Below are 144,179 nucleotides of genomic sequence, written 5' to 3' on the forward strand. Positions count from 1 at the left end.
AAAAAAGTTTGCTAGAATTCATCTCTGAAGGTATCTGGTCCTGGACTTTTGTTTGTTGGGAATTTTTTGATTACTGATTCAATTTCATTGCTAGTAACTGGTGTATTCAAATTTTCTATTTCTGGGCACCTGGGTGGCTCAGTCGGTTAAGCATCTGCCTTCAGCTCAGGTCATGATCCCAGAATGCTGGGATCGAGTCCCGCATGGGGCAGGGAGCCTGCTTCTCTCTCTCCCTCTGCCTGCTGCTCTTGCTTGTTGTGTTCTCTCTCTCTCTGTCAAATAAATAAAATCTTAAAAACAAAACAAAACAAAAAACAAATTTTCTATTTCTTCATGCTTCAGTTTTGGTAGGTTTTATGTTTCTAGGAATTTATTTCTTCTAGGTTGTCCAATTTGTTGGCATGTAGTTTTTCATAATATTTCCTTACAATTCTTTGTATTTCTGTGATGTCAGTTGTTATTTCTCCTCTTTCATTTATGATTTTGTTTATTTGAGACCCCCCCCCCCTTTTTGATGAGTTTGGCTAGAGGTTGATCAATTTTGTTGATCTTTTCAAAGAACCAGCTCCTAGTTTCATTGATCTGTTCTTTCTTTTTTTTTTTTTTTAGTTTCTATATCATTTATTTCTGCTCTCATCTTTGTTATTTCCTTCCTTCTGCTAGTTTTGGGTTTTGTTTGGTCTTCTTTTGTTGAGTGTTCTTAAGGGTGCTTCTACATTCCTCCTGCTCCCAGGGCTAAATCTTGGATTTAATGTTGATTGTATATAGGTGCAATCAAAGAAATATTCACCTCCACCAGAACAATTTGTTGGGACTCTATTTGCAGTTTTTCCTATTTTAATTTCTACTAGAATATAAATTCCGCAGAGGAAAGGATTGCAGTTTGTTCTGCTTATTGAGGTATCTCAAGAGCCCACAACTCTGTCTGACATCATGTAGTAGATAGTCCATACATATCTGTTGAATGATCAAATGCCCTGACATTGTAAGCTCCTTGGAAGGAAGAGAGGGCCTCCATTTCCATCCTCCATAAGAGCCTAACAGTGCTAGGAAAATAGAAGGTATTTGTGGTAGGTTGCAAAAATGGCCACAAATTCTTCCTTTCTCAGAAGAGCTGGAATCTCCATCTCTTAAATCTTGGCTTGGCTGTGTGAATTTCTTTGGTCAATAGGACATGAGCAAATGTGATACAAGCAGAAATTTAAAAAATGCTTGGGTATTAAAACTTGGAATTAGAGCCCTAACATGACCATAAGCTAGCCTGCTTGTGCGTAAAAGGTTACATGGAGGAGAACCACGCATCCCAGCTGACAGGCTACCAACTACCAGACATGTGACAAGGCCTTTCTAGATCATCCACCCACCTGCCATCCTATAAGCTGAACAAAGACACATGGGCCAGCCTGAATCTGAAGGACTGCTCAACTAACCCATTGAATCGTGAGCAAAATGAAATGTTTGTGGTTTTAAGCCACTAAATTGAGGTCATGTGTTATACAGCAATAGATAATTGATCCAGTGCTCGATAAATTCCCAAGTTTAGTTAAAGAAAGATATGTCATCTCACTTCTCAAATATTGTGCACCTGCTATATGCCAGCTTCTGTTCTTGGCACCAAGAATATGAGGATTAAAACTTGTGGTTCCTGAAAGCCTCCTTAAATATGACACCAAAAGCACAGATGACAAAAGGAAGAAAAGATATATTGGATTTCATCAAAATTTAAAACTTTTGTGCTTCAAAGGATACCATAAAGAAAGTGAAAAGACAACCATGGAATTGGAGAAAAAATTTACAGATCAAATATGTGATAAGGGACTTATATGGAGAATATATAAAGAACTTGTACAACTCAATAATAAAAAGTTAAATAATCCATTTTAAAAATGAGCAAAGGATCTGAACAGACATTTCTCCAAACAAGATATACAAATGGCTGATAAACATATGAAAAGATGCTCAGCATCATTAGTTATTAGAGAAATACAAATCAAAACCACAATGAGGTATCACTTCATTCCTACTAAAATGGCTATAATAAAAACAGAGAATAGCAAGTGTTGGCAAGGATATAGAGAAATTGCAACCTTCATACTCTGCTGGGGGAAATGTAGAATAGCTGCTTTGGAAAACAGTTTGTCTATTTTCCCAAAGTTAAATGCAGAGTCACCATATGACCCAATCTGGAGAGTACTCTGACACCCATCAACCAATTCTCCAATTCTCTGGACACCAATTGGTTGTCCAACAATTCAATTCTGACACTAACTATATGGAGTTACTGTCAGATTCCACGTATTTAAGGGTTTAGTCCCGCAAGACTGCCCCCACTTCAGATGCCAGTTGCGAGTCTCAGGTCACTCATACTTCTGAGTGGCTGGCTATGAAGCAGAGGTTTCCATGACCCCCTTGTCAGATTCAGTAGTTTGCTAGAATGGCTCACAGAACTGAGAGAAATATTTTATTTATGTTTACTGCTTTCTTACAAAGCATACAACTCAGGAACAGCCAGGTGGAAGGGATGCGTAGGGCAAGGTATGGAGAGGGGAGGGAGTGTGGAGCATCCTCCCAGCAAATTCATGTGTTCAGCAACCTGGAAACTCTCCAAATATCATATTTCGAGTTTTTGTAGAGCTCCAGCACCACTTCCCCTTCCCATACGTCAGTGGGTGGGACTGAAATTTCCAACTCTGATCACTTAACCTTTCTGATGACCAACCCTATCTTATGACCATCTAGGGGTACCTCCTTAAGTCACCTCATTAGCATAAGCTCAGATGTGATTGAAAGGGGCTTGTTATGAATAACAACAAAAACACCCACCTATTACGCAGAAAATTCCAAGGTTTTAGGAGCTCTATACCAGAAACCGTAGGCAAAGACCAAGTATGTTTTTGTATTATACCGCATCTAGCAATTCCACTCTAGATGTATACCCAGGAGAAATGAAAACGTGCATCCACACAAAAACTTCTATGTGAACGTTTAGAGCAGCATTCTTTATAATATCCAAAAAGTAGAAATAACCCAAATGTCCACCAACTGATGAATGGATAAGCAAAACATGATATATCCATACAATGGGATATCATTTGGCAAAGAAGAGGAATGACGTTCTGATAAGTGCTATAATGTGGATGATCCTTGAAAAGATTATGGCAAGGAAAAGAAGTCAGACACACAAAAAGCACATATCCTATGATTCTACTTATATGAAATGTCCCGAATAGGCAACTGTATAGAGACAGAAGGTAGATGAGTGGTAGCCAGGGGCTGGGACAATTGGGGGAAATGGAGGGTGACTGCTAATCGGTACAGCGTTTCTCCTTGGAGGGATAAAGTGTTCTAAAATCATATTGTGGTGATAGTTGCTCTGTGAATATACTAAAAAACAGTGATTTGTATACTTTAAATAGGTGAACTGTATAGAGTGTGAATTATATCTCAATAAACCTGTTTTTACAAACTCCAGCAACTTGGCCAAGGGCAAAGAATTACTAATAAATAGCTGAGTTGGGACTTGAATCCAGGCCCAATCTACACACTCCTTTTTTGTCTAACTTTCTATCTTGCATGAGTCTGGTGTATTTATGTGTCTTAAAAAATTGTGTGCATAGAAAAATAGTAATATGTATTACATATATAAAAACATTTTATCATCCACCCTTTTAAAAAAAGACTTATTTACTTATTTATTTGAGAGAGAGAGAGCACACAAGTTGAGGGAGGGGCAGAGGGAGAGAATCTTCAAGCCAACTCCCTGCTGAGTGTGGAGCTGGGCTCGATCCCACAACCCATGAGATTATGACCTAAGCTGGAGCCAAGAGTCAGACGCTTAAGCAACTGAACCACCCAGGCACCCCTATCATCCACCTTTATAAAATTAGTTTTTTATTTTAATTCCAGTAGGGTTAACATATAGTGTTGTATTAGTTTCAGGTGTAAAATATTGTGATTCAACACTTCTGTGTGTTATTCAGTGCTTACCATGACAAGTGTACTCTAATTCCCTTCACCTATTTCCCCCATCCCCTCACCCACCTCCTCTCTGGTAACCATCAGTTTGTTCTCTATACTTAAAAGTCTGTTTCTTGTCTCTCTCTTTTTTCTCTTTGCTCATTTGCTTTGTTTCTTAAATTCCACATATGAGTGAAATCATATGGTATTTGTCTTTCTCTGACTTATTTCACTTAGCATAATACTCTCTAGCTCCATTCATGTTGTTGCATATGGCAAGATCTCATTCTTTTTTATGGAAGAGTAATATTCCATTGTGTGTATCTATATATCGCATCTTCTTTATCCATTCATCTGTGGATGGACATTTGGGCTGCTTCCATATCTTGGCTATTGTAAATAATGCTGCCATAAACATAGGGGTGCATATATTTTTTGAATTAGTGTTTTCATATTCTTTGGGTAAACACCCCATAGTGGAATTACTGGATCCTATGGTAATTCTATTTTTAATTTTTGAAGAACCTCCATACTGTTTTCCATAGTGGCTGCACCAGTTTACATTCCCACCAACAGTGCAAGAGGGTTCCTTTTTCTCCACATTCTTGCCAATACTTGTTGTTTCTTGTGTTCTTGATTTTAGCTATTCTTACAGGTGTGAGGTGAAATCCCACTGTGGTTTTGATTTGCATTTCCCTGATGACAAGTGACGTCGAGCATCTTATCATGTGTCTGTTGGCCATCCCTATGTCTTCTTTGGAGAAATGTCTGGGCCCATCCACAGTTTGTGTTTTTTTTTTTAAATTTAAAATGGATTGTGAGCATTTTTCCATGTCATGACATAGTCTCCTACAACATAAAATTTTAATAGCTACATAGTATCCCATTGTATGGCTGACCCTTAATTTATTCAACTGTCTTTATCATTTGGATGGTTTCTAATATAGAGAGAGCTCTTATCAAACTAACTGCTGTAAATAGGCTGGTGGGCTTTTTATTTTTGATAGCGTCCATGGCCTTTTATCAATGATCAGAGTAGGGTCTCTCTCTCGCTCGCTCTTTCTTTTTTTTTTTTCTTTTCATAAATTAGGTACTTTAATGATAATTCATAGGCCACCCATATTTTTGTGCTACAGACTATTAAAATGTCTTCCCCAATCTTTTTTTTTTTTTAATTAACACATAATGTATTATTTGTTTCAGGGGTATAGGTCTGTGATTCATCAATCTTATGCAACATCCAGCGCTCACCATAGCACATACCCTCCCCAATGTCCATCACCCAGCCACCTCATCCCCCTCCCCCCTCCCCTCCAGCAACCCTCAGTTTGTTTCCTAAGATTAAGAGTCTCTTTTGCTTTGTCTCCCTCTCTGGTTTTGTCTTGTTTCATTTTTTCCTCTCTTCCCCTATGATCCTCTGCCTTGTTTCTTAAATTCTGCATATCAGTGAGATCATATGATAATTGTCTTTCTCTGATTGACTTATTTCACTTAGCATAATACCCTCTAGTTCTATCCGCGTCATTGCAAATGGCAAGATTTCATTTTTGATGGCTGTGTAACATTCCATTATACACACACACACATACACACACACACCACATTTATCCACTCATCTGTTAATAGACATCTAGGCTCTTTCCATAGTTTGGCTATTGTGGACATTGCTGCTATAAACACTGGGGTGCAGGTGCCCCTTCGGATCACTACATTTGTATCTTCAGGGTAAATCCAGTAGTGCAATTGCTGGGTCATAGGGTAGCTCTATTTTCAACTTTTTGAGGAACCTCCATACTGTTTTCCAGAGTGGCTGCACCAGCTTGCATTCCCACCAACAGTGTAGGTGGGTTCTTCTTTCTCTGCATCCCTGCCAACATCTGTCATTTCCTGACTTGTTAATTTTAGCCATTCTGACTGGTGTGAGGTGGTATCTCATTGTGGTTTTGATTTGTATGTCCCTGATGCCAAGTCATGTTGAGCACTTTTTCATGTGTCTGTTGGCCATTTGGATGTCTTCTTTGCAAAAATGTCTGTTCATGTCTTCTGCCCATTTCTTGATTTCCCCAGTCTTGACACTGGTTCTTAACTATTGCTTCTTCAAAGCCCATAATCATCTTCCTTTGCCTCCAGCTGTCGCCATTGTTTGAGTTTATTGATTCTTCTTCAGTTGTTCATACAAAGTGCTGTTTTGGCATAATGCCTAATGATCAGATTGCCATATTAACTTCTCAAATTCCCTCTCTTAGTTTTTCTTCTTAACACATTCACCCCAAGTCCTGGAAGAGGAAGAATGCTTCAGTGGTTCCCCAATGGCTTCCCATGGTTGGGAGATCCCTGAAAAGCAGCCCAAGTCCCTTCACCTGTGTCTAGCAGTAGTATTGAGACTTCAGCAGCCTTCTTCCCACCTCATCCCTAAAACTTTCAAGTGAAAACTAAATAATTTAGTAATGAATTTGACCTCCTTCATCCAAAGGAAAACAACCCATGGGCTGGGGGAATGCGGTGCCTCACATGCCAACGTGTAGGCTTCCAACTCCGCCCTCTCTCTCTTTCTTTTAAACTTTTTACTAAAGCACAACGTACATACATAATATATACATGTCATAAATGTAAAGGTGGACATATTTCACAAACTAAACATACCTGTGTAACCAGTATCCAACTTAAGAAACAGAATATGACCAGCACTTCAGAAGCTCCCTTCATGCCCTTTGCACCCCCCCCACCCCCCGCCAGGACTTTTTCTTTTTCAATTGAATATCAGCTGGCAATATGTCCAAGTGGCAAATCCAACATGCCCCTTTGGGGCAGGGCCAATAAAGACATCACAGATTGCCACTGAATATACACTCATGGCTCTTCTGCTTGTGCCTTGGCTCTCCCACTTTCAGTGCTCTGGTATCTACCAACCTTAACCCTCACCTGAGTGTCACCTCTACCCAGAGTCTCCCCCTTTTAGGTAGCTTCCGTAGCTGAGTGGGCAGCTGGCAAGTTGAGCTGGCATGGGTGAGTGGCATGACCAGGCATGTGGTGACCTCTCCCCTGCCCTACACACTTGATAAAGCTGAAAGGGAGGGCCTGGGTAGTTCTGAGCAAGGGCCAGATGTTGTAAACCAGTGACTTTGCAACTTGGCTGCATATTAGTGGGGGAGCTTTAAATGTAATAATGCCTGGCTCCTACCCCCAAAGATTCTGATTTAACTGCCATGGGGTGTGGCCCAGACATGGGGATTTTAAAAAAATATCCAAGTGATTCCAGTGTGCAGCAAAGGCTGAGAACCCATGCTCTAAACTCAGATTCTTTTTTTTCCCTTTTCAAATTTTTATTTAAATTCTAGTTAGTTAACATATAGCGTAATATTGGTTTCAGGAGTAGAATTTAGTGATTCATCACTTACAAAAAACACCCAGTGCTCATCATAACAAGTGCCCTTCTTAATGCCCATCACCCATTTAGCCCATCCTCTGCCAATCTCCCCTCCAGAAACTCTCAGTTTGTTCTCTATCCTTAAGAGTCTCTTGTGGTTTTTCCCTCTCTCTTTTTCCCCGCTTCCCATATGTTCATCTGTTTTGTTTCTTAAATTCCACATATGAATGAGATCATATATGTGTCTTTCTCTGACTTATTTCACTTAACATAATACACTTTAGCTCCATCTACATCATTGCAAATGGCAAGATTTCATTCTTTTTGTTGGCTGCATAATATTCCATCACACACACACACACACACACACACCACATCTTCCTTATCCATTATACACACACACACACACACCACACATCCTCCTTATCCATCCAAGCCCACATGACTTCAAAGCAGTGGTGGGTTCTGTCTTGTATTTATACAAGCAATACAAAGAATCTATCCATGTCAATGGATATTTGAGCTCTCTTCATAATTTGGCTATTGTTGATAATGGTGCTGTACACATCGGGGTGCATGTACCCCTTTGAATCTGTATTTTTGTATCCTTTGGGTAAGTACCTAGTAGTATAATTGTTGGATTGTAGGGTAGTTCTATTTTTAAATTTTTGAGGAACCTCCATACTGTTCTCCAGTGGCTGCATCAGTTTAAGATGTAAGAGGGTTCACCTTTCTCTGCATCCTTGCCAGCATCTGTTGTTTCCTGTGTTGTTAATTTTAGCCATTCTGACAGGTGTGAGGTGGTATCTCATCATGTTTTTGATGTGTATTTCCCTGATGATAAATGATGTTGAGCATCTTTTCATGTGCCTGTTGGCCATCTCTATGCCTTCTTTGGAAAAATGTCTATTCATGTCTTTTTCCCATTTCTTAACTGGATTATTTATTTTTGGGGTGTTGAGTTTGATAAGTTCTTTACCTTTATCAGCTATGTCATTTGCAAATATCTTCTCCCATTCCATAGGCTGCCTTTTAGTTGTGTTGATGGTTTCCTTCGCTGTGCAGAAGCTTTTTATCTTGATGAAGTCCCAATAGTGCATCTTTGCTTTTGTTTCCCTTGGCTCTGGAGATGTGTCTAGTAAGAAGTTGCTATGCCAAGGTCAAAAAGGTTGCTGCCGGTGTTCTCCTCTAAGAATTTGATGGTTTCTTGCCTCACATTGAGGTCTTTCATCCATTTTGAATTTATTTTTGTATATGGTGTAAGAAAGTGGTCCAGTTTCATTCTTCTGCATGTGGCTGTCCAATTTTCCCAGCACCCTTTGTTGAAGAGACTGTCTTTTTTCCATTGGACATTCTTTCCTGCCTTGTCGAAGATGAGTTGACCATATTAAACTCAGATTCTTCTTGGCTTTTGTCAATGTGCTGCTCAGTGTCAACATCAGCTGAGGATTAAACACCACGTCTCATTGACTCTGTAATATTTGTGTAATTCACATTAGCGCCTTTTGTTTGTTTTTGGCTTTCCTTAGAGGGCTTGTGCAACACTATTTTGACAACATGCCACTCTCTCTATAGATTGAACTGACAGTCTCTAAGATGGTTATGGATATACTGGGTCATTTAGCCTGAATAGGAATTAAGATGTCTTAAAACAATAATGAGTTACAAAAGTCACCCCTTAAGCATATTTGATGTGCTTTCTTATGTCTCCTGCACATGATGTGCCTTGGTAAAATAGTGTGCCTACTGGGAGCAATGTCGATTTCGGATGTGTAAATCACATGGGAGGAGATTTGCAAAGCCGTGATGCCTGATCCATCTGACAGGTTGCCTGGCTGTCTCCTGAAGAGGACACAAGCCTCAGTCAGGGAGGGCTTCCCCATATAGGGGCCTGAACAGCATATTTGAAAGATGACTAAAGAAAGCTTCTTTAGAAGTTACCTTAAGAGGGAAAAGGAAATGCCTGGTTTATGAAGCATAACAAATGGGGTGAGTAGAAATCAGACAAAGAAGAAAAGGAAGAGAAAGGAGTTCGAGCAAGAACAGAGATGGGTCTGGGGTAAGCTGGCACTTCCAGGGTATGAAAGGTGTATGGCTGATGCCCAGTAGAGGGAATGACCTGCTAGCTTACTTTGGACTTAACAGCAGGACCATTGGCTAGTATAAGCCGAGCCTCCCAGGTATTAATGCACAGAGTCGTGGGCAGGTGTCTCAGTGTTAGACAGACAGGGTAATAAACAGTAAAAGCAAAAAGAGCTATAGAAACACCTTCTGATTCTCGGGGAAATGTCAAGCTCGCCTCACTTTCACTCTTAAATGTCTGCATGAGAATGCTGTTCCCAGGCTGGGGTTCCCAGGAGTCCCGTCCTTTCCTGAGGAGTGCTTGTTGGATCCTGGCCGGGAGGTCTGCGCCAGCAGAGCTCAGAGCTGCTGATGCCTTTGCCCACATGACTTCAAAGCAGTGGTGGGTTCTGTCTTGTATTTATACAAGCAATACAAAGAATCTATTTTAGAGAAAACATGCAAAGAAGAGAGCGGAGGGTAGCAATTTCATAGTCTGCTCTGTAATGTAGTATGGTGTTCTGTGCTGAAGGAGAAAATAATCCCTGTGTTAACAGACAATGGAGAATGAGAGAAGGAAGGATCAAGCAGTTTGGACCCCGGTCCTGTGAATTTTGAATGTGTTGGGAAAGGAAGAAAAACTTTTGACTTTTTCTTGTTCCATTTTAACATCATAGAGAGACATTGGTTATTTGTGGAGTCAGATGCACGGATTAAGATGTAGATGGATAGACAGATAAATAGCAGGGTGGGCAGTGTAATAATAGATAGGATAAGAGTTGCTGAGAGTACTGACCAAGGACATGGGCTCTGAAGTCAGACTGCTGCCTGGGATTGAGTCATAGCCACATGTCACCTTGGGCAGGTTATGTAAACTCTCTGTGCCCCAGTGTCCTCATCTGTAAAATGGGATAATAAAACTACATACCTCATGGAGCCTGGCACAAAGTAAGCCAATAAAAGTTTGGTTTTATTTTGTTATCATTAGTATAACTCACCAGGATATTAAGAGAGAACAGATGAGAATCATCTACCCTAGCCTGAGGAGGTCAGAGAGAATCACCTGCCAGGGCAGTGGAGGTGGTGGGTTGGGCTGAGTCTCAGATGATCAGTAGGAATTGGCAAGAGAGGAGGGAGATAATATCCCCATTCCAGGTAGAGTGGGGTCTGTGGCTGAGGAACAGAGCATCTGTAAGGAAGGTTTTTATGTGATTTATATTTTTTGAATCACTATTGCTGCCATATTTGACTAATAGGTGAACACATGTATGGAAGCCAAAATGGTTTTCTCCAGTCCACAGAAAATGACCGGAGTGCAAGGGGGTTCAAGAACCTCTTGTGACGTCTCCACGTCTCCCCAGGTTCCGTGGTCTACAGTTTGGAAATCATTGCTGGAGACTGTTGTATCCTGGACCCAGGCCCTGCTTTCCTTCAACAGTGCTGTCCAGATGGAGAGCCACTGAAAGTTTTCAAACAGGAGAACCGTGATGGAAATGGTTATTCCACGTCTATTTCAGTGAGCCTCCTTTCAGTGTGCCTTTATGTGTAGCTGACTCTGATAAATCAAAAAACTACATTTCCCAGACTCCCTGGAAGCTGTGCAATTTCAGTTCCACCAATCAGATGGTGGTCGTGTGAGACAAATCCAGACTGCCTTTAAGTGGGGAAGGAAGCATGGTGGGTAGCTTCAGTGTTGCACGTGTATCTTTCAAGAGGTCTGGTGTGCCTCTGAAGCCAGTGGTTCCAATAGTGGCTTCCAGAATCCCTAGATTATATCTGAGGTTGGCAACCCTGGGGCCAACTGTTGAAAGGCAGCTTGCCGATTTCCTCATACAAGTCCCTCCTGAGGGTGGTGGTTTGGCGTCAGGAGAACCCGGTCAGCACATGTCTGGTGTTGGCTGTATCCTGGACCCAGATCCTGCTTTCTTCCTGCCTTTAGCCAGTCCAGGGTCAACCCCACTCTCTGTGTCTCCTTTCCCCCACCTATAGCCCTTCATTCAAGTCTTAAAGTCATGGTCTCTACCACAGGTTTGGGAAAGGAATCTCTGCCCTGGGTCTAGGTTACTTTCCTCCCAAAAGGCACCTGGGCTTCTTAGGCAAATTTCCCCCATACCACCCTTTATGCAAATTTGACCATTTCCTTCCTTCACCTCGCCAGATACCTTGCCACAAAGTGATGCCACTTTGTGGGGGGAAGAGTGAAATAGCCTTGGGGGGTCATGCTGATACAACAGGCTCAAAGATCTAGGTAAGCTAACTGAAATGGAGAGGCAGGAGTTCCCAGGTAATTTATAAAGGAAGCAAGTTGAGACAGAAGTAAGGAGCTGTCCTCCAAAGTGGAAAGAATGACTTTTTAGGATCTTGAAGCAAGTGCTTAAAGAGAAGTGCGATGAGTAAACTGTATGAGTAACCTGGGGCGGGGTGACCTCCACCAGGCCCAGCAAGGTTTCCACCAGCCCTAGAGACAGTCCCCAGACACCTGGCCAAGGGCACTGAGCAGGAACTGAAAGCCGGCCCATCCCCCACTTGCCCAGTGGAGGGCCCCCGCATGGGGCTGTGCGCTGCAGGAGGAAGGGGGAGGTGCCTTTTAAAATCCACACTGAGGTGTCCTGGAGGCAGCCCTAGTTCCAGGGGGTGGGATAGGGAGGAGAGGCCCAGACACTGTCCACGTCAAAGGCTTCTGACACCTGGGAGGGTGTCCTCTCCCTGCGCCAAGGCACCGACGCCCCGTGGGCAGAGCTGTCTTCCCAGCCCTCCTCCAGCTCTGAGACAGCAGTTTGCCCTTTTGTGACATAAACACATGCAGGGGGCAAGGTGGCATTGACTGTTACTGTTTCCTCTGCCAAGTGTTTTCGTGCTATAAAACTGCAGAGTACAAACTCTACGATTATTCTTTGGACTTTAAAAATTGCTTAGGAAAGAAGAGGGTGTGGGGAGGAAGGGGAGGAGGAAGAGAGGGAGAGACAAAGTCCTCTTGGATCACAAACTGCCAGTTTCCCTTCTAGAGTGACTGCATTTGGTCTTTTGCCTGGGGAACATGTTCAACAAGTATAAAACCAAATCAGGTTGTTTTTGGCAAGGCTTTGAAGATTCCGGGCTTTCTGCTGTAATAGCAATGTGGGCTGTGTCTTCTGCTGCCTGGCACCGCATCCACCAAAAACAGACAACAGGTCCGACCAGAATGAGCTGCTTGGGCAGCAAGGCCCCCAGCCTGCTCTTCACTGGGCAGAACCTCCAGAGAGAGCGGGGCGGAGCAGGCGCGAAGAAGGAGGTGGCAGCAAAAGCAGGAGCGCGGCCCCTGTGCGCCCGGGGCAAGAAAAAGGAAAGGGCAGAGAATACGGTGGGGAGAAAGTCGGCTTTAAGGGCTTTCAACCAGAAATGTCAGTCACCAACACCACTTTTTTAAAGGCACCAAAGCGAAGGAAAATGCTGTGCGCGCGTCTGTTTACTCCATCTACAGCAGATGCCCCGCTCCCTGACTTGCAGTCCCCAGCATTGACCATTTTCATGCACTCTTGCCCAGCTTCCAGCAGTCAGCAGTGGCTGCTCACACCTGGCACTCTCTCTGGACACAGTGCCCTCACTTCTCAGGCAGGGGGACTCAGATGCGTGCCTCCGGCCACCCAGGGTTCCCCAGCAGGTTCATGCTCCAGTGGCCCACGGCGGCAAATTGCTTGCCAACACACCCTGAAGTGGCTCCCTTTCCTTCCCTTCCTTGCCTAACTTCCCCACTGCCCTAGTGATGTTTCCTGAAACCTCCCAAATCACCTACTCACACTGGAATCCTATCAGTGCCCAGTTCTGGGGGAACCCAAGCTAAAACATCCTCCTACCCTTACCCATTTTGATAAAATCTGCTCTCTTCCCTTGTTAAGTAGACTTAACTTTGCTCTAAACTTCTCATCCTCGGACTTTGGAGTGACTCTTCTATCCACACAACTTGTTGGGTACAAGGGGTATCCAAGTTTTGAAAGTCCTTTTGTGATTTTTTAAAAAAGATTTTATTTATTTATTTATTTATTTATTTATTTATTTATTTATTTATTTATTTGAGAGAACAGAGTGACAGAGCACGAACAGGGGCGGGGGTGGGCAAAGGGAGAAGCAGGTTCCCCGCTGAGCTGGGAGCCCGAAGTGGGGCTCGATCCCAAGACCCTGAGATCATGACCTGAGCTGAAGGCAGATGCCTAATGACTGAGCCACCCAGGCACCCCTCCTTTTGTGATTCTTAAGGAACTTTGCCAATTCTTTGATAGACTGTAATTTGTTGTATTAGATATTTGCTCTGGTACCTGAGTCAATGACAAGCTTTCTCTTGGTAAATGTATTTTCTGATAGATGATGTGAGTAGGGTCATATTTTAAATATATTAGGGGAATTTAGAACTCAAACTAATTGTCTTGTGAGTCCCTTGATGAAACAAACCCAAATTTATGAACTTTCATGTATTTTCTCTCCTTAAACTGAACTATACCCACTTTGCTTTAAATGGGACTTCACCTATAGTCTCCCCCATTTTTAAAAACTTTTAAGTAATCTCTACACCCAACATGGGGCTGGAACTTAAAACCCTGAGATCAAGAGTCACATGCTCTACCAACTGAGCTGGCCACGTGCCCCTAGCTTCTCCTATTTTAATGCTACTTCTGCTAGTGTCATTTAACCTGTTTCTAAGGATCTAATACAGAACTATCTGAAATATAATATCGATGGCACAGAGCCTACAGGAAATTAATTTTGTTCTCCAGCATCACTCTAGGACTACCATAGTATGTCTTTTTCTGTCATTAATTTGTGGAGAGATGTTGGATAAATCTCTGACTCTGTGTTCTTCCGTTTTTCCAGCATATTAATCAATGAATTAATATTTGAAGTTGTATGAACTAAAGAAAGAACGGGACTATAGTCCTTCCTTAGAAACAAGATATTAGGGCTCATTTCAGTATAAAAGTTATATATATATATATATATATATATATATATATATATATATATATATATACACACACACACACACATATATACACACACATATACACACACATACATACAGAGAAAACTAGAATTCAGAAAAGGGGAAGAAAAGCATCTATATTTCTTCTGCATAAAGAAACTCAGCATCACATTTTAGTTTTTTTTCCCTGCCTTTCTATGTACAGTTTTTGTGTTCTTATTATCATTGTGGCATCAGACATCATCTTTTTTATTTTTATTTATTTATTTTTAAAGATTTTATTTATTTATTTGAGAGAGAGAGAATGAGAGACAGAGAGCATGAGAGAGAGGAGGGTCAGAGGGAGAAGCAGACTCCCTGCCGAGCAGGGAGACCGATGCAGGACTCGATCCCGGGACTCCAGGATCATGACCTGAGCCGAAGGCAGTCGCTTAACCAACTGAGCCACCCAGGCACCCCCCAGACATCATCTTAATAGCAACATCAAATTTCAGGGAGTACATACACTGTAGTCTACTTATCCAGTTCCCTATGTTCAGGTGCTTTCGCCCTATTTTTACCATTATAAATGGTGCCCAGCATGACTTAGTTTGTGTAACAGTATGTTCTCCTGGAACTTCTCCCAGCACTTGTTAATCCTTGTTAGTGTTAAATCATGATGGGTAGAGCCCATGCTACACAGATAATGAGATCATGAGTTTCTGTACCTCTCCTCTGCACATCCTGAGTGCCTGCTCTGTGTGGGGCACCTTAAAGGAACCAATGATGACTAAGACACAACATCTGTCTGCAAGGAGCTTGGCCTCTGGACGAGGAACACAGACTTGTAATCCATTAATAATAGCAACTAGGTAAGAAAGTTCTACACCGGGTATTAGGAGAGCACAGAGGAGCAAGTCTCTGACTCTTGCTAGTGAAGGGTTTTAGAAGCATAAGATTTTCTAGACAGTGCAGATAAAGAAAATAAAAAAATAAATCAGGGAAGTGTGATAGCAATGGGAGGAGGGCAGCCCCAGTAGACAGAGCAGATGGGAGAGGCCTCTCTGAAGAGGTGACATTTAAACTGAGACCTAAATGACAAGAAGGTTTCAGCCACTCAAGGACCTGGTAGAAGAGTGTTTAAGGCGAAGGATCAGCAAGCACCAAAAAGACGGGAGTGATCTTGGCTTGTTCAAGGAAGAGCATGGTGGGAGTGACGCGAGCGAAAGGGAGGGGAGTAGAGTGAATCTCAGGGAATGGGAGAGTAAAGTGAGGTGGGTCAAATGAAAGGATAGCAGGGCAGCTTTGAGAGCTCAGCTGCTGTTGGAGAACATGCATCAGGAGCGGTTCCAATGCTTAAGGTTGCATGACTTTGTCAACATTTCTTAGTAGCACCGGAAGTAGAGAAGGCAGATGGCCTGACTGATACATGGTTGAGGTTGCAGAACAAGTGTAGAAAATAGACAGTGGAGTAATGGGGTGGAATGTACTGGGAATGGAGAGTTTGTAGTGTTGTGCTCTAAAGGCCAGGCTATATAAGAAAATAATGGAAAATAAGGAGGTTGGAAGATAAGGGTGTGACAAACAGGGAGAAAACAGAAAGCTGGGGGATTGGAGGTCTCAGAGAGTTTACAGAGCCTATGAGATGGAAACAAGGTAGAGAGAAAGCTAGAAGGACGAAGGGTTTTACTCTGAGAATAGAATACTGGGGTTTAAGGAAGCAGATAGAGTTCAGACAGCTGTGGATGATGTCAAGGTCCATTGCTGAAGTAAAATGGAGGTGATGGTTGAAGCCATGATCTTCCCTGATACTTCCCTGTATGGTGCAAGCTAGGGCGTTACTTGATTTCATCAAATCAAAACTTTTTGTGTGTAAAAGGACACCATCGAGAAAGTCAAAAGACCTGGGGCGCCTGGCTGGCTCAGTTGGGGGAGCATGTGACTCTTCATCTTGGGGTCATGAGTTTGAGCCCCACATTGGGTGTAGAGATTACTTAAAAATAAAATCTTTTAAAAAAAGAGCAAGTGAAAAGAGAACCGAAAGAAAGGGAGAAAATATTTGCTAATTACTTATGTGATAAGGGTCTGGTATCAAAAATGTGTATAAATAACTCTTACTACTCAGTGATAAAAAGATAAATAACCCATTTAAAAATAGGTAAAGGATCTGAATAGATATTTCTCCAAAGGTGACATACAGTCAATAAGCACATGAAGACACTCAGCATCATTAGCCATCAAGGAAATGCAAACCAAAACTGCAATAAGATACCGCTTCATACCTAGTACCAGAATGGTTATAAGCAAGTAATCAGATAATAAACAAGTGTTGGCAAGGAAATGGAGAAATGGGAACCCTCATACACTGCTACTGGGAATGTAAAATGGTGCAGCTGCTTTAGAAAATATTTTGGCAGTTTCTTAAAATGTTAAAATTAGAGTTACCATATGACCCGGCAATTTTACTCCTAGGTATATACCCAAGAGAAATGAAAGCATATGCCCATACAAAAACTCCTACCCAAAAGTTCATAGCAGCATTCCTCAATAGCCAAAAGTGGCAACAACCCTAATGTCCATCAACTGACAAATAAATAAGCAAAATATGGTATGTCCATACAATGCAGCAACTCAAGGGTGCCTGGGTGGCTCAGTCAGTGAAGCGTCTGCCTTTGGCTCAGGTCGTGATCCCTGGGTCCTGGGATCGAGCCCCGTGTCGGGCTCCCTGCTCAGTGGGGAGTCTGCTCCTCTCTCCCTCTTGTGCACTCTCTCTCTCTCTCTCTCTCACTATCTCAAATAAATAAATAAAATCTTAAAAAAAAATGCAGCAACTCAGATGACCCTTGAAAATGTTATGCTAAGTGAATGGAGACAGTTACTACTTTTAAGTCGTTGCTCAAAGTAGATTAGGGGATGGAGATAAGCATTTTCTTAATGAAACAGAATAGGCTAGATTAGATTAGACTAGATCGGATCTTTATATCCCAGCTCAAGTGCCATTTCCTCAAGAATTCTTCCCTAACTAGGTCGAATCCCCTCTCTCTTGGAAGCTGTCCTTGATAGCACTAAGCACAGTTGGAAGTTTGTGTTTATTTGCATGATGATTAGATGGACGTTGGGATCCCAGGATGTGACTATAAATGCACTGCATCTCCAGCACTTAGCATGCAGTTGATGGCACATAGCAGGGTATTTGTAAATGTCTGTTCAAGGAAGGAAGGAAAGAACCTGGTAAGTGGGGGGTCAAAGTTGTAGATGCAAAGAACAGAGTATCCTAGAAGGAAAGGAATAAAATGCGGGATGTAGATGAAGTCTCTAAAATAAAGGTCTCTAAGGCATTGTTTTTCAAACCGGGGGTCACAACACATTAGTGAATTGAGAAAATGGTATACTAAGTTGTTTCCAGAATTTTTTAATGAAATGGAATAGGGTCGGATAGAAAATATCAGAGGGGTGCCTGGGTCACTCAGTCTGACTCTTGATTTCAGCTCCTTTCATGATCTCAGGGTCGTGAGATAGAGCCCAGCCTCGTACTGGGCATGGAGCCTGCTTAAGATTCTCTCTCCCCCTCTCCCTCTGCCCCTCCTCCCACTCCCCACCCCCACCCTCTCTCTCTAAAAGAAAAAGAAGACAAAAGAAAATATCAGAGAATACAGCACATATCAAAATTTTCATGAAACTTTTGTTTCAACTATATATAGTTGTGTGATATATATATATTCACATACATACATGTACACACGTGTGTTTTATGTCATGATTCTCCTGCGTTTCAATTTTTAAAAATTGAGACACTCCTATACCATACCCTCTGGTTCAAACATTCATGACTGTAATTCTTTTCTGAAGCACTGATCGTTCTAGTAGATTGAGAATCACAGACTGTGAATATAAGACCTTTGGTGGTTTGTACTAGTAATAGCATAGCATTTTTAAAAAGTCATTTGTTAAGTACAAATTAAGCATTAATTTTTCAAGTATAAATTGAACATTAATGGAATTTCTCAAGTATAAACATTAATTTGAGTTTTTAAGAACAAGCTAAACAATGGTTTCAATCTCTATTAAGATGTTTTTCAGTCTCTAAAATGTATCAACAGTTATGATTATTTCTAATCATTTATGATTAAGAAACCCAGGAAGCCAGTGTTCAGTTATGTGGCAAAATGCATGTCCTTAATTTAATTTCTTTTACCATGAGTTATTTCAAAATGGTTTAGTTGTAAGATTTCTTTGAATGTGTGTAACACATCACGTGCCTAACAGTTCTTTCATTTGGGGCAACTGTGTGTGGTGGGAAGCCCAGGGCTTTGTCACTTCCTGGCTGTTTGACATTTGACAAGTTGGTATTCTGGGATCTTGGCTTCCTTGTCTGTAAAACAGGGAAAATAATTTAGGTGAAAATTGCCTTTTGTGGAGGTCAAAATTGGTCAACTATCAGCAATTTCCTGTGGCTCAACCTAATGATTATCTTACAGGGTGGTTGTGAGGATCAAACAAGGCAATATTTGTTTAATACCTGGCACAATGCCTATTAAATGTTAGTATTCCCTTTGATAAAGGTTAAAAATACTAGTGTCATTGTTTAATTATCTCTTTTAAATTGGCAGCATACACATTGGTCCATTGCACATTATATACTTATTTAATTTGTGTCTTGTTGCAGAAAGAATTTAAGTAGACTGGCACATAGTTGGTACTAGATAAATATTTGGATACTAGTGAATTAATGTTTCTGTTGAGTTTTGTTTTCATGGTCATTTTTGAGCCATCATTTGGTACTTAACTAGAATTTGATGAAACATTAAAGAGCCCAGTTTGGACTGTGCTTTTCCAAGAGTTTGTAACAAAGTCTTGTTTTATACTTCTATGACAGGTTGTTCTTTCCTGGGAGCCAGCCCCATGGGATGGTGTCTGGTGAATGTTTAACAACAGACTCTCCGGAAGCAAGGGTGTGTGGTTGGTGGTGGACCTAAATGTAGTGTTGGCCAATTTCCATGCAAATACTTCCGTCACCCGTCACTGCTGATTTCAGGCTAGCAACTTGACATCACTGAATGCACAGTTGGGAAGAGGTAAGTGCAGTGAGCTCTTCTGAACTAGAACCAAGATGCTCCAGCCCCATTGCTGGCCCCAAGACACATGAAACCCAACCTGAGGGCAGTGCTCTGTAGACTGGAAGTGAGCATGCGTGTAGGATTTTTCATTTATATTTATGCTGCTAATAAAGAATTTTCACAATTACTGAGTATTTTTGAAAAACACAACTAAACAGAATAACTGCAAAAGCCAAACAAAACAATAATTATAAAATTTATTGTTATCCTACATCTGTATGACACCTTCTCATTAAATTGTTTTTCTTGATGAGACAACATGCAGGGTTTTGCTCTTCTTTTTTCCTTTGGTCAACCTATTATTTTAATGACCAAAATACTAAGTAAGTATTCCCCCCAAAAAGTGCTGTGTAATTTTATTTATTGACTCTCTCTCTCTCTCTCTTTTTTTTTTAAAGATTTTATTTATTTATTTGAGAGAGAGAGAATGAGAGAGAGCACATGAGAGGGGGGAGGGTCAGAGGGAGAAGCAGACTCCCTGCTGAGCAGGGAGCCCGGGACTCGATCCAGGGAGTCCAGGATCATGACCTGAGCCGAAGGCAGTCGCTTAACCAACTGAGCCACCCAGGCGCCCTCTCTCTCTCTTTTTTTTTTATTTATTGACTCTCTTGATGATCTAACTGGCTCAGATCTTGGGAAACTCCTTTTTGGTGGGATTGTAAAATTCAACATCAATTTTTTTTTTTTTAATGTGAGGGAATGTGAATCATAGTTGGGGAAATTGTTGAGGCTATGGATCATTTTATGAGTGATGTGTTTTAAGATTTAAAAAAAATGCTTCTGCAAATAAAAGATGTTACTTCAAATCAGGGACACTAAATGGGGGGTGGTATTGTCCTGGGGTAGGGGTGGATTTAAGAAATCAATGGTGGCATTTTTGTTGTTGTTGTCACAGTGACTGGGGAGCACTGTTGACATTTAAAGGGTGGGGCCAGAGATGCTAGAACTGGAAGTCATCCCATGTTCTGAATGACTTTCAAATATCCTGCGGAACTGTCATGTAGGTGAAAATAAACACCTAACTTTCCAAGACAGCAAGCACAGTATAAACTGAAGGATGCTTGCCTTTAGTTTTGCTTAGAATTTCCCCAAAGTTGTTCACCATGTTGGGAAGTCACAGCACCATGGGCAGTACTGAGTTCGCTGTTTGAGTTGCCGCTAAAGCCCACCTGTGTCTGTCTTGGCCTTGAGCTGTCCCTCACACTAATGCTATGATAGTGTAAGCATTTGGCTACTTTATTTTGTCTTCTAGGATTGCCATGCCTGAGAGTTTACATTTTGAGGTGCATGTTATTTTATTATACATTACTTTCTTTTTATTTGTCCTTTCTGCCACGGTATTATGTCGATTTTTTTTTTTTTTTACAATTATGCAGAGGGGTATGTGGTGTCCCCTGTGGGTTTCATTTCAGGTTAGTACAGGAGGGCTACTGAATATATGTTATTAAAGGAATCATTGGGTCTGAGACCCAGTAACTAATCCAAATAACTAATCCTTAGCGTGATATGACAATACCAGTTCTGTTTCCAAGGTCCCCAGCATATCTGCCTGAAGTCTGACATCAAAGAGTGGCACATCATATTCCCTTGGCTTCAGGACTACAAGCAGATGGTTGAACTCTGCCCCAGTCACTACCATTTGTGGCCCCAAATAACAATTTTATCCATTTTCTTTTTTTTCCTCCCTTTTTCCTTCTTGGCATCCGCTGAGCCGTTGGCATTCCTGCAGCCCATCATGAGGAAAAGCCATCATCTGCTGAATTGTATCCCTTTTCTTGATCAGTGCTTGCAGTACTGTTATTTTGTTCATCAGAACATCTGGTGCCCTCTTGGAAAAGGACGTACTCAAAAAGTCCGGTGGATCAAATATTATGGCAGTTGTAAGATGAGACGAACCTCCGTTTCCTTGAGTTTAGAATTTGCCCCTGAAGAATGTGGCGGCAGGCATGAGTAAGCACATCCATTTTGTCTCATGTAGTGCATAGTGGCAATAAACACCCTGGTAAGAAAATAAGCATTTAGTGCTGGGCACACAGCAACAAAAAAATAAATATATACTTTGAGCTGGATTCAAATATGAACCTACAGGTCATGTTGTCAACACAGTGAAAAAGGGGAAAAAAAAAGCATCACCAGTGAATAAAGCTGTAATGAGTATGCAGGGCTAACCTTTGGCAAGATTGCAGAGCACCTGGCATTTGTTTCCAGCACTTGTATCTTCTTTCTCAGGTGCCCTTTCCTTCCCTCTCCTCAGCACCTCTTGCGCCGGCAAGCCTAAGGCTCTCAGTGCACGTGGAATCAGCAAGTGTTTTTGAGCTACTTTTTTAAAAAGAGATTTAATTTATTTATTTGACAGAGAGAGTACACGCACGAATGGGGGAGCGACAGGCAGAGGGAGAGGGAGAAGCAGGCTCCCCCCTGAGCAGGGAGCCCGATGCGGGGCTCGATCCCAGGACCCCGGGATCATGACCTGAGCTGAAGGCAGACGCTTAACTGACTGAACCACCCAGGCACCCCTTGAGCTACTTCTGCTGTATCCCAGGCAATGTGGGAGGCACGATCAAATCCATGTCTGATTTGAAGGAGTCTCCCTGTCAGAAGGAAAGGGGGCTGATACACTTTTTTTCTAACTAACTCCAGGGTTTTTTTTTTTAGAGCAGATGGGCTTTTTCTGGCGATCAGAATAGTGGTTATCCTGGACAGGCAGAAGTGACTGGGAAGGGGCATGAGGGTTTCTGGGGAGCTGGTAATATTGTGTTTCTTTCTTTTTTTTTTATTATGGTGAAAAATACATATCATAAAATTTACCACCTTAACTGTTTCTAAGTGTGCAGTTCAGTAGTGTTAAGTGTATTCCCATTGTTGTAAAATAGGTCTCCAGAGCTTTTTCATCTTGTAAAACTGAAACTCTGTACCCATTAAGCAATAACTCGTTTTTCCTGTCCCCAGCCCCTGGTAACCACCATTCTACTTTCTATTTCTATAAATTTGACTACTCTAGATACTTTATACAGGTGGAATCATACAGTATTTATCCTTTGGTGACTGGTTTATTTCACACACTTTTGATATCCTTCAAAATTCATCCATATTGTAGCATGTGACAGGATTTCCCTCCTAACGTTGTATTTCTTGATCTGGATGCTAGTTACCTGAGTATGTTCACTTTGGGAAAATTCATCCAGCTGTGCATTTATTAACTGGACACACTTCTGTATGCATGTTCTACTTCCAAAGAGGACTTTAAAAAATAGATGGAGATAAAATTTAAAAATCATTACTACCATTTCTACTAAGCTATTAGTAACTTGTGTTAATGTTTCCCAGAGGTGTTTTAGAAGTACCAGTTAGAGAAGGCAATGCTTAACTCAAAGGGGTACTTGCTGAAGGCAGAACTTCAGAAGAGGTGGCTTGGGGCACCTGGGTGGCTCAGTTGGTGAAGCATCTACCTTCTGCTCAGATCATGATCCCAGGGTCCTGGGATCAAGAGCCCTGTGTCAGGCTCCCCGCTCAGTGGGAAGTCTGCTTCTCCCTCTGCCCCCACCACCCTCCCCCACTCCCCCACTGGTGCTCTCTCTCTCTTTCTCTCAAATAAATAAATAAAATCCTTTTTTTAAAAAAAAGAAGAAGAAGAAGAGAAAGGGCACCTGTGTGGCTCAGTCATTAAGTGTCTGCCTTCAGCTCAGGTCATGATCCCAGGGTCCTGGGATCGAGCCCCGCATTGGGCTCCCTGCTCCGCGGGAAGCCTGCTTCTCCCTCTCCCACTACCCCTGCTTGTGCACTCTCTCTCTCTGTCTCTCTCTCTGTCAAATAAATAAAATCTTAAAAAAAAAATAAAACAATAAAAAAAGAAGAGATGGCTTCACGCAGGCCCTATTCAAATTTTACCTGATGTGTGGCTCTGAGCCCCTTTATATGTATAGAAGCCTGGTACTGCCCATCACAATCCAAAATCACTAAAAATTAATACCCTGCCACCACCAAACAAGAGCAGAAGGTAAAGGGGGGGGGGGGGGACTGTCCTTAAAGAGGGGAATGAAATTGGGAAGAAAGGCCATTGAAGAAAATTTTAGGAGAAAGAACAAAACTGTTGGAAGAGGACAATCAGGTAGGGTTGCCAGATTTAGAAAAACAAAGAGCTAAACAGACAAACAATCAACGCAGGACACCCAGTGATCCTTGAATTTCAGATAATCAACAAATAGGTTTTTAAAGTAGAAATACATTCTAAATAGTGCATAGGACATACTTGTACTAAAAACCTACTTGTTGTTTATCTGAAATTCAACTTCCGCTGGGCGCCCTGTATTTTACCTGGCAAGCCTAGATGCAAGGGAAGGAAGGAGGGAGACAAAATCATAGGGAACACAAAAATGTTTTTTCAATGCAGGTAACCAGCTCAAAGCCAGATTCTGACAAGTACCTAGCACTGGATAATACTCCCTGTCCTAAATGAGGGAAAGAGCTTTCCACTAAGAATTGGTTTGATTTTGCAATTAAGAAAAAAATTAGACTTTTCTTGAATGTCTTGCTCAGGGGTCCAGAGTTTAATCCAAATCTTGTCACATTGGCTATTTCCCAGAGAGCTGAGTGACAGAATAGGATAACCTATGAGAATGGTGTGCGGGGCTGCAGGGAGGAAGGGCAAGGGACTTCCTCCAAAGACCTAGTGCCTGGTAGTGACTTATCTTGTCAGTTTTCATCTGAAGAACTTTTGATGTATAAAATAGGGGTTGCCATTAAAAGTAGTGCATCGGTACTGGTGGGGAAAAACAAATTCCTGAATGCTCCACCCTCCCTATTCATCAAAGCAAAAGCATCCAAGATTCACTTAAGGTGAATGAAGGCATTTGTTCTGGAAGAGTTGGCCTTGTCACACAATTTCTGATTCACTTTGAAGCCCTGCAGTTAAACCCTTCTAATTCTGAGTCAATAGGAGGGATAATCAGGCTTGATCAATGAAAGTTCTCAGGCTCATTGTTTAAAAGAAATAATTTTTTAAATTGCAAGTATACAATGGGGATTAAATAATTAACAAGATGACTCTAGGCTGAAGTTTTGCAAGGCCCATTTTAACGATTGGTTTTTAAAACAGAAGTATAGTGGCATGCAGCTAGAAGCAAGTGTCCTCTAAGTAGTTTGTTAGTAGACCTAGGTAAACTCTATGTCCTATGATCTTTTTACACCATTAATTGCTTAGTAAGCTTTTCTTTCATAGTGTTTGAAGTAAACTTTGGCCTAGCTCCAGTTCGAACGATCACAAAACTTTAAAACCGTGAGGACTGGATTTATTACATGGAAGCTGTATCTGTGATTGTTATCAACTGAATATGTAGAATCTTGGTTGATACTTTTTATGGCTTTATGAAACTGTCAATAGCCCTGACCTGTATGTCCTTGGACAGTTTCCTTAGGTGTCTATACCTTAACTTCCTCATCTGCAAAATGAGGGAGGGGGTGGACGATGATCTCTAGGCTCCAAGCTCTAAAACATCATGACGAGATCACACTAAGAGTGTGTTCATCTCGGGGAGCAGTAACTTAGCACCACTTACCTAGAGGTTTCCTTGTAGGGATGGCTATTATTTTAATGAATAAAGGTAAGAAGAATATAGAAAAAGTGTTTTCAGTTGCTTCTTGTCCCTTGGAAATCGTTCATGGGTGAAGAATCAGAACTTGGGGAAAAACCAGAACAGCCATTAAGCAATAATGTCTAGAAGAGACCAAGGATTGAAGAACCGAGAAGCGGTTACTACAGGGAGAATAGATGCCATGAGAGAAAAACACGCCCGTCTTTGCTTCCTCAAAAAACCAGATTGTGCCCGCTGGGAACAAGAGATTGACTCCTCGCTAGGACGTCGAGTGCCGCCAGAAGCAATATCTTCCATTTGATTCCCATAACAGTCAGGAAGAGCATGTAATGGCAACTGTAACACAAGACAAGAGACTATGCCCAGGACTGAGTGTTTCCACCCACCCCAGCTCTGAGGTGAACAGTCTGTACGTGCAGGACCTTGAGGATCAGGCTCTCTCATCTCCAGAATCTTCATACCCATTAAGTCAAGTGTTTAAGATGCAAATTATTTGGATCATGAAACTCTTTCTGCTTCCACACTCATTGCCAAATATTTGTGCACTTTCTGAACATCGTTGTACAAATTATAAATGTATCTAAAAATGTTCAGCCACAGCTTCTTGCTGAGACTCTTCCATGTGAGACAGCTTGTGACCATCCCCTCAGCCAGCTTCTCGAGAAAGGGACAGCTTGGAAGGGAGACTTGCAGCTGGGAGGGTAGACTCTGGCGTCAAACAAGGCAAGGTCACTTCAACTGCTTCACCAGCTTCATTCCTTCCCCATGCCATGGCTCTGCCTTCCTCACCAAGGGGACAGAAATCTGGAAGGATATTTTAAGCACCCCTGAGGACTGTGTATACGTGGACACTATGGAGTATATGAGCATACGCGAGGACTGACTAATCAAAGCTAATTTACAAGGGGGTCTAGGAGAAAGAGAGTTGTAATGTGGTCAGGATCAGGATATGTACAGAGTGTGTATGGTGTGTGATATTTTGAAGCAAAGTTCAGGATTTGTTCCAGAAAACTTGGCAAAAATTTTACCCTCTGGGGCATAGGAGGTGTGATAGGCAGAAGAATGCCCCTACCCAAAGATGTCCACCTGTTTATCCCCAGAACCTGTGACTATGTTATTTCACATGGCTAAAGGGACTTTGCAGATATGATTAAGCTAAGGGTCTTGAGTCAGGGAGATGATTCCGGATTATCTGGATGGGCCCAGTGTCATTACAAAGGTTCTCATAGGAGGGAAGCCTCTAGAAAGCAGAAAAGGCACAGGCATAGATTTTCCTTTAGAGCTTTCAGAAGGAATGCAGCCCTGCTGATCCCTTGATTTTAGGACTTCTGACCTCTAGAATTGTAAGAGAATAAATTTTTGCTCTTTGAGACCTCAGTGGTGGACAAACAGACGTGGGCTCTGCTAATATGGAACTTAGAGCCACAGGAGGAAGACTGGCATTAAAACAAAAATTGCTATTAATTAACTCAGGTATGCAGTGTGCTGTGAAGTACTTCATGGCTCTCTGAGAATGATTAAAAGGAGATCTACTCCTTCTGGATGGTCAGGGAAGGTTTCCCTGAGGATGTGATGTTTAAGGCAGACTCTAAGGATGAGCAGGAGTTAGCTGTCTCAGGTCAGTGGGGGTGGAAGGAGCCTTGAAGAAAGATGGAAGAGCTTTTCCAAAAGCTGTAGGCAAGCAAAGTGTTGTGTTTTAAGGAGTTAAACTAAGTCCAGTATTGTTGGAGCCAACGGAATAAGGGTTAACGCTGTACAAGAGGAGATGGAGGGGTGACTAGGGCCTGGGCTAGGCAGGACCTTCTAGGCCAATGAAGGACAGTGGTATATCCATATTTACACTTTTAAAGATCACTTAGGCTATAGTGGATGAAAGAATGGATTGAGGGGCAAGAGAAGATACCAAGAGACCAGTTATTAAGGACACTTGCAACAGCCTGGGTAAGAAGTAAGGTAGCCCTGGTCAGGATGGTGGCAGTCGGGATGGAGAGAAGCAGAAGGGTTCAAGAGATAGATATATAGGACAGAGAATCAAAAGATTTGATGATTGATGGAGTGTGAGAGGTGACAGAGAGGGGGGTGTTAAGGATGATGCCTAGGTTTGTAGATGAAGCAGCCCTGTCAGCAAAATTTCCATTTTCTAAGGAAGGAAACAATGCTGGAAGAGAAGAATTTTGGTGGGAAGATCGGAAGTATGACTTTGGACCTGGATAACTTGAAGGGGCCACTGAGACATTCAGGTGGAAATGTCAAGTAGGCATTTGCCTACACAAGGGCAGGAGATCTAAACTTAGGAGTCAGAATTTCAATGGTAAGTGAAGGCCTGGGGATAGTGGAGGCTGGCGAGGAAGGGAGAAGCTGGTAAGAGGAGGGCCTAGGAATCTCAAAGGAAGCAGAGGTCAGAGAAAAGACCGGGAAGTGACTAGAAAGCCAGGAGAAAAACAAGGAGGGTGTGGGGCCACTGAACTGAAAGGAAAAGAGAGTTTTGCAAAAAGGAGGGAGTGGCCATGAGATCAAGAAAAATAAGAACTAAGAAGTATTCCTGGGACATGAAGATCTTTGGTGACCTCAGCATGAATTTGGTGTGGTGGAGGAAAGGGGACGGCACCTAGGAACTGTCATCTCTTCTAAGTGTTTCTGGCAGACACTGGTCAGAACAGGGTCTTCAGGAAAAGCTAGGAACCTTCTTTCTCTTAGCTCTCTGGGCCTTGCTAGCAGCCATCCCCGTCTCCATTCTTGCTTATTCTGAGACTGGACCCATGAAGTCACCCTCTCATTCTCTTTCTTCCTTTTGGTCTCCTGGTGTTGGAGAGATTTTGTGTCTCCAGGGAGTCTGAGTGAATTGACATTTCAGAGCAACTGTTTCTTATCCAGTGTGTATGCAGTAATTCTTCATGGAACATGGCCAGTCCTGTGAGCAGACAAACAAAAATAGCGTATTTGGTGAGTGACTTCATGGAGAAGTGTGAGGGGAGGGTACAAGTCTCCTCCCTTGTGAAAAGCCAGGAAGGCTATTGGAAGAGCCAAAGAGTTGCTCCGGGTTGAAGGTTCAAATAATGGTTAAGACAAAATGTTCCTCTATTTTTTATTGTCTACTGAAATCCAGCTTACATATAATTCAGATGGAATTCCCTGACCATGACTATGAGGTTCATATAGGAGTCCAACCTCCTCCACTTTTATGAGGCTACAGAGCATAAGAATGGGAACAGGTGTTCCTCGGACTATGCTGTCAAATAAAACTTACTCAAGACCAAAGTGACTTTTCTCACTGAAACCAGAGCAACAACAGGAATCCTGACAAGGAAAACACACGCATGCGCGGGTGTGCGCACTCGCATTCACACACACACACAGCCACAGTGAAAGAATGAAGCCATTTTGAGGGAGAGGAATAAAAGAAGAAAAGGGTTATACAAGGAGAAACAAAATACAGCTCTGACTCATGCAATAAGCTTGTGTGGTGAAAAAATAATTGGAGAATAATATCAGAGTTCTGAACGTGGCTTTGAACATTAACATAGCTTTTACTTGTACATTTGGGGGTAGTTATTCCCCGCCTTCACTATTTCCTTCACCCTTCAGGTTAGGAAATTATTCCCTCGGGTAAAACAACATTATTTTCTCTTGTTTTCTGGGAAAGTGCTTGTGCTAACTCTTCCCTCAGGATCTGTTGAATAAGTTAGTAGCTGATGAAAGTTAGCAGCAGGTGACTACATTGGCATTGATAAATAATTGATATTGTAGTTAAGAGTTCTTCTCAGAGACTCATGATCTTTTTTCTAGAGATCAGCTGAAGTCCAACCCTCTCACTTTACATATGAGGACCTGGGCATGGAAAGATAAAGCAATTTTCCCAAATCCACAGAGCTACTTAGTGGCAGATCTGGCCCTGAGACTTCAGGGTCAGGGGTCTACTAGGCTATGCTGTCCTGCTCAAATGTACCAAACAGCCGCAGTGCCCATAATTGAAAGCTTCCTCGGGCCAGGAGGGTACCATCTCCACTTCTCACAACAAATCTTTAAAGGAGGCTTTATCACTCCCATTTCCCAGGTGAGAAAACCAAAGCTCAGAGAGGTTAGCTAACTCACTTAAGACCACACAGTCAGTACATAGTAGAACTGACTAATCTTGCAGGATGACACGTAGGGATTACCAGTATCTAAGGCTGATCCTCCACCTCTGTGGGGACAGGTGTTGGCTTCCCTGGTATCACAAGGAATGCCCAAAGGGCCACACAACCAAAAGTATTGATCTAGCTCCTTGGCTATGGTGCCTAAAGGTTGAACTTGGAGTCACTGCTAAGAAAGAGCAGAGTTATGTTCCTTGGGAAGAGTTATGTTTTCTTGGGAAGGGAAACTATGTGGAGCAAAGGGGAACTTTTCAGGCTGAGTAGGATGATACTTGTCAGGTGGAGACAGGGTGAGGGGAAGGGTTCTCTGGAGAGAGAACAGATCCTGTCCAGCTCTGAATGGTATCTGGACTGAGGCTGGATCTTCGAGTCCCTAACTGGGCTGAGGTGTTTATGGAATTCGATAGCATGCATTTATCAGTAGGCTGTGACTGTACTCTTTTCAAAGGGGGTCCATCGTTACATAGAACTGAATTAATTGTAATCCTGGGCTCAGGATACACAGGTTCATGCATGGCTCCCTGTTTAAATAAATAAATACACAAACAAATGTGAACACTCATGAATCCAACATCCAAACCAAAACCTAGAGCAGTCATTGAAGCTGTCTGACAATACCAAGTTTTGAAGAGGAGGATATGGATTGACCAAACCTCTTATTCATCCCTAGGAGTATAAATTAGTTTAATCAATTTGTATTATTTTGTAGTGTTAAACATTCTCATGGAATCTATAAACCCATCCAAAAAATAACATTCACAGCAGCATGTTTATTTGTAAATCATGGGGCTAAGTAGCAAATTTTTCTTCCCTCTACATTGAAAAGTATCAACAAATACAGGAATCTTTCTTTTCTGAGTGGGGAAAGTCTAGCTCTTCAACAGCACCCACTCACAACCCCTTTCCAAGCGACGGTGTTAGGTGAAAAGGAAGGCACTACTGTATCACTTGTCACCAGTCATGTGTTTGTTGAACTGGCATCGAGGACTAGGGAGGTGTAGTCCTATTTTTTAATGAGGCTTGTCTGTGCAAAGTGATTTGAGTTTTAGAGAACTCATCTGCTTGCATTTCTTTGGCATCGCTTCTTCTATTCATATAGGTCTTCAAGTCATGGCAGAGACAAAAGCCTTGGCAACTGGGTCACACCCCAAACAGTAATCCAGTGTTGGATTTCCCGGCTCTACCATACATCAGTGGACAGCCATGGGCAAATTCCTGAACTTGTCTGAGCCTCAGATTTCTCATCTGTAAGTGGGTAAATTCACGTGTGCCTTGCGGGGCTGCTCTAAGGATTAAAAGAGGGGACTGCTCCTAACCAGCTACGGAACAAAGAAGTCCAGCAGCAAATGTTAGTTACCTTCTCTAGGGAAACAGGAGTGTGAGGGACACCCTGCAGTGTATCTGGCACAGCACTTATCTCATTGAAATTTAGCGTGATCCCCAAATGCGAGGCACAGATGTAATTTTACATTTCCTGGAAGCCACGCTTTTTTAAAAACGAACAAAAAAAAAATGAAATTAATTTTAATAATATATCTGATCCAACCTATTTAACTGATGTACCTAACATGTTACCATTTCAACATGTAATCAGTATAAAAATTATTGATGAGATAGTTTGTGTTCGTTTATTTATTTATGTGGCATACTGAATCTTTGAAATCCCATGTGAATTTTACACTTAACAACACGTCTCAGTTGGATCGGCACATTTCAAGGGCTCAAGAGCCCCACTTGCTAGTGGAGCTGAGTTGGGCAGCGCAGCTTTAGCACTTCTAAGGAGATTGAATCTCTTTAGATTTTGAAATCTGGCCTCTTCAGTTCTATTCTAGTGCACAATTCAAACAGTGGGAGGTGATTGACCCCATTCCTTTTCCTTTACTATCACTAATTTATAGTTGCCTCATAGACGGGACGCAGGTCAGATTATCCTAGAGCAGAGGTCCCCAGTCTCCTTGGGAGAAACGACTGTTTTTCTTTTCCTCAAAGCTTTCAAACCTCCAGAAAATTAGGATAATTGGAGGGAGGGGGAGGTGAAAAGAGTTGGGGCTGACAATAAAGCTCCAGCACCCTGGAGAAGAGTCCTTCCTGGACGCTACACAAGCCTCCTCGATGGAATGAAGTCTTAGTAACTTCGGAACTGACTCAAGTCTGCTGTGGGATTCCCATTCAGTGGTCGTGATGGCTGGGACTGGGGGAAAGGCTGCACTCGGCCCACAGCTTGGACGGATGAGGGCTGTGCTCAACTTGCTCATGTGAGGAACGCCACGTTTTCCAGATAATAGGTGGCATCTTAGATGTCAGAGTCCACTGCAAACAATGGTTCATGCTCAGTTAATTATGGGCACTAAGTAAATATTAATAGAAACTGATAAGACCACGATTTGTATAAAAAGAGCAGTAGATTCTGCAAGTTGCTATATAATTAACTTTCATCTTTTGGGGTAAAGAAGAACTGAATAAGGCCTTTCATGTTACCTATTCTGGGTTCATATTTTTGGATTGTGTTCCCACCCAGAGACTCCAAGGATTTCCTAAATGTCAGCCTAACCATGGTATCACTCAAAACACTCTTTGGTGGTTCTTGTATTATTGGCATTTTGCTCTTTTCTTTCCAGAATTTTTCCATGAAGTTTTTGTGATCTCTTCATAGCAGAGTTCAAATTTAATACATCCTTTTGTAGCTTGCTTTTACCCACTTATAATACTTGCATTTTCCATGTTCTCATATAGACTTCCTACAACACATTTTTAACGACAGTCTAGTGGTCCACTGAGTGCTTGTGCCATGACTGACTTAACCATTTTCCATTATTGTCTTTTCCTTCTGGATATTATAGGATGTAATTTTGTTTCATAACTTGTGCACAGGAAACAGTACCTTTCTTTATTTTTAAAAATAAGATGAAATCTGGGTTTGAATTCCCATGTGCAGGGCTGGCAAGACACCCAACAACAGCCATCAGTTGGGAGCTAGTCCCATGTGTATGTGCAAGGCATCTGGAGAACTGCTGAGTGTGATGGCTCTGATACTTTTCCCCCTAAGCAACACAGATCTCCCCAACCTGGCCCAAACTGTACAGGAGATGTCCTGGCCTATATCACTGGTGGTTCAGAGGAAGCTTCAGGGTTGGTTTGATTTAGTCACCTGACAACATCATCAAGGACCCTGTCTCTTCTCATTTCTGCTCTGCTCTCTACAAAGTCGGCTTCACTCTGGTCACAAGACGGTTGTCAGCTGATGCTACATGCTTAGTTGCATGCACTCAGAGATGGGGAGAAGGTAGAGAGAGAAGAGAGATTCTTCCAGAAGCTCCCTCTCAATAGCAAGCAAGTTTCTTTCACAGAAGCCTCCAGGAAATGTCTCCTCCTTTCTCATTGACCTAAATTGGTTTATGTACCCATCCCCGAACCACTAATTTTTAGATTGAGCCATATATTTCATTACTACAGGGGCGCCTGGGTGGCTCAGTTGGTTAAGTGTTTGCCTTCGGCTCAGGTCATGATCCCGGGGTCCTGGGTTCGCCGTCAGGCTCCTTGCTCAGTGGGGAGCCTGCTTCTCCCTCTCCCTCTGCCTCTCCCCCTGCTTGTGCTTGCTCACACTCTCTGTCAAATAAATAAAATCTTTTTTTTTTTTAAAGATTTTATTTATTTATTTGAGACAGAGAGAATGAGAGACAGAGAGCATGAGAGGGAGGAGGGTCAGAGGGAGAAGTAGACTCCCTGCCGAGCAGGGAGCCCGATGCGGGACTCGATCCCGGGACTCGAGGATCATGACCTGAGCCGAAGGCAGTCGCTTAACCAACTGAGCCACCCAGGCGCCCTCAAATAAATAAAATCTTAAGAAAAACATTACTACAAAAAAGGAGGCTCTTCCCTCTCCCCCCAGCCCCCAGCACAAATCCACTGCATGGGCAATAAACAAAAGTGGAGGTAGTTACCAAGAGAAGAGGGAATTAATTTACAGAGATTACCAAAATATCTCATATCTTCCAACTTCTGTTTTCAGTCCTGCTATACAAAAATAGCACAGCAGCGCAAAGCTCAGACGTGAAGTCTCCATTGTCTGATAGGTCAGGGGAGATCAGCTACCTCTTTCTCTTGCTCCTCCAAGAGGTGCAAGAACAAAACACAGATTTAATTTCTTCATAAATTATCCTGCCACACCATTCCTGGGCTTAAAATCTTTTCTGGGGGGAAAAGGGGGAAGAGAAAGACTACAGTAGTAGAATGAAAACCCTCCTTTGTTAGAAACAAAAGGACAGGATAAATGGACTTGAGGAGGATTTGTACCATCCAAAGTAGTTTGTCAAAAAAATCATGAATCTGGGCACTTGGAAAAATAGAGCTACGGCTTCAAATCACACTCATCTTTGCACTCTTAACTTTCCACTCTTCAAATCAAAAGGTGAGCTGGTGAGTGTTGGACATAATGAAAATTTCCTTCAATAGGTTAAGGACTAAATAAATTGTGCTCCGTCCAAACAACGGAATAATATTCACACCTAAAAAGAAATGAGCTATCAGGCCACAAAAAGACATGGTTGAACTTTAAGCGCATATCACTAAGTGAGAGAAACCAACCTGAAAAGACTGTATGATTCCAACTGTGTGACATTCTGGGAAAGGTAAAATTATGGAGACAGTAAAAAGATCAACACTAGCCAGGGGTTAGCAGGGAGGGATGTGTAGGCGGAGTACAGAGAATTTTTAGGGCAGTACATTTGTCCAAAGCTACAGAATGTATAGCACCAGGAGTGAAGAGTAAAATGCGGACTTTGGTTCATAATGGTTCATAATGATGTGTCGATGCAGGTTCACTGATTGTAGCAAATGTGCCAGTCTTGTGCGGGATGGTGATGGTGGGGGAGGCTGTGTGTGTGTGCGTGGTGGGGGGAGACAGGGGGTGTGTGGGAACTCCCTGTAGTTTCCACTCCATCTTGCTGTGAACCTAAAAATGCTTTAAAAACCATAAAGTCTATTTTGGGGCACCTGGGGGGCTCAGTCGGTTAAGCGTCTGACTCTTGGTTTTGGCTCAGGTCATGATCCCAGGGTCGTGGGGGCTTGTGCCATGTCCGGCTCGATGCTCAGCAAGGAGTCTGCTTGAGATTCTCTTCTTCTCCCTTTCCTTCTGCCCCTCCCCACCACTCATGCAAGTGTGCACTCTCTCCTCTCTAAAATAAATCTTTAAAAAATATTTTAAAATATTAAAAATAAATGAATAAATAAAGTCTATTTTTAAAACGCAGGCTGGTATCAAAGAACATGGAATTGAGAGTCAGGATACCCGGATTCAAATTTGGACTGTCATATACAAGCTGTGTAAGCTTAAATTATTATTTTTTTTCATTCATTTTTTTTAAGCTTAAATTATTTTAACCTTTCTATGTCTTAGTTCACTCACCTGTAAAATGAAGATATGATTCCTTCATCAGACTTACGTGAATAGACAAACATAGGCCCTTTCACAGAGCACATGGTAGGTGCTTTTAAAATATGTCAGTTGAGAGTAAAGAGAGAAGGAGGGAAACACAGGGAGACCAGGAGTTCATAGCCAAGTCAAATGCCAGTGGAGGCGTTTTATAACAAGATCCGCCCGCTACTGATTGATGATGAGATAATCAGGGGTTATTTTTTCCCCTCATCTATTGCACTTCATTTCGGCTTTTGGCTTTTGGCTTTATGAAATTATGATTTGATGAGATGCCCATTATTGCTTGAATTACTCAGAATACTACCCTTGCCTTTGTTCCCCCTTGAGAGCTGACAGGAAGGAATGTGATTTGGGGTGGTTTTACTGTTCCTGTTGTTGGTTTTCATTTATTTAAAAAATACTTATTGTGGACCTAGGGAGTGGTCCTGATGCCGGACATAGTAGCGAAGCAGCGGGAGAAGCTAGACTTGGGCTCAGCCATCACAGGTGTTGTGTCTAGGGTGGAAGACAGACATTTCTGAAATTCGAACAGTTTTGAGTGTTACAGTGAGAAGCACAGAGAATCAAGAAATAGTGTAGCAAGGGGAACAAATTGCCTTCCTGGTCGGGGAAGGCCTCCCTTGTTTTCTCAGTGATGCCGCTGCTGAGGTCTGAGGCATTAGCCAGAGGACAGGGAGCTGGGTGAGAGTGCCTAGGGTAGGACAGCAGTTCTCGCACTTGAGCATGAGTCAGAATCACCTGCGAGGCATGCAGATGAGTTGACTATTACTGCCGGACAAAGTATCTAAAAACTGAATAGCTGGAAACAACAAACATTTATTACACCAAGCAATGAGAGTTTCTGTGGGTCAGAAGTCCAGGAGCCACTTAGCTGAGTGGTTGTGGCTCAGAACCTCTCACAAGGTTCCAGTCCAGGTGCCAGGGGAAAAATCTGCTTTCAGGCTCACTCCTATGGGCTTGTCCACAGGGCTGCCTCACGGTGTGGCGGGTGGCTTCTGAGAGAGAGAAAGACAGAGAGCAAGGGAGAGAGAGAAAATCCCCAAGAGAGAAGTCAATTTTTAATTTTTTAAAATTTTCATGTTATTATTATTTTTTTGTAATACACGTTCTTTAAATGTTCAGTATTCTATGGTTGTAAAATATTTTTATTAATATCTTAATTTTGGGGCACCTGGGTGGCTCAGTCGTTAAGCGTCTGCCTTCGGCTCAGGTCATGATCCCAGGGTCCTGGGATCGAGCCCCGCATCGGGCTCCCTGCTCAGAGGGAGGCCTGCTTCTCCCTCTCCCTCTGCTGCTTGTGTTCCCTTTCTCACTGTCTCTCTCTCTGTCAAATAAATAAATAAAATCTTTAAAAAAATCGTATATTTTTTCTTTGAATATGCCTTATTTTACATTTTGTAACCCAAAGATACTGCTTTCTCCCCCATTTTCTTCAGATATAATTGACATATAACATTATATAAGTTTAAGGTGTACAACATAATGATTTGCTATATGTATATATGGCCAGACAATTACCACAATATATTTAGTTCACACCCATCAACTCACATAGTTACAGTCTTTTCCCCTTTCGATAAGAACTTTTAACAACTCTTAACTTTCAAAAATCCTAGTTATAAGTTAAAATAAGTTCTGGGGATATAACGTACAACATGATGACCATAGTTAATACTGTATTGTATAATTGGCTTTATTTTTTTCAAAGAGTTTCAGATTTACAGCAAAATTGAGAAGATAGTACACAATGTTCTCATATGTCCTATGCTCCATTTCCCCTACTATTAATAGCTTGCATTATATGTTACATTCATTAAATTTGTGAACAAACGTTGATATATTATTATTAAACACATTTGGTCCAAAGTTTATCTTTTATTAAGAATTCTGTAGTTTTGGGGCACCTGGGTGGCTCAGTCGGTTAAGCGTCTGCCTTCAGCTCAGATTATGATCCCAGGGTCCTGGGATCGAACCCGGTGTCGGGCTCCTTGCTCAGCGGGAAGCCTGCTTCTCCCTCTGCCACTCCCCCTGCTCGTGCTCTCTCTCGCTCTTGCTCTCTGTGTCAAATAAATAAAAAAATCTTAAAAAAAAAAAAATTCTGTAGTTTTTATTTAGTGTCCTTTTATCTGTTCCAGAATCCCATCCAGGGTAGCACATTATATTTAGTTGTCATGCCTCCTTAGGTTCCTCTTGATTGTCACGGTTTCTCAGATGTTCCTTGTTTTTAATGACCTTGATAGTTTTGAGGAGCACTGGTCAGGTATTTGTAAGAGTGAAGTCGTTTTATAACCTAATCTTTGAAGTGAGAGCTTATCACTTCTGGCCATCCTCTATTTGTTGGAAGTGAGTACTAAATCAAGCCCACACTCAAAGGGAGAAGAATTAAACTCCATCTCTTGGGGGGACGAATATCAAAGAATTTCTGGCCATGTCTTTAAAACCCTCAAAGCTTGTTAAACCACAAATTGCCAGGCCCCACCCCCAGAGTTTATCATTCAGTAGGTTTGGGCTGGGGTCCAAGAGTTTGTATTTCTAACAAGTTCCCAGGTGATGTTCATGTGGGTGGTCCAGGGATCTTGCTTTGAGAGTCACTGAGAGTGGGCCCAGGCAAACCTTGGTGTGTACAAGGAATTGAAAAAAGTTCATCAAGACCTACTTCTTTCTTTTTTTTTTTTTTTAAAGATTTTATTTATTTATTTGACAGAGAGATAGAGAGACAGCACAAGTAGGCAGAGTGGCAGGCAGAGGGAGAGGGAGAAGTAGGCTTCCCGCTGAGCAGGGAGCCCGATGTGGGGCTCGATCCCAGGACTCTGGGATCGTGACCTGAGCCGAAGGCAGCCGCTTAGCCGACTGAGCCACCCAGGCGCCCCAAGACCTACTTATTTCTTTCAAGATCCTTCTCTTATAACTGTAACCAGTACTGAAATCAACTCACTGGTTTAACTTCTGGATTTTGCCAGTTAACATGAGACTATTAGCTTAAAAAATGTATTGCTGTGTGAAAGAGGTAGAACAATGTTTTATGTTTATATTAGATATGATTTATTTCATTTGATTGTCACAGATGCCAGGGAGAGAAATCAGGTATCTCCATCTGACATAAGAAGTAACTTGGACAGAGAAAGGCTAAGTGACTTGTCTAAGGCCACATAGCCAGTTGATGATAGAACCAAGCTTAGGACTCGGTCATTTGAGCCCTGGACCAGCACAATTTATATTACCCCAGACTCTCTCATATTTTGTCCAACTTCTAGGACTTTGCCAGCTTTTGGAGAAGCATAAGTAAAACTAGTCACATGACAGTTGAAGTAATCAAATTACGTCTTGATACTTTGCTTTGGGAATACACAGAATACACAGATTGCGTTCACTGGAAAAGGAAATAGTGACACAAGTGATGTGCCAGCTCAGAAAGATCAGCAGCAATCTTCTGCTGCTTAGGTTGGGGGAACCTTCCTCTTTACTGACTACCGCAGCCATCACCAAGTACACTCTGACATCCGGGTAGCACCTGCAAAAGTCCCTGGAAGAATCACAGGCTACAGGTCTTCGTCTGCCCATGCACACTAACGGGATTGCTTAGCTCGGCTGGCAAAGTACCCAGGTACAGAGGTTGTCAGTACATCTCTTCTAGGTTTTGGTTTGAATGGAGAGGACATGGTAATCTAGGTACCAGACCACCACCAAGATGACCAAGACGTATTTGAAAATCTAGAATTATGGGCAGACCACTGGATGCCTTTGAGGGTATGTATTACTTTTCTTTAAATTCAGAATAAAGATGCAACTGGTAAGCAAAGAATTGGGTGCATAAATACCCAACGAAGTCACAAAAGTTAAATAGCTACACACCAATAATTTTATTCAATGAGAAAACCAGCCTAATCAGATCAAAAGAGTGGTCTCCAGTTACATTTTTACCTTTCCTTAGAGAACATTCTACTTTTCCTTTTAGTTGATGTTTATACGTTCCCAAAAATAAAGTTTTGGTGAAAATGGTTAAAGTCAGCAGTACTTCATACACCATTAGGAAATCATGATTTCATATACTGAGCCCCGAGTTCAAGTTCACTGGTATGCAGAGAAAAAATACCCAGCACCTAGTGTAAACATAGACTCCTATCCAAATATAGTGGTGCTGGAGGTTGGTGAAGCCTGAAAGAGTTAGGGAACTGTCCTTTGGTGGTGGTGGTTGTGGTGCTGGTGAGTGAGGCGGTATGAAAGAATGCCAATGACCTTTAATTTGAGCCTTTCCAATGGTAGTGGTGGTATGAAACAGCCAGTTGGTATGGGAAGGAGTATGGGGGTGGGAGGCACAAAACCAAGTGTCAGTGATGTTAGAATTGATACTGTCCAGCGGTAGTTGTGGTGGCACGAAACAATGACTTAATCTTGTCCAAATGTGATGGCCTCACGTGGGAAGATGGTGGGGGGACGGTTGGTGGGAACGAGAGGCGGAAGGCCACGAAACAGAGTGAGTGACCTAACATTCCTGTCCAAAGGTGTTCAAAAGAGAGCTTAAGGATGGGGAGATGGGGGTGTGGGTGGAGGCGGTGCGGTGGGCCACGTAACAGAGATTTAGTGACGTGACAATTAAGCCTGTCCAACGGGTGGGGGGCGGGCGTGAAACATAACCACATTTAATTCTGCCTAAGGTGGGGGTGTGGTGGCAGGCATGAAACAGCCACTACTGTTAAGTGGTAAAAGGGACATGAAAAGCAAAGTATCAAGACGTAATGAGAATCCTGAAGGGCCCTAGCCAGCCCGTCCAGGGAAAGCCTCCCGGAAGAGGTGCCTGCGGCTGAGAGGGGCCTTGAACAACGCGTAGGGCTGGCTTCCGGGTGTGGACGCCGGGCCTCCTTGCAGTCCCACGGCACCTTCGCTACCTCTGGGTCGCGAAGGACTTAGCCGGGGGGCGGGACGCGGGGCTGCTGCACTTGCCGGGCGGGGCTCAGCCCCAAGAGCAACGGAGGGAGGCGCCGGCATCTGGGCGAACTCAAGCCAAAGAAAGCGAGGGCGGCGGCAGCGAATCAGCGGCCGGCGCGTGCGACCGCGCGCCCCCCGTGCCCCCGGCGCCCTCCGTGCGCCGCGTACGTGCGGCGGCCGGCTCCGCCCCCGTGGGCGGGGCCTGGGGAAGCCGCGGGCGGCCGGCGGCGGCCCGGGAGCTGCTGCTGCTGCGGCGGCTGCACCCGCGGCGCCAAGGCCGAGGCGGAGGCCGGGGTGCGAGCTCGGCTGACGTGCCGGATCCGCGCGGCTCGGCTGCATCGGCTCCTGCGGCTGCCTGAGCGTCTCGGCTGGTCTGTGCACGGCCTCGGCGAGGATGCGGCTTTTCCGGTGGCTGCTGAAGCAGCCGGTGCCTAAGCAGATCGAACGCTACTCGCGTTTCTCGCCATCGCCACTCTCCATCAAGCAGTTCCTAGACTTCGGTGAGTGCGGGGCCGCAGGCCCCCACGGTCGCTACGGTCCCCACAGACCCGGGACGCGGGGCCGCTACCTTCCGGGCCCGCCGCCGCCGCGGGTCTCTGCAGCTCGGGGCAAAGTCCGTGGGAACCGCGGGCGGGGCTCCGGGATGCCCGGGGGCTCTCCTGGGGAGTCGACTTTCGGGGCGCGGAGGGGGCAGGGCCTGGCACCCGCACACCAGCCAGGGCTTTACCTGGAAACACAGAAACCGCGTCCGAGGACCCTCCTCCAGGTGGGACTCCCCAAACCTGCTTCGGTAGCTTCAAATCTACTTGACACAGACCTCACCCGTCCTTAAAACTTAGTAGCGGAATGTGGGTGGATTTTAATGTTTTTACTTGTAGATTCTTTTGTTGTTGTTGTTGTTGTTGTTGTTGGGTAAGAGCTGTTTAGAAACACCTTGAGGTCGAATAAATTATGCAATAGCATTTTGTTCCTTTTTTGCCCTAAGGTGCTCTCATGTGCCTGGAGTGGTAGGACTCGAACTGTTGTCCTTTTCATGTAATGTTAAAGCAGTTAGAGGCCTAGACTGCGAACGCCTTAAATGCTGGGGAGGAGAGGACGCGTGGGCCCCTAGCGTCAGAGCAGGGTCTGATACACCCCCCGGTCTCGGTGCCGACACCTTTCGTCGCGCCGCCCCTTTTGTGTCCCACCACCTTCTCCGGGGTCGAGTGGGCTGGTGGGCAGCTGACGCGGATTGAGGTGGGAGCGCCGAAGACCCGGCCGGCCCTCACCTTGCCCCAGAGGCCTAGCTGAGATGGGAATAGATTCCACCACCTTATGCGCACCGGATCGTGTTTCCCCAGAGTGGTGCCTTTTCAACCACGGAGCGAATACTTGGAATTGCTGAAGGCGAGGGAGCTGGTTGTGAACCACCTGAGAGTAAAACAAAAATGCGCACCCAGGTATCCGAATGGAGTTCAGCATCCCTGAAGGGGAATAAAATGGAGCAGCAAAGATGTTCTGAGCTCTCAAGGGAACATAATGGGGCATCTCTTCATGTAATGAATTTTATGTACATGTAAAGGGACGGTATCAGGTGGGAATAAAAACTAAAAGTGCAGAGGAGGTAGAACATCCAGGGAAGTATTAGATATGCAAAATGTGATGTTGCCTATACTGAAAAAGTTGGGATAGGAAGAGAGGACCAAGTTAAAGTCGAGGCCATATTAGATTTTAAGCACCCACTTTGCCAGAGAATGATGAGGAGAGTCAAAGTTCAATGAGATGTTGATCTTGGCATCTTAAACTTCACTCCTGAAAGCCTTTCAGTAGTTAACAAATCTCTGGCCCCTTTTGAAATTTTAGAGGTTTGATGCGGCTCCTGACTTAAGGGTTTAGAAACAAAAGGTCACCATTGCTATAAATAGCATGTTTTCCATCTCTAATTTATGGTTTAGAGAAGATTCTGAAGGTATCAGCTTCACTGGGGTAAACTGAGTTAAGTTAATTCACAGTAAAAGGAGCAAAAGGAATCCAGAAATTCCCACTTTCTTCCACCCTCAAACTTGACATGATAGCTCTGATAGCTTGGCGAAATTTCAGTTGATTTAGTTCTACAGCAAGCTAATATCTACCCATGTTAATAGGTGTCTTGGCAAGAATGTTACTTGAGTAGGAAAACCACAGTGGGGGATAGTGTTATTGTGGAAAACCCGTGGGACCAGTATCTGGAAATGTGTTCTAATTTTTGCTCTGCCACTAACTCAAGAGTGTGGCCTTGGCTGAGTGAACCTCACTGGGGTTCATTTTCCTCATTAATAAAACGTGTGGATTGTATCAGGCAATCTCTCAAACATGACTCCTGAACTGTGTGATTGTAGTTTCAAAGGGAAAGGGATGAGCTTCTGAAAAGAAAATTACCAAATCTCCTGGTAGGTATTTCCCATAAAAGGCTTCTGACCTATTTTGGGAGAGGTAGAGGGATACACTAATCTAGGATAATGGAGGAAGCCTAATAATTGAAGTCTTTTCCTTATAAGGACGCTCGCAGAAGAGCTATATATAATTGTAGTGGAATTTGCTAGAAACTACAAGCCTAGTTTGTAATATCCAGAGACAGGTGGCGGGCAGCCTATGTTTAATGACAACAACTAGAAGAAGAGTGTTGTCACACAAAGGCCATCTCGACTTCTACCTTTCTTTTAGTTCTTCTAGCTCTTGATAGTTCTTTTGTGGCAAGTAATGTAGGAGTTTGAGAATTTAGAATGGATGTGGGGATATTTTTAAGGTAAGGAGGAAGAAGAAGAATAAAGAGGCTTTATGCCCCTTCATGATTGTTGAAAACTGCAGATGAAGGCCACCTCATATGCTTAAAGGACCTGCTGGGGAGCAGCAGATGACTGCATGAAGCCAGCCAGGTGTGGGCCGTGGCAGGCTCCAGAAAGTATATGCTGGCTCCAGAAGGGGCAGGTGATTGGCTCCAATTCAGTATATTTTAAAAGACCTGAGGCTCAAACAAAGTAGATATGTGGACTATATTGACCTCCAGGCTGCCACTTTGTGACCTTTAGGATTTTCTCCCTCACTGTTTTACAAACAGGACATAAATTTTTGACAGAGTAACCGGACAGGGACCAAAGAAAGGATGTACATGGAATTCAGTGTTTCAGTATTCATTATGAGCACATCAACAAATAAATTGTAGTTTCTATGGCCACTGAAATAGCTTTATTATACTAATCTATCCACACTAGTAAAATGAGATTATCTTCCTTGTTTAAGAACAAAGATGAAAACTGGTTGTTACTTCAGAAGCAGTGATTTGAAAGAAGTTTTCTCATTCTCAACACTCTTGACATTTTGGGACAGATCATGGTTGGGGGTGTGCCCTGGGCGTTGTTGGAGGTTTACTAAATAAAGCAGCTTCTCTGGCCCCTACCCACTAGATGCCTGCACGTACTAGACAGCACCAGTTGTGACAACCCAATGTCTCCAGACAGCCCCATGTCCTCTGGCGGAGCAAAATCACCCTTTGTGGAGGACGACTGCTGTAAAGCATTTAGATCCGTGCTTTTCATGCCTGGGTCACATCCCCCAAACTTATGTAAATAGTCTGGGAGTGGGGTGCAGGGCACTGGTATTTTTGGAAGATTCCCAGGTTGTTCTTAAGCATAATCAGCATTGAAAACCACTAATGAGATAATCTTCTGATCTAGAGTACTGTTGCCCTTTCATATGTGTGCCATATTTTTCTATGCCCTTTAAAATAGTAAGAGTTTCTTGAACTCCATCTTTACTTAATATGGCCTTCCACCCAGTTAGCAAGTGTAGCAGGAATAGCAAGTGTTCTAAATGGATTATGAGTTCATAATGGCAATAGTGCATTCTAAAGGGTGGGTTTTTTTTAAAATGAGCTTTTCTTTTTGGTCTGAGATGGGAGTTACATGGTTTCAAATTCAAAAAGTGCCAAAGGACATAGAAATGTCATCTTCCTACTTTTGTCCACTAGCCTCCCCATTTTTTGTATAAATGGCAGCTTCTTATAGTTCTGTCTGTACCTTGCTTTTTAAAATTTATACCTTAGGGAGGGGCGCCTGGGTGGCTCAGTTGGTTAAGCGACTGCCTTTGGCTCAGGTCATGATCCTGGAGTCCCGCATCGGGCTCCCTGCTCGGCAGGGAGTCTGCTTCTCCCTCTGACCCTCCCCTCTCTCCTGTGCTCTCTCTCATTCTCTCTCTCAAATAAATAAATAAAATCTTAAAAAAAAAAATTATACCTTAGGGAGATTTCTGTATCTTTATCTACAGTACTTCCTTTTCCTTTTTTAGGGCTTCTGAGAGTTTGTTTGTATGAGTGTTCTATAATTCATTAGCCAGCTCCCTCTTTATGGCTGGTGGGTTGTTTCTAGTCTTTGCTCTGGCAACCAGTGCTAGCATGAATTGTCCTCTACATGCCTCATCCCATGCGTGTATGAGTGTATATATAGGGCATACTCCTGAACATGGGATAACTGCCTCAGAGGGTGTGTGCATTTGAACCTTTCATAAACATTGTCAAATTGCTTTCCCTAGAGGCTATCTGTTTATCCTCTCACTAGAAGTTTCTGAGAGTGCGTGTTTTCCTATGCTTTTACCAAACTGTCATCAAACTTTTCATAAGTAAAAAGTGTTATCTAGTTAGAATTTTTTCTCCTTGAGTAAATGATTTTTTATTTTGGTTTTTTATTATGGAAACTTTTGACCTTTACAGAACTAGCAAGAATCATATTTTGAATTCCTGGGTTCATTATATTGATATCCGTGTACTGTTTGTAGATCTTGTGTGTATGTGCAGTCTGTCAGATTTTCTTATCAATGCCATGCTTGTTTCAGAAAACTTTTTTTTCTGTATTAAGACCAATTTATCTTTCAAATAATCTGTTCTTTAAAGATTTGGTAGTGGGGTGCCTGGGTGGCTCAGTTGGTTGAGGGTCGGATTCTAAATTTTGGCTCAGGTCATGGTCTCAGGGTCGTGAGATCGAGCCCCATGTCAGGCTCTGGCGCTGGGCATGGAACTGCTTAAGATTCTCTCTCTCCCTCTTCCTCTGCCCTTCCCTCCTAAAAATTTTAAATAAATAAATAATAAAAATCTTTACAAAAATGAAGATTTGGTAGACTCCCCCTGTGAAACCTTTTAAACCTAGTGTGTTTGGGGACTATTACTCTTTGACAACTTTCTGTATTCTGTGGTATTGATCTGTATAGATTTTCTGTTTCTTCTAGAGCACATTTTGTCATACTTCTTTAGAAAATTGTCCTAGTCATTGAGGCTTTAAGTCAACTTGCATAGCTGAGGTTTCTTATCAGTCTTAATTTTCTCTGTGGCTATTCCTCTATTTTATATTTGTTCTCTCCTCCCCTTTCTTGATTAGATTATATGGTAGTTTATGATTGGATTCCTTTGTTAGTTTTATGACTTTTGTTTTCTAGTTCATTAATGTCCACTTTGACTTTGTTAATTCCCTCTGATCGCCTCAATCTCGTGTTTCTTATTTTTCTTCTGAGTTGGACACTTGGTTTCTTTTCTGTTTTGCTCTTTGAGTACTTAAAGGCTACAGTTACTCCTCTGTTACTCACTGCTTTAGCAGCTAAGGTGTAAGTATTTGACTGATCCCTCTCCTCCCAGCTCTTCTGTATCTTCAGATTCTTGTTCTGTGAACTAGGAGTTGTTTGAGTTTTTAAATTTTCAGGGCAGGTACATCCTGCATTTTAATTTTCTTTATGTTTAGTTTTGTTGCATTGTGATCACAGAATGTTATCTGGATTATTATTTCTTTAATTTGTGGATGTTCGCTTTGTAGCCCAATGTATGGTCATTTCCTGTGACTGTTCCTTCGGCAGCAAAAAAGAAGATGATGTTCTCTTCTCGGGTTACAGAGTTTGATATACCATATTAATTATGTTATTTACTTTTCCTATACCTTTACTTTTTTTATCTACTTGATCCATCATGACCTGAGAGAAGTTCAAGTCTCCTAATATAATTCTCTTTCTCCCTATCTCTCTGACAGTATTTCCTTCATACCTGTTTGCTGCTGAGACATTCTTAACTGTCATGTCCTCAGTGCAAGATGTACCCTTTAGCGATATAGAGTGCTGCCCTCTTGCCCTCTAATATTGCTTTTTAGCTGGATTCAAGCTTATTTGACATTGAGATCCAGATCCTTATTTTCCTCTTGTTTACATTTTTCTGGTGGAGCATTGTTGTTTTATTTTGTGTTTTTTTCCCTTTTTTAAAAATTAACATAATGTATTATTTGTTTCAGGGGTACAGGTCTGTGATTCATCAGACTTACACAATTCACAGCGCTCACCATAGCATGTACCCTCCCCAGTGTCCATCACCCAGCCTCCCCATGCCCCAAGCCCCTCCACTCCTATATTGTGTGTTTTTTTAAAATTTTCAGTCTTTCTGAATTACTTTGCCTTAATTGTTGTCTTTAAATGTAGTATAGGGGCGCCTGGGTGGCTCAGTCATTAAGCATCTGCCTTGGGCTCAGGTCATGATCCTGGGGTCCTGGGATCGAGCCCCGCATCAGGCTCCCTGCTCCGCGAAAAGCCTGCTTCTCCCTCTCCCACTCCCCCTGCTTGTGTTCCCTCTCTCGCTGTGTCTCTGTCTGTCAAATAAATAAATAAAATCTTAAAAAAAAAAAATGTAGTATAAAGTTGGTTTTGCTTTGTGAATCAAACTTTCTCTATTATGTGGTTAAGTTTAACCAATACATATATTTGTTGATAGGAAAGATCTGTCATCTATAGTGATAAATCTGTAATTTTCTCTTGCTTTGTATTTTTAATACCTTAATTTTCTACTGTATTATATACCTCATTTGTTTTGTTTTATTATAGTTCTTTTAACAATTAGGTTTGAATTTTTGGTTCCTGTGCTTATCTTAGGCCTTCTTTGTCCAGTAAGGTCACCACCAGCCACTTGAGCTTATTTAGCATTTGAAATGTGGCTAGTGTGACTGAGAAACTGATTTGATTTTAAAGCTGATACTTGATTCAATTAACTGGAAAACTTCTATGTTTAGAGCAGTTTGGATATGTGACTCTCCCTTAACTGTAAATTTGATGAAATCTAATTATAGGTCAGTTACTTTTGATAGAAATTTAGGTTTTGAATTGAGTTGTGCTATAAGATGCGCAGTGGATTTCAAAGACAATATAAGAAATGGTAAAATATCTCAATCTATTTTTATATTGATTGCTTGTAGACATAATATTTTTGGATATGTTAGATTAAATGAAATGTCAAAACTTTCACCTGTTTCTTTTTTAGTTAATGTGGCTGCTAGGCAGTTTTAAATTACACATGTGTCTCACATTATTTTTCTATTGGACAGAGGCTTCAGGTAGTATATATTAATTCCTCACTAGGAGTAAGAGAAGTATCACATTTTCATGTTCAGAATAAACATTTTATTGATTTTATTTCTCAGTATAACTTACGGTTTTTTCCCCTATGAACCTGTTACTCTCAGGATTTTTGGACTAATTTATTGTCGTTGAAGGGCAGTTCATGCTAATGGTGGCTCTTTGTTATATTTGCAAAAGTTTGAGTTCTGTCTTTCCATTAAGTAATTGTTATGAATGAAAACTTCTCTTGGTGGTATAAGGAAAGGAGAACTTGGACTGTTAAGACGTAAATTAAAGACAGAACCTTCTGAATCTTGAATGAGTTCATAGGAAATGATTCACATTTTCATTTGGACCTGCTGTTCATCCTTCAGTCTCACTCTGGCCACTTCTGGTTCCTTCACTCCTCACTTTGATTCCCTCCCTGCAGACTTACTTCCCATTTGCTTTATTTCCCAGTTCCTTTGCTCTTGTCTTTTGCACGGCTGCACTGGTTTTAAAGGTGTTTGTTCCTGCCCTCCTTTTATTTTATTTTATTCAAAACCGTCTCTTCACAGAGGGCAGCGCTCGCCCCTGATTTGGAACCTCTCACAGCTTCTTCAGCTGTTTGCTGTCTGCAGAGTGGGCTCTCCGTAATGATGATTCCTGGCTCCATGTAAAGGTTATTAAACACCTTAGTGGTTATATAAGTTTAAACTTCCATAATGTCCGCACATTTAAATATAGCATCTCCCAGATAAAACCACCAGAAGGCAGGTTGTCTGACAGCTCAGCTTTCTTTTCACAGAAAAGATTTCTACCACCATCACACTGCTTCTGTGAACCCGGGAGCCTTTAGCTTTTAGAAGACAACAGCCGATTCCCTTATTTTTACTGTTCTTGAGGTTTAAGGGCCCAGCCGTCTTCTGTTTTCCTTTAGAAAGTATTTTAAGATTCTGATACCCACTGAAAAGTTGACTTTGGTTTCAAATGACTGCTCTTCGAAAAGTCTTGGTTTTTAAAGTCATTTTGCTCCTCAAAGCCTGATTACCACTGGAGAGAACAGTGATTTTGTTTCCAGGGGAGATGAAAAGATTTTTTCTTTTTTTAAATTATCATGTTAGGAAAGAGGAAAAACAATTGCGTTTTGTTTCCGAGTGTGTTTATTTTGTTCCTATACATATATGTACACGATACACCTTTTCTCTAAGCAGGAGGGTTTTTCTCCTGTGAAGAGTTGCCAAGAATTAGACTAACCTGTTGGGAGACAGACACCTACTATTCAGAATTAAAAGGGGAAGAGAACGATTTCATTTAGGATAAAGATGTCTAACTTGGCTTCATGCATCTTGATCAGTATTTAAACTTAAAGTCCGAATTGGCCCTTTGAGGCCTTCATGATCAGATAGGGTTGGATTTCAACATAATCTGGTTTATTAGGCTCTGGGCACTTAAGTTGTGACTCTGGCTTAACTGTATGCAGTTTTGTGTGGGAGTCTGTAGTCTTGAAGGGGAGACATGGCCACACTTGCTGACCTCCGATGGGTGGTTTCCTCCCACTGAGCTTTAGGAAATTTATTAGGCTGTTGGCAAGCTTTGAGAAACCTTGGATTTATTACTGAATGGAATCAGAAAATATCACTGCTTTTCCTTTTCCTTTATATCATACAGGCATTTAATTATTTGACTTCCGTGATAAGCTGAAGTCAAGAGTAGGGCAAATGCTTTTGTTTTCGGAATACCATAGTGGAAGATAGGTTGTCAAACTATATAGCCCAAGAGCCAGCCCTCCCTTTTTTTTTTTTTTTTTAATTAGTAGACCTTATTTTTAATAGTTTTAGGTTCACCACAAAATTGAGCAGAAAGTACAGGGAGCTCCCACATACAGCCCCTCCCCAAATATAGCCTCCTCCATGAACCAACATTGGCCCAGCATTATTATCCAAAGTCCATAGTTTACGTTAGGCATCCACTCTTTTGTGTTGTATGCCCTGTGGGTTTTGATGACACCTGTTTTTGTAAATAAAGTTTTATTGGAACATGCCCATTTATTACATACTGTCTGTGGCTTCTGTCCCTTCACAGCAGCAGAGTTCACTGTTTGGCCCACAGAGCAAACAAGTTTACCGTCTGGCCCTTTACAGAAAGTTTTCCACCTCTAGTCTAAGATAATTGTATCCTGTTAAAGTAGCTTGCAGAGATTGATCTTAATTTGCATTTAAATGATGAAGATCTGTTTCTCCCATTTGCTAGTGAAAGTAAATCTTGGCCATCTGGAGCCTAATGTGGAGTTAGCTAAGCCTTTTCCAGGTAATCCGTGGTTTACCTATAGGGGATGTGCCCTGGAGTGGGATTACCATGTGGAAGGCCAAGTTTAAGTGTACTGGTTTCTCCACAGCCCTGCCGCAGTGAGGTTTTATGATTTTTTTTTTTTTGAGGCTTAATGATTTTAATTGTATAGTAGGTAACATAGAAGCTAATCATTTTCCCTTTTTTCCTGTGTGGGTTTATTGTATGCATTTTGTGTGTAAAGTGTCCTTGACCATTTACTAACTGGAATCTGGAGTTTTAATCATTTGGATGAATTCCCTGTCTCTATTTGGCATAGTAACCTGTTGTGCTGTGTAAATATTGTTTCCCACTGTGTTCCCTTTTGTGGTAATTATCAAAGTATACAATTAAAGGCATCTGGAAACAGTATCACCTCTAATTCTTCCATCCATTTTTTTTGGGGGGGGGATAGCCTTCCAGCTTTTGCCCATATATTTACATATGTTCATGCTGAATGTTGGTTTCCTTTTTATTTAGTGCACAGTCTGAGTTTTTATATAGTCAGTCATTTACAGTGCTTTTATCATGGTCAGATTTATCACCTGTAGTATTTTGCAAATTGTTACTAAACCCCTCTGGAATTTATTGCCCTTCTGAGGGGACTTTTGTAGCTAACTCACTTTTGCTCTGTTCTGTTGTCTAGTTGCATAGCAACAATTATTAAGACCTCAAATCTTTCTTTGTTGTTTCTGTTTTGTCACATGCTGCTCAGTTCACAGAGTAGTTTATATTTGTGGATTCTATTCAGTCAGACACCTTTTCTGATTTTAACTAAATATATGTTGACTTTTGCCTTGTAATTTGTGTTGAAATTTGGTAAGGGCAGTTCTTATTTACTACCATAAATTTTTAGAAATTCTTGCTGTTCTTGCCCACCTGTTCTTGGTGAATTAGTTAACTTACAGGAAAGTGTGCTAAGGGGACTGTGGGTGGCTTGCCTGGCATTAATAGAAACTAACCTGGAAGCATTCATCTAGCCCATTTCACTTTTATGGGGGGGGGGTGTCAGTCAGTTTACCTTCATACTTCCCCTGGGGGCAGAGCTGGGTTTGATTGAGATGCCTAGTGGTATCCTTCATATCCCTCAAGGAGAACCCTAGTCCTGGTCAGTGTCTCATCTTTACTGAGATGATACTTTCTGCGGTAATGAACGGCACAAACATTAAAGCAAACTATTATGTTTACAAAGGTCTATATTTATATTCCCTCTAATTGAATAGTTGGGGTTCTAACTGAATCATAGATTATTTCCTGAAGCATCACACAAGCAGTCATGATTTTATTTTCATTCTTAGGCTTGATACATGATTCCAGTCAACCATCTGAGTTGTACCAGTGTTGCTTGCTTTCTTACTAGGGCATGGAGGTCAGTATATAATAGTTTCACTGTTGGGAATAAATTACTAAGTATCTAACATTTTCCTGGAGCAGAAAGTTAGTATTTCCCACTGTCTCCTTGGCCAGAAAACAGTAGGGTCCTTTGAGGTTTGTAACATACCTATCTTTCCCCAACAAATTGTTACATTTTCACAGACCAGGGCATACTCCAGGTTTTATCTGAACCTTTCCTTGGCTCTGTTCTAGTAGAGTACAATGTTTCCTTAAACTTGGTAGCAGATATTCCTTGTATAAATTTGGTTAATTCCTCCCACTCCTGATGTTAAATAGAAAGCAAAATGGTAATTGGCATTTTGCTCTTCCTGTACTGGTCAGGTAATGTGCTCAAGTGAGCACTTTATTTCTAATCATCCCTTCAGCTACTTGATCACAGTGAGGTTCCCTTTCTCTAGAAACTGCCCTTTGTATAGAGGAAGACCACTTCTTTGGTTAGCCTTCTTTCCAGGTTCTCTGCCATGTCCTCTCAGGCCTATATATTCATATCCTGCTTCCTTAACCTCAGCTTGGCTTCAGTAAAGCTGTTCAAGAAGGAAATGAAAATGGACTCTTTGGAAACTGAAAAAGATTGAGTAGATTCAGCTAGCATTTTCTGAATGCTTAGCAACACTGGTATAAAATACAGTATCATGGACTTCTCACAACAGTCGTGTCCATGTTACAAATTGGGAAACTGAGGTTCAGGGCAGATCAGAAAAGTACCCACACATACAGTAGAGCCAGGGGATCCAGGACCTGCTCATCTCACCACCCCTCTGTAGCCGAGGAAGTAGCTAAGGATCGGGTGCAGTGTGGGAACAAAACACACTAGAGGGGAAGGAGCGACAAGTGCCCTGTGGCCGCTTGTTGAGTCACGGCATCCTCAAGTACAGCCATTTCCTTCGTGAATGTATTCAGCAGTTATCTTTCCCATGTAGGATCATCTAGAGAAGGAGAAAAAGGATAGTCGGTAATGCTGGAAAGTCTCTTAAGACTATGAGGACGTTCTCCGTCAGTTTCCTAAGAGGCTGAAACAAATCTCAGACATGAAAATAGAGACTAAAAATAGATGGGTAAATAGCCCGTGTCCAAACCTGAGGAGGTTTTGATTTGTTTTCCCTGGTTGGATTTTTTGTGACTCACTTTAGTCAGTGGTCTTTAGTCCTGCTGCTCATGAGAATAATCTGGGGTGGGGTGGGGTGGGGTGGGGTGTGTGTGTGTGTGTGTGTGTGTGTGTGTGTGTCTAAAACTAGTGCTACCTGCCCCTCGTTGAGGCCAGCTATATCCGTCTCTGGAGGTAGGGGCTCCGGTGCTGGTATGCTGGAGGTACCCAGGTGATGGTCATGGGTTAAGAACTGCGTTAGATCCAGTAGACTCTTTGGCTAAGCCTAAGGGCTGTGAACCAGTTCAGGGGATGGAGTGTGTGAGATGCTGAAGGTTGACACTTAAGTTGTTTAGGAGTCCATCAGCATTACTTGCCTGGATTTAGAGTGAAGTAGAAACTGAGCTTTGGGAAATTGTCAAGGCGCAGTCCCTACCTTTGAGAAACTTACAGATAAATGAGAAGCAGGGGAAAATACATAAATTTATATTTGCTAGCCAAAATTTATGAACCCTGTAGCTTTGTGGCATGCTTTCCTGCTGTCCCTACCTCTCCCTCGAAGGTTTGTGTAATAGGGGTGGTGTCTGGGACTCTGTGACATGTTTACCCTCTTGTCCTTCATCCAGAGTGTCCTTGGAGGCTTTCTGGGTGGAGAACACAATTAGAAGAACACATAGAAAAGTGTGTACTATTTTTCTTGATTTCTGGCTCCTTTCCTTGACTGCCTACTCGTAGCAATACTCTCTTCAGACTTGTTCCAGAATTGAAGTTATTAGGCAAGGCTGGTGTAGGATACATAACTATATAGAGATACAAACCAAAATCTAACCCTCTCAGATTCACCCAATGGGAGCTTGAGCTTAGAGATCATCTCTCCAACCTCCCCAATTTTATATGTGGGAAAGTAGAAGTCCCAAGTAAGGAAGAGCCTGCCCGAATCATCAACTAGTTGTTGACATGACATCTTTGCTACCTCATCCAAGGTGAATCGGAAATTATTCTCTCTAGAAGGTGAAGAGAACTTATATTTGTGTACCACTCCCTGCCAGGAATAATAGTAGGCAGATGGAGCTATATTTCTCCCAACATCCAGGTGGAGTAGATACTTCCATTTCTTGGATGGAGATGCCAAAGCTTAGATGATTTAAATATCCTGCCTAAGCAAAGTTAGGGGCAAAACCACACTTAGAATTCAGGTAGATGGAGTGAGTCTTTCTTTCTTTCTTTCTTTCTTTCTTTCTTTCTTTCTTTCTTTCTTTCTTTCTTTCTAGAGAGGGGGAGAAAGGGGGGGTGTAGGGGCAGGGAGAGAGAGAGAGAGAGAATCTTAAACAGGCTTCACACCTAGCATGGGGCTGGACGTGGGGCTCGATCTCACAACCTTGAGATCAGAACCTGAACCGAAATCAAGAGTCAGATGCTTAACTGACTGAGCCACCCAGGCGTCCCTCAAGTAGATGGAGCTTTTAAACCTATGCTTTTTTCAGTTCAACATGGTATACCATTTCATTTAACATAGTATGCCACTATCCCAATGCACTTCTTTGCAACAAACATAATATCTGTTAGTAATGCCAAGGTTTTGTCTAAATTTGTTCTGCTAGACAATCAGGAAATTGCATACTCTACTGCTCATCTAGTCTTACCATTTCCAAACTCTCAGATTGATACCTACTTCATTTACTTACACTGAAACAGTTCTTATTCTCAGGACCACCACCACTTGTTAGCCTGCTTATCATCTCTGGGAATATGAGCAGCAGTCTGTGTGGACTTGTACTCAAATCTTAATTTCTGGTGTCTACCAGTAGCGTGAGTGTGGACAAATCACTTAATCCCACTACACTTCAGTGTCTTTAGCTACAAAATAGAAATGATAGCATCTAATCATAGGCTTGTCGTCCTGGTGAAATCGAGAACATGCAGCACAATGCATGGCACATGGTAGGTGCTCAGTAGATGTTAGCTGTGCTTTTAGTGTGGGAAGTCAGTGACACAGCATTTCCTGGATGAAATCACCTTCCTGTTAAGAATAAAAGCTGCATAGGGAGCTCTTAACCTTGAATGTTAATTATCTTAAAGTTTGTTGGCTGAAGGTCCCAGCTCTAAAAACTGATCATTTTCCAAGAAACATAGCACTTTCAGTTCATTTGTGCTTTGAGCATTCCTGGCTTTGGATCCTCTTCATTCACTGTAACGGTTAACTTAACATTTTGCTTCAGTTCACCTCGAAGATGAGTACATGGTGACCTTTACTTAAATGTTCCTGCTTCCATGACACCAAGGCATCCTGTAACTTATCAATCTACCGTTAGGACTATATCCTAAAGCCCCTTCTGGAATTAGGTTGATAGGAGTCTTTGTGGTGGCTTTGGCTACAGTTGTTACTTGCATGCTCTCGCTGGTCAAAGCTCTGTTTGTGATATCAGTTCTGAACACATCCATGCCTTTTTCCTCCACTCCCTGGCCTGACACACCATACCGACAGTTACTGCCACTTTATTATCACCTTCCTTCCTACCTTTGGTTCCTCTTCCCCTAACTTGAAGGATTTGATACCTCTGACCAAATATATAGAATGGAGTGGTCTATCTATAAGAGGAATTTACCATTACCAGCAAATAATGACCTTGCATCCCTGAATTTTATTTGCTCTAGTAAGTTTATACAGAAACTTACTAGGTATTTTGATTTTCAGTTCTAATCAGGAAATATTTATTAAATACGTATGGTGTGTTGCATATTGTGCTGGTAGACTCTTCAGTGTTCTGAGGATCCTGGGACCCACAGGACATAGAACTCAGTGAACAGGAGGAATGGCAGAGAGGTTGTCCAGGCAGAGGACACAGATTGTGAACTCACAGTGAAATCTGTTTACACCTGGCATGCAGAAGGGCAGGTTCTTACTAATCTGTTTATGGACACATATCTACCTTCAAAGAGTAAACAGGATTCTAAAGAGAGAGGATGAGGGCACTAGTGGACGTTACTCACTTTCCCTCAGTACAGAGGTAGATGCCCCTCAGGGAAGGGTCCAGTAACCCTTGCCTACCTTAATTAAGAACTCTGTCATGATCACCCTCTATCCCTTTTTCCTATAAGAACCAACAAAAATCGGGGTGCCTGGGTGGCTCAGTTGGTTAAGCATCTGCCTTCAGCTCAGGTCATGATCTCAGGGTTCTGGGATTGAGCCCCGTGTCACGCTCCCTGCTCAGCGGGGAGCCTGCTTCTCCCTCTCTACCCACCCCCCTGCTTGTGCTCTCTCTCTCGCGCGCGCGCGCTCTCTCGAATAAATAAATAAAATTCTTGAAAAGAACCACAAAAATTACATGAGCATGAGCTTCCCATGTCCATTACATATGGTGGCACATCCTATATGAGATTTTTGTATTCTTTTTAGAAAATAAAATGGCTCTAGTTATTGAAAGACCTTTTTTAGAAGACTACTTTTAAGGGACACCTGGGTGGCTCAGTCTGTTGAGCGTCTGACTCTTGGTTTTGGCTTAGGTCATGATCTCAGGGTCGTGTGATTTAGGTTGTTTATAGTGCCCCTCCCAAATCTTTATTTGAAAAAATTTTAGACCTTAAGAAAAGTTGTAAGAATAATACAGTTAACACCCCTGTCCAGCACCTGGGTCCACCAGTTACTTTCCCATATTTGCTTTTTATCTTTCCCCTCCCCATCCATCCCTCTTCCTGTCTCCTTTCCTTCCCCTTTCTCTACACATGCTTTTTGGGCTGAACCATTTGAGAGTAAGCTGTAGATGTCATGACAACCCCTAGATACATACGTATGCATATCCTAAGCATAAGAGTATTCTGCTGATAACTGTTAATCACCATGATACACTTATCACACTTGGGGAGTTTCTCATTGATCTCATAATAAAACTGCATATTCGAATTTCCCCTCATGGCTGTTGCCTCCAGTGTTCAACAGGTCAGGTCTAGAACATACTCAAAAGGTACTGTGGCCAAGGAGGCTGCTGAGTTAGATGCAGCAGAGCCCCTGCCTCAGTAAGATACCATAGATAGAGGGTGGGAGTGACAGGTAGGGCTGGCTGGCTGAAAACCACAGAATGACCTAGAAGTCTGCAAACAGTAGGGTCACCCTGCACCCTGACCATCAGAACATTAGTAGGCAGGTAGTTATCCATAGGTAAAGTAAAGGGCAAAAGGGGGCTCTTCTCTAATGACACTGAACTACTCAAGGAGAATTAGGGGTCCTGGTGTGGTGTTAGGACCCCACCAAAAAGCCCTATGTAACCAGATATTTGGGGTCCTCACTTAGTTGGTCTTTGAAGGCTGCTTCACTCTGAAGCATTACTGAACAAGTATAGATCACCAGACGTCTGAGGGAAGCCCACAGTGAGAAAGAGAAACAAAAATAAATGGCCCCCCAAAAATGACCCCAGAAGAAACAAGTTCAGGCAATAAAAGAGTGCTTTAAAATGTAACTTGAGAAATAAATCATCTCCACCTCCTCATGAACATCTTAGGGCAGGTCACACTTTGTAAAGATGGCCACAAGGATGCTTTTCTACCATGTGTCCTTGCCAGCCCTCCCTCAAGAGGAGGGGAAGTCTGTCCCCTTCCCCTAGAATCTGGACAGGTTTTGTGACTAGCTATGTGACTTCCGAGCCTGAGTCATAAAAGGCCATGCAGCTTTGCCTTGTTTACTGAACCCATGCAAGAATCCAGCTAACCCAAGGCCGCCATGCTGTGAGGAAGCCTATGGAGAGGCCACCAGTTAGTGCTCTGGTAGGCAATCCTAGTTGGCAAGTAATCGGCCCAAGGTTCAGACTTGTAAATGAGCCTTCAGAAGCTTCCAGCTCCCTACTGTCTATTCACTGCCCCGCCCCCCCCCCCCACCGCCCTAGCCTTTGAGTTTTCCAGGTGAGGTCCCAGACAAGCTATCCCTCCTGCGTCCTGTCTAAATTTTTAACCCACAGCGTCGGTTATGATAATAAAATAGACATTGGACTGAAAGAAGTAGTGCGATGTCTGAATGTTGTTGGGGCATTAAATTTGATAGGGAATGAGGTGTGTGTGAAATCCGCAGTCTTTGGCCTCTTTGGTTCTGAAGTTTCTGGCTCACCATTAGTAATAATAACCAAAACACAGTCTGGCCTAGAGTGGAGACAGCCTCAAGTTTGGTAGACCCAAGCTACCTCTATTGATCTCTGTTTATATTCAGGAATAAATTTTTCTAAATAAAGGAAAACTGAAACTTCTCAAACAGTGAAGTATTTCTAGACATAGAGTAAACATTTTAAAAATATGCGAAGCTTTTCTTTTGAAGGACAGTTCAATTAATCATTGCTTAGCCAAAATTTAATTACTTATGATTCTAAAATTCAGTGTTTTCAAAAGATTGAAATCTTATCAAAGATGTAACTGGAGAAAAATCAGAGCTGTCCCTAAAGTATTTTCTCAGTTATATTTTACCCATTTTAGCATGGTTAATGGTAAAAATACATTGCAGACTCAAACATTTAATTGGCAGTATTTAGAAAAAAAAAAAAAACAGCATAACTAGAATGAGCTGATCATTCTGTTGGTTTTTGATGCCTTGCTGTAATTTTTTCTTTCCTTGCTCTCCTTTTTCACTCCCTGATTCTCTTATTACCTCTTCCAAACCATCCCCAGCAAGTGTTAAAACTGAAAGATGTGGACAAGGAGAGCCCTCAAGTAATCTAGACAGGAGACTCTCCATTTTGGGGGGCATGTGCTCAACCCTCTGCTTTAATTGTAAGATACATTATCAGGTCACTTTATTAATTGGAGAAATATTCTGCTTCCTGTAAATTAATCAGAAAGAGGATTAAAGATTTACCAGACATACAGGCCTCTCTGGAAACCAGGTATAAAGAGTAAGTCTGAACTCTTGCTCTCAGAAGGCTGGTCAAACGCTCCTTTCTAACCGTAACTGTCACCGAGATGGCTCCCTGCACTTGCTTGAAAGTCCCACCCCCCCAGAAAATAAATACATCTTTAAACAAAAAAAACAGAGAACAGAAGAGAATTGAAGGGTCATCAAATGAGCATGAAAACCTGAAGAAATACAAATGAATGCAGTTAAACTACAATGACTTATTTGCATTCACCAAATCAGAGAATGTTCCCTGCCCCTCACCCACTCTTTCATCATCCTCTGAACTGATGCTAGGAAAAAATTTAATTGGTAAAATTGAATAAGGTGAAGCATACAGAGAAATGCAGAATAAAAATAGAAAATCAAAATTAAGGAATGTAGAGAAGGCAAGTAAGTGGGGAAAAAATGAAGCTGAATAACTGGAAAGAATCACTGGAAAATAGTATGCCAGAAGACTTATAAAACCTGAAGCCTCATAGAGGACATTCAATTAAACCCAAAAAACTTTTTTAAGTTGAGTAAAAAACAAACAAACAAAAAACCAAAAAAAGATTGTTGGAACTCTTTGATTTAAATTGAGTATCCAGCATTAGTACATAGGACAAAATACTTTCAACTTCCATGAAAACCACAGAAAGGTTAAAAAAATGTTGGACCTTTCATATTTATTTTTAAGTTCACTAATTAACTAAAAAAGGCTTACCCCCTTGTTTAAACTGATGTGTAATTAAGGTATCTGAGTACAAAGAATTCATCTCTAAAGCTAAGTGAGAATGTAGGAGGCAAAACCTGAGATTTTTCAGGTATTCTTTTTTTAAAAAGTATTAAAAGTATTCTCTATCTTCCCAGTAAATCATTGAGAAACTACCATAGGTCAAGTCCTCTCATTGCTGCCATGGGGGATACAGAGACAAAACACGGTTCTTTCTCTGCTCGTTCATAACAAACTGATAATCCAAGAGGGCTAGAATAAATGCCTCCTGGTATTTGGTTATCTTAGACCATACCTAGTCGTTGAATTTTCTAGTTAGTTCAGAGGTGACCAAAGGCCTTTTATTTTAAAATAAATAAAAGTGGATGGTAGGGACACAACATACTTTAATCCCTTTTAATCCCTTTTTAATTATGTAGAATCATCAAATGAGCAGAGGCAACCGCACTGGACCAGAATGTAGCAGAGCTCTCAGAGCTTAGCAAGTATCAGGTTATTTGCTCTGGCGCCCCATGGCCTCAGGCTGTTCTGCTTTATCATCCTTTGCAATCATTAGTGCTGGCTCTTTAATGAGCCCCCTCTTCTAAATTTTAAGAGGTTGTGGTGTTATATATTAAGCACTTTTTAACCCTTACTACACCTCTATGAAGTAGGTAGTGTTCCTGTAGCCGACTGTACAGGGGCTTAGAAGTGTAATGACACTTGCCACGTCCATAAAGCTCGGGAGGCTCAAGTCAGCGGTCAAACCCAAGTCTAACTCTGGCACATGATCTTGGCCTAATATATTGTTCTGGAGGTCTCCTGTCTTTTATCTGAATTCTGAAGTTCAAAAAGCTCTAAAACTTGGGACGCCTGGGTGGCTCAGTTGGTTAAGCGGCTGCCTTCAGCTCAGGTCATGATCCCAGGGTCCTGGAAGGATTGAGTCCTGCATCAAGCTCCTTGCTCAGCCAGGAGCCTGCTTCCCCCTCTGCCTGCCACTCCCCCTGCTTGTGCGCGTGCACGCTCTCGCGCGCACGCTTGCTCTCTAACAAAATCTTTAAAAAAAAAAAAAAAAGGCTCTAAAACTTGTAGTTGTTTTTTCATACCTTTGGTGGCAAAACATGACCTGAACTTACTTCAGGCCATGGTCTTTTTTCTGCTCCATTTAAATCATTTCACCGCAGCTGTATCGTGTCTATATCATAGACAGTGGATGTACATACTCCTTTTACCTTCCGAAAGTCGGAAAACCTTGACATTCTGAAACAGTCTAGCCCTGTGCGTTTCCAACACAAATGTGGCCTGACGGCCCCTTGCCACCTGCCAGCCAGCTCCCACTTCTCCCCCCACCCCCCCACCCCGCCCTAGGCTTCCAGTTTGCGGCTCCTAATATGCTGTGGACATGGCAGTTGAAACACGTAAACTTTAATGTCCAAAAAACTGAGATAATTTTTTCAAATCCTGAGTTCATACTGCTACTCACAGTTCCAGTTCAACCCCCGTGAGCCCCTTCCTCTCCTCCTGCATTCCCTCACTTGCTTCTCCTACAGGGAGAACGGAGACATTTCTTCTATGCTTGAAAAAAAGGTGTCCTTTCTATTTAACCAGGATGCAAAGTGTTTGTCCTGGCATGTGAAAAGTTAGATGTACATTTTACCTTAGATAATAACAGGTCCTTCATTTTGTGGTACGATTCACTGTGATTTAAGTATCAGCACTTTTAGTGCACTTAAAATGATTCGTCTATAAGAATCCTACAGAGCGTTTTAGGAATGATACATATTATCTGAAGCAAAACAGCCAGAGTCCTTTTAAATGTTAATCATCTGGAGCCAAATAAATGTGTATAGAGTAGATGATGGAAGGTCATTGCTGGGATATCACACCCCTTTTTCCTCACTCAGGGGAAAAGTGGAAGACAGAATCATTGATGAGTTAAAGACGCACCGAAGGCCTTCAGTATATTCACCTAGAATGAGGGAAGTAAGGGATGGATTGTGTAAGACTGATCTTTTATTCTAACTTTTTTAACATGGAGAAGGGGGCTCAGGGGTCAGTGGGGGGAAAGAATGGTTCTGCAGATGACTTTCATGAGTGGGTTCTTTTATTTCTAGTCTTATTCAGTGGGGAGAGGAAAGGAATAAACCAGAACTTGGCTGCAAGTGTTAGCAAATCAGATTTATTTCTGGATCTCTGGTTTGCGGCCTGTATCATATTTGGAAGAATGAGGAGAGTTTGGAGGAGAGAAGTGTTCCCCGAGCCTTACTTGTTTGTCTCTGGGCCTGGCCCCAAGGTTGCCCATCTCCAAACAGCCTCCCAGCAGTATGGAGCATCAGGAAGGCCTATGGAGTGTGAGGGAGTTGGGATGGACCCGTAAGTATCACAGAGGACAGAACACTAATGTTTATTGATCACCTGCTTTGTGTCAGGCTCCATACCTGTTACCACATTTAGTCTTTACAAAAACTGAAACTTCATCCCCATTCTACAGGTTAGGGCAGCTGTGATTTAGAGCAATTAAGCTTACCAAAGGTTTCTTACCCCCAAAATGGAGGAGTTGGGGCTGAAGCACATTTCTGTCCCCAAAGCTCATGTCCTTTCTCTCATGTCCCCCGTCCCCCAGCCATCATCAGGTTTACAGCAGGACTTGGGGGCCATGCTGCTCTGGTCAAAGCAGCTGGGGAAGAGGCTCGGGTTTCCTCATTCAGGTGGCTGTGTCCCTTTTCTCTCACTGTGTCCTAGTTATATAAGTTTTATGCACAACCAGCTCAGGGCAACCAACAGAAGACTCTGTGACCTCTGTCTTTATGGTCAACACTGGGTCTTACCTCTTGGGACATATCAGAGTAGATCGCTCTGCTGCTGAGCGCACCTGTGAGCTGCTTTCTCTGGCACATTCTGAGCCCCATGTCTTAATCAGAGCAGGTCTGTGGCTGCTTCCCAGGGTGACAAAGCTCTGATTCCTGGATAAACACATTTGAAGAAAACCTTAGGAAGAAGCAGTTGACACACAGGTGGTGAATATTTGTGGAATGAATGGGTCTTTTGCCTTCTGGAAACCCCTGTGAACAGGAGTGGATTTACATGTTTTCCTACTTTTGTACTTGGCAGTTTTCCCACAGTGTTTATTTGAAAACAAATTCAGATTATATCCCAGGTCATTTTTGTATCACTAACGGTAACACTAGAAATGTATTTGTGTTAAAAAAAAAAAAACTGCTTTCAAGGTTGCCTCTTGGAATAAATGTTCTTTTTCTATTCTAATTAGATTATTTTCTTAAACTTGCAATTTCAGAGGATAAAAATTTCACTAGAGACTGCAGGATTGTTTAATTTTCTCCTCCTAACCAGTAACCATGCTATCATGAGAGCACTTTATTATTCCATCTGTTAGATTATAAAATCATGGAACACTTATTGTCTCTTAACAGGGAGAGATAATGCATGTGAGAAAACTTCATATATGTTTCTACGAAAGGAGCTTCCTGTAAGACTGGCCAACACAATGAGAGAAGTTAATCTTCTGCCGGATAACTTGCTTAACCGCCCTTCGGTGGGGTTGGTTCAGAGTTGGTAAGTAAATAATGTGGCTTTAGATCAGTCTTCCCATAATGCTCTGAACACCTGGCATGGATCCCATTTTCCCTAAAAGTATGTGTATGGCATGTGTGGGGATGAGTCATTCAGGATAGCTGCAATTTTCCAAGCAGTTAAAAGTTTTTTGTTTTTTTTTTTAACTTGACAATTTCACACTGTCTTAATGAAAAGACTTCTAAACTGTACAAGACAGCTTTCTTGACTTTTCAAATTTTATTTTTCTGGTTATAAATGTAATTGTTCACTGAAACAAAGATTAGAAAGTACAGAAAAATTTAAAGGAGCCCGCACGGACTGGTCTGCAATCCATTGGATAAGGGGATGTTGCCACTTTTTGATCAAGTCTCAGTCTTGCTCCTTTTGTTTTCCTGTTAAAGGAGTTTCTTGGTGGCAGTATTTCTGTTAGAGAAAATTAAGTCATTTAAAGGGGAACTTCAGATTGTAAAAATGCCAGTACGTAATGTGCTTCATTTGCCTTATGAAAAATAAAAAAAAAAATCTCAACAGAGAATGACATAAAGTTTGATGACGTACAGCTCGGATGCAGCAAACATGTGTTATTTAATTGAGGAAGTTGAATTTGTGACTCAACTACCCACTAGGTAAGCAGGGTGAGGTCGGTGAGTGGTAGGATGTAAGAGCAGGTGGTGTATTTTCAGAAAGGGATTCACATATATTCGAGAAACACTTCGCTCTCCTCCTCCGTTGCTTCCTACCCCAGAGGCAGAGTTTGTTCCAGCAGGAGCAGCGAGTGCTTGTTTGCCTGAAATTTCTTTCTTGCTTCAAGAGCATCATCCGAAATTTTCCCGCAGAAAGTGTACAGTCAGTATTGGGGTCATTGTGGTGGGGATTGGAGGTTGACTAGCTGGCCTTCAAGTTCCCTGGGCCTGGTGGCAGTGACTGACAGTCACGCTGCCTATCGCTTATGTAAAAGTTACTTCGGGGGCCTCAAAGTGATTCAGCTGGCGAAGTATAGACTTAAATGCTGGGGTCAGCTCTTTTTTTTTTTGTCTCACATTTCTCTTCTGTAGCCATCCCCAACACATGCACGTCACTTCTTCCTTTTTTTGAAAAAAAAAATCAATTTTGAAATAATTTCCTATATAACAGAAAGATGTACAAGACTAGTAGCAAGAATTGCCATATACCTTCACCCAGATTCACTAATTGTTAACATCCGGTGCCATTTGTCCTGCTGTTCTCATTCGTATTCGCGCTCGCTCTCTCTGGACGTGTGTGTGTGTGTGTGTGTGTGTACACTTAGGGTATATCAGACGTGGTACACACATAACATATATGATACACACTATTTTTTTCCCTAAACCATTTGGGTTAATGGCAGACATGCCCCTCTACCCCTAACGACTTTGGTATGTATCTCCTTAGAACAACTCTTAGAAAACCACAGTATGATTATCAGATTTGGGAATTTAACATGGATTTAGTAATATTTTCTAATGTGGGAGAACTTGTTCTTGTTTCATTAATTGCCCTAATAGTGCTCTTTTTTAAAAAAGATTTTATTTATTTATTTGAGAGAGAGTGAGGAGAGCACGAGGGGGGTAGTGGCAGGGAGAGGGAGAGGCAGACTCCCCGCTGAGCAGGGAGCCCGATGCGGGGCTGGACCCCAGGACCCTGGGATCATGACCTGAGCCAAAGGCAGACGCTTAACCGCCTGAGCCACCTAGGTGCCCCAATAGTGCTCTTTTTTCCCCTGCCCCCAGCAATCCCCGCCTCCCCAATGCAGGAATCCAGTTTAGGATCACACGTTGTGCTTAGCTGTCATTTCCTTTTCCTCTTAAAAGTGACTCTTACTCATAATAGGCCATGAAGCTCACCTCAGCTAGAGTGTGTTCTCCTTGTTCTCTTGACTTTCAGGCTGGGAAGCTCAGCAGCATCTTTGGCTCCTCTCCACTCATGACTCTGCTCTTTAAGTGAACTGCTTATCTCCCTAGAATCCTGCTGGCGTGTGACAGGATAGAGAGCCTTGTTGCCTCTGGCTGACTTTGCCCTCTGCGGGAGGTTTGACCTGATGATTTCAACAGTGCCTAATCCATAGCCTGATTTGCCCAGAAGCTTTTAAAAAGGATATCCAGAGATGAACATACTTTAGTATCACACATCATTACAAAGTTCAAGTGAGGCTGATTAATAAAACATTATTCCTGTTCATGTATTTATATGCTTTGCAGTCATTTTTTGTTACTGGAGTACCCTCATCCTCCCTCCAAAGCTGGATAGGAGGATTAGTGGTAATTAATTGTTAGAAATAATTATATCAAGGGATAATTCTTTCGGGGCATGTTCAGATCCAAAGCAGAGATGACACACCTCTGAGTAATTGGCATCTCCGAATCTCCTCCAGATCCAGCAGGTTCTGTCCGGATATAGCTGCCTCAGTAATGTGCCTCTCTGGATCCCATTTTTCTGTGTTCTCCAGATATTTATTTTGCACACATTATTTCCTGTCCTGGCCCTGATTGAGATATGTAGCTATTTTTAATCCAGAAGCTGTTTCTGAGGACCTAAGAGGCATTCCGTCTCCTCCTCTGCAGTGTTGATGAGATTAGTTTAACTCTGAGAAGGAACTGTTTATTTCTAGTTTTGAAGTTCTCAGCATGCACTTTAGTGTCACACCTGTGTTTCTTACAATTCATATGCACATCTTGGCTAATCAAACTGTAGATTTGGTGTACAGTTAGAATATGTTCGTGAGTAGCAGAAAATCCAACTAAACCATACATTGGCTCGTGTAGCTATAGGATGAGCTTTTGGTGTTGGTTGATTTAGAGAATTCATGAGATTATCAAGGCCCTGCTTTCCATGGTGTCGGCTTTATTTTCAGGCTGGATTTCCTCCTGGTGGCAGAACAGCTGCAACCTTTCCAGGGTTTACATCTACATAGCCCACTGTACAAAAAGCAGAGCAAGTTAATTTCTCTCCCAAAGACCCCCACCACGTCTTCCCTTTTATTTTACTGGCCTGAATTGAGGTAGTGTGCCCATTCCTGAGCCAGTCCCTTTGTTCAGGGGAATGCAATGCAATGACAGGCTTAGGCCTAGACTACTGGACTAGTTAGTAATCAGTGACGAGAAAAATACTATTACCCAGAGAAAAATCAGGCCACCCAGGAGCTTTGCATGGCATCGGCTTCCCCTGCAGCACTTGGGCTGCAATTGGTGATGGTGGGGAATGGGGTAGATACCTGAGTGAAGATTTAGGGTACTCTTAGGAAGAGGGAAAGGAGGAATGGATGTTGGGTAGGCAATTAACAGAGTAACTCATCTTTTTTTAGGTATATGCAGAGCTTTCTTGAACTTTTAGAATACGAGAATAAGAGCCCTGAAGATCCACAGGTCTTGGATAAGTAAGTATGGTACCAAACTTACCTGACAGTAAAAACATCCAGGTTAAAAAATGTTTTGGTAAATGGAACTCATGTCATTAAGAACCAAGAAGTGTAATTTGGATGAAAGCATTAAGTTTGTTAATGGGTAACAACTCAATATCACATTTTTAAATAATTTACGTTAATTTAAGATAGCACAAAAGGAATAAGGACCCTTTAAATTATGTTTCATGATCTAGATCTTAATAAATTTTCGCTCCTGGTGAACTGGTGCCGGCCACTCACTATAAATATTGCAGTAAATGTACCACCTAGTGGTAGTTTTAAGAATGCAGTGGCCTCTGGATAGACCTGAATTTACCTACTCAGTCCTTTACAAATTTTTTTTTTCAATTTTTAAAACAAATTTTCAGTGCAGCATAATAGTTGAGCTCAGGAAAACTGTAATGCTTTTATTTTGGAGTAGCATAAAAGAGTGTGCTTTTAATATAACGACCTGAATTCTCTGCTCATGTTCCGCACAAAGGCTGCTAACTTCTCAAGCTGATGGAAAATGTTTCTGTTTTTTCATCTTCATTGAACTGAAAAAACACTCACCCTAGCTCCGAGTGTTGTCTTTTTTTTTTTTTTTTTTACCCCAAGAGAAATTAAGTATCCCCTTCACATTACTTTCCTCCTGTTTCACGTACACACGAGGGACTGCACATGGAAGGCCTGTTGTGCTGAAGAATTTTTTTCTATGGAGAATCCTGGTCCACAGAGTTGTGACACCAAACACCTTACATATAGGCATCCCAGAAAAAGAACTAAGAAACACTGTTAGAAAAGCACCCCATAGCTCGAGGCATTCAACCCAACCCTTCCAGTTCACAGATAAGGAAACTGAGGTCAGAGAAGAGCAATGACTTGTCCAAAGTTGTAACATGAGTTGGTAGCAGAGCTGGATCTGTAAATCCTTGTTCCAGTTCCATCATGCATTGTTGTGCACAACTTACCAACTGCGAGAACCGCCAGTGTGCGCCCTGAGTAGCGAGCTCCAGTTTAGTTGTAAATTAAAATACAAGGGGGAAGAATACCCACCTGTTGTATACTTTGCTAGGTGTTTTGCAAATGGATTTGTGATTTGTGAAAGGGAGGTGTTGAATTAGAGCCCCAGATGCAATGTTCTTGCTAGAGGCCATTGCTCTCATTTAACGTACTGAAATTAAAGGAATCGAATCCAGAAGCTTTGTTTGCTCACAAGTCATTAGCTAGTAACAGTTTGTTTTGCTGACATCCTAGAAATTAGGACTGACTTCTCTAGCTTCAAATTTTAGGGTATAGATTTGTGGAAGTAAATAATATTAAATTGCTGCCGTATGTTTCCCAGAATCCTGTCTCAGTTTCTGGAACAGGTTATTGGTCAGATGCAATTTATGGACATGAGCCCACTTTGGAAACTGCCAAGTGCTGGATCCAGTGCGTGTGAGATCATAATGATAATCGCTCTCCCTCAGTGAGTTTTGGTGACTTGCCCAGGTTCACACAGCTAGTCGGGATAGCTGGGGTTTCAGAAGCCCGCTGCCCCTGGCAAAGGAAGGAAAGGAAGGTGAGCTAGTTGCTTTACTCATAGTGGTAGCCTTTTCCAGTCCGGGAGAAGCTGTACAGGAGTCCCAGGCACGGAGATCATTTAACTGAGGTGAAAGCAGCTTAGAGAACAGGCTTGTTTCTCTTAATGATAAAGTTAAGAAGACCCCAGAAGACCGGGGAAAGCGTTCTGAGAATCGAGCCCTTGAGGCAAGTCTCCTCCCTTCTGCTAAGTTGAGGTGCTTCTCTGCTGTAATGAAATCTTTCACTTGAGTGATACTGAATTTATAAATACGTTAGAAAGAACATTATGTAGAGGACAGATTGTCCATTATCAAATTTCTTGTGAATAATTATGACCTTCCAGTTTCAGAGTTGATTTATTCATCTCTGCTGTCTTTGTGTGTGTGTATTTGTTACAGGAGTATTTCATCACTGAGAAATGTTAAGACTATTCAGATAAGTGAAAAGAAAGTCACTCCAAATTTCCATTACCAGGGGACAACCACCGTTAACATTTTCCTTTCATTCCGTACTTTTTCCTAGGCATCCATATTTTTATATGTGCACAATATGTTTTACAAAAATAACTGTGGACATTATAGATCTCTATACCATTACTAATGGTTTCAAAATGGTCCGTCTACAGGTAAGTCATGTGATTTGACCTCCTGTCATTGAGTTGTAGAATGGTTTGTATTTTTCTTGCTTCTCTAAACAGGGCTCTTAAGAATTCTGTCGTTTTCCTAGGATCAATTCCTGGGAGTGGAATGAATCTCTTTGGTCTTTGATATATGTTGCTCAGTTGCCCCTAGAAATGTATCAGTTATGCTTCCACACTCTAGAGGACACTGGTTATTCTCTGCCAGTGTGATGAGTGGAGACTAATTCTGCATTGTTTTGCTTTTCTATTACTCTTTTTGAAGGGGGAAGTTATTGGCATTTGCATTGCCTCTGTGGTAAATTTCCCATTGATACCGGATCCCTTGCCTCGTTTCCTGTTAGGGTGCTCATCTTTTCCTTCATTAAAGACAGTAGCTCTTGCAAATGTATTTTCCCCAGTTTTCACTTTGTTTTTTTGACTTTAATAACCTGTATCCCTGTAGAATTATGCTGAAATTCTGCATAGTCCTATCGTTTGTTTCTTCAGGGTTCTACCTGTGGTATTAAGCTTAGGACAGCCTTCCTTACCCCAAGGCATACTGTACTATCTACTTATTCACCTGATTTTCTTTTATTTTTTTTCTGTGATTTTATTCTTTTATGTTTAAACCTTTTAACTAAGTTATTAGCTTAAGGCTTGAAATTGGGACATGACTTAAATTGGTAGCCAGCTGTCCCAGCTAATTTGATGGTTTCCCTACTGACTTGGAATGTCACTTTATCAATATGCTAAATTTTTATGCACACATACTTACTTGCCCTTGGGCCTTGTTCCAAGCTTTTTGTTTGGTTCCATCGACTTGTCTCTCTGTTCTTAGTTACCGTTCTTAGTATATTTTTCCCTCTGTATCTTTATAGTAATATACCATAATTCTTGACTCGGTTTGTTTTAATTGCCTTTTTTCTGTCTACATTTCATCACTGTATTTGACTGCTATGAGAAATTCATTTCAAAATTTTACTCTTAAAAAGTTTCACATTACTTATTCATGGAAGCTGTTGCTTTGAGACTTTCTAATAAATCCCTGGAAATTTGGGGGGATTGTCCTCATGTTGTCAGAAGAAATGTTAGTGTGTTCTACAATTATTCAGCAAACATTTATGGAACCTGTATTATATGTGATCACTTTTCCATAAAGTCAGTGGATTCCTAAGAAGGTATTTAAACATTTTTTCTTTACTAGAACCTTTTACTTTTTGTGTCTGTGAAAGAATTTGGATAGAAAGTTCCAAGCAAAACCTTGGGTAATACTTTAGTTTCTCCTTGTAGCCCATAATGATAATCTCTCTACTTATAAAAATACCAGCACCTAAATAGTCCAGAGACAGCGCTGGGAAGTTTATGCATCAGTGCGTGAGGTATAAAGACTGACCACTTTTTATTTCCCTCCCACACAGCTTTCTGCAAGTTCTCATTAAAGTCAGAAATAGACACAACGATGTGGTTCCTACAATGGCACAAGGAGTGATTGAATACAAGGAGAAATTTGGGTTTGATCCATTCATTAGCAGTAACATCCAGTATTTTCTAGATCGGTTCTATACCAACCGCATCTCTTTCCGCATGCTTATTAACCAGCACAGTAAGTTGGGTTTTTGATCCACTTTTGAAAGGGCACCCAGAGTGATTTCTCCCAAATGTTTTCCTGTTGCTTCACTTAGAATTTACTGATCTGAAGTTTGGTCTGTAGAAATTTCATTTCTAGGGGCGCCTGGGTGGCTCAGTCATTAAATGTCTGCCTTCGGCTCAGGTCATGATCCCAGCGTCCTGGGATCGAACCCCACATCGGGCTCCCTGCTCGGCGGGAAGCCTGCTGCTCCCTCTCCCACTCCCCCTGCTTGTGTTCCCTCTCTTACTGTGTCTCTCTCTCTCAAATAAATAAATAAAATCTTAAAAAAAAAAAGAAAGAAATTTCATTTCTAGTTTAGTTTTTCCTAAGTAAATCCTATCTATTAAAAAGCTCTTCATTAGTGTTCTTTGTTAATGGAAATCCTTGAAATTTTGATGTTCATATTAGAGGCAGGAACTCTGCCTGCCTTTTAAGCCTCTGCTGTTACATTCCTGGTAAGGGTGAGAGAGTACTTTGATGTGTCTCTGAGAGTGGGTTCTCGTCTTTATCCAGGATGTTATATGTTTTTCTTTTTGGTTTTGAAAACACTGATACTGGGAATATTGAATTGGCATTTTGACATCTGAGCGATTGATCTTTAATTTCACGGTGATCATTGAAATCAGATTAAGCAGATTGTCAAACCATAGTCTCATATGGAGAGTTTTAGTCCACTCACCAGGATGTTAAGCAGATAAAAAAAAAACAACTAAAATTCTTGCCACAAAAAAAACTTTTTGGCTCATTTTCAGCATTGTCTCTTTGCCTGATTTCATAATTCTTATGAAAAAGCATCTGCATGTCTCGAATCTAAATCATCCTCTTTGCTGAAGCAGAAAATGGGCAGAGCATCTCTATTAATTTGATTTATTTGGATTAGTGAGTGTTATACAATTATTACGTGTGGGTTGGTCCCAAATGTATATCTTTTAAAAATAGAAATGTCTGACAGTTTATAGGAAATTTAAATGAAAAAAGAACCTAATTACTATTCAATTAAGCTACTTACATAACTACAATTTCTTTTTGACCTAAATGTGTCTGTCTACGTATATATGTACATGTTTTTAAATCACTGATAAGCTTGTACACCTCTGTTTTTCTTCCATTTAATCATTTGGAAGTTTATGTATTGGCCTAATGCCCTTATTTGTCATTTTTCATAATTTAAAATCTCCCCTATTTTTTTTTAAAGATTTTATTTATTTATTTATTTATTTGTCAGAGAGAGAGAGAGAGAGAGAGAGAGCACAAGCAGGGGGAACAGCAGGCAGAGGGAGAAGCAGGCTCCCTGCGGAGCAAGGAGCCCGATGTAGGGCTCGATCCCAGGACTCTGGGATCATGACCTGAGCCGAAGGCAGACGCTTAAACAACTGAGCCACCCAGGTGTCCCAAAATCTTCCCTATTTTATCCCCTAATTTAAATTCTCCTTTTGTGGAATCTTAAGTTATTCCCAATTTTTGTTTGATTTGAAAATAAGTACACCTATAAACATTTGGATTCAGATTACTTTTCTCTTTGGGGCTCCTTTTGGCTTTTATTCAGAAGCAATATTTTGTAAATCTTGTGTATTGTGGAAGTATTTGAATGTAGTTTTTTTTAAAAGATTTTATTTATTTGAAAGAGCGAGAATGAGAGAGAGAGAGAGCACATGAGAGCGGGAGGGTCAGAGGCAGAAGCAGGCTCCCTGCCGAGCAGGAAGCCTGATGCGGGACTCGATCCAGGGACTCCAGGATCATGACCTGAGCCAAAGGCAGTCACTTAACCAACTGAGCCACCAGGCGTCCCTTGAATGTAGTTTGAAAGATACTTGAACAAAAAAAGAATATTTGAAAACTACTCCCCGTGATGGAGGCATTTAAAATGTTCACAGTGAAGTCACTTCGCAGGCTGCATTTTCTAAATACGTAGTGAATGTTGGAATCACTGTCGGGAGTAGTACCGAGAAGGTGAGTAAACTTGGCTGAGGAGGAAAAGAACTTTTTCATCCAAGTCACATGGGGTCAGGGAGAAAAGGGCTGGACCCCTGGCACGTGTTACTGCTTTCAGACCTGCTAACTGCAACCAGCAGATCTTAGAGCATGGCCTTCCTCCTTTGCTGTCCAGTAGAGCTGATCACCCCTCATTGTATGTGTTCTCTAGCTTTAAGTCACTCACTCTAGATGCTAAAATGATTCTTACAAATAAGACAATCCTTTCAAAACTTGTAAGCTACATTGCCTGCTTTGTTTTTAATCTCTCCCTTCCCTTCTGTGTTTGTTTAGCACTTCTGTTTGGTGGTGACACTAACCCTGCTCATCCTAAACACATTGGAAGTATTGATCCCACCTGCAATGTGGCTGATGTTGTGAAAGGTAAGGAGACCACTATAATGTTAGTGATTGTAGCCCAAGTAGGACTGTGGTTTAAATGAGGCAACTCGGCCATAATGTTATGGTGCTGAGTTCTGGGCTGATTCATCAGGCCACTCTGGGCCCAAGCCACTTGTGCCAAATAGGTGTTCTTTCTGGGCAGTTCAGGAAAAGATGCATAATTAGCCGCGTTTGAAATGGGAGTTTCTACCTCATTGACTAGTTTTGTCTTAAACACTAAATGGTTGTTAGCTTAAGAAACATTCGAAGTTTTGATTACTCCCATTATCTGAAACTTCCAGAAAATGCAAATCCATGTTCTAAAGTTCGGCTAAATTCACATGTTTGTAAAATTCCAGCATGTTTTTGGTGTGCACCCCAGGTTTGGGAATCTGTGTGGCATGTGAGCTTCACGGGTTCACTGGCCATCGGGCTGGTTGGACACTGTTCTAGTAGCCTTAGGGTAGAACAGAGCCCCACAGCCATACGTCCTTGGTACCCAGGCACTTTGAATTTGAACAGCAGTTTCCTCATTATTCATTTAAGGTAAGTGTTACCTCCGGAAAGCCTTCCTGGTTGTAAGTGACCCACCAGGTGCCTGGACCTTTTCAGGGTTTTTTTTTCAGATTTTTTGATCCCCAAAATACCCTTCCCAAGATTGGATCTCCTACTGTGGCCTTCCTCTCTCTCCTCTAAACACCCACAAGTTTTCATGACCACAGCTTTCCCGGTTTTCATCACAGATCTTAGATGTTCCTACTTTTTCTGAACTGTGTAGCTCAGTAGGAAGCAGACGAGGGCCTTGTCTTCTTAGTGAAGCTCTCAAGCCCACCTCAAGCAGAGTGACCTTTGCTGTTTGAGCTTAGAGGGCCAAGGGAGGTGGCCTAGTAGGTGCAGCCTCCCCATTGGGGGAACAGACCAGACCTTCAGTGGCTATCGGTAAGGAAAACCTGTACTGTTTGTTTACTCTGGGCATTGCTAAACCCAGGGAGAAGGACCCAGGCATGGTGGCCTTAGCTCACCCAAGGATCTTTGAGCTGTTCCGGCCTTGGTTTAGGTAAGATACATCTACTCAAATTATTTCAATTATAAGGTGAATAGGCCCAGCCTCAGCTCCCTAAGAATCCTATAGATTGCTCACTCACAAGGTAACCCTGTGGTTGATCATGACCTCTGCAGGTCCCAGGGTGGAAGGGGAGCAGGATCAGTCTTTTTCTAGCGTGTGTTCATCAGACCCTAGCCCAATAGCTTTTATGAATCAGAAAGCCTGGTTCAGGTAGTTGACTGCCCTTAGAGAAAAAGGCACAAATTCGGAAAGCAAAAGGGCATTATTATGTACTGCATATATGCCTTTTCTTTTGAACTATAAGCAATTTGAGGTCTGCTTTTATGTTTTACATATGTTTTATAACTCATATAGAATGTAGTATATACCTTTAAGATGGTCCATGAATATTCCTTGGTTTGATAAATGTTAAACCTTTTGATAATTTACTTTTTTAAAAACAGCCTTACTGAGATTGAATTCTCATATCCATACAAGTCACCCATTTTAAAGTATACACACAATTCAGTGGTTTTCAGTGGTTCAGCACAGGTGCACAGCCGTGTATCCATCACCGCCATCAACTTCACACCGTCCTCATCGGGGAAAGAGACTCCATGACCGCTGGCCAGCGCTTCCCCCCACCCAGCCCTCGGCAACCACGGGTCTACTCTCTCTAGATTTGCTATTCTGGACACATTACGTAAGTGGAATCACACAATACGTGGCCTTCTGTGTCTGGCTTCTTTCACTTAGCAGAGTGTCTTCAAGGGTCCTCCGTGTCACAACATGGATTAGTACTTCATTCCTCACCGCTGAGTAACGTTCCGTTGTATGGATATACTGCATTTTGTTGATTCATCAGCTGATGGACACTTGGGTTAGCTGGGCAACCTTGAACATGTTATGTTAACTTCTTTGGGCCTCAGTTTCTTCACCTATAAAATGGTGCTTTCGGTAAGTCATCTTTATCATAGGGTTAAATGAGTTAATATAGAGAGAGCTCCTGAAGCAGGGCTCACACCCAGTAAGGACTGCAGGCAAGTTTACTAATGGTGGTCCTGGATCATCGTCGTTTGGCTTCTCATTTTTTAGGTGTGATACCAGTATTGTGATTATGTTTTTTAAGGGCATCCTAGCTTCTAGAATGCTATTGTTGACATGTTAACACATGTAGAATGACATGTGGGTTTTGCCTCAAAATGACACAAAGAGAAAAGACTGGGCACGTGTTGAAAACTGTTGAGGTTGGTAATGGGTATGTGAGGAGTCCTTATACAGACCCGTGTTTATCATCTCATTGTTTCTTCAGTCTTTCATTCCCTTTCAGAGAGATTTAAACCATGAATCAGTGCAACTAGATAAGTAAGAGCATTCTGGGCACCTGGTAGCCCTTCCGTGGCACAGAGAGATGAAGTGGCGCTAACGTGGGTCAGGAAGTCAGGTCGGAGGAGAGGAGGAGGAGGAGCCTGCTGCCCTTGACTCTTCAGGTGCAAAGACTCTGCCGTTTTGCGGCACTTCCTGTCGGCGCTGCTCTTCCCCGCCCTGTTCTGTACTTCCAGTCGTGGCCTTACCTGTACTTCCGTTGGGCTCTCTGACTGCACCGTAAATTTCTCAAGGGCCGGAATTGCTCTTAACCACTTCTGCATCCCTCCTAGGGACAGCAGTTTTGTAGTGAAATCTAGCTGAAGGTGCAAAGCAGTTGGACTGAAAGTGGGAAGTTTAGGCCTCCGGGCTACCTCACAGCCTCCTGATTTCTTTGTCCTTCGGAGTCAGGGTCTGACCACGGGCCACATCGTCCCCTTCCTCCTCCTGTGCTTACTCACACCTCTGACTCCTCTCTTTCTCCGGCCGTTTTCCACTTTTTACCCAGGGGCACCACTGTTGTGCTGTGAATGAAGCTTCGGCAGTGTCCTCATGTAATCATTCCTGCCACTTGTCCACATAACGTAGAGCCTGGATTCCTGGCGATGCCGGGGCCTGTGACAGTCACCCCCTGTGCTCCTTGGCCACTCAGATCACCACTTCCCCAACACCCACGCTTGCACACACACTCCTGCCCCACACTCATGTGGTAAAGAGGAAGGGCTCGCGTGCTCCCTGCTCCCCCCACTGCATCTTTCAAACCAGGTTGTTCGTCTTTCGACAGCTCCTTTCCGTAAGGAACTGAGCAGCGGAGGGTGGTTTCAGTTTCTGAAAGTGCATAAACACATCAAGCTACGTTCACACAATCAACTCTTCTGCCACCCTTCATTCCCTTCACAAATCGTGCCTACTCATACCCACAGCACACTCAGTATGCTTGTGCATACTTTCTAGAATGCTGTTGTGCTTTTTCCACCTGGTGAGGTGGATGCTTACCAAGGGCCATTTACTTGTCCTCAGACCATTGGTATAAGTTTTCCACCTGTTGTGACTCCATAATTTATTTCAGTATTATTTAAACGGAAGAAATGGGAGTACAGAAAAGAGACTTATCTCCATTAAAATCAAGTTGAATGCTTTGGAAAGACTTGATAAAGAAGAGTCTCTTAAAAATGTAAGGAATGACAGTGAACAGATAGCTCTTAGGTTGCAGGGCAGCGCTGAGTAAAAATCTCAGGAAGAACCTGAGCTCATGTTGCTTCACAAGTATCTTTAAGTTTATTACTTTTTAAAGGGATAGGGATAGGAATTCACAGATATATGTGGCATAGTTTATCTAAGAAAGGTGACCTAGAACCCCAAACCGATCCATATTGAAGGAAAAGGCTTTGGCCACATCTGAAAACGTTGGCAGAGGATAATTATATATTCAGATGTGCATTTTGAAGTTAGTATTTACAATAATAGTCATACTTCGGGGCGTCCTACTTTATCCAGCATTTTTCTCAGTGATCCAACTCCTGTCCCCAGTTGGGTCAGTTGAGAGGACTAATATACCATGGTACCAAAATATTAAAAAATGCTAATTGAAGAAAGTTTAGAAAATATTGGGGAAAAAGAAAAGAGAATAAAAATACCTGTTTTCATAACTCAGTGAGAATGTTGTTTTATACATTTGAGTTCATACCACATTGACAGATGAGTATGCAACAGCAAATAATGTGAGTAATCCTTGTCTCTACAGAATCCATAGTGTTCGTCTGTTCCCCTTCTCCAGCACTAACGCCCATCACACACGACCTTCCCGGATGAATTCAGCACCTGACAGTGTAGCCTCTTTTCCATCCTCTGTATCATTATAGTTGGAGTCCTTCCTGTATCTCATCTGCTATACTCATAATCTCTGTATGCGAATGGGTTTTCCAGCCGGGTGTGTAGAATCTTTATTCCTCAGTGGAGTATTGGCCTTAAATCAGGTCCCTTTCCTACCATGGCAAAATGGGCTGGGCAACCTAGCAGGAAACTGGAAGGTCTCTTCTCCCTGTAGACTAAAGCACATTTGAGCAGTCAGCAGTCAATTTCATTGCCTCTGGGCCTACTCTTAATTCTCTGAGTGTCACGGTACCTGAGCAGATGCTCTTTCTGGCTCAAGATAAGACTGAGAGAATGAACAAAGTGGAGAGTACCAATGGTCAAAAGGCCTGCAAATTCTTGCATTGGCAAAAAGGCACTGGAATCTCTACCCCCAGATGCCCCAGGAGCAATGATCAGAAGGTCTCAAAGGGCCCACGCCTCACAGTTATTCCCAGTACTCCTGAGTGCTGTCAAGAAGATGACAGTATCTTTGGACTCTTAGTGAAGTCTTACTGCTCCCTTCCTCTTTTTTGAGCAGTTGGTATTTTTTCGTTGGCTTTTTATCTTCTCATATCCTACTAGATTTCTCAGTTACTTTACTTGGTGTATCTCTCTCTCAGATACTGTTTTCCTTTCATTCTGTTTCTGGAAGCTTGATGTGGAGGGAGTAGGGGTTCTGGGTTTCACTGACAGCTCTACTACTAATTTTTGCAGCTGTGAAGATCCTGCATGAGTTAAGCACAGTCACATCTCTAGCCCACATGCCTTGTGTGCACACGCACAGGCCTATGTATGCGCATGTGTGTGTCTCACAGCCTTACAGAGCCTTCATGAATGAACAACGATGCATACTTAGATCTCTTGAGACAGACTACAGAACACCTTTATGTAGAAGGGTAGGGACAATATTTTTATTTTTGACTAGGCAGTTGTATAAATGTGTAAAAGTGGGGTGCATCTTGCATAACACTAATTAAATGTGCAGAACACTGAAGCATGACTCCTTGCTGCTTGCTTAGCACATTAATATCTACCTTTACACATCTGCAAATTATAGACTCATGGTAGTGAATGCTAGAATTAGTGTTATAAAGCTGTTCCTATTATCCTCTGGGCGGTACCTTCCATTGTGACCCTTTTCTCTCCTGTGTTTGTAAGAAACCAGGAAATAAAATGGAAAATCCTGTGGTAAGATCATTTTAAAGGTACAAACTTAAATGCTTGGTACAGAAGTCGGCTCTCACAGTGATGTTAGCTTGCCTGTGTTGTTCCTACATGCTATTATTGCTCAGCATAACAGCATACAAATGGTATCCTGAGAGCAATGTCATTATTCTGGTTCAGAAATAATGTCTTGTGCTCTTACTTAGGGTTCTTCAGGTTGCAAGGTACAGAGATCCACTTGTGTTAGCACAAGAAACAGACTTAATAAAAGAATCTAGTAGGTTCCATGGTAGTCCAAAGGCAGGAAGCACATCACAGTTGGAGCTATAGACACTGGAACTGGGAAACAGAAAACAAAGTTGTTTTCTGTGTATCTTTGCAGCTGGGGTTGCCAAGTCATGGTCCCTCCATCTTTCTCTTGTCTGTAGGTTGACCGACTTGTTTAGGGCAATGGTGGGCACTCCAGGCCCTCTAGATTATAACAACTCCCAGTGTGTCCTTTTTGTCTTCTGCCTTGCCTGAGTGTCTCGATCCTAAATTCTCAACAAATGAATTTAGTTGGCTCAGCCCATCTTTTTGCCCATGACCACAGGTTTTAGGATTCTGGTCGAACTGTAGATTGGTTGCCCTACATTAGATGTTCTGTCCCCACTTGTCTAGTTGGCTGTGGTTTGGAGAGTAGAAGGTCCAGTTCTTAAACTCTGGTTCCCACTTGGGATGGGTTCTGGGTAGAAGGATGATAAACATACCTTACCAGAATTGCTTTGTAGCTTAGAAGCGTTTCTAAAGCAGCATATCTTTGACTTTGTGATGCTTCGTGGTCATTTATGTCACTTCTTCTGCCAGTGGCTTTTTACACTTGAGCTTGACAGTTTTTTATATCCTGTTAGACCCAAGTTAGGGACCTAGGCACCCTCATGTTTGTTTTTTTCAGCACTCACTCAGATTTATCCTTGTCTAGCCTCTTATATTTGTAAACAAATGATTATGTGTCTTCATGATAGGGGCTAATATTTGATAGAATTCTGTGGTGAATTTTGAATAGGAAAATCTTCTAATAAAAAAGTCTAATAAAATAAATAATTTCCATAATCTATTAAACATTCCTGTGTGCTTTTTTTTTTTTTTTTTTTTTTAAAAAAAGCTAATTCCTGGGGCACCTGGGTGGCTCAGTCAGTTGAGCGTCCGACTCTTGATTTTGGCTCATGTCATGATCTCAGGGTCCTGGGACAGAGCCCTGCATTGGGCTCCATTTTCAGTGGGGAGTCTGCTTTGAGAATCTTTCCCTCTCCCTCTGCCCCTCCCCACCTCGCACTCTCTCTCTCAGGTTAATAAGTAAAAAAATAAATCTTAAAAAAAAAACACCCTAATTCCTGGCTAAGTTGAATCTTTTGGGCTACTTGCTGTGTGAACCTTCACCCTAACCCTTAAAGAAAATATGTTTACAGTTTGAGTAGCCTGGGGAAGTATATATGTGTGCCACACTGACAGTTTTGTTACTTTATGATCATTATTTTTCTTGAAAACAGATTTTTAAAATAATAGCATTTATATTCAGTGACAATAATAGTCATTTCCTGATACTTGCTTTTAAAGATTGGTGGTAAATACTGGCCCAAATATATTGCAGACAAAAATAATTTGGTAAATTATCATATTCTATAATTCTGGCTTCTAATTAAAAAAAGAAGTGTTACTAGAATGCTTATTGTAAGTAGAACTTGCATTTTACTCTAGAATAAAGGAAATGAATTAGTAAGCCAGTAGTTGAATTTTGGTGCTATTGTTCTAAAGCTTTTTTATGCTTATGTTATTTAACTTAAACAGAAATTGTTTTGTTTGAGTATATATGTGCTGTCATACGCCCCAGTACCCCATGACCATTCATGTCCTGGGAGAGACAGTGACAGAATTAGCATGACCTAGCCTTGGCTTTCTAGGCAAGTGGGCCCCAAATCTAGCTTCTCTTCAGAATTACTTGCTAAGTTTTTTTTTTTTTTTTAAAGATTTATTTATTCATTTTAGAGAGAGAGTTCGCAAGCAGGGGTAAGGGCAGAGGGAGAGAGGGAGAGAGAGAATCTTAAGCAGACTCTGTGCTGAGCATGGAATGCAGGGCTCAGTCTCACAGCCCTGAGATCAAAACCTGAGCCAAAACCAAGAGTTGGACACCTAACCGACAGAGCCACCCAGGCGCCCCTTAGTTTTTTAAAAGATGGATTCCTAGGCCTCAGTATAGACCTACTGTATCATAATTTCCAGGGGTTCATTTTATAACTGTTTTTTTTTAAGATTTTATTTATTTATTTGACAGAGAGATTGACAGCGAGAGAGGGAACACAAGCAGGGGGGAGTGGGAGAGAGAGAAGCAGGCTTCCCGCCGAGCCGGGAGCCCAATGCGGGGCTCGATCCCAGGATCCTGGGATCATGACCTGAGCTGAAGGCAGACGCTTAACGACTGAGCCACCCAGGCGCCCCTCTTTTTTTTTTTTTTTTTTTAAACTTGGTAATTAATTCTACATACAGCCAGCTTTGAAAAACACTCTAGGCCTTAGTTCCCAGTCTGACCAAAAAGAAGATCTGTCATCAGTATAACTGACTGCACCTTGAAAACTTTCTCATGGATAGAAGGATTATTCCATTTCACAATGCCCCAACATTGGCTCCAGCCATCCAGTGCTCTACAGACTGAGCCAGCCTGGTGCCCCCATAATGCAGTTCTTCATTACAGCATTGATACACTATAATTAGGAGTATGGTTTAAAAATTCTTACTCACATGTGGTTTTAGGACCCATACTGTGTCTTTGTGTTTCAAATTGCTTGCTTCTTTCTGGACTCTGTCATCTTGCACATGTTATACTGATGTAATACTTTTTCTGTATAATGCTCTTATAATCTCGCGCTCCTGGCCAAGCCAGTGCCATGAGGAACTAGGACATTTAGTGGGACTGGGTTTTCCTTTTATAGTGAATGGAAGAATGATGTTTAAACGTCTTTAAAGGTGTTATATACTTGTGGCAGTTGTTTTGTGGAGGTGTGTTGGCTTTGTATGTGGTTAACAAAGCGTCATTTTCAGATGTCAGTATTTGTTGGTTGAAGGAAAGTGGCTTTGGAGGTTCTCAGTCGGCTTTGTGCTATCGTGTCACTAAGTGGAGATGTAGCATTGTTTAGTGGTGTAGCCAAAGCAAAGAGAGAGTCTTGATTTCTTGTCTCCTTACAAGATGACTTTGCACATATTTGATGAGGTTTCTTCTACTCCAGGGAGAAACTTGTAAATTTAGTATAATTCTAAGTTTCATTTTCTTTTATTAGAATTTAAAATCAATCCTACTTTAATGTCTGTTTTCACACCGATCAACTCTGTTTTAAAAAATATTTATTTCCTCTTAATAACATGTCCTTTGTCCCTTGTTGTTTCATCTTGTCATAGTTACTCTAATGTCTCTGTGATTCTTTATAGTGGTTTAATTCTAAAAGTCTAATAAAATAATCAGAATTTTTACTTCGAGGTCAAATATTATGTAAAATTTTAATTCGGCAGCAATATGGAGTACATGAACCAAAATTTATAGTGTGAACATACCTCAATCTTATCTTTATATTATTTTAGGTTGACAGTGTCAAATTTTAATATATTTAAATTCTGTAGGGGTTACTTTTTCCCTCTTTTCTGTTCCTCTTGAATCTTTTGGGTTTTTTTAAAAAGATTTTATTTAGTTATTTGACAGAAAGAGACACAGTGAGAGAGGGAGCACAAGCAGGGGGGGTGGGAGAGGGAGAAGCAGGCTTCCCGCTGAGCAGGGAGCCTGACGTGGGGCTCGATCCCAGGACCCTGGGATCATGACCTGAGCCGAAGGCAGCCACTTAATGACTGAGCCACCCAGGCGCCCCTGTTCCTCTTGAATCTTAAGTATCTATGCACAGTATTGATGTGGAGGATTTTTAAAAAGTACAAGCCAGTCTCCAAAGACCTGGCGTCAGTTGAGAACATTGCAAACAAACCTACGAAGCATTTTAAAGTAATCTGAGTATTTGATCTTTAGAAACTGTGAATGTGGAACTTTAAAAGAAAAATCTCACTTTGGAAAAGATTCTGGCTCTTCCTCAAATGTTTAAACATTGTGATACCTTATGATCAAGCAATTTTCCTCTCCTAGGGATATATCCAAGGGAAATGAAAACATATGTTCTGGGGCGCCTGGGTGGCTCAGTTGGTTAAGCGACTGCCTTCGGCTCAGGTCATGATCCTCGAGTCCCGGGATCGAGTCCCACATCGGGCTCCCTGCTCGGCAGGGAGTCTGCTTCTCCCTCTGACCCTCCTCCCTCTCATGCTCTCTGTCTCTCATTCTCTCTCTCTCGCAAATAAATAAAATCTTAAAAAAAAAAAAAAAAGAAAACATATGTTCAAAAAAACTTGGACATGAATCTTCATAGCAGCATTATTCACAATAGCCACAAAGTGGAAACAACCCAAATGTCCCTCACCAGATGATAAACAAAATGTGCGTGTGTGCAGTGTCATACTATTCAGCTGTAAGGAGGAATGAAGTACTGACCCACGTTGAGACACGGATGACCCTTGAAGACACTCTGCTAAGTGAAAGAAGCCAGACACAGAAGGCCACATATTGTGTGATTCCACTTAACGTAAAGTGTCCAGAATAGCAAATCTAGAGAGAGTAGACCCGTGGTTGCCAAGGGCTGGGTTGGGGGAAACGCTGACCAGCGGTCACCCAGCTTTTGGGATGTAACTGCCTGAATTCTCTTCCAGCTATTTCTTTAAAATCCTGATCTTCTTACCCTATGTCTTTTTTTTTTTTTCCCTTTCAAAAGCAAACTGTTGCTCCTCAGACTTCGATAAATATCAGCCCAAACCTATTACCTTTAGCTAACTTAAAGGACATTTGTAAGCTACAGTAGTGTCCCCAGTAACTTAGAGCGTGTGGCTTATGGAAACCCATTCATTCAGCAAATACTTATTGATATTTCATTACAAATAATTGGCAAATCTTGAAACTTTTGGCATTATTATTTTTTAAAAAGGTATTTTAAAATTCTTTTTATTTCAGTTGATGAACCAACATTGATATATTACTATTTTTTAAAGATTTATTTATTTTAGAGAGAGAGCACAAGCGGGAGGGGCAGAGGGAGAGGGAGAGAGAATCTGAAGCAGACTCCCCGCTGAGTGCAGAGCCCGACTCGGGGCTTACTCTCACGACCCTGAGATCACGACCCGAGCTGAAACCAAGAGTTGGCCACTTAACCAACTGTGCCACCCAGGCACCCCAACATTGATATATTATTATTTTTTTTTTAAGATTTTTATTTATTTATTCATGAGAGACAGAGAGAGAGAGAGAGGCAGAGGGAGAAGCAGGCTCCCAAGGAGCAGAGAGCCCGATGCGGGACTCGATCCCAGGACCCTGGGATAATGAGCCAAAGGCAGACGCTTAACCATCTGAGCCACCCAGGCGCCCGATATATTATTATTAACTAAAGTCTCTAGATTACATTAAGGCTCACTCTTTGTGTTGTATAGTTCTCCTGGCTTTAACAAGTGCATAATGACATGTATCCACCATTGCAGTATCCTACAGAATAGTTTTACTGCCCTGAAAATGCCCCATCTCTACCTATTCATCCCTGCCCCTCTTACCTCCCCCTGAACCCTTGGAAACCACTGATCGTTTTGCTGTCTCTATGTTTTTGCCTTTTCTAGAATGTCATATAGTTTTTTAATTAAGAAAGATTTTTTTTATTATTGAAGTATAGTTGACATACAATGTTACTTTCAGGTGTACAACATAGTAATTCAACAATTCTGTACGTTACTCTGTGTTCACCGTAGTAAGTGTAGTCACCATCTGTCACCATGCAAGTCATACCCACAAAAAAAATAGCACCTCACAGCAGTCGGAATGGCTAGTATCAGAATGACAAGAAATAGCAAGTGTTGGTGCGGATGCGGAGAAAAGGGAACCCTCGTGCACTCTTTGGGGGAGTGTATTTGGTCCAGCTACTATGGAAAACAGTATGGAGGGTCCTCGAAAAACTGAAAATAGCAGTACCATATGATCCAGTAATTCCACTTCTGGGTATTTACCCAAGGAAAACAAAGACACTGATTCGAAGATACATGCACCCCTACATTTATTGCAGCATTATTCACAATAGCAGCCCAAGTGTCCATTGATAGATGAATGAATAAAGGAGTGGTATATACATACAATGGAATATTACTCAGCCATAAAAAAAAAAGAATGAAGTCTTGCCATTCACGGCAGCATGGATGGTCCTAAAGGGTACTATGCTAAGTGGGATAAGTCAGACAGAGAAAGACAAATACTATATGATTTTACTTATATATGAAATCTAAAAAACAAAACAAACACTCATAAATACAGGGAAACAACTGGTGGTTGCCAGAGGGGCAGGTGGGGGAGGGGTGAAATTGGTGAAGGGGATTAAGAGATACAACCTTCCAGGGTGCCTGGGTGGCTCAGTTGGTTAAGCGACTGCCTTCGGCTCAGGTCATGATCCTGGAGTCCCTGGATCGAGTCCTGCATCGGGCTCCCTGCTTGGCGGGGAGCCTGCTTCTCCCTCTGACCCTCCCCCCTCTCATGTGCTCTCTCTCTCTCTCTCATTTTCTCTGTCTCAAATAAATAAATAAAATCTTTAAAAAAAAAAAAAAGAGATACAACCTTCCAGTTATAAAATCATTAAGTCACAGAGATATACAGCATAGGGAATATAGTCAATAATATTGTAACAACAAATATCTTTTTGCTGCAATTTAGTCAGGTTGCATGGTGTTCAGAAGTATAGTCTTGAGTTTATAGATTTTCATGGAAAATGCCTTTTAGGAATATTTAAAAACTAAACAAATGTATGCTTAGTATAGAACTGGCCATATTGTCATTAGCGTGGTATTTTGATGTTGTTGTGGTCATTAAATCTTGAAAGGAGGAGAAATTCTGGTTCAGTCATAATAATTCTATTATAGCCAAAAAAGACTAGTTTTTAAAAAGCAGTAATTAATTGTGAATCCCTCAGGTTAGTAACTGTCCTGGTTTTGTTTATTTTATTTGTCTGTCTGTCTGCTTATGTCTAAAGCTAAACTGTTTTCTTTCTTTGCAGATGCCTATGAAACCGCCAAGATGCTGTGTGAACAGTATTACCTGGTAGCTCCAGAGCTGGAAGTCGAAGAATTCAATGGTAAGAGAAAAATCAGTTTAACGTTACATACAAATAAGTTGACTAAAAATCTGATGATACCTGAGCTATATTTCAGTGAGAGCCTCAAATCATGCTGCTTTTTCATCTTTCATTTCTTTTTAAAGCCTTTCTATCTCTTTGGTCACCTAGGTATATTGTTGTAAGGAGTTTTTGTACAGGAGTATGTACAAAATTTGCACTCAGAGTTCTTGGAACAGAAGTCATCCAGGTAGAAAGTGCACAAGCATATGAATAGGCAGTTCTCAAAACAACAAATGCCAAGCAGCAGTAAACATATGAAAGCGTGTTTAATTAATCAGAGAAGTACAAACAAAAATGGAGAAATGCCAGTTTTGACTTTAAAAATGGCCGTGATTATAATGTTGTCATGCTTTGAATTGGTGCCTAGAAAAATACTCTCTCGACAACACTTACACATTTCTGGTATAAGTTTAAATTAGTACAGCCTTTCTCAAAAAATGCTAGCAATGTCCTTTCTCTTGGCCCAGTAAATTAAAATTCAGTAATGGTCATATTCTTTGGTCTGGTAAATTAAACTTCAGAAAATTTATTATGAGAAAATAAAAGTGTACACAGATGTATGTACAAGAATAACAATCACAGTGGTTTTCTTAAACAGAAAAATTAGAAAACAACCCATGTTTTCCACAATAGAAGATTATTTAAATAAATTGTGGAACGTCCATAGGATAGAATACAAGCAGCCATTCAAAATAATGCTTTAAAAGAATATTGAATGTATGGAAAAAGTTGAGTTTTTTTTTTTTTTTAAAGATTTTATTTATTTATTTGAGAGAGAGAATGAGATAGAGAGAGCATGAGAGGGGGAGGGTCAGAGGGAGAAGCAGACCCCCCGCCGAGCAGGGAGCCCGATGCGGGACTCGATCCCAGGACTCCAGGATCATGACCTGAGCCGAAGGCAGTCGCTTAACCAACTGAGCCACCCAGGTGCCGCAAAAGTTGAGTTTTTTTAAACACAGGCTATCAAAGTTTGTAGTGGCACAAGTTCAGTGGAAAATATCTTGAAGCAGATTGATAGCACCAAAATACAAACAACAGCTTTCTGGATTACAGGGTTATAGCTGATTGTTATCTTAGTCATATGATTCTGTATTTATTTGCATGTTACCTTTATTTATTTGTAAGTTATAAGAGAGACATGCTCGTTGGAAAAATACGAACAATACAGAATGTAGAGTAAGAAGTGAAAGTCGCCTTTACTTTCGGCGCTGCGGCCGCAGCTATGAGTACGCTCAGGCTTCAGAAGAGGCTTGCCTCCAGTGCCCTCCGCTGTGGCAAAAAGAAGGTCTGGTTGGATCCCAGCGAGACCAATGAAATCACCAGTGCCAACTGCCGTCAGCAGATCTGAAAACTGATCAAAGATGGGCTGATCCATCCGGAAGCCTGTGACTGTCCATTCCCGGGCTCGGTGCTGTAAAAACACTTGGGCCCACCAGGGGGGCAGACATATGGGCACTGGGGTAAGAGAAAAGGTCCTGCCAATGCTTGAATGCCTGAGAAGGTAACCCAGATGAGAATTCTGCGCCGGCTGCTCAGAAGATACCGTGAATCTAAGAAGATTGACAGCCACGTGTATCACAGCGTGTACCTGAAAGTGAAGGGTAACGTGTTCAAGAACAAGCAGATTCTCATGGAACACATCCACAAGCTGAAGGCCGACAAGGCTCGCGAGAAGCTTCTGGCTGACCAGGCTGAGGCCCGCAGATCTAAGACCAAGGAGGCTCACAAGCGCCGTGAAGAGCAGCTCCAGGCCAAGAAGGAGGAAATCATCAAGACACTGTCCAAGGAGGAAGAGACGAAGAAATAAAACTCCCTCTCTTTTGTCTGTGCATAGTGGCCTCGGCAGTAACACAGATCAGTTATTCAATAAAACCAACCTTTATCTGCCAAAAAAAAAAAAAAAAAAAAAAAAGAAGTGAAAGTCTCCTTACTCTCTCAGGACCATATAGAGCTTTGTTTTTTTACGTAAATGGGGTTGAAACTATACATGTTCTATAACTGGTATTCTTGACCTTGCCTTGAAGATCTTTGCATGTATTAATGTCATGTAGAGATTATCCACGGTGTAGATTGCCATTATTTAGTCATTTACCATTGAGCGGACATTTAGGATTTCTAATTTTCCCATATTGTTTACAATGAACAGTGAAGGGTGTGTCCGTGTCTGGAGGGTGGGAGAATTGTGAACATGTGGAAGCATTTCTGTAGGTTGGGTCCCTAGAAGTGGAATGACTGAATCTTACATATGGTGTGGGCATTTACAATTAAAGATAAACCAAATTCCCTCTCAAAAAGATGCCAAAAATGTATTTTGCTTATAATGAGATCAACATGTGAAAAGACGTGAGACTGTTATAGGACAGTTGCCCCTACATTCTACTAGAAGGTATGGAATCTGAGCTGCTTTCTAAATCTGTTGGGTTCTCTGAGAAGAGTTGTGCCCATATTTTGGATCCATACACTGCCAGAAGTGAATGCACTTCGCTTGAGTGTTCCTGAGTAGAAGCGTCTCAGTCTTCTCTCTTCTTCATACCGGCTAAGCGAGGCCTGACCTCACCGTGCACATTTCTTTGCCAAACACGGAACTTAAATTCGCAGGTAGTAACCAATTGCTCTTTTGCGTGGATGGCAGCCTGAGTCACCGTAAAGGCCAGAGCAGACGCTTAACCACTGAGCCACCCAGGTGCCCCTCGGGGAGCACTTTTTTAAGAAATGCGGAATCACTGCTGTTATTGACAGCCAGAAGACAAGGCTTCGTGAGCCCCCTCTCCCATCACTAAGATAAATGAATGCTGCTGGTTATAGGCAGTCTCTAGGTTCCTGTTGCTCTGGGCAATGTGTTTATGATTTCTCATTACGATTTTCTGAATGTCAGATCTCTTTGGGGACATGGCTAAGGGCTGTGGTTCAGCTCTAACAAGTCCCGTGGGAGAGATGCAGGTCAGAGGTTGGTCCTGAACACCTTAAGCAGATGTCACTTTATAGAGAGTGGGTGTTTCCCACAGCGTGTCGCCTATCTCAGCTTCCCTGGAAGGAAATCCATTAGATCCAGATTCCCATGGACTCCTTTTCAGAGCCCGCGTGAACTAGCAGAGCTGCTGCTTTCACGTTGCTTCCATTACCCAACGGGCGCCTTGAACAGGCGTGAGTAACACTGCCCTCTGCTCTGCACTTGAGAGCAGTGAGGCTGCCGCTGGCCCGGGAGAACCTGTGGTGCTTCCTGAGAATCGTTCCATTAGTTTGACATATCATCTTGCGTTCTGAATCTTTGGGAGTTTTTTTCTTTGCCATTGTAGACCCTTGAGATAGTAGGAAATACGACTATGGAGAGCATACTACATGAACACCGTCAGTGTTTACCAGTCATCACTAGAATTCTGGATATTGGGAGCCAGCTCAAATGAGCTTCCTTTATTAGCCATTTGATAGCACTTAACAGGAGCATTAGAAATAACAGGTGTTTATCTTCTATCAGGTTTCAGATTTTTCTGACTCGTCCCCGATGGCAACCCACGTTGGTTTCTCCAGAGATAAGCATCCATCTTGTCACACTTGTTCTCATTTTAGCTTTCTGATTCTCCTGAGAAATCACTTGCCAAAACATTAAGCAAAGATACCTCTTTTTTTTTTTTTTTTACCTGTTTTGGATCCTTGTGGTGAAGGTGATGCAGCATGGCTCAGAGGAATGGTGTGAGCTTTATAGCCAGCCAGGCAGTGGGAGGGAACACGACGAGCAACTTCCTTGTCTGTAAGATCACCTCGTGTGGTGATAAAAGGATACTGTTTCTAGGGCCTTAAATACCGCACCAGACACAAACTGGGTATTTTTAAAAGGGTGGCTACTGGAAGTCAGGGTTGACTTGGGAATGATAAGCCTTATGGTTACTACTTGCATTTCTTCATCATTTCTAGATTAGTCTTTCCTGTCAAGGGGTTCATTCATACCTCTGGGTTTGGTGTGCAACATGAAAACTTCAAGTCAGGGGCGCCTGGGTGGCTCAGTCATTTAAGCGTCTGCCTTCAGCTCAGGTCATGGTCTCAGGGTCCTGGGGTCAAGCCCCGCATCAGGCTCCCTGCTCCACGGGAAGCCTGCTTCTCCCTCTCCCACTCCCCCTGCTTGTGTTCCCTCTCTCGCTTTATCTCTCTCTGTCAAATAAATAAATAAAATATTTTTTAAAAAAAGAAAGAGGGTTCACAGAAAAGGTGTGTATCTATCCTGGGGTCTTTGATTTCTAGTTTCCCTATATTGGATACTTTTGTGGGTATTTTCAGTTAACGGGTTCTATACAACAGTTGAAAAGCCATTGCTGGTAGTCCTGTTAACACCATAAAGTTAATCTTTTAGTAATGATACTAGCCAACATTTATTGACTACTTACGTTGTGGCGGGCTCTTTGTAAACTAGGTTATCACTATTATCCCATTTAATCCTTATATTAACCCAATGGGATATGTATTGTGCCCATTTCAGATATGGAACACTGAGGCTCAGATGTTTTAAATACCTATTAGTGTGTCTATTAAATGCCAGAATCAGGAATTAATCCCAGTATAACTTTGAACCATATTGTGTACTGTTTCTAATAGCCTTATCCATTGACTTTGGGACTCGATTAATCATCTCGAAGTGCCCAGCTACCTTTTCTCTTAAATGCATTTCTTTTCTGCTTAGCCTCTAGTTTTTTCATTCTTATAGGAGAACTGTCCTATAAGATTCCAAATAAAATTCTTTGTATCCCATGTGGAGTTTTGTTGGTATTTATTAAATGTTGTTTCAGCTAATGGTTTTTGAAGCAATGACTGTAAAATAGACTTGATTATTTCTTGAGTCTTGAGCATGAAAAACCTGGGCCATTTTTTTCCATTTACTTTTAAAAATGTACCCTTAGATGGAAAATTTATATTGCATTTGTGCTCTATTTTAGAAAGTTAATAAACATCTATTAAGGGTCCACTACATAAAAGTCGTTGGACCCAGGATTAGGTTAAGAGTCATGGACAAAAGCATTGGACTTGGTTTTAAAAGGAAGGAAAGACATCTAACCTGTAATGTTCCCAAAGAAAATAAAAGTACAAGTAATTGAGTAAGCCTACAGATGACTCCTAGAGAATGTTGGTTCAAGTGAAAAGAAAAAATCAAAGATTAGATCTGGAAAAAGATTTGGAGTGAAAGGTTGAATTCAGAAGGCTGTTTATATAACTAATCATGCCTTTTGGTACAAGATAGCCTGAGTGTTCAACTTGTTCCTGGGGATCCATTAAAATGACAATAAAGGAATACAAAGAAAAACAGCAAAGAAACCAGGGGCAGTCATCAGTGGACCACTGATCCTACCTCCTGCCGGAAGGTAAACCGATGGAAGTCTGCTGATTATGGACTGAGCAGAAGAAGCCACAAAGGAGAGGCTGCAGCAAAGATGGGGGGACCCTGGGAGAAGAGCCAGTAGGTGCAAAGCATTGGAAAGGGAAGCCAAAAGGTGGGGGTCAGTTGAAAGCTGGTCTAAGGCAGAGCACCGGTGGGCTTGGGCTGTGTTCTGCCTATAGTCAGTCACAAGCATTTTTCCTGGGGCAGAAATTAAAATCAGAGTACTTTCTTCAAGAATAACCTTGGAAAAAGTGGGGCTGTTCACGTACCTATTGTTAGCCCAAAGTAAAGCCCTCTTCATTGAGAATTTGGGGCACCCTCCGGTCAGAAGCCAGCTTTCTGTCTGCCCATCCTAAAGTCACTTGAGAAGTCTTGACCAGATACGCAGGGCTCCAGGTCAGCCTTCTCCTTTAGTTGAGGGCCCCAGGAGGAAATGAACACCAGCTCCCTCAAATGATTCATCCAGTTCCTCATTCTTCAACAAGAATATTACTACCAAGGTCTATCAGACCTCGGGCAACACCCAGCAGCGTGAGGAAAACCTGACTAGCATTAAACTTACCAGCTGCACTGCAATGGCCAGGAGACTATCTCTCCCCCAGCCCCTGCCCCCGCTTTCTAAATTCTGAGAGAAAATGATTTTGAATGCAGAATTTTGTGCTAAGCCAAACCTTCAAGTGAGTCAGAGGTGTAAGGATTGAGAAATGTATTTCCCAAGGGCACCTTTCTGAGGTAGGCTACTTGACTGACTTGATGGTGTATATAATATGGACATAAGAAATAGTGAAGAACATACTAGAACTTCATTCAAAAACAGTTTGAAAATGATGGCTATGCAGCATGTTTGGAAGGCAATTCTAATTTGAAAAATCTTAAAGAATGAAATGGATACCATGCACTAGAATAGAAGCTGGAAGATCTTAGTGATACAGTGCGGAGAGCATGTTTCTTGTCCAGTTACCCAAGAGGAAGGGTAGTTAGAAGATCCAGGAAACAAAACTGTAAGAAGGACACAGTCCAGATATTCAGTAACCTAAAAAAAGGGTAGCATGATTTTGAGATTTGGGTGGAGGATTAAGAGAATCCATTTCACCTTAAGGTCGAGAACATTCTTCTTCATGTCACTCATGAAACGTCATTGGAATCACAGGGAAGGAAATATTGTTCAACTACACTGTCCTGGCTGCTCTGCAGTGATCCATATTTACCTAGTTATGATGTTCCCAACACTGTCAATTTTCAGCCTTTTTAAAAAAAGATTTTATTTGAACGGGAGAGAGCATGAGTGGGGGCGGGGAGGGGCGGAGGGATAAGCAGACTCCCCACTGAGTGCAGAGCCTGATGCGGGGCTCCATCCCAGGACCTGAGCCGAAGGCAGATGCTTAACCGACTGAGCCATCCAGGCGCCCCTCAATTTTCAGCTTTTGAAAAAAAAAAACAAACCTATAGACAGAGTACAGAAGAGTTCATTAGGCTTGCAGACCAGAATGGAAATACTATCAACCAAAAGACTAAATACTAAAAGACTAAAGCAGAAATAGTAGCAAGTGGCTACCTCCGAGTGCAGACTGGGGGATGAGATGGGAAATGGTAGAAGGACTTTTACTTTTTTAGAAATTTCATTTATTTATTTTACTGAATAATTTCAAAAGTAATCATCAAGGAGTTCAGGATTCAGAGTCAGAAACTCTTGGTTCAGTTGTCCCATTTCAGGGCCTTCTGTTTAAGCAGGCAAGTCACATAACCTTTGCACAGCCCGTGTCCTCGCCTATAACCCACCTTCCCTGTGAGCCACACTGTAGTGTCATGAGGATTCACTTGGATAATGCATATGTAAGCTTTTCATCAACTGCTAAGAGCCTAACAAATGTTTACTTTATATCCCTGTTACTTACTTTATTGAAGGAAGTAGTTAGGTCAGGTCGAAAATTATAACATGGGTGACTATGTCTCTGTTCTACTGGAGGATGTTCATGTAGTTTCAGTCTTTTAAGTGATTTGGGGTCATGAGGAGGAAGGACCAAATTATCCACCATCTACTCTATAGCCCACGCTGTTCTTAGTGCCTGACATGGGATTCAGTGTTTCTCGTATTTTCCCCCGGAGATCCCTGATGCAAGGAGAAAGGGCTTTGGGTCTCTGGAGGGCATGGTTGCGGGTGGGGGTGGGGGGGTTGTCTGCTAGCTACTAGTAGAAAAGTTATGTGAACCTTAAATTCTACTCTATAATATGTCTTGTTTGTTGAAATTGGACAGAAGTTAACATTGCTCCTTAGTCTAGTCTGCCAAAAAGATGCGCCCCTTTCCCTCTGTGGCTTCACATTCCCCATGATGACCACTGGGGTCACCACTGGGGGTGGTGTCCCCGAATTTGAAAAACACTGAGCGATATTTAGATGACTTATATAATGCTCAGAATATTACGACATACGTGATAATATTCCAATTTTGCTCAGCCAAGGTTCAGAGAGATTGAGTAACCTGCCCAAGGTCACATGGCTGGTAAGTGAAGGAGCCAGACTTCTCCCTGGGTTTGTTGGACTTCCAAGCATTTGCTTTTGCTCAGCCCTGCCTTTAGAGATGGAAACCTAAATTAGCCTTTCGTGTAGAGTTCTTTTTTATGTACTTGGAAAATAGAATGCCAGCCACATTCTTGACTTTCTGATAGTTTTGGTCCTTATTCATTGATGGTCTTTGTGTCTGTTTTCAGCCAAAGCTCCAGACAAACCTATTCAGGTAGTTTATGTGCCCTCACACCTGTTTCACATGCTATTTGAGTTGTTCAAGGTAAGTGGAATTTAAAAACACGGAAAGAAGTCTTCATTTTAAATTACTTTGATTCAGGGCATAATGGATTCATTAGATTAGCATAAGAAAAAGGTTTTGCATAACCATTTTAAAACTTCTATTTCTGATACCCTGTGGGTTTTATAATTTGTACATTATGAGATGAAAAATTGCTGTGTATGGTATAGTTTTCGTGAATATTAGTACATATTGATTTTGAAGCTTAATTGTACTGTGGTGATTTTATGTAAAAATCCATACTGTTTGTTCTTCAGTTATGAGATTAGAGATGCTTTTTAGTTTCCAAACCTGGCAAAGGCTTTATTGATGGTAGCCAGATCAAAATAAATACGTGTGTTTGCATATTTATGTTTGCGAACATTAAGCACGTTGGTGCGTCAACAGTTGTTTTCCTACCGAGAGACCCCATAACCCTTTAAGTATTTGAGTCCATTCAGAAGCTCTGATGGAAGCAGAGGGGAAAGATGGTGAGGGGCTGGACCAAAAAGAGGGACCCCCCCAAAAAAAGAACAAAACCTCTTTAGACTCTCTATAGCTTAGCTGTTGCTTTTGTTAATCAGTAGCTCATGGCATTTCTAAGAGCAGTATTATAGGCACAAGGTGTTTAAGCTACAATTTCATTTCTTCCGATGTGTAAAACCCTAAATTGAACACCTGAAAAATCAGTTATGCTGATTTGCTTCCCAAAATTATAATGTCACTGATGTAACACTTTAAGGTTGAGATGGGCATTCAATTGTGAACTTTCTCTTCAACAGCTGTGGCTTTTTCAGAATTTCTTTTTAACTGACATTGCTTCTGCGTTTTTGTTTTTTTTTTTTTTTTTCAGCCAAATGATTAATTTCTGTGGGAAGCATGAATACTCTCAGGTTTTCCGCCTTCTTTAGAGGAAAGGTGCTCTGTAAATGCAGACTGATAAGGATTTAAAGTGCATCAGTGAGCCTCTGCAGCCTCGTTACATGTGATAAAAACATTCCTCTTGGTTAAGGGTTGAATAACTGAAATACCCTAAGGCAAAAACAAAAAGAGAAAAGAAAGAAAAAAAAAATACTTAGTGTGATAGATGGAAATAAAACTAGATGAAATCAAAATAAAGCATCGGGCAATTTTTCCGTGATCCAAACACACATTTAGCTAAGTTCTTTAGAGGAAAAAAAAAATGGTGTATAAATCCAACTAATATTTGTTCCACAAAAGCGTTATTGTGTAATAAGTAATCCTGTGCTAGTTTCTTTTTTTAAATTGTGGTTTGTGAGTCAATGGTATGCTACAAAAAAAGTCTTATTATTTCAGAACTCAATGAGAGCGACAGTTGAACTATATGAAGACAGAAAAGAAGCCTACCCGTCTGTTAAAACCCTTGTTACTCTGGGTAAAGAAGACTTGTCCATTAAGGTAACGGCTTTATTTGCACATATACTTTATCAGTTAATTTAATAGTAACCCAGACCTTGAGGAATCTGAGGGAAGAGAAGAAAATGGACCCTGAATGTCTTATTTGTATGAACGACGTTAGATCTTTAGCTTGTTACCTCATTTAAACTTATCAGAGCCCTATTTTTCAGGGAGTTGAACAAGACCTCGGCCCAAGTCTGTCGGATTCTAGTGCCCTTCCCTGCCTCCTTTGTTTTAGGTTGTTCACAGTGGAACCATATTTCCCTGGGGGTTCAAAGCCCTTGTACATTTTAGAGTTACCTGGTATGTACTTTAATGAACTTCCTGCTTCGTACTAAGTATACATTGACTTTTTAAAAAAACCATTTTGTACATTACAGATAAGTGACCTAGGTGGTGGTGTCCCACTTCGAAAAATAGACCGTCTTTTTAACTACATGTATTCAACTGCTCCTAGACCTAGCCTGGAGCCTACAAGAGCCGCCCCTCTGGTAAGCATCTTAAAGTGCTGCTTAAGGAAAGACCATTAACACAAGAAGGGCCTCCAGCAGAGCGGTCTTTCTCCCTGGCTCCTTGCCCTAATGTTTCCTGCATGATTTGGAGGACTGCTACTTTCTTTGTGAATCCTTTGGACTTAGATTTTCTAATTTTGTCTAAGAAACACTCAGAGCTGAGTACCTCACTTCCTAATGTAGAGAAAAAGCACTTCCCTTTGGTTCCGACTGCTGCGGGAGCACCATTCCCCGCCTGGTGCTACCCTCGGAGGGGGTAGAAGGTTAATAGCTGGCGAGCAAAGTTGCCGCAGAAAGTTGCCGCAGAACGCTTACGGCTGCCGCGTGGTCCTGGGCACTTGGGCACTGCGTACTGTGGAGACCCATATCACCCCGGGGCCTTTGAACTTGCCCCACCACATCTGTTTATGTAATTAGAATGTTAGATTATGAACACACTAAATTTTGTATAGTAAACAGCATAAGGAGGGAACATATAGGTGGCGTATGCATTTTCTGAGCCCTTTCTGTCTGGGCTCTATTAGGCAGTGAGAAAAGCCTCAGGTTACCATGGCAGCATTTAGATCCTGCTAGGGCCACACTTTGTTCCCCTGCTGAGTGTTTCTAATTGACAAACAACAATTGAACCCTTTGTCATTAAACACAGCAACGTATCTATCAGTCTGCAAAATGGTTGAGGGTGCAAATTAAGTTTCATTTTCAAGTCCTACCTGACTGATAAGCACGTGAGATTATATTTTATTTGTATGAATAAAATCCAACACTTTGCATCATTTATTCGAGACAGAGTTTGTTAACTCAACATGTTGAAAATGGAGAAGTCATTTTTATAGGAGTCAAGAAAATTCTTGAAAGATCAGTTTTGAAAGGCATTGCCTTCACCAGGTTCTGGTACCTACTTAAGTAAATGTAGAGAAAGCAAATCTGGAGCCTTCCCCAGTTGTTTGAAGGACTGTGGATCCTCTATTCCAGGTCTCAAGAGAGCAATTTGCGGATAGCTGTTCTATCATCTTCTTTTAAAAAATGAAACAATTGATGTAAGAGACCTTAAAATATTATGTATCTAACCTCCCATTTTATAGATGAGAAAATAAGGTTAGCGCCTTGCCCAAGGTCATTGCACTCACTAGGGCACAGCCGGCACTGGTCGTGTCCGCGTTCTTTCCCATGTCCCATACGGCCTCTCCTTCTGAAGAAAGGCTTCCACTAGCATCTGTCCCAGTTATCAACTGTATATATCCCCAACTCCTGTCAGATCCTTTGATACCCTGGGAAAACCTGGATGAACCTCACCCAATCCAAGTTAGAGACCCCTCTTCTGTGTTCTCACAGCTTACCTGTATCCTCACTCCCACGATGGTATTGGGCTCAGGCGTTCTCGACTGTTCCCTGGTAGACCTGAGGGCAGGCTCTGGGCCTTGCTGGAATATAAGAGGCGCATTTCCTTGGCCTCTTCCTAGAGTATTCTGGTTTCTTTGCTGTGGTGACCGCATTCATCAGCATGGATGTCTTGTCTCCACCACCGGCCATATTGTGCCAATACTAAAGCCCTGGAATGACAGTGCGCCCGGTCATACCCAACCCTTTGAGTTAGGCCCTGCCCTGAGGAAGGAATCTAGGAAAGATGTTTGCAAATGGTAGAAATCTATGTAACCTGGTAAAATTGTTGTCCTGTAGTAGCCATAATAGCAGCTTCCGTTTATTTACTTTTACTAGGTCTTAGGCACTGTGTCAAGACTTGACACTTGTTATATTATTTAATCCTCAGAGCAGCTTTGAGGGAAGCTTTTTATTAAATCTTCAGATGACAAAACAGTCTGAGAGAGGTTGAGTAAACTGCTCAGAGTGGATTTCTACTCAGGTCTCTGTGAGCCTAAAGCCCACGCAGCCTCTGCTCCACGAGCGCATTACCCCACTGCCTCCTCATTAACCTTGTCAGGGAATTCCATGAGAGGGGCCAAAGCTTGAGGCACTGAATCTGCCCCTCCACTCCAGACTTACTGAGATTATCTCAGTAAGTTCTTACTGTTCTTGTCAATATCTGAGACCTTTTCTTTTTTCAACAACCTGTTACATTCAGGGTTCTAGGACATGAAGATATAGGAGGGTTACTGGACTTGTTTTCTCGTCTCTAAACATATGTGATCTACCATACATCAAAATATTTCAGCATTCCCAGAACCTTAGGAAGTAGACTCTCAGGAAATGTTCTTTTCAGTGTAGCAGCCTGGGTACTGGTAGATTTGAACTCTTGTGCTACTCAATTTAATTTTCACTTCAGAGAGCAAGAAAATCTGATAATGGAACTTTGGGATGATGTGGTTTAGTTTTGTTACCAGTTCAAATTCCACTTGATTTGGAATTTGCTTTAAAAATGCCAACAGTTTACTTTAAAATGCTAAAAAAAAAAAAAGCATTAGTCAAAATTTGGAGTATTTCTAATATTTTCCAAACATAAAAGAAGTGTTTTTGCGAAAATAGATTGTTTGCCCTAAATGAGTATACACATCATTGTAAAGGGTGGATCAATAATTTATTTGCTTTAAACCTGAATTAAGAATTCCTTTTAATTGGGGTGCCTGGGTGGCTCTGGCAGTTGGGCATCCAACTCTTGATTCTGGCTCATGATCTCAGGGTCCTGGGATCGGCCCTGTGTCAGGCTCCCCACTCAGGGGAGTCTGCTGAAGGATTCTCTCTCTCCCTTTCCTGCTCGTGCTCTCCCTTGCCCTCGCTCTCTAAATAAATAAATTTTTAAAAGAGAATTTTACTTTTCCTGAATAGTCCTCATACCAAGTATGTTAGCATTTGTGCATGTCTCATTGTATTAATTTTCTTTTCTCGATAGGCTGGATTTGGTTATGGCTTGCCAATTTCTCGTCTGTATGCTAGATATTTCCAAGGAGATCTAAAACTCTATTCCATGGAAGGAGTTGGTACAGATGCTGTCATTTATTTAAAGGTACTGTACTTTATTAGTCATATGAAGACATCTTTACTTTTGAAAGCTTTAAGTTCTAATAACTAATGGAGAATAGCCCTACATCATCTCTTAGATGCCATTTCAGATTTACTTCAGTTTTATGGGAAAACCAGGGTATGTCCTGCCCTTGATTTTATGCTCAGATATAGCAAAATACGAAACATGGAGATGTAAAAACTAAAATGCTGATTTTTAAAGCCGTGATTCTTACTTGTGATTTCTTTTAAATTGCATAAGCATTGACAGGACTAATCTAAAAGGAGACAGATTTTCATAAACTGAAGTGTTTGAGTCTTTTACTTTAAAACTCGCTGGCTTTCCCAGAGTTCCAAGAGTTCAGTAATCATAGTACGGTGATATAAATAGGCTGATTTAATAACAAAGCTCCTGTAACACAGGTTTTCTCATGCATTGGTGGCATCAGACTTTTATTTATTTCTAAAGTCTGGAATATTTGGAGGATTTCTTAAATAGGTAATACAGGCACATAGTACAAAATTGAGAAGCTACAAAAGGGAAAACTTAAGTCTTTCCCACCACTGTCTCTAAGGCACCCGCTTCTCTTTCCCAGAGGTTACCATGGTACCAGGTTCTCATGGAGCCTCCTGGAGTTGATTCTGTATTGATAAGCATATGGGGGGAGATAATTTTTTCCCACACAATGATTATTTCAGCATTTTTCTTTAGCTTTCCCGTGTAGCTTGGAGATCTCGCTATATCCATTCATACAGAGCTGGTCATTCTTTTTAACAGCTGTGTAGTGTGTTATGTGTTGTATGTCACGTGTTATACCATTACTTAACCAGTTACTTGGAGTGTTTATCTTAGATGCCAGTGCATCAAAATGATGTGATATTTAATATCACCTTATGGGCTTATGTTTATAAACAGTATATACGCAACTTTATTTCTGTATGGGCCCTCTGGGAGAGCAGTTGGCCAGTGATAGTGATAGTCAAGATGATTGAGTATCTCAAAAGCAGTATTAACTGAATTAAAATGCTTTTTCTTCTGCTTACTTTATGTACTTTAGTACTGGTTTTGAATGAGTGAATGTTTTTATTCCTTTTAAAAGAGCTTTAATTTCATCCTGGCCAGTCTAAGTTAACTATGAAAATTTAATTTTAATATTCCAAAAATATGCATTAAGGTTTCTAATGTTTTAAATAGTAAAATTTGGGTTAGTATTTCATGTGAGAAAAATGACACTGTGGTTCTTTGGTGTATATTTTTGTTTGTCTCTTAGGCACTTTCAAGTGAATCATTTGAGAGACTTCCGGTTTTTAATAAGTCTGCGTGGCGTCATTACAAGACCACACCCGAAGCTGATGACTGGAGCAATCCCAGCAGAGAACCTAGGGATGCCTCAAAATACAAGGCGAAACAGTAATTTCCCACTTTGCTTTCTATTATAAAGTATCTGATTTTTCTCTAGAATGTACCAGCCAGATGATACCTTTAGCCAAATCTTTGTGGGGTTTTTTTTTCCCCCCACTGGAAGAGCAAAGTGATCTCTAAAGAAAGGTTGGAGTAGCTTTTTCACTCCGGACAGGAAGGACAGCAAGAACCAGGTAGCCAGAGTAGCCCTTCCACTAGAGGTGCTGATGCTCTAGGGGTCCTTACACTGTGGAGGCATTAACAACAGTGAGCAAGGTTTATCCTGCCATAGATTTGATTTTAAAAGTAAGTCTTGCAATTTATCATCACCTATAGAGATTGACAGGAGAATGTTTAGAGAAAGTCTGTGCATGGATTGAATCTGAAAAAAATAAAGAAGTTAAAATTATCAGTCAAGATAAACGAGATGTGGTTTATCCATACAACAGAAAAGGACACGGACTCTCTGAGTCCACTTAAGTGAGGTATCGAGCAAAGTCAAACTCATAGAGACAGAAGGTAGAATGGTTGCCAAGGGCACGGGGAATGAGGAGTTAGTGTTTAATGGGTATAGAGTTTCCGTTGGGAAGATGACAAGGTTCTGGAGGTGGATGGTGGTGATGGTTGCACAACACTGTGAATGTACTTAACGCCACTGAATTGTGCACTTAAAAACAGCCATTTCTTACCATCTTACCGGATAGCAAATGTTATGTATAGTTTACCACAATAAATAAATGAAAACAGAAAAAATAAAACTAATCACAGAACAACAGGTTTCAGTACTTTATGGTAATAAGGGCAACAATCCAATCTTCGGTTTCCAATTATTTTTTCTTCTTTGAGAAAGAGAGAGAGCTCATGCGTGCACACGCATGAGCGTGGGGGAAGGGCAGAGGGAGAGAAAGAATCCCAAGCAGACGCCGCGCTGAGTGGGGAGCCCGACATAGGGCTCAACCCCAGGACCCTGAGATCATCACGTGAGCCAAAATCAAGAGTCGGATGCTTACCCGACTGAGCCACCCAGGCACCCCCATTTAGGTACCTTTTGAAGTACAGTGTCTCCTGACAAGGCAGGATAAGAATTTAAATCTTTCCCTTTAAATACCAATTTTCAGGGTTACAAGATGAGGTAAAATCTACCTTAAACTGTAACAAATGAGTTTCTGGCTTTCTCTTTTTCGAGGATTATTATGGATAGTGTAGACTTTCCTTCAGTATGTTTCAATTAGAACTTAACACACACACACACACACACACACACACGTATATAAAGTGCATAAGTCTTAAGTTTATAGCCTGACACATTTTTGCATCTATATTTCTAGCACCTGGAAAGCCTCCCCTTTCTAATCAGACTCTTCCCCCTTTAGCATCCCCACCATGTAGCCATTATTCTGAGTCTGTCACCCATTCTTATAACTGACTCTATCACTTCTTAAACTTAAAAGTAACATGTAGTATGTACTCTTTTTGTGTCTAGATTTCTGTGAGGTTCATCTATGTTATTGCATGTAGCAGCTATCTTTTTGATGATTAAATTGGCACACCTTTGGCCATTGGTAATTATTTCGAATCAGATCCTCCGTAACTATTTCGAGTCAGATCCTCGGCGACTCCTTTGCTAAAACCCCACTGATCTTTGAAAGCTTTTTCTGGCCCAAGATGGTATCTCGGTCTCATCTTATACCTTCCCTACCTCCATACTAGAATCAGCCATTTCCCTCAAGGAGTCCTATTTGCCTCTAACGGGTATTAGAGACCCTTATCTGGAAGTTGGGGGTGTATATTATACCTTGTCTAGTCCCCCTTTTCTGGACAGAACTATACAATACATATTTTAAAATCATAAGTTCATATTGATATTTTCAATTTGATTTTAACATTGCAATATTTCACCCAAATGTAATTTAATTGTGCATATTTCTTCTTATCCTGAAAACCTTGATTCTTAACATAATGCAACAGAAGGGTATTTGTATGCAAATATAGTTGACATAGCTCTGTGATTTTGCCCCATTATAGTAGTGTTGGTCTTTTCTGATGAATGATATAAAGGGTATCTCTGTTGATTTTTTTCTCTATGGAAGCATTGTGATGGACCTCTGTACAGTATTGCCGGACCAGTCATTCATCTCCGTAGAGGAGTTTGGTTTGTGCACGTGAGAGCAAACGTACACATGGCTGTGCATACAGACATACACATACCATCCCTGGCCAAGATTAAGCTAAATCAGCTTGAAACAATTGGATCCATTTCCCTTGATTTCATTTTCAGTCTCTGTGTCAGTCAGGTGACATGTTGGGCATCACTGTGACCGATTAATGCAAGCTATTGCTCTGCTGGAGGGAGTTATTTGGATAGCACAGAAGCAGTCTTTATAAATAATATGGTCCGTTTGGACTGTAAAAAGATGGCTTTAATTGAATCTTGTTTTAAATGCCATTTTAAAACTAAATAGTTTAGCAGGTTGTATACTAATTATGAGTCTTGATTTCTAATATATTATTAGGTAAACAAGTTTTAACAGAAAGCAATATTTAAAATCGGAAAATGGTTAGCCTGATGATTAAAACTGTTAAATTATACAAATAGGATAATTGGTGGTGATCTTCGGAAAGTATTTAGTGTAGCTATGGTAAATTCACTAGGTGAATGAGAAATGCTATAAAAATGTATTTTCTAATCAGATTTTTCTTTTTCTTTTTTTTTGGCTTTATAAGTTTTTATTTTAATTCCATTCATTTAACGTGCTGTGTAATATTAGTTTCAACTGTACAATATAGTTATTCAGCACTTCCACATATCACCTGGTGCTCATCACAACCTCAGATTTTTAATAACAGTTTTTTTGAGATATAATTCACATACCCCATGAAATTCACCCCCTTAAAGTGTACAGTTTTAGTGTATTCACAGAGTGTGCGACCCTCACTACTGTCTAATTTGAGAACATTTGTACCATCTCCGAAAGAAACCCTGTACCCATTAGCACTCATTCCTCATTTCTTTTTTTTTTTATTTTTAAAGATTTTATTTATTTATTTGTGAGAGAGAGAATGAGAGAGAGCACATGAGAGGGGGGAGGGTCAGAGGGAGAAGCAGACTCCCTGCCGAGCAGGGAGCCCGATGCGGGACTCGATCCAGGGACTCCGGGATCATGACCTGAGCCTAAGGCAGTCGCTTAACCAACTGAGCCACCCAGGTGCCCATCATTCCTCATTTCTAATCAGGTTTTTAACTGAGAGTAAAGAACTGTTTTGAAGTATGTATAAAGGGACGCCTGAGTGGCTCAGTCGGTTAAGTATCTGCCTTCAGCTCAGGTCATGATCCTGGGGTCCCGGGATCAAGTCCCGTGTTGGGCTTCCTGCTTAGCTGGGAGCCCGATTCTCCCTCTCCCTCTGCTTCTCCCCCCTACTCGTGTTCTCTCTTGCTATATCTCTCTCTCAAATAAGTAAAATCTTTTTAAAAAGGATGTGTAAGTAATAAATAGTAATTCTTTTTTTTTTTTTAATTTTTTTAAAGATTTTATTTATTTATTTGTCAGAGAGAGAGACCACGTGCACAAACAGGGGAAGGGGCAGGCAGAACAGGCAGAGGGAGAAGCAGGCTCCCCGCTGAGCAGGGAGCCCAACTCAGGGCTCGATCCCAGGACCCTGGGATCATGACCTGAGCCGAAAGCAGATGCTCAACCGACCGAGCCACCCAGGTGTCCCAGTAATTCTCTTTCTGTAGTAACCATAGAGAATAATTCTGAGATAACTCAAAGCTTTTTGAATTATCACTGTAACTAAATGCTCTGAGTACATCTTGGTTAAATAGAGAAGGTTGTACTCAAACTCACTATGGATATTCCTGTTATTTTCTTTGTAGGGACAAGGTCAAGACTAATAGAACTTTCTAGAGAACTGAATGCTCATGTCCTCTCTGAGAAGAAAGATTGTCTTCCACAAGTCAACCGGAGAGAATTCCTTTCCTCCACCAACTCTGAGCAAGGCACCATACTACTCCAGTGCTTGAATGTGTAATTTCTCTATATGAGCTGGACCTTCTCCACAAAAACCTTCCTATAGCTGCTCCAGATCTTCACTAAAGTAGTAACCCGAGCAGTTTTTCCTAGTATGTTGCTGTGGTTTGGTTGGCGCCTGTCGTAAAACGGCACAGAGCCTCGTTAGCGCTCTGGTGCCCTCATACCTCCCTCCTCCTCGTTATAGAGTCGAGTGTCTACGTTCTCCCCAGGAGTCTAAGCTCCTTCCTCATTCCAGATACAGCCAGTTTCTGCGGTTGCTCTTTGTGACCAAACACCATGGTTTTCCAAACCACTGACTAAGGCCTGGGTGATCTGGAAGTTGAAGACACCAGCAGAGTGTGTCTTGAATAATTCAGTCCCGGGGCCCTTCCTCTCTCATATGCGTCCTTCCTCACTCTGTGATTTCAACTTTTGCCTTCTTCCATCTGATCGGAGTGAGGTGTGGCAAGTTTCACATTAGCTCTTACTCTCTGATGCATTGATTTTATTTTAAAATTCATTTGTGTACTTCCATTCTGTCAATTAAAGCATTCCAAAAGTTGTCTTGGGATTTTTCACTTAACCCCTTGGTTTCAAAGATCTTAAGTGAAAAACTATCTTTCGGTCATTGTCGAGTTTGTGAAAAGTGGGAAGAGGCGTTTTATGCTGTGTAGAAATTTTGCCAGTCTACTTATCATATTTTGTTCCTTTGTAGTTTCCTGAGGATTGGAAGTCCCTGTGTGATGCACTTTACTAGTTGTAAAATCGGCTATTGAAGGGAAAAGGTCTTTCTAGTTTATTTTGAAAAATTCCCTTGGTTTTCATAATTTTCATTTTCGTGACTTTTTGGCCAGTTTTAGAATCGTTGATCTGATTTTCATACTCCTTTACTTTTTTGCTGAAAGCCAGACTGGGCAGAGGCCTTGGGGTGAGGAAAGAGAAGCGGGGTTGTGTTGACCCCTCAACAACGGAAGGCTTCCAAGAGCCTGAATTAAAGGCCCAATTTATACTGCTCCACAGGATGTGGTTCTCTTCACTGTAATTTTTCATATCATCTACTCTGCCTTCTCTTGACGCCCATATAAATGCTTCCATCCAATAGTTAAGTATTGAGTGCACTGGTGGAAAAGTCCTTTGTAAAGTATTCCCCTCCTTGAGTGCCATGGTGGTGGCGGCGGGCTTCCCCGCTGGGGCCCCTGGGCGGGGGGGTGGGGGGGCCTCCCTGGGATAAGCTGTGCTCTGACCAGCTGCACGTGGGTCAGTGGCAGCCCTCTCTCTTCGTTCCTCTGAGTCTGATTTTGTTTCATTTCATTATGTTACCTGAGCTCGTGGTCATTCCCTTCATCTTTAGAAAGGTCTCATCTCTTCTTCCATCCTTAGAAGGATTCCATCAGAGAAGAGAAAGACAGATGGACTTCTGAGAGAGGGGGGATGGGGTGGTCCATATGGAAGCCTGCAGGCTTGAGGACGGAGTCTGTGTCTTGGGGATGGGGCTGTGCCATAGGATCCTTGTGTAAGAGATGTGAAAATAATGACCCTTTCCATTTGAAGTCCCTGGCTTTCTTACCAACATTAGATAGTATATCATTATCTGCCTAGGCCTCCATTTCTAAACATACACCTTTATACTTTCAAGTATGAAATACCGTAGTGGGAAGGAGGCCACAAATTCAGGGCTGGTCCCCTCCTGCCTTGTTCTGGCAATGTTCTACCGTGTGGTTGAGGAGATTGTTAGGCCCTCCCCACAAGCTGCATGTAAGGGTTGAAGAAGGAAAATAACAGGTGGGAAAATCCTATCCCATTCTTCCCTTTACAGGTCTTTTTCAAAAGTAAAGGTTTCTTACAGTGTTTTAATGACTTCATTGGTAGTCCTTCTACTCATGGACTTTCTGGCTCACTCCTCTCCATCTGACCCCAGTAGTCTTGGCTCTCCTGTCTGCTTTCTGCATTAAGAGTTGAACTTTGCTCCCAGAGCAACCATAAGAAGAGTTGCGGGAACATGTTGGGTTCTCACAGCTTAGCGGCCCACGCATTCGTTTCTGCTGCTTGTCGCCTGTACGTGCTTCTCTGAACCCCGTGCATCCCTCTGGCTGTTCGCTCAGGTTGTCAAAGCATGTGGTCAAATTGCTACATAGAGGTTGTAAAATAAATAGACATTGACCCTTTTTCAGCTAAATTCAGTTAGTTCTCCCCTTTCCTCTGTGTTTCCCTCTCATTTACTCGATTTTTAGTATTGGGGGACTACATCTACTGTTTGGAATAGTTCCTGGCACATCGTAGGGGCTTAATAAATACTAGATGAATCAAGAAATGAAAATTGACATTTACCTTGGGTGGTGGGGCAACATCTTTCTACGTTCTTAAAGTATTTGTCTTTCCAAAGTAGAAACATTTCAGGTCAGGAGCTGTGGAAATACCGAATCTCCTGTTTATAGTGTTGAGAAATGACTTCGAAATGTAGAGAAATGAAAGGAAAGAAGTAGGGATGGATCCACAGGAACTGTCTGTTCCTTTTTTTTTTTTTTTGTCTCTGAGTATCTGATTTTGGCTCTTTAATGTAGTGGGTTCTTTCCATCCAATCAAGTGAGACGATTTTATAGCCTTGCTTATAGATTCCAAAGAACCTTCTTCACATAAAGCATCCCGTTTGATCCTCAGAGTGCTGTGAGGTGGACCATGCAAGTGTGACGTCTGCTCTTCATATGCATTCGGAAGCAGTTCTTTGGTTTGCCTCCTCCTTTGGTGAGGAGTTGGGTCGTATTGTTCCTGGGCCTGTGCTCTCTGCGGTGCACCAGGTAACCAGCATCATCACTTTTGAGGAATTTCTTAGGTATATTAACCCTCAAGGGTAAGATATAAACCAAAATGTGTCTATAGTGCAAGAGAATTGCATTCAGGAGAGGTTTTCTTTTGTGTGTTTTCATTTTGGCATAGTTAGTTAGAGGAGATAATCGAATGGATTTGGCAGCTTTTACCTAGAAAGACAGGCAACTTAGAGGGTATAGCTGTAGGTAATTACTAGAGTTATTTAGACTTAATTCTATGTTTCATTTAACTCCGTGTTCACTGCCAACCCTTTTGTACAAAGCCTCCACATTCAGTCCTTGCTTTTAGCCTTTGGTGGCCTGGGTTTCAGCTCTGGTTGGATTTTCTTGCATATTTACAAATACGCCACTGTTGCCATTTCTGATGAACAGTAACTTGGCTGCCTATCGGATTCTTGGATCACATCCTTTTTCCCTCGATTCTGTGGATGCATCACTTTATTGTCTTCTAGCGTCTGGTGGTCCTGAGAGGCCTGAGTCCAGACGGATTGTTCTTCACCTTTTGTAGATGACCTGCTTATTTGGACTGAGTGCTTGAGGCTTCTTGTTTATCCTTGAAATTCATGACTTCGTTCGAGTCTGTGTCAGAACTGACAGTTGTCTGTTGGCTTTTTCTGGTCCATGATGAGCGTTACACGTTGACATCCGGGCCTTACTCCATGCCTTCTTAGTTTATTCTCTTCTTCAGTACTTTGTCCCTGTGTCGGTTCTGTGTCAGCTGGCCTTCGCATTATCTTCCCTTTGATTACTTTCATCCCCTTGTCTTTCTTGATGCTGTGAATTTTTTCCCTCAGGTCTGATCCTCCTGTGTCACTAACTCAGTGTTGATAGTAGGCCTAGATGCTCGTTGTGTGCGTTTCACTTCCGTTACAGTTTTATTTTTGATCTCTTTCTTTTCTTAGCTCTGCCAGCTTTTTTCTTTCATTATGTTGTCCTCTCTGACTTCTTGTTTCATTTCTTGGAAGGCTGAACTGTGTTGTCTACAATTTTTGTGGTTTCTGAAATCATTCTGTTTCCAGAGCGTACTTAGTTGTCTTAGGCTTCTTTCCTTCCTTTTCTCTGGGTTGTTTTGCTCTTTTATTGTTGCACAAGTATCATGATGGGTTTTTCTGCTTATTATTTGTCTTTGCATGGGACCAGTTCTAGCTGCCCAAGAAGAGTGCGGAGAAATCCTCCTCGACTCCTCTTTTCTCGAGTGGAAAGTGTTTGAATGGTCACCTTAGCACTTAAACTGTAAAGCTAGATACTGCTGGTTTGTAACGGTGGAGGTTGTTTTTGTGTTTCAGTCGGCTAGCCGGATATAGGGGAATGAGGAGTGAAGCGAAGCTCCTTGGGACATTTTGTCTTCCGAGTGCCTTCCGCAGGTGCTGCGGGATCCTCTGCCCTGGGGTGGCCGGGTCTCACTGGGGGAAAGGGATCCGCCTGAGCTTCCCCACTTCCACTAGGTGTCGCCATAGCAGGAATGTGGAGTCTTTATACTTGCACTCCCTGCGGCAGTACATGGGGTCAGCGTTTGTGTGTTTCTGGCACTGTTTCTCTCCTGAGCTCTCACCCTCCCCTCCCAGGTTTGGTTGTGAAAATGTACCCGCACAGCTTGCACTGGGCTTCTCCGGACTGCCGCCGGTCCTTGTTTCTCCAGGTTAACAAATGATGGGTCCACTCCTTTGACAACCTCTCCCAGACTGCCCAGCAACTGTGGTCTGTTTGGCAAATGCGAGAATGCTCCTCTGATTAGTCTCCCACTTCGTTCTATCTGTCAGACACTCCCCCTGGAGTCCTTGGTATGGGGTGGTGGCTTTTATTAGTTTCATAATGGACAGCTTCTTTTTCAGTTTTTGGATGTGTGTGTTGAAGGGCAGGAGCACTTATATAAACATGCATTTATTCTGCCATCTTTCCCCATGGTCCAGGTGCATAAACATTGACTTTGAAGATAATGTCCTTCATGGTCATAATCTGTATGAAAGTAAACAGAAGAGACCAATGTCGCTAGCAGGAAAGAACCATTAATAACTTAATCAATACAGGATTTTTGTTTGTTGTTCTGTGTGGAAAGATAACTTTTAACTCAGGTTCCTGTTCCATTGATTAGAGGTAGCAGTACCTTCTGGTTTGAAAATAGAGGACATTGTAATGAACTTAAGAAGTTATCAACCACCGACAAGTATTAATTAGTTAATTAAATATGATAGAGTATTTCAAATTAGCACATAATCAGAGTTATTAACAGAAGTAGAAGCTATTTTCAATTAACAGGTTGCTAGTCCAGCTGTCTTACTGAGGGCATTGACCCTGGTGAGAGCTTGATTGTGATGCAGGTTTTCTTTCCTGTCTTTTCATTTCAGTCCATTTTAAAATTTGGTTCATTGAGAGAGAGGAGTGCAGTCCTCATCAGGATTATTTTTGTTATTCATGAATATGCTGAGATGGTGCGTAGGTCTGGGGCCTACTCTAGAGGCACACGAGTTAATGTTTCCAGAGTGCATTTACAGGTGGACGACAGGGTGGGGGGTTATTGGGCCGTTTGTTAGGGCTGAAGTGTCCTTTCCTCGGTGGCCAGCATATTCCACCAGGCAGACTTTCCTCACCTTCGGAGCCCAGCCTAATGATCAAGGAGCATGAGTGACAGCCTTGCTCTAGGTACCAAACTGCACCATTCAGTGCCTTCCCCGAAAGTCAGGGTGTTTGCCCTGTTTCTGTCCTGGTGCGGAATGGAGAACTGAATGTGCGCCGACGTGTCAGGGACGAATGAAATGAAAGTGGTAGACGGAGGAGTCGTGGAAAGGAAAGCTGTGTTCATTCCTCCGTTTAAATAATGAGTGTCTGTGGTGCACTAGCAACTGTGCGAAGTGCTGGGCACGTGGCAGGGATCAAGCGAACGGAAATCCCTGCCTCACGCCCTGTTCTTGTACGGGAAACTGACAAGAGACACAAAACGAGGAACGTTTCCGGTACAGTGGAGAGAAAAATAAAGTGGAGCAGATCAGTACAGTGGAGAAAAATAAAGCCAGGAAGGGAATGTATGGGGCTAGTTAGGGGGCCCCAAGCCCTGTAAATGTTGTTTTCGTCATGGACAGATGTGTTCCTTAGATGAGGAAGTGTTCGTGATTCCGGAGTTCTTTTCACTTGTGCATGTGTTCCTGGGCATTGGGAGAGTCCATCTTGTGTGCCTGGCTCTGTATGCGGCTCTTCCGGGGACCCTGCCGAGGGCCGAGCATGTCTCTAGGGGTAGCCGGAGCCCTGGAGCCTGTTGCTTCTCCCCACGGGCCGGCGGGAGTGGGGGGACCCTGATCAGGTGAGAGGAGCCAGCTTTTACTGTCCACGTTCATTGAATGGTGTGCACTGATGTTTCCTCATAACCAAAATGCAATGACAGCAGGTTCCACGTGTCTTTTTAGGACCTCAGAAATCATTATTTAAATACACTTACAACAGGGGGATGCTGCTGCTGGAGTTAAAATAGCAGCCTGTCGAGAGAAGAGACCCTCTGTACCACTTCCACACTGGTTTTCGAGGAGGAGGAAGGGGTTGCCCGAGAAGGCTTCCCTCTCAAGTCCTTGGGTTGGCATTAGCTGTGGTCACCCCTAAAAATGAAGAAAATAAAATGGCAGCAGTATCGTGGTCACAGACGCCTTGAGAAACCTATTTTTCCGCCTTCTCGTCAGGCTCTACAGCAGGGACCTGAATTGCCCCTGATCCTGGCGATGGGGTCAGGGTGGCGTCCGTGTGGCCGGGACAAGGGCTGCTCTTTGTGTCGTGACACAGTGGCCCTCTGCAGTAAGCAAGAGCCCACCCCATCATGCACATGGGTATCCTCACAGCACTTCTTAAGCCCAAAGCCCCGTGCCGCGGGGTGATTCCCTGGCTCTGCACCCTCTTCCCTCCAGCGCTGTCACCTCTACAGGGCAGTCCGCCTCCCACCTCCCGGCTGCAAGCGACTTCAGCTGTTGGGAGCACCAGAGCTTGATGCCTGGGGTCCCGTGGCCCAGTTTAGACTCTTAGACATATTTTTTGTGGGGTGTTGGGAAATGTTAGAGAACTACGGAGTAGATTGGTGGTGATACTGGGTCCAGGAAGCTCACAGTGAAAAGAGTGAACTTAACCTGCAAAATATTTCTCTGTTCTATAAATCTCTCAGTGACATTTGGATTAATCAAGCATAATTAAATGTAGTTAGATTTTTGTCAGATTGTAGTTCAAAATAATACTCATCTATGGAGAGGGTAATATATTCTGTAAAAATTTTATTAAGCGCTTTAGTTAAGCAAACACTAAGGAGAACAAAATCAGCCTCAGGAAGGTTAATTACTAAAAAAACAAAGTATAGTAGATTATGTAAATCATTTTAATTTTAAATACCATGGCTTGAGCTTTAATTTACATGGAGAGGTATTTTGAATTTTTCATATTTTTCAAAAGTACAGAATTGCAATTGCATTCTTTAGAAGTTCTAATCACTTTAGGTTTCCTTTAAGTTTGCTTAACTTTTTCGTGTTACAGTTTCCAAAAGGGAAGAATTAGAACCACATTCTTTAAAATGCAGTTAATGATTTCAGTATTCCACTAAGTTTGTTTCAGCTGTAAGAACTGTATTTTTATTTCTGTACCTTTAAAGAAGTGATCTTTTGAAGGGAAGTCTGAGGAGAGAGAATGGTTGTGAAAGCGTCCTGCTGTGCCTGGCCTTTCAATAAATGAAATTTTTTTAAAAAAGGTAAAACATAAAGAGCTTAGACTATTAAGATAAATATTTTTATTTTAATAATTTCTTTAAAGGGAGAAGTAGAGAAACCAAAATGATTTTAAATGTTATATTTTTTTGTACTCTGAGAATTACATTTTCACTATGCTTGCATGTCTCAGGGAATAGCCTTTGATAAGAATCCCCATGCAAATCTCTGAAACTGTATCACAGTGTATTCTGACTTCATAGTTCTTGTCTAAATTTCTAGAAATAGAGTTTCAAAAGTATTGTCATCTCAGGAACACGAGATTACCCAAGAAACTTGAACTTCACCCTTATCACCACTCAGATTCTGTGTGCTTTAGGCCTTTTCAGAGTAAGTGACGCCTAAATGTCCTTTGTTTAGTAGGTATACAGAGGCGTCCCTCATACTTATCTGAGATGTTCATAGAGAGAAAAATCCTGCAATTTGATTTTGTTTGCTAAGTTCGCTTCTTGGCTTTCCAGTTTTCTACTGGATTCTGTTTACTATTGGAATTGAATCCTTTGGGGATCATAAGCTTTTATTTAAAAGAACATTCCACTAAATTCTTCTAACTTTTGCCAGCCTAAAAGTGGCCTGCTAATGTGAATTCTGTACATAACTTTTCCGAATGGGCCAGAATAGAACAAATGTCAAAGAGTATATATACTGTAAGCAGTGTGTTGCCCCACGGTTAGCAAAGTATTAAGAAACGTCCAGCTCCGGCGCTTGGGGCTGTTTTCCCAGCTCTTCAGTTCCTCTTTGCCTTCCAATCTGGTCAAAAATGGCAAGCTAAGAATGGAATGCATATTACTGACAGAACTACTTAATGTTTTAAGATATTCTTACCTTGAGATTCTTTTGGAGAGAAAGGAAAAAGAATCCTAACGTTCAATTCTGACTCTGTTTTGGCTCTTCATATATGCCAGACATTAAAAAGACAATTACGAACGTTCAACCTGATTGGAAGTCAAAGGCATTCACCATTTAGCCATGGTAACGTAGTGTCACCAGAAGAGTTTGCGAAAACAGGTAGGATGAGTATAAGATTTCATACTGTTGTTTGTAATACATCCTGGTACCCCCTTTCTTCTAAATTCCATTTTATTTTTGTCCTTTGAACTGTTAAAACCATGGGAAACCTCAATGAGTATTTTAAAAGGCACTCTATTTATATGAAGAACTGGCGTATGCCTTTATCTCAAAAACTGCTGAGGTTACTCTCCGATGTGTTTAATTAGAACAAATGCTTTACAATAATTACAGCTAAAGCCTGTGACTGTGGGGATCTGAAAGCTCTGGAGACAGCTTGCCACTGAAGAGGGCTAAGGCTGAACCGCGGGCCCCAGCGCCTCGCTTGCCGAGCACCGTCAGGAGGCAGAGTTGGCCTGGCTGGCTGGCGTAGCCGGGGTAAAACGGAAAATGGAAGGGGTGGGCCAAGATCGATTCTCAGCTCCCTCTTACCTAGCCGCCCCTAGAACTCTTCCTGCGGAGAGCATCGCCTAAAGTCCTTTGGTATCTTGCCTTTCACTTTTAAAAGTTCCTCTTAGTGCTACCATGTAAATCTGACCAAGTAATTGTGCATATGCTTAAAATGATTCCTTAGAGTAAACCAAACTAAATGTATCTTGACTCTGAGTAGACAGCCAAGGCAAGGTCGACCTAGAAAATAGAAAGTGCTGAGTATTTAAAAAATTGAAATTGACTTCAGGGTTGGAGGAGTCGAGTTCCAGTGCCCCCTCCTCTGCTTCCACGATGCTCCTTGTTAGAGCGGTCACTCTCTTACGCTGCCCTGCACTAGAACCCAGTGCTGCCCTCGCATCCAAAACCAGGCTTGCGCTTGAGCCCGTTCCGGGCAACACGACCCACGTTTTAGCAGAATGCAGCATACTGAGCGTTCTGGCTAACGCTCATCCCTGCTGGCTTCCTTGGTGGTCAGGTCATTTGAGGTTGTAACGGCCGCTTCCGGTATATGTACCCACCGCACCATCTGTTGCTCTAAGTTTTCATCCTCACAAAAGTTCACAAGCGCTTGCAACTTAAATATTTTCCAGATTTAGAACCCAAGTTGTGAATACTTAAGAAACGCTTGAACCAAATATGAGAAGTCATTGCAGGGTCAAATATACCATCGTGAACATACCTAATGCTGCATTTAAATGTAAAATTACTTGCTCAGCCAGTGTTTCGTCATAACTCTTTGACGCACAAAAGCAGTGTCTACACTGGGAACCATAGCTCATACGACAGGAGAAGACTATTAAATGAAATAAAAGTTCATTACAATTTTTGTACCTGTAAGTCCAGATCTGACCTGGTTCACTTTGTGCATCTGTCACCTTAGTTACGGTGGTAAGTGTACGCATGTGGCCAGTGTTCACGAGCTGCCTTGTGATTCAGAGAGTGAAGTCCAGCCCCTCGTGTTCTGTGCTGTTCTGTGGCCTGGCTGGTACGCCCTGTCATGAGTGAGGGGTGACTTTGGTTTGAGGTAATTTGCAGCCTCATGTTCTGTGGAGAAACGTTGTTCTGTTGTTGTGATTGTTGGAAAACCACAACCAGAGACGTGCGTGGCTCGGGTAATGTTCCCATGAGTCGCAGAGCCATCTGCGGTGCGTGTCATAGCCACCCTAGTCCTGGAGCACGTGGACAATTCTGTACCAACGCCATCGGACAATAAAACGGTAGCTGTGATTCACTGTGCGTCAGCGTGGTCTTTTCCTGCGCCCTGGTCTGTAGTCAGATCCCTACCATGCCTGAGGCTCGTCTTCTCATTTTCTGAAATTCAGTAAGTAAGCAGCACCAAGCACCTTTGTAAGTTGCTGGGAACGGACAAGGATACTTAAGATCTTATGATCCACTGGAGTTATAGGTTGTTTGGATTCTCGGTAGTGGGGAACATCCTATTGGCAAAATAAAGGAATTGTTTGACAGTGAATAGTTTTAACGATATTTTTCAAAATACGATCCATGGATCAGAGAGAGGGTGCCATATATTGTCCACGCCAGGACCATTTTGACAGTGAAAAGAGCACTGTTAATAATTATACCGTAAAGCATGTAAACAGGTGTAAACCAGGGCTGTGCTAGGCAAATTGGGCCTCACTGGCCATGGACCGCCTACACCAGAATGACCCGAAGTGCTGGTTAAATGCAGATTCCTGGGCTCTCCCTCCACTCCATTCCGATGCTCTGGGTTGGGGGCTTTGGAATCTATATTTTAACAAATGCCATGGGAGAATTCTTTAAAAAGTGTAAGTTGGGGACTGTTGCCATATGGAATACGCAGAAGATAAACAACTTGAAATTTGCAATTAAAGGGCTGTCGATCCCATGGTGTCTTTTGAGGGACTGGGGTAGCACCGACGCCAGAACCCAGGGCCTCCGAAGACACATGGCTGCGCGTCTGGACTTGCTGAAGAACTCAGAGATGTGGTCTTCATGTTATTTGCCAGTGTGTCATTCTTTTACGCAACATTCAATGGTGACTGGTCTTTTTAAAGTTTGAGAGCCACGTACCTGCTCTCTTGTATATTTATCACTAAAAAACAGACCTAGAAAATTCGATGCAAGAAACTTGGGTTTGAATGATTTGGGGGGCATGCTGCTAATGGGGAAATCAGCACATCTGCCTTGATTCTACTGTGCCTTGGTTTCCTTGTCTATAAACTTAGGGAGTTGGACTCCATGGTTGCCAAGTTCTTTCCAAGTCGGCTGTTTTATGGCACTCTTTAAAACCTAAAATAGGAAGCAGGTACTAATCAACTGCTCTCATGTTGCGATCTGTTTTGCCCAAAGCATACAGAAGCAGTGGCTCTTGAAAGTGACCCTGGCTTTTGTTCGTAGTTTTCAAGTATCTGTCTGGTTTTACCAAAAGTCAGCCACTGTTCTAACAAATCCTTCACGACTAGGGAATAGTGTTCTTGTTGCAGCCACTCCGGCCTGGTTGGGAAATCACACGGGATGTATGGTTGAGGCTCACCAAGAGACCCTCCAACTCAAACGCCTGTGGTTCTGGGAAGCCGCTGCAGGGCACTGCCCCTCTGTGTACGTTTTGACTTCCTTCTCGGTCTTTTCAAGGTTTTCCAGTGACTTCAGGCATGTTTGCAAATGATTATCTGCTGATATTTTCAGATGTTCACATCGTACTAACACATAAATGTACCCTTTGATAACACAAATAAATCCTAAGGCATCGTGTAGGAGGGGTTGCCTCTGGGAAGGGTTCCCGCAGACCACTGTCCACCACGAGAACGTGGCGATGGCAATGTTCTTTACCTGAGCTGTCCAATATGGTCGCCACTGGCCGCCTGAACACTTAAAATGTGGTTGGTTCAACTGAGGAGCTGAATTTTCAATTGAAGTTGTATTCATCTAAATTTATTTTTATATTCTTAAAGATTTTTATTTATTTAGAGAGAGCATGCACGGGCTGGGGGAGGGGCAGAGGGAGAGGGAGAGAAAGAATCTCCAGCCGACTCCCGTGTTGAGCGCAGAGCCCGACGTAGGGCTGGATCCCAGGGCCCTGAGATCATGACCTGAGCCGAAATCAAGTGTCAGACGCTTAACCGACTGAGCCACCCAGGTGCCCTGTATTAATCCAAATTTAAAAAGCCACACGTGGCTGGTGGCTACTATGTTGGACAGTGCAGCTATAAATAGCCATTACATGCTGTTGAATTTTTTTGTTAACATCGGGCACCCATTTTCAATAGTGATAGGGCTGGATGCTTAACAGTACCTTGGGCATTTCTAAATGTTGGTCTTTTTTTTTTTTTTTAAAGATTTTATTTATTTATTTGAGAGAGAGAATGAGAGACAGAGAGCATGAGAGGGAGGAAGGCCAGAGGGAGAAGCACACTCCCTGCTGAGCAGGGAGCCCGATGCGGGACTCGATTCCGGGACTCCAGGATCATGACCTGAGCCGAAGGCAGTCGCTTAACCAACTGAGCCACCCAGGCGCCCTCTAAATGTTGGTCTTAAAATGAATCCTTTGCCCACTGCCTGTTTCTGACACTTTTATCACCTTAATAGTCTCTCTTTGAATAAGCAAATGATACCTAGACCTTTTCCTGTCATAGCTGTATGGCGGATCAGTTCTCGTCTTTGTCATATAAGCCGTTGATCATCAACCTCTGAATCCAGTTACTCTCCAAGGCTCGCTCTGTTACCTGAGTTGAAGTATTAAGTAGAGCCCGGAGGGTCTCAACCTGGTCTCATTGGAACCTCTGAGTCCTGGACCCCACTTCGGATCCATTCCACCCGACGGTCTCTGGGAAATACTTCCTAGGAGATTCTAACATGTGGCCAGGTTGAAAACCACTGAAGAAGTCCCAACTACAGACCCGCCTTTGAGAACAGTAGAATGCTGGCAGCAGCAAATCCCGTCTCCCTCGCACAGAGTGGGTCCCGGGGTCCTTGCAACTTTATTGATGTTCTGTTTCACAGGTAACTGGAAGATACTTAGAAGAGATCAAAGGCCTTGTTGATTTGAATTTGGGGCAACTGAGCAGCCTTGCTGTTTCTTACTGTACAAGAAACTCTAAGCTAATGATACTCTTGCTGTCCTCTGGCAGTCTTGTCCAAACAGAATTTGCCAGTCCTCAAACAAAATAAACATGGTAATGATTTTTAATAACAGTGATGGATGCAGAAGCTTCCACAGTTCCTTAGTAACAGTTTCATATAGTGTAACTGTTTTTAAAGTTAGAGATAATTATTGTCACCTTGCACTGTAATTGGAACAGAACTTCCTATATGAAAACTGCTCTCTTCCTAGGGCTTCAACTGGTAACAAAATAGCAAGTTTATGAGGGCAAATACTGCCTCATTATCCAGGTGAGAGAGGCCCGTCAGTCACAGGGCAATCGAGGAATTTGGGGTGAGACCTTGGATGGCCACGTCATTCATCAAACAGCTCTGTCCACATAGGAGAGTTCTGGCCCAGGCTCTGCACATGTGAAGGCCTTGAAGGAAAGTGTGTGCTGATGCCTTGGGACTTTGGTGGCTCACCTAGAGCCTCACTGTTGATGGGTCTAGCTAAGGGATGGACATCATCAGCCTCCTCCATTCAGCATCCTCAAAGAGTGGTTTCTAATAAACTGAAAATCTATTTAAAATCTACTTATTTTCGGGGTGCCTGGGTGGCTCAGTAGTTAAGCATCTGCCTTTGGCTCGGGTCATGGTCCCAGGGTCCTGGGATTGAGCCCCGCATGGGGCTCCCTGCTCAGTGGGAAGCCTGCTTCTCCCCCTCCCGTTCCCCCTGCTTGTGTTCCCTCTCTTGCTGTGTCTCTCTCTGTCAAATAAATAAATAAATCTTAAAAAAAAAAATCTATTTCTTTTCCCCCACTCTGAGTAAGAGTTAGCAGTCCTTGCACTCAGAGAAAGTTACAGCACCCACACCCAAAGAGATGAGTAAAATAATGCAAAATTAGTTGTCAGTAAAATCATTGTAAAACTCTATTTGGCAGAATCAGAACTTGGACTGTTCATCAAGAGCTCAGGAAAATCAAAGGTAGGGCCAGTCAGGAGAGGCCAGGGTTGACAGTCTAGCTACTGAGCTGAAATTGGTGTGAGGGCAGGATTGTGTCCTCTTTCATCTTTGCATCCCCAGGACCTAGCAGCTCATTCAAATGTTTATTGAATGCTCCAGACAGGAATGTATGATAGGCCTTAAGTTAAAATGCTAATAAAAGGCCACAATGGGAAAATAAGTTGCTCTAGAAAGGAGCATGGAGTACTTTGATACTGGATGGCTGGAAGGGAGTTCTAGCTTCAGGTGGCTGTGGTCAACATCCAAGAACCAGAACAACCAAAAACCAAAACCAGGTGGAGAATAGGCAGGAAACAGATTCTGCCTGATAGTCAAAAACTGTATTCCTGGGCTTGTTTCAGCAGGAACATAACCAATGATCAAAGGCTTTGGTTAACTGCCCTTTGCTTCTTGTCTTCTTGAGATACCCAAGTATGAATTGGAGGATATGTACAGAGAATGGGGCAGGGGGACTCTTAAACTTCCTTCTCTACCAGCCATGGCTCTGTGTTCGTAAGTTGAAGACCCAACACGTCTCTCCTCATGGGCCGATTAACATGTTCATTTGGGTCAGACATCTTACATTATACCTCTTCTGTGCTTCTCTTGTGGACGTCAAGACTTGGGAGAAACATTTTAAGCAGGTTCATCATGAGTAAACACAGGAATGTTAAAAAGAGGAATATGAATCTGTCTGCATGAGGGTTACTGTTTCTCAACTCAGGAACTGGAAAAAGGTTCAAGGGTTTATGGTGATTATCAGTCACCTTGTGGTAGCATAATGGCTCCCCAAAGATGTCTGCATCGTAATCCCCGGAATTTGGGAATATGTTATATTACATGGCAAGAAGGAATTAAAGTTGCTGATGAACTTAAGGTAGAGAGATTTTCTTGCATTATCCTCGTGGGGCAAATGTAAACACAAGAGCCCTTATAAGTAGAAGAGAAAGGCAGAAGGCATGTTGGAGTAGTATTATGTGAGAAAGACTGCATTGGCCATTGCTGGCTTTGAAGATGGAAGGGAGCCACGAGCCAAGGAATGCAGGCAGCTTCTACAAGCTGGAAAATGCAAGAAAACATTCTCCCCTAGAGCATCCAGCCCCGCCGACACCTTAATTTTAGCCCAGTAAGACCCATTTTGGACTTCTGACCTCCACAGCTGAAAAATAATAAACCTGTGTTGTGTTAAGCCACTGAGTTGGTGACAGAAGTAGGAAACTAATATATACCTCTTCAACTTCTTTCTATTATTGTTAATTCCTGGGTATCAGATATGGAAAAAAATAAAGAATCACTGACTCAGTTGTGTTCATGCTGTTGTGTGGGCAGACTAGTGAATGGCATCTTGTCAACGTCCGTCCAGTGGAACGTGACGACCAGACAAGAAAGACTGGCTTCTTCCTCAAGCTATGTGCATGGCAGAAGATGACAGATTTTTCTTTGAACTTGGAAATTTTCGAGTGACAAGTTCATTTGCAAGTATAATTAGCTGAAAAGGTCCCTGTGGAAGGGGTAAAGTATCCCAACTCTTTCAGGTATAGATTCATTAATTCTTTTAAAATGGAAGGTTACGTATCAAATATTTTAGTAATGTCTAATCCCTCCATCAGAACTCTGCTTTTGTGAATACAAGTACAGTAACGTGGCACATCAATTCCTTTCCCTGCCCCCCAAGAGAGAGAATGAAGGTAAGGAGAGCAAAAATTACTTGTAGGAGACAAGTCAACCCTGCACTAAGGCTTTCTCCTCAAGTTTCCCACATTCGGTCAGCAGCTGCTGAGATTCAGCTAATAAGGTGTTTTTTTTTTTAGAATGTAAGTTTATGGCAGTGCAGCTGGGCCTAACAAAGATCAATTAGTACTGATAGGTATTTATGCTCTTAATGATATTTTCAGGTTTTACTGGTGGTTTATTGGTTTTTACTTGATGATTTCTTAAAGGATTCGATCACTGGGTATGTATTTCGGGGCTGATGAACTGTCATGCTTTATCCGAATGGCATCTCGGTGGGAGTCTTTCTGTCTAAGGGCTCCTGCGGAATACCTGAAGAAGTTGCTTAAACAGTCAACTCCAACATCCAATGAGGACTCCAGTACCAGAGGACCGTGTGTGTGTTTGTGTGTAAACATTGTTGATAGTGTACTTCTTTTATCCCAGAGGTTCTGTTTATTAACAAAAGCTAATTCTCTTCAGGGCAAATATCAGAGTTCTTCAGTATGAATTTTATTATTTTTTTTGTAAATTTTATTATGTCATGTTAGTCACCATACAATACATCATTGGTTTTTGATGTGGTGATCCACGATCCATTGTTTTCGTATAACACCCAGTGCTCCATGCAGTACGTGCCCTCAATATGAATTTTATTATGCCTTAGAACGGATTTTTCCGTTGAGAACATTTCCGAGGTATCACGAAGTCCAGAAGAAACCTGTAGCTGTTACCGTAATTACGATCTGTCGAGAATGTGTTTGATCTGAGTGGCAAAGCCAAGTAATATGGTCTATGAATAATAGGTATTGTGTTTTTAAATGGCTTCCCTGGCTGGATACCGGCGTGGCTGTTTCTTCTAGAGCTAATGTTAGAACTGTTGTCGTTTCGCGGCTAAAGCTCGCCAGGTGGAGTTAATAGAAACTCCCCGGTTGAGCCGGTGGAGGGCTGCTCGCACTTCCCGGCACGGTAACCTGGGCCCTCACTGCGGGCATCTGGGATCGCGATTTAGCGCCTCCACTCCCATCGATCGGCTTCCCTCTCGTCAAAGGCGCTTCCCGCCCCCTCCCCCCCCCGTTCAAGTGGCGGGAGGGGCCCCGCCCCCCGTTCCGGTACAGGTGCGAAGCAGCCGGCAGGTGGCTTCATCAGGAAGGTGGGTGGAGCCCGCGCGCCCGTGGAGGCTGAGGCGGGGCGCGGCCGCGCAAGCCGGCGGGAGTGGAGGTCCCAGGGGCCGCGCGGGCCCCCTCTCCAGCTTTGCGCCCAGGGAGAGCTAAGCCCCTTCTCGTGGTCGCGTCGTGGCAGCCTCCTCGCTGCAGAAGCGTAGGGACGACGCGGGTCGCGTCATAAATTCAGAGACCTTGCCAGAGAAGACCTCGGCAGCCATTTCCATCAACCCCCTCAATTGACTTTAAAAGCAGACCCTGCGGCCACGGAAGTGAAGCGGTTTGGCCGAGGTCCCAGAGCCTCCAACTCCAGGTCCCGACTGGGCCCCCCCGTGTGACCTCCCCTCCAGGTGGGTCTGTTCCTCACGAGCTTCGCCGTCAGGTGTGGGCCCTTGGGCACCTGCAGGACGGTGCCCCGCGCGACACGGCGCGGGCAGGACCGCCGCCACCTCCACGAGCGGGAGTTCATGAACGGGAACACCGTAGCACACTTTTAGGAAACGCGACAAGCCGAAGTGCAATTATGCATCCCTTTATTTATAAACAAGTTGGGAATGCTGTGTTCTCTTGGGGGGCGGGAGTGGGTGGGGAGGGGCGAGGGGCCGGGGTGGAGGGCTGATTCCCGTAGTTCGCGTTATTCAGCACCAGAGCAAATGCTTGGGCGTAGTAAGGTCGTACTTGAACCCAGACGAGTCTTCGTCGTCTTGTATGTACAGCAGAGTCTTTAAGTATGTATGCTCTTCTTATGGCTTTGTCCCAGGACACATCGCAGTGACAAAACAAAAAAAGTCTAGAGAGAAGTAGAAGTTGCAAATGCCTTATGAGCTGATTCTTAAAAAAAAAAAAAAAAAAAAAAAGCCTGGTGGCCTAGACTAGCGCTGAATGGATGCCTGAGGAACAGGAACCTCTCTGCTCCAACCGGGCTCATCTGATTCAGCTGAGTCTGTGAGGCCATCCCGTCTCTCTCTCTCTCTGGGGTATGCCTGGGTGCTAAAATAAGTCCTGAAGATGAAGAGAAAATAAATGCACGCTCTTCCCGTCCCTCCCTCAAGGGATGGACTCACAGTGACTACAGCCCGAGGCCTGGAGCAAGCCTGCAAGCCCACAGAGCAGGTCAGAAGGCAGCCTTGGGGCGCAGGGTGGCTCCTCTTGAGGTTGGTCTCCTTGCCTTTTCTAAGGTCCTGGCACACGGGGGCGGCTTGCCAGCAACGGGCCTTTCAGTGTGACTAGGCTATTGGAGTTTCCCCTGTGTTTGTAGCTGGCGGAAGGGTGAACGTTTGACTTCAGGGCCCTGGGTAGAGGACCTGGCAGCGAACGGAGAAGTGGTGGCCCCGGGGAGCTCGGGGGCGCGGCACCCCCACCCTGCGTGGGCGTTCACTAACCTTGGGTGTCTCTGAAAGGAAGCCTTCCTTCTTCACCTGTTAGGGGGTGAGTGACACTTTGAAAGGGAGCAGAAAGGCCCTGCTCCCCCACACCCTCCCCTCCAGCCCGTTGCTGCCCACCCGTCTTCCTCACCTGCCCCCTCCTCTCCTTCTGCAACCCTCAGTACTGCTCTGCAGTCCTCGTCGAAAGCTTCCTTCCCTTTCTAGGGCAGAAGGGACACTTCCTTGCTTCCTGTCATTTCTGCTTGCCTCTTAAGGCTGCACAGGATTGTACATCTCTCACTCCAGCCCTGACTCACTTGTGGCCATGACTGTCAACCGGTTGACCCAAACGAAGGGCACCCCCATCTCCTCCTGGAAAGGGGGAGCTGGAAGACGCCGATGGCCAGGAGTGTTACAGATTGGCTTGCAGAATCCCGCGCCCATTCCTTCTCAGTAGTCTCATAGCCTCAGGACAGCGGGGAGGGATTGTTAGAGGACAGGGTGGGGACATAAGGTGAGATTTAGAACGGTTTGTGCGCGGTTTCAGCCCGTCCCTGGAATGAACCAGGTGTTGGTCACGTGCCATCACTGGCAGCTGTGACGGCACTGAGTCTGAGTCACACAAGGAACACCTGTCAGTACGGTGTGGAAGGCCTGCAAGCACAGAATCAGCCTGGTAGAGCCCCACGTTATTTGCTTCAGAGCACAATTCAAGTAAGAGCGACTCTGTCTGCCTTGGGCCATGGAATAAGCACATAAAAGGCCTTCCCAAAATAGTTGCCCCTACCCGGCGAGGTCCAGCAACGGGTTGAGAGCACAGGTTTTCGATAATGGCCTTCCCTCTCTCCAGGCCCCTCTTTGCTCCTTTTTTCTGCCCTTGTTCTCCCCACCTCGCCCTGCCTGGCTGTGCTTCTCCTTGCACTGCCCCAAGTGTCAACCAGCTGGAACGAGCAGAAGGGCATAATGCAAAACTGGGACCTGGTTCCCTCTGCAGAGCAGTGCTCTAGGTCTTGGCTACAGAAAGCTTCCTTCTCGCGTGCCACGTTCCCGCCAGCTCTTTGTCCCACGTGAGTGCTCAAGAGAACCCTGGAGAGAGCGTGCCAGGAACAAGGGTGTTCCAAGCCAGCTCAGCCTCGTGGTTTCGCTTCCCAGTAAACACCACTTATGTCCAGGTGGCCAGGGAGGTAGTTCAACCCCGACACAAGGGGGAAAGACGTGCCACCTTCCTTCATTGGTTGCCCCACGTGTCACCCAGAAAGGCTGGTTCCCAAGGCCTCTGAAAAGGGGTGCTTCTGTCACAGGAGATGCTGAGCTCTGCCCACAAATTGCTGGTTTGGGCCTCTGCTCAGTCAGGCTCCAGCTCTCCCTCTGGCTTTCCTGGCACAGACAGGCAATGCCTCATCTACCTAGGAGTGTGGTTCTCCGCCCTGACTCTACCTGTGGCTATTCTCCCTGTCGTTAGCGGACAGTAAGGTCAAACAACTCAACAGCAGTGCTGAGGCTCTTCGGCCCATTTGGCAAACCTAGGGCTGGGGATAACTATACAACCACGTAGACCATTTCAATGCTGAGATCAAACTGAGGTTCCCACAGTGCTCTGGGAAACTCTTCAGAGCCTCCCTCTAGCCAAAAAACACGATGGGAGGCCATGAGAACAACATACTCGTTTCCTGGTTGGGACAAGACATTTCTACAGGAATCCAGGATGAGTTTTTGACAAAGTGCCCAAGTCACAAGGGAACCAGGTAGTCCTTTAGACCAAGGATTTCAGCGGGGGATTAGGGTGAGAGCAGGAGCGTATACTGTAAAAGGCTACCACCATATGTTCATATTGCATAGGGTATACACCCTGGATAGCATACTTGGAGCATACAGAGAACAGATACGTGCTATGTGGTTTGGTACGTCAAACTGTACTTGAGGTCTATGAAATTGTTAACTGCTCAGAAATGGGAGAAGCCATTCCAGAGTTAACATCTTTTAAGGAGAAGCTCCAGGCGACATTTACCATCTGCTAAACTCAGAGCCAAAGCAAAGCAGCTCCTCTTTATATATATACATACATACATACATATATATATATATAACCATATATAAATACACACATATAAAATGTTTTTCTTTGTTGCATTTCCCACAGATTAAGGTAATTTCTGGAAACCATGAAGTCAAACCAATGATGAAAAGTACAACCAGGAACATATTAGGCCTTCTGTGGTGTTCTCCTTGACAGAACTGTCCTCTAAATAAGAAGTTAAGGTTCATACTAGATGACCTTCTATATATCTGGCCTAAAGCATGTCTTTGTCTATGCACCACATTTCTAGAACTGCAAAGAATTTGCAACATCAGGTCTCAGTGGCTAAACTGAGAAGATTGGAATTGATCTTTCACTTGACTATTTCAGAAGCACTTTGCCACCTCTATCGGGAACAACTTTATTCTGGCAGAGCTTGGGTGGTAGGAGGCAACGTGCAGGGCCCTTATGAGCTGGAAGTGGCAGATTTAGGGAACAGCCGCTTCCATGGGTGGCGGACTTGGTAGGGGTGGGTGTAAGGACCAAAGCAGAAGACACCCGACTCAGTGCAAATCTCCTGGGGGTGCCCTGCATCTTTCCTTAGCAAGGTTAAAGTAGAGTGATTCTAGATGCTGCTAAGAAGGTTTGTAAAGGTTGTCTGGCTGGAAACCTCCATGCAGAGCCCAAGTCTTAGGCTGAGTGGAGACTGAGGGAGAGCTGGTCCCCAGGCCTTCCCTTGGCTGAGCTGCAGCTCCTGCGACCGTCACCCTTCCAGCCCCACCCGGGCACACGCGGTGACCCCACCCTCGCCCAAGCCTGTGTGGTGCGGCCCTTGCTGTCTGCTGGCAGCCTTTACTTCTCATCCTCATCTCCCTCACTCATGCTGCTGATGGAGGCCGAGGCTGCTTTGGGCGAGGAGGGGGGTGAGGTTTTGTTCGGGAGCCACGTGAAGGTGGGCGACGGGGAGCGGGAGGGGGACCGGCTCCTGGTGGGGCTGCTCACAGGGCTCTGCTTCGGGGACAAGGCCTGCAGCATCCGGCTACTCCTCTCCTGGAACATCTGCTTCTAGAGAGAAATTTGAGAGAAGGCATCTGTTAAGTTAGCCATCTGAGGTGGCAGGGAAACAAAAAGGGAAGGCAGGAAGGAGAGCCACCACCCCACAACACCGGCCCCCACAGACTGGTCCTACAGTTGATGTCGTCCAGGACTATGTGTGGGGAGCAGCTGAGTGAAATTCGGGGGCACTGAGATGTGGACATAGCGATGACCATCTCTGCTGGTTCTGGGGACTCTTGCCTGCCTTTACTCCAGCTACAAAATTTAACTGAGTGTCTATTCTCTCCCAGGCAAATAGTAATGTCCAAGGTACAGAAGGGCAGTAGGAAATAAAACAGAAGTCCCTGTCCTCCTTGACATGAGGACGAATCACACAATAAACAAAATGAACAAAATATGTGGATGTCAGACGGAAGTATGATCTGTGAGAAAAAATAAAATGCGAGACTACAGCAAATGGGGGTGTGAGGTGGGTGGGCGCCTGGGCAGCAATTGTAATGAGGGTGCTCAGGGAAGACCTCAAGAAGATACTATTTGAGCGAAGACCTGAAAGATGAGGGAGGGGCCCATGTGAATGGAAATCAGGGGCAAACACATTCCAGACAGAGCACCCCAAGAAGGGAGCATGCAGTGCATGTCCAAGGAGGAGCGAGGAGGCCATCCATGGTGGCTGGAGTGGAGTCACCTGCGGGGGAGGGGTATGGGGGAGGGGGTTAAGAGGAAGTCACCAGGGGAGTGACAGAAAACTGTGGCATGTAGGCTCTTGGTGGCCATGTGAGAACTTCAGCCTTTACTGTGAGAAGAGAAACCTCTGGAGAGTTCCTTTACCTCTGAAGTTCTGAGTCCCAGACTAAGGAACTCTGACTTTGGTTTTAAAAGGACCACCCTGGCTGCAGTGTGGGGACCAGACCACAGGGAAACCAGAGCAGGGGCGCAGGAGTGGTGAAGAGCCCACTGTAGCGAAAATCCAAGTAAGAAGAATGATGGCGCCCTGGACCACGCCCATCGCAGAGAGGATGAGATGAGGTGAGAAATGGTTGGAGCCTGGTCGATGTTTTTCCCCATAGTTTTAGTAAGGTATAATGGACTTAAGTAAAACTCAGCCTTTTTAGTCTCCGGTTCTGTGAGTTTTGATAAATGCCTGCAGCTGTGTGACTGCCACGACGGTCAGGGTATTAGGAGAGTTCCATTAGCCACCCAGTCCCCACGAGATCCTTTGTCACCCCCTCCCCTAGCCTCTGGCAACAGATCTTTTTTCTGTCCCTCCAGTTTTGCCTTTTCCAGGATGTCTTCTAAATGGAATCATGCAGTATCATGGTCTGGTTAAATTTTGAAGGTAGAGCCCCCAGGAACTGCTGACAGATGGGATGTGGGGCGTGGGAGGAAGAGGAGACAAGTGACCAGTTTCTGGCCTATGAAACTAGAAAGCCAGCAGTGTCATGTGCTGGTGTGGGAGACTGTGGGTAAAAGGGGTTTCAGTGGTGAGACAGACTTTCCTGCTGGGGATCTCCAGTGACTACTGCCCTGTGCCTTCAGAACTGAGCCCCTCCCTGGCACTGTCCTTCAGCTTTATGGGGATCCCCGTCCTGGCCTAGCACTGGTGCCCGCTGATCTGCCCTTCTCTCTGCTCGCAGCTCAGCCCCCCAACATGTACCCATATTCCATTCCACCCACCTCTGAGCACCCTGCCCCTGCTGCCTGGGCTCTGTGCCCTCATTTCTCTCCCTTGCTTGTCACAAAACCTCCGCCCCCAGCCCCTCAGGAGTCCAATCCCGTGATCCTAAACTGGCCCTGAGAGCCATTTCTCCTGTTTGCCATTTTAGACTTTTCTTGTCATTTGAGTTACTCACTTTACAAACCACTACAGAGCCCCCTGTAGACCAGGTGCTATTATACAGGAGATGCTCATATCCAAGCTGGGACTTCGGTGATGTACAGGAAGAGGGGGCTGAGGTGGGAAGGAACCTGTGGAGCTGGTGGAGGGGTGACTTTCCAAGCGGGGTACAATTCTTGGCGGGACTATAAGCTGAGTGCCTATGGGCTTGACCGTAGGCTGGGGCTGGAGCACCAGGAGGAGCTGGGACTTTTATGCCCCAAGAGCCCCTAGAAGATTTTCATTAAGGGAGGGGTATGATCAGATTTGTGTTTTAGAGATACCTTTGGGTGGGAGCATAAAAGCAAAGAGAGAAACCATAGAAGAAAAGATTGGTGTTTGGCTATATGAAAGTGTAAAACTTACGTACCCTCACCGAAAAAAAAACCCACCATGAGATAAGGTAAAAGGCAAGTGAAACACAGGGGGAAATTCTTGCAATATTTAATAATGGATCTTAGTATATAAACAGAGCCTACAAATTAAAAAGAATGTAAAACTGTTCTGTAACAAAACGAGCACATGACTCGTTAAGGCAGTGCACAGAAGACTGACAAACGACCCATAAAGAGTGTTCAGCATCACTAGTAAACAAATACAGAAGGACTGAAGTGAGACACCTTTTTTATATATCAGATTGTTACAGGGTTTTTTTTTTTATCTTCCCAACATGTAAAAAAAATTTTTTTTCCAGTTTTATTGAGATGTAACTGACTGCAGTTTAAGGTGTTTAGCGTAATGATTTTACGTATATTGTGACATTACCACAGTAAGTTAACATCTGTCATCTCATATAAAAAATATGTATTTTTCCTTGTGATGAGAACTCTTGCTATCTACTCTCTTAACTTGCATATATACCACACAGGAATGTTAACTATAGTCTTGATGCTGTATATTATATCCCTGGTACTTACTTATAAGTGGAAGTTTGTACTTTTTGACCACCTGCATCTCATTTTCCCTCTTTCACTCCTATCTTTACCCTGGTAACCACAAATCTGATTGCTTTTTCCCTGAGTTGTTGGTGGTTGTTGTTTTTTTTCCCCCGACATGTGAGATCATGTATTTGTTTTTCTCTGACTTGCTTCACTTAGCATAATGCCCTCAAGGTCCATCCATGTTATCACAAATGGCAGGATTTCCTCCTTTTTAATGGTTGACTAATGTCTACACATACTGTACTTTATCCTTTCATCCACTGATAGACACTTAGGTTGCTTCCATGTCTTGACCATTGTAAATAATGCTGCTATGAATGTCGGGATGCAGATAGCACTTTGACATAGTGTTTTTGTTTCTTTTAAATTTTTATTTATTTGCGAGAGAGAGAATGAGAGACAGAGAGCATGAGAGGGAGGGTCAGAGGGAGAAGCAGACTCCCTGCTGAGCAGGGAGCCCGATGCGGGACTCGATCCCGGGACTCCAGAATCATGACCTGAGCCGAAGGCAGTCGCTTAACCAACTGAGCCACCCAGGCGCCCAGCACTTTGACATAGTGTTTTTGTTTCCTTTGGATATATTCCCCAAAGTGAAATTGCTGGATCATATATATGGTGGTTTCAGTTTCAATTTTTTGAGGAACCTCAATACTGTTTTCCACCATGGCCACACCAATTTACAATCCCACCAACAATGCACAAGTGTTCCTTTTAATCCATGTCCTCTTCAGCATTTGTTATTTCTGGTCTTTTTGATGGCAGTCAATCTAATTGGTGTGAGGTGATAAGTCACTGTGGTTTTGATTTGCATTTCCCTACTGATGAGTGATGCTGAGCATTTTCTCATATACTTGTTGGTCCTTTGGATGTCTTCTTTGCAAAAATGTCTATTCAGGTATTAACCCATTTTTGCATTGGATTATTTTGAGTTTTTACTATTGAGTTGTAGGAGTTCTTGATATATTTTGGATATTCACTCTTAATCAGATACATGGTTAGCACATATTTTTCCCATTCTGAAGGTTGCCTTTTACTTTTGTTGATGGTTCCTTTTGCTGTGCAGACGCTTTTTAGTTTGATGTAGCCCCACTTACTTTTGCTTTTGTGATTCGTGCTTTAGGTGTCCTACCCCAAAAAATCACTGCCATGACCCGTGTAAAGGCGCTTTTCTCCTGTGTTTTCTTCTAGGATTTTGATGGTTTCTGGTCTTACATGGGCATCTTTAATCCTTTTCAGGTTAACTTTGGTACATGGTGTAAGATAGGGATCTAGTTTTATTCTTTTATGTGTGAATATACAATCTTCCCAGCACCATTAGTTGAAGAGACAGTCTTTACTCCATTGAGTATTCTTGGCTCCCTTGCATGGGTTTATTTCTGAGCTCTCAGATCTGTTCCATTGGTCTAGGTGTCTTTTTTTTATGCCAGTACTATACTGTTTTGATTACTATACCTTTATAATATAGCTTGAAATCAGAAGTGTGATGTCTCCCACATTGTTCTTTCTCAGGATTGCTTCAGGTATTTGGGGGCTTTTGAGGTTCCATATAAATTTTAGGATTGTTTTTTTCTGTTTCTGTGAAAAATTCCATTGGAGTCTTGATAGGGATTGCATTTAATCTATAGATGGCTTTGGGGTGCCTGGGTGGCTCAGTCGTTAAGCGTCTGCCTTCGGCTCAGGTCATGATCCCAGGGTCCTGGGATCAAGCCCCGCATCGGGCTCCCTGCTCCGCAGGAAGCCTGCTTCTCCCTCTCCCACTCCCCTTTTCCCTCTCTTGCTGTGTCTCTCTCTGTCAAATAAATAAATAAAATCTTAAAAAAAAATCTATAGATGGCTTTGGGATGGTATGGACATTATTAATATTCTTTTAATCTGTGAACATGGGATACCTTTCCATTTATTTTTTTTTTTTTTAAGATTTTATTTATTTATTTGAGAGAGAGCACATGAGAGGGGGGAGGGTCAGAGGGAGAAGCAGACTCCCTGCCGAGCAGGGAGCCCGATGCGGGACTCGATCCCGGGACTCCAGGATCATGACCTGAGCCGAAGGCAGTCGCTTAACCAACTGAGCCACCCAGGCGCCTTCCATTTATTTCTGTCTAAAATTTTTTTCATCACTATTTTACAGTTTTGAGGGTACAGATTTCTCACCTCCTTGGTTAAATTTATTCCTAAGTATTTTATTGCTTTCAGTGCTATTATACATGGGATCAGTTTATTTCTTTTTCAGATAATTCATTGTTACTATATAAAAATGCTACTTATTTTGTATGTTAATTTTGTATCCTGCAACTTCACTGAATTTGTAGATTGGATATAACAGTTCTTTGGTGGAGTCTGTCAGATTTTCTGTGTATAAAATCATGTTATCTGCAAATAGACAATCTCACTTCTTCCTTTCCAATTCTGATGGGCTTTCATATTTTCTTGCCTGATTGCTCTGGCTAGGAGTTCAGTAATATCTTGAATGGGAGGAGTGAGAATGGGCACCCTTGTCTTGTTCCTTATTTTAGAGGAAAGGCTTTCAACCTTTTGTCATTAAGTATCATGTTAGCTGTGGGTTTGTCATCTACAGCTTTTGTTATGTTGAGGTATGTTTGTTATATACCTAATTTATTAAGAGGTTTTATCATGAATGGTTATTGAATTTTGCCCAATGATTTTCCTGTGTCCATTGAGATGATCATAAAATTTTTTTCTTCTATCAATGTGATATATCATAGTGACAGATTTACATCTGTTTAACCACACTTGTATCTCAAAAATAAATACCACTTGATCATGGTGAAGGATCTTTTTAATGTGCTGCTGAACTCTGTTTACTAGTATTTTTTTAAAGATTTATTTATTCGAGAGAGAGAGTGAGTCCATGTGTGTGTGGGAGGAGGGGCAGAGAAAGAAGGGAAGCAGACTCTGCTGAACACGGAGCCCTACATGGGGCTTGATCCCATAACCCCAAGATCATGACCCCAGCCAAAACCAAGAGTCAGAAACTCAACTGACAGCCACCCAGGCACCTCCTGTTTACTAGTATTTTATTGAGAATTTTTGCCTCTATATTCATCAGAGATAGTGGCCTATAGTTTTCTTTTAGTGTTATTTTCTAGCTTTGGTAATGCTGGCCTTATAAAATAAATTTGGGAGTCTTCCCTCCTCCCAAACATTGAGGAGTCTGAGAAGGGTTTGTATTAATTCTTCTTTAAATGTTTAGTAAAATTCACCAGTGAAGCCGTCTGTTCCTGGGCCTGCCTTCCTTGGGAGATGTTTGATCACTAATTCAATCTCCTTACTAATAATTGGTCTGTCACATTTTCTACTTTATTCTGATTCATTCTTGGTAGATTGTATGTTTCTAAGAATTTTCAATTTCCTTTAGGTTTTCCAGTATGTTGGCATATAGTTGTTCATAGTAGCCTCCTAAGATCCTTTGTGGCATGAGTTGTGATATTTACTTCTTCATTTTCATTTGTAATTTTGTTGATTTTGGCCCTCTCTTTTTTTCTTGGTTTAGCTAAACATTTGTCAATTTTATCTTTTCAAAAAACCATTTCTTAGTTTGGTTAGTCTTTTCTATTGTATTCCTGGTCTCCAGTTTATTTGTTTCTGCCCCAATTTCTATTATTTCCTTCCTTCTGCTAACTTTGTGTTCACTTTTTTTTTTTAGTTCCTAAAGCATAGCATTAGGTTGAGATACTTCTTATTTCCTGAGGTAGGCATTTATTGCTATGAACTTCCCTTTTAGAATTGTTCTGTCTGCATACCGTAAGTTTTGGTACATTGTGTTTCCATTTTTGTTTGTGTCAAGATACATTTTTATTTCCCCTTTAATTTCTTCTTTGACTCTTGGCTATTCAGACTATTGTTTTGTTTCCATGTATTCATGAATTTTTCAGTTTTCCTCCTGTTAATGATTTCTACTTGGAGACCATAGTGGCCAGAAAAGGCACTTGGTATGATTTCAGTCGTCTTGAATTTGCTAAGACTTGTTCTGTGGGTTGACCTCTTTATCACTGCATAATAATAATTGTAAAAGACCTTCTTTGTCTCATTTTACCATTTTTATATTTAAGTCTATTTAGTATGATAGAAGTATAGCTACCCCTACTTTTTTGGTTTGTTTTTTGGAATACCATTTGCTTACAACAACTTTTTCCATCCCTTCACTGTCAGTCTGTGTGTCTTTAAGACTAAAGTGAGACTCTCTGGGCACATATCATTAGATGTTTTTCAAATGTTATCCACTCAGCCATCCTATGTATATTGATTGGAGAATTTAATCCAATTAAATACAATTTAAAGTAATCATTAATAGGTAAGGACTTACTTAGTTTGCCATTTTATTGTTTTTATGACTTTTACAGAACCATTATTCTTTGTTCTGTATCCTGCTTTCTTTTTTTGTGTTTCAATGCCTTCTGATATCTGTAGGGTTTGACTTCTTTATCGTGTACTTTTGTGTAATTACTACAGGTTTTACCCTCGTGGTTACCACAAGGTTTACATAAAATATTTTAAAATTATAACACCTTATTTTATACTGATAACAAGGGGCGCTTGGGTGGCTCAGTCATTAAGCGTCTGCCTTTGGCTCAGGTCATGCTCCCAGGGTCCTGGGATGGAGCCCCACATCAGGCTCCCTGCTCTACGGGGAGCCTGCTTCTCTCTCTCCCACTCCCCCTGCTTGTGTTCCCTCTCTCATTGTGTTTCTCTCTGTCAAATAAATAAATAAAAATCTTTAAATAAAAAAATAAACTGATAACAAGTTAACTTCAATAGAACTTCTAAACTTTATGCTTTCATCTCCCCTCTCCCCCCACTTACATTTTAGGTTATTGATGTTACAGTTAACATACTTTTTATATTGTGTAACCAGTAACAGATTATTATTGTTGTAGTTGTTCTTACAGTATTTTCTGACATTTTTAAAAGATTTTATTTATTTATTTGACAGAGCACAAGCAGGGGGAGCTGCAGAGGGAGAGGGAGAAGCAGTCCCCTCACAGAGCAGGGAACTCGACGTGGGGCTCGGTCCCAGGACCCTGGGATCATGACCTGAGCTGAAGGCAGATGCCCAACAGACTGAGCCACCCAGGCGCCCCAGTGTTTTCTAACTTTTATTTTTATTTATTAATTTAATTTAATTTAATTATGTTAATCACCATACAATACATCATTAGTTGTGATGTAGTGTTCCATGATTCATTGTTTGCGTATAACACCCAGTGCTCCATGCAATACGTGCCCTCCTTAATACCCATCACCGGGGGCGCCTGGGTGGCTCAGTTGGTTAAGCGACTGCCTTCCGCTCAGCTCATGATCCTGGAGTCCCGGGATCGAGTCCTGCATCGGACTTCCTGCTCAGCAGGGAGTCTGCTTCTCCCTCTGACCCTCCCCCCTCTCATGCTCTCTCTCTCTGTCTCATTCTCTCTCTCAAATAAATAAATAAAAATCTTTAAAAAAAAAAAATACCCATCACCAGGCTAACCCATTCCCCCACCCCCTTCCCCTCTAAAACCCTCAGTTTGTTTCCTGGAATCCACAGTCTCTCATGGTTCGTCTCCCCCTCCAATTCCCCCCCCTTCATTTTTCTCTTCCTTCTCCTAATGTCCTCCATGCTATTCCTTATGTTCCACAAATAAGTGAAACCATATAATTGTCTTTCTCTGCTTGACTTATTTCACTTAGCATAATCTCCAGTCCCATCCATGTTGATGTAAAAGTTGGGTATTCATCCTTTCTGATGGCTGAGTAATATTCCATTGTATATAAGGACCGCATCTTCTTTATCCATTCATCTGTTGAATGGCATCTCGGCTCTTTCCACAGTTTGGCTATTGCAGACATTGCTGCTATGAACATTAGGGTGCATATGGCCCTTCTTTTCACTACATCTGTGTCTTTGGGGTAAATACCCAGGAGTGCAATCACTCGGTCATAGGGTAGCTCTATTTTTAATTTTTTGAGGCACCTCCACACTGTTTTCCAAAGTGGCTGTACCAACTTGAATTCCCACCAACAGTGTAAGAGGGTTCCCCTTTCTCCACAACCTCTCCAACATTTGTTTCTTGCCCTGTCCATTTTTGCCATTCTAACTGGTATAAGGTGGTATCTCAGTGTGGTTTTGATTTGAATTTCCCTGATGGCTAATGATGATGAACATTTTTCAGGTGTCTGTTAGCCATTTGTATGTCTTCTTTGGAGAAGTGTCTGTTCATGTCTTCTGCCCATTTTTTGACTTGATTATTTGTTTTTTGGGTGTTGAGTTTGAGAAGTTCTTTATAGATCTTGGATACCAGCCCTTTATCTGTAGTGTCATTTGCAAATATCTTCTCCCATTCTGTGGGCTGCCTCTTTGTTTTGTTGACTGTTTCCTTTGCTGTGCAGAAGCTTTTTATCTTGAATAAGTCCCCAAAGTGGATTTTTGCTTTTGTTTCACTAGCCTTTGGAGATGTATCTTGAAAGAAGTTGCTGTGGCCGATGTCGAAGAGGTTACTGCTTATGTTCTTCTCTAGGATTTTGATGGATTCCTGTCTCACATTGAGGTCTTTCATCCATTTTGAGTTTATCTTTGTGTATGTTGTTAGAGAATGGTCAAGTTTCATTCTTCTGTAGATAGCTGTCCAATTTTCCCAGCACCATGTTTTTTTCCATTGCATATTTTTTTCCTGCTTTGTTGAAGATTATTTGACCATAGAGTTGAGGGTCCATATCTGGGTTCTCTATTCTGTTCCATTGGTCTATATGTCTGTTTCTGTGCCAGTACCATGCTGTCTTGGTGATCACTACTTTGTAATATAGCTTGAAATCAGGCAACGTGATGCCCCCAGCTTTTTCTTTTTCAACATTTCCTTGGCGATTTGGGGTCTTTTCTGATTCCATACAAATTTTAGGATTGTTTGTTCTAGCACTTTGAAAAAAGTCATTGGAATTTTGATCGGGATGGCATTGAAGGTATAGATTGCTCTGGGTAGCATAGACTTTTTAACAATGTTTATTCTTCTGGTCCATGAGCATGGAATGTTTTTCCATCTTTTTGCATCTTCTTTAATTTCTTTCATGAGTGTTCTGTAGTTCCTAGAGTGTAGATCCTTTACCTCTTTGGTTAGGTTTATTCCGAGATACCTTAGGGCTTTTGGTGCTATTGTAAATGGAATAGTTTCTCTAATTTCTCTTTCTACAGTTGCATTGTTAGTGTATAGGAAAGCAACTGATTTCTGTGCATTGATTTTGTATCCTGCCACATTACTGAGTTGCTGTATGAGTTCTAGTAATTTGGAGGTGGAGTCTTTTGGATCTTCCACATAAAGTATCATGTCATCTGCAAAGAGAGAGAGTTTGACTTCTTCTTTGCCAATTTGAATACCTTTTATTTCTTTTTATTGTCTGATTTCTGTTGCTAGGACTTCTAGCACTAGTACTGTGTTGAACAATAGTGGCGGGAGTGGGCATCCTTGTCGTGTTCCTGATCTTAAGGGAAAGGCTCTCAGCTTTTCCCCATTGAGGATGATATTCACTGTGGGTTTTCCATAGATGGATTTTATAAACTTGAGGAATGTTCCCTCTATCCCTATGCTCTGAAGAGTTTTAATCAGGAAAGGATGCTGTATTTTGTCAAATGCTCTTTCTGCATCAATTGAGAGGACCATATGGTTCTTCTCCCTCCTCTTATTAATGTGTTCTATCACATTGATTGATTTGAGAATGTTGAACCCCTTGCATCCCGGGGATAAATCCCACTTGGTCGTGGTGGATGATCCTTTTAATGTATTGTTGGATCCTATTAGCTAGGATTCTGTTGAGTATTTTGGAATCCATATTCATCAGGGATATCAGTCTGAAATTCTCCTTTCTAATGGGATCTTTGCCTGGGTTTGGGGATTAAGGTAATGCTGGCCTCATAGAATGAGTCTGGAAGTTTTCCTTCTGTTTCTATTTTTGAAACAGCTTCAGGAGAATAGGTATTATTTCTTCTTTGAATGTTTGGTAGAATTCCCCAGGGAATCCATCAGGCCCTGGACTCTTGTTTTTTGGGAGGTTCTTGATCACTGCTTCAATCTCGTTACTGGTTATTGGCCTATTCAGGTTGTCAATTTCTTCCTGTTTCAGTCTTGGCAGTTTATAGGTTTCCAGGAAGGCATCCATTTCTCCCAGGTTGCTCAATTTATTGGCATATAGTTGTTGATAATAATTTCTAATAATTGTTTCTATTTCCTTGGTGTTAGTTGTGATCTCTTCCCTTTCATTCATAATTTTATTAATTTGGGTCCTTTCTCTTTTCTTTTGGATAAGTCTGGCCAGTGGTTTATCGATCTTATTAATTCTTTCAAAGAGCCAGCTTCTAGTTTCATTGATCTGATCTGTGTTTCTGGTTTCTAATTCATTGATCTCTGCTCTAATCTTAATTATTTCTCTTCTAATGCATGGCTTAGGCATCGTTTGTTGCTTTTTCTCTAGTTCTTTAAGGTGTACAGTTAGTTGGTGAATTCGGGATTTTTCTGGGTTTTTTTGAGTGAGGCTTGGATGGCTATGTATTTCCCCCTTAGGACTGCCTTTGCAGTATCCCATAGGTTTTGGACAGATGTGTTTTCGTTCTCATTGGTTTCCATCATTGTTTAAGTTCTTCTTTGATTTCTTGGTTGACCCAAACGTTATTGAGCAGAGTGGTCTTTAGCGTCCAAGTGTTTGAATTTCTTCCAAATTTTTTCTTGTGATTGAGTTCCAGTTTTAAAGCATTATGGCCTGAGAATATGCAGGGAATAATCTCAATCTTTTGGTATCGGTTGAGACCTGATTTGTGACCCAGTATGTGGTCTATTCTGGAGAAAGTTCTGTGTGCACTTGAGAAGAATGAGTATTCTGTTGTTTTAGGGTGGAATGTTGTGTATATATCTATGAGGTCCATCTGGTCCAGTGCGTCATTCAAAGCTCTTGTTTCTTTGTTGATTTTCTGCTTAGATGATCTGTCCATTGCTGAGAGTGGAGTATTGAGGTCTCCTACAATTAACGCATTGTTAGCAATATGACTATTTTGGTTAACAGTTGGCTTATATAGATCGCTGCTCCCATGTTGGGGGTGTGGATATTTACAGTTGTTAGATCTTCTTGTTGGATAGACCCTTTAAGAATGATACAGTGTCCTTCTGTGTCTCTAACTACAGTCTTTAGCTTAAAATCTAATTTGTCTGATATAAGAATTGCTACCCCAGCTTTCTTTTGGGGTCTGTTGGCATGGAAGATAGATCTCCATCCCTTCACTTTCAGTCTGGATGTATCTTTAGGTTCAAAATGAGTCTCTTGTAGACAGCATATGGATGGGTCCTGTCTTCTTATCCAATCTGCAACCCTGTGCCATTTTATGGGAGCATTTAGGCTGTTCACATTGAGAGTGATTATTAGATAAGAATTTATTGTCATTATGTTGCCTGTGAAGACCTTGTTTTTATAGATTGTCCCTGTAAATTTCTGTTCTGTATCACTCTTGGGGTCTTTCTCCTTTTATAGAACCCCCCCCCAATAATATTTCTTGCAGGGCCGGCTTAGTGGTCACATATTCTTTCAGTTTCTGCCAGTCTTGGAAGCTCTGCATCACTCCATCCATTCTAAATGACAGCCTTGCCAGATAAAGTATTCTTGGCTGCATGTTCTTCTCATTTAGTACCCTGAATATGTCTTGCCAGGCCTTTCTGGCTTGCCAGGTCTCTGTGGATAGGTCTGACGTTATTCTGATGTTCCTCTCTCTGTACGTAAGGAATCCCTTCCCCCTAACTGCCCTTAAGATGGTTTCCTTGGTTCTAAGATTTGCGAGTTTTACTATTACATGCTGGGGCGTTGGCCTGTTCTCCTTGATCTTGGGAAGGGTTCTCTCTGCCTCTAGAACATGAATGTTTGTCTCATTCCCCAGATTAGGGAAGTTCTCAGCTACAATTTGCTCAAATATATCTTCTAGTCCTCTCTCTCTCTCTCTACCCCCTCAGGGATTCCAGTAATTCTGACATTGGAAAGTTTCATGGTGTCACTTATTTCTCTGATTGTATTTTCATGGATTTTGAGTTGTTTTTCCCTGGCTGCCTCTTTTTCCTTTTTGTCTAGTAAGTGGTGTTCTGGATCACTAATTTGTTCTTCTGCCTCGCTTACCCTAACTGTTAAAATATCTAGATTAGATTGGATCTCATTTATAGCATTTTTAAGTTCTGCCAGTTCAGCTTTCATTTCTGCCCTTAGAGACTCTATGTTGCCATCAATCGATTTCTCCATTCTAGCTATTGTCTTCACAATTGCTACCCTGAATTCCATCTCCGACATCTTGGTTATATCTGTATCCATTTGTAAATCTGTGGCAGAAGTCAGTCTCTGAGTCTTTCCTATTTTGGGGGGTTCCTCCTCCTAGTCATTCTGTTGAGGGGTGGTTGAGGGTATGTACAGAATCCAAATTATTGACCAGAACCCAAGCAAGATGCACCTGTTTTATAGGGACCTTAGGGTTGTCGGCCTCTTGTTCTCCCAGCCTGTCTTCTGGGGGAGGGGCCTGCCGCACCATTACTCAGGCAACCCTGTTTGAGCAGAGTTGCCCTGCCCCCTGTGGCAGGGGATGGGCTCAGTGAAAACTGTTTTTGGGGGGCTTTTGTTCTCTGGCGGCTTTCCGCATCTCTTCTGAGAGAGCAGAAGAGATAGTTTCCAACCCTCTGCCTCAGAGCAGAGAGATCGCAGTCTGTTCTTCAGTGAGCTCTCCAGGCCACACCATCTCCGTTTCTGTCCGTGATGCTATAAACTGCAGCCTCCCGGGTTGTGTGCCCCTCCGCAGTGCTCCTAGTCCTGCCTCCAGGTCGGGGCACGTCTCTGCCCTTTGTGCTTCTAAAACCACCAACCACTCCCAGTTTGCATGCGCGACCCCGCAGCTCCGGGTTTCCGCCCCGGGGGCTGCCCTAGAGTCCTTTCCCCATCACTACTGGTCTGCGAGTCTGTGCCCTGTCCCCAGCGCTGGAGGCTATCGCTCACTGGTGGTGTAGGATCCCCACGGCTCCCTCCCCCTGCCGTTTATCTTCGGATATCTGCCTGCAGAATCACGGCTCCCCGCTTCATACCTCAAAACCAACTGCCTGTGATATTCTGTTTGTAGAGATCCAGATCTATCTTCTTACATCTCAGACTGATTTCATGGGTGTTCAGAGTGGTCTGGTAGATATCCAGCTCAATTCCGGGGACCAGTTGGAATAGGGTCCCCTACTTCTCCGCCATCTTTTCCTCTCCCCCCTAACTTTTAAAATAGAGTTGTAAGTGGATTACACACCACCACTACCACATTACAGATTCTTATTTTGACTATATATTTACCATTACCAGTAAGTTTTACACTACCTTATGTTTTATGATGTTCATTAATGTCCTTTTACTCAAACACGCCCCTTTAGCATTTCTTATAAGGCAGGTCTGGTGGTGGTGAACTCAGCTTTGTTTTGGGGGGGAAGCCTTTATTTCTTCATTTCTAAAAGATAGCTTTGCCAGGTACAGAATTCTTGGTTGACATTTTTTTCTTTCAATATTTTGGACATACTATCCCATTCTCTCTGGGCCCAAGCCAATTTTGTTGAGAAGTCCACTGATAGTCTCATGATGGTTCCCTTGTATGTAATTTACCTTTTTTCTCTTGCTGTTTTCCAAATTTTTTCTTTGACTTTTGACAATTTAATTACAGTCTGTATCAGTGTAGCCCTATTCATCTTATTTGGGATTTTTTGTACCTCATGGATTGGGATGTTTTAAGCCATTACTGCTTTAAATTTACTTTTTGTACCCATTCCCTCCTCATTCTCTTTTCTTTTTGAAATTCCCTTAATGTAAATATTGTTTGTCTTGATTGTGTCCTTATGTCATGTATGTTTTGTTCACTTCATCCTTTTTTGTTGTTGTTGTTCCTCTAACTGGATTATTTCAAAAGTCTTCTCTTCTAGGTCACTGTTTTTTCTGCATAGCTGAGTCTTTTAAGATATTATTATTTTTAAAGATTTTATCTGACACAGAGAGAGAGACAGCAAGAGAGGGAACACAAGCAGGAGGAGTGGGAGAGGGAGAAGCAGGCTTCCCACTGAGCAGGGAGCCCAGCAGGACCCTGGGATCATGACCTGAGCCAAAGGCAGATGCTTAATGACTGAGCCACCCAGGTGCCCCTAAGATAATATTTTTAAGTAATCTCTACACCCAACATGGGGCTCAGACTCACAACCCCAAGATCAAGAGTTGCACCCTCTACCGACGAGCCAACCAGGAGCCCTGAGTCTCCTTTTGAAGCTCTGTTGAATTTTTTAGTTCAGTCATTGTATTTTTCAGCTGTACAGTTTTTTTGATGGTTTCTATTTCTGTGTTGAACTTCTTGTTTTGTTTATACATCATTTTCCTAATTTTTAGTTTTCTATGTCTTATTGCAGTTGACTAAACTTTAAAAAGGATTATTGTGAAATCTGACTGTTCATAGATAGCCATTTCTTTAAAGTCAGTTATTAGAGCTTTAGTAGTTTCTTTTTTTGGTGTCATGTTAATAGATTTTTTTCATGATCCTTGATTCTTTACATTGGTCTCTGTGCATCTGAGTAAGCAGTCTCCTCTTCCAGACTTTATGGGTTTGCTTTGGCAGAGATTGCTCTTTGCCAGTCCCCTCAGTGTGGGTTTCTGGATGTGTCAGTTGGTAATGTCCTTGGGCAGGTGGAGTTTTGCTATCAGGGTCAATTTCTGGGTGAGGCCCCTGGTTGAGCTCTGAGGTCGGGGTTAGGGGTGCCACTGTCTGAGAATGGTTGGATAAGACTGCTTGTTTGGTTCCGTAACAAATGAGACTGTACCAATTACCTGGGTTCTCTGGTCAGGCTTACTGGACTGGCAGGACTCCATACTAAGCAGCAGATGGAGCTATGAATTAGCTTCTCTGCCTTCTTGGGGCAGGAAAATGGGCCTACAAGGCTCATTGTTTCAGGACCTAAATCAGGCAAGGCTGTGTACTAAATTCTCTGGCTAGAATGGGTCACCTTGTTTTGTTCTGCAGATGAAGAGCATCATGGACAGTGATCTCTGTTCAACTGCCACTATAAGTAGGTCTGTTGGTTGGGATACATAGTTTTCTGTGTGTTCTAGTTAGGTTCCTTGGTCAGGCAGGCCAAAAGTAGTATTCAGTGGGCAGGGCTATGAATTAGTTTATGTATCCAGGCACAACAAGAGAAGTAGCTCCAAGGCCAGAAAGGCTTTAGGTTTATGGTCTTGACTCAAGCCAACCTATGCCACAAGTTTCCTGCCCAAATGGAGTCATTGGCTTTGCTCTGCAGACTATCAGCTCTGCCTGTTGGACTCTGTGCTTGAATGTTGCTGGGCTTTGCAGCTTTCCCGGTCTTACAGCCAAGCTTTCTCTTTGGGTGGTGCTGAGAGCTTTACTCAGCAGTGGATGGGGCTATGACTTAGCTCCCTTGCCTGCGTGGGACAGGAGGGCCAGCTCCAAATAGGCTCCCGGTTTTTCCAGATCAGGCCTTCTGGTCGGGGGCGGGGCCTGGTCAGGAGCTGCACTCAGTAGTGGGTAGGCTATGAATTAGTTCCAATGCCTGGGTGGAGTCAGTGAACCCTCACCACCTAGCCCTGGCTTTGCAGGCAATCAGCTCTTCCTGCCATACTCTTGGCTCAAGTGCTGCTGGACTCTGTAGCTTCCCAGCTGTTCTCGCCAGCCTTTCTGGTCGGGCAGGGTTGGGAGCCTCACTCAGCAGTAGGGGACAGAGGGCTATGACTCAGCAACCCTTCCTGCACAGAGGCAGACCGGGCTCCAGGGCCAGAAGAATCTCTTTGTTTGAGGGCCAGAATCAGGCAGACTTGTGCCCTGCTCAGTTCCCTGGGCCAGTTGTGCCACTGTCTTGGCTCTGCAGATAAGCAAAAGCACGAGCCGGGACTACCACCGCTTGGGTGCTGCAGGTAGGAACTCAGTCTGCCCACATCCGCACTGGTTGTTGGAAGCCCCTCCCCTTCAGATTCTCAGTGGCTGATGCCCGCAGATTGCCTTGCAATTCCTATAGAATGAGACCAGAGTGGGGGCTCCCAAGCAGTGACCTACAAGGCTCGGGGAACTGGGTGTCCACCCTGGACTCTCTTTTCCCACTATAAAAACTGGAGGCTCAGCAGAGACCTCTGTGTAATGCTGGGCTGGCCTGGCTTAGAGGCAATAAGGTCAGCACATAGCCTCACCCCCATGTTCCAGGATTCTCTCAGTGGCGTCTTATCTATGAATAGTTGTTAATTCTTCTTGTGAGGGGGAGCAAAGTCAGGAATGACTTATGTCACCATCTTGATGAGCTTAATCTCCCCAGATTTTTTTTTTTAATTTGTAATGGCCAGTGCTGGTGAGGGCTCAGGAAAAAACCACACTCCTGTTACTGCTGGCGGCAGGGTGAAATAATGGTACCTTTCTGAGGAGTAACTGGGCAATAGGTGTAAAAACTTTTGTTTCCTGAGGAGATAATCTGAGCCGTAAATAAATACTCATTGGGTACACAGATATTCATTGCAGGGTCATCACAGACAAAACTGCAAACCCCTGAAATAGGTGAGAGAAATCTTGCACAACTCTGAGGTAATACATTAGGCAGCTGATGAAAATCCAGTCCTTAAAGAATATAATAGTGTGAGAATGTTTGTGAGCTACTGCACGGTAAAAATGATTTGGGAGCCATATATTCTGCGTGATCCCATTTTGTAAAAGGAAACATACACGTGCAAATGGTGAAAAGATGGGCGCGAGATCCCAGTGACTAATCTGTGCAGTTGCACTGCAGGTGAATTTTAGTCTGTTCTCGTTTAGTTTTTTTCTTTCTTTCTTTTAAAGATTTATTTATTATTTATTTATTTGTCAGAGAGAGAGAGTGCGTGCACAAGCGGGGAAACGGCAGGCAGAGAGAGAAGCAGGCTCCCCACGGAGCAAGGAGCCCAATAGGGGGCTCGATCCCAGAACCCTGGGATCATGACCTGAGCCGAAGGCAGACGCTTAACCAACTGAGCCACCAGGCGTCCCATTTTCCTTACTTTCTAACAGTTCTGTAATGAACACGCATTACTTTTATCACCATAAGGAAGACAGATGACTGAGGCAAGGAGAGGAGGCAACAGGCCCTGCATTAATGACACAGAACGGTAGGGCTTCAGGCACTTCATCAATCCCTCCTCCAACCTTTATAAGCTCTAGTCCATTACTTTTTAGGATCTCAAGTTTCCTCTAGCATATATAATTGAGAAGACTTGCTGATCACTAAGAACATTTGCAGATTTAAAATTCCACAATTCTAAGAACCTACCAATTATTCACTTTCCATTAAAGGCATTGATAATTCTGCCAAAAGACATCCAACCCCCTCAAAATCTAACAGAAAAAAAGGGCAGTAGTACAACATCATTACCTTAGAGGAAGCCCATTTATGAGACAAAATCAAATGCCAATAGGATAGGGTGGCCTATTATTAATAGCAACATTAAAAGAATCCTTGAGCTTCTAGAAGTCCTTTGAAAATAAGTATTTTTATTACTATAATATTTAAGTATATTTATAGTGGCAGCCATTAGCTCTCGCTGTTAATGGATTGTCAGTATTTCCATTAGAAGCTCACTTTGTAAGTAATCTACAGCTTGTCTACTGTAGTTTGACTCAAGCTCATAACTGAGAATATTATGCCTAAGGTAATGCAATAATTTGAATCCTTGATGATAAACAATGGTGTCACACTTCATATAATGTGATATCCGTGCAAAACAACTCTAGGTCTCAGTTTGGAAGCTCTGTGATCTGTTTCTGGTGCATTATGAAGCATGATTCTTCTGCAAAGGAGTTAAATTGGATCAGGTCAGGAGACAGTTTGTAATGAGCTTCCTGGTAAGAAAAGCAGTTTAGGAATACAAAAATAAGACCATGGCATGGCATTTTCATAAAGAAAAGGTATTTAAATTACACCTGTAACTGTATTAAGATACTTTCATTGATAAAGTGTTCTCCCAAGAAAATAATCCCATTTGCTCCTGTCCCATTAAAACTAATTTTCTATTTCTCTTCCCACAAACTTCTCCTTTTTAAGAAGTTCTTCACATCTACTGAGACAGTAAATGTCCTGACAAATGCCTTCCAAGGTTTCAGGATTTCAGAGAGATTCCAGCTTAACTGCCACAAAAAGAAATGAAAAATATCCGAGTTATGTCTGGTTTGGACTTCTGGTAAGCACTGTGGAATTCAAAGAGAGCGTTTGTTTCAGCCAAATCAATAAACAACAAAAACTAACCCTTACAAACAATGCCTGACATATGCCTAGGTGTTGTTAAAGGGCTTTAGAGTGTGACAATTTCATCCACTCAACAACCCTACAAGCTAGCTGAGGGAAAGGAAGTTGGCTAAGGCACTCAGCTAGGAGGTGAGTCCTGCTCCTGCCCAACTCTCTGTAATTAGCCACTTTAATAGTAAGAAGCTTTTCTGTTGACTCATTTACTTGTGCATTTGTTGGAAGCCAAATTTTTGAAACCAACTGTCAAAAGCTTCAAGTAGGAAATTAATTCAGACCCACAAACTGAATTTTACGTTTTGTAAAATCAAAACAGTCTTAAACATTAGCATGCTATATTAGGATGATTATATATATATTATTTATATAATATAATATTTATATATTATATATAAATATTCTCTTTACACACACACGGTGTAACAAGCGCTGGAAGGAATGTGGAGAAATCAGAACCCTTGTGCATTGCACTGGAATGTAAAATGGTGCAGTCAGTGTGAAAAACAGTGTGTAAGTTTCTAAAAACATTTAAAAATAGAATTACCATATTATTTAGAAATTCAACTTCTGGGTATATAACCAAAAGAAATGAAAGCAGGAGATTAAACAGATATTTGTATAGCAATGTTGATTCATAATAGCCAAAAGATGGAAACAGTCCAAATGTCCATTAATGCATGAATCAATAAAATGTATATATAAATAATATCCCATTATATATATACATATATATGTGTGTGTACATGTATATATGTATATGTGTATGTATACACACAATCTGATGTAGATTATTTTTTCTCAACTTGCATAGAGTAGAGTATTCCCAAGATGGGTGTTGGGAAAAAAAACATTTTGTGTATCATAAAATATTATGGAGGGTTTTCTTGGCATGGAGAATCTGAGAGTTGACCACTCATTCCTTCAATAAACATTTACTGACAGCACACTATTTATGGTTCAGGCATAAATATAAGCCCTGAGGATATAGCAGTAAATAAGGGGGCAAGGGGGTGTCTATGCTCATGTTTATTTTTTTATTGAGGTATAACAGATATTAGTTTCAGGGGTACAACAGGATGATTCACTATTTGTACATATTGTGAAATGATCACCACAGTTAGTCTAGTTAGCATCCATCACCATATATAGTTAATTTTTTTTCTTGTGATGAGAACTTTTAAGAGCTACTCCCTTAGCAATTTTCCAATA

General features: G+C 42.4%; 2 protein-coding genes and 1 pseudogene across 3 annotated transcripts in view; 2 read left to right on the forward strand and 1 right to left on the reverse strand.

Moving 5' to 3' along the window:
• The first annotated feature begins 39,727 nt into the window (after positions 1–39,727).
• PDK3 (pyruvate dehydrogenase kinase 3) lies at positions 39,728–112,732 on the forward strand. The gene is made up of 12 exons (XM_035000985.1): positions 39,728–40,019; positions 61,671–61,812; positions 65,132–65,203; positions 68,813–68,997; positions 71,290–71,379; positions 83,944–84,021; positions 92,138–92,214; positions 93,529–93,630; positions 94,011–94,121; positions 96,988–97,101; positions 98,369–98,508; positions 102,374–112,732. Exons 1-12 carry the CDS (start codon positions 39,914–39,916, stop codon positions 102,402–102,404), a joined length of 1,248 nt encoding a protein of 415 aa, XP_034856876.1. The 5' UTR covers positions 39,728–39,913; the 3' UTR covers positions 102,405–112,732.
• Positions 84,941–85,978, forward strand: LOC118007816 (annotated as a pseudogene). The gene has a single exon (XR_004678499.1). The product of XR_004678499.1 is annotated as a 60S ribosomal protein L19-like (transcript).
• Positions 112,733–120,294: 7,562 nt separating the features above from the next.
• Positions 120,295–144,179, reverse strand: part of PCYT1B (phosphate cytidylyltransferase 1, choline, beta) — an 86,676-nt gene continuing 62,791 nt past the window's right edge. Inside the window, exon 8 of the mRNA XM_035001007.1 lies at positions 120,295–123,885. Coding sequence (XP_034856898.1) covers positions 123,673–123,885 — 213 coding nt within the window. The 3' untranslated portion in view covers positions 120,295–123,672. The remainder of the gene's footprint in view (positions 123,886–144,179) is intronic.

The sequence above is a fragment of the Mirounga leonina genome, unplaced genomic scaffold (assembly GCF_011800145.1).
Source record: "Mirounga leonina isolate KUSES-001 unplaced genomic scaffold, KU_Mleo_1.0 Mir_101595, whole genome shotgun sequence".
Lineage (NCBI taxonomy): Eukaryota > Metazoa > Chordata > Mammalia > Carnivora > Phocidae > Mirounga > Mirounga leonina.

What these genes read in the sequence shown, in the direction of transcription:
- PDK3 (XM_035000985.1), top strand. Translation starts at nt 39,914, where the DNA reads ATGCGGCTTTTCCGGTGGCTGCTGAAGCAGCCGGTGCCTAAGCAGATC. An exon ending in GATCCACAGGTCTTGGATAA is followed by an intron (nt 65,204 to 68,812) that starts GTAAGTATGGTA and finishes CCTCCCACACAG; the next exon opens with CTTTCTGCAAGTTCTCATTA. An exon ending in TGCTATTTGAGTTGTTCAAG is followed by an intron (nt 92,215 to 93,528) that starts GTAAGTGGAATT and finishes TTATTATTTCAG; the next exon opens with AACTCAATGAGAGCGACAGT.